Source organism: Lissotriton helveticus, chromosome 7 (genome assembly GCF_964261635.1).
Source record: "Lissotriton helveticus chromosome 7, aLisHel1.1, whole genome shotgun sequence".
In the NCBI taxonomy this organism is placed as follows: Eukaryota; Metazoa; Chordata; class Amphibia; order Caudata; family Salamandridae; genus Lissotriton; species Lissotriton helveticus.
The window spans coordinates 1,379,187,156-1,379,331,334 of record NC_136068.1 but is presented as its reverse complement, the minus strand read 5'-3'; the positions used below and the strand labels follow the sequence as shown (position 1 = coordinate 1,379,331,334).

At 44.9% G+C, this 144,179-nt stretch overlaps 1 long non-coding RNA gene across 1 annotated transcript; it reads right to left on the bottom strand.

Moving 5' to 3' along the window:
* Positions 1–45,172: 45,172 nt before the first annotated feature.
* LOC144767421 (uncharacterized) lies at positions 45,173–106,875 on the bottom strand. The gene is made up of 3 exons (XR_013598193.1): positions 106,760–106,875; positions 65,256–65,459; positions 45,173–48,502 (listed from the first exon to the last, which is right to left on the bottom strand). It is a non-coding gene; the product is annotated as an uncharacterized LOC144767421 (long non-coding RNA).
* Between the last annotated feature and the right edge of the window lie 37,304 nt (positions 106,876–144,179).

The window sequence follows — 144,179 nt, the reverse complement described above, 5'->3', positions numbered from 1 at the left end:
AAAAGACCAGCGTAATCTCATCCAATTTGGAAACGCTTTCTCTTGATAGAGTAGCGCCTTGCGCAGGGAGGACGATTGAACTTATACCGCTCCTATTCTTTTGGATAAGACAGGCTATTCGGTTTGTCCGGCAGTTATGTATGTTCCAGTGCGTCCACAAGACGAGTAAATCAAGGTGAACACCACGAATCTAACGCTACACAGCAGGGAGCAATCCGATTTTCAATGGGATGTCCACAGCAAATAATGGCGATCTGATAATCCTATTCTAAACAAAGAGTTGCGCCGCGGTCCCAGCGAGAGTCACGGACCCAAGGATTCAGAGGTAATGTACACTCTGAAGTGTCAAAGCACAACGGTCATAGAGAGAATCTTATTCTAGACACGGAGTTACACCGCGATCACAGCGAGAGTCACGGACCCGGGGATCCAGAGGTGATGTACACTCTGAAGTCTCTAAGCACAGTGGTCAAAGAACGGGGGTCGAGTGCAACGACCCCCGTTCTTTGACCACTGTGCTTAGAGACCGTTGTGCTTTGACACTTCAGAGTGTACATTACCTCTGAATCCTTGGGTCCGTGACTCTCGCTGGGACCGCGGCGCAACTCTTTGTTTAGAATAGGATTATCAGATCGCCATTATTTGCTGTGGACATCCCATTGAAAATCGGATTGCTCCCTGCTGTGTAGCGTTAGATTCGTGGTGTTCACCTTGATTTACTCGTCTTGTGGACGCACTGGAACATACATAACTGCCGGACAAACCGAATAGCCTGTCTTATCCAAAAGAATAGGAGCGGTATAAGTTCAATCGTCCTCCCTGCGCAAGGCGCTACTCTATCAAGAGAAAGCGTTTCCAAATTGGATGAGATTACGCTGGTCTTTTATACAGTATACATATGACTTCTGTCCTGAAGATGGTCTCACCAAGTAGCTTCTAAGAGACCGAAACGTCGACTTTCACCTCATCTATATCTTGTTTTATTTCATATTGATTTTAGATAGGTGTATTTAGGTTTTGTTGAGTCTTTGTTTCAATTAATTTGCTTCTGTACCTCCAAAACCTAAACATTTCTGAATGAACCTCACCTGTATATTATAGCTCTGACCATTGAATTTGATAAATTTCTTTTTCATTACACCTTTGTGTTCGTCTTTCGTGTCTCATGTGTTATATATATTTTTTGTTGTTTTAATTAATGTTGATGATTTGAATTCACATGGGATATATTGGTTAATCCTACCAAGCAAGTTTTCAACTAACTAAATATTACTCAAACAAATTCCCTTAACGGCACATTTACCCTCCTATCAGACTGAAGCTGGCGTCAGCATGAGAGCACCACCATCTCGTAGCTCCGTCGTGGTCATTCCGCGAGCAATCATGGCAACCGCTCCCCACCAGAAGCCTACAGGAGTCGGGGGCCCCCAAAACTTTTGATGAATCCTCAAGGCGGAGGGGACGCTTTCGAGAATGGGGTCCAAGACCTAGCAGACAAGCGTCCGATTTCCAAGGTGTCCCAGGGCCATTTCAGTGGACCAGGCCCAAAAAGGAAACAGCCTGCCGCCATTTTGAGAGTCCTGTGACAGCCGCCTATCGCTGCACCGCAAGAGTGGGCGCAACTCAGCTGAATTGCGGCTTTTGACACAGTGGACCAAAAACGGACGGAATGGCAACTGAAACGGTAAAGGGGTGCCCCACTACAACAGATGACACTCCACCTGGAGAGGCCCGTTCACGCCGCCTCCCCCGGGGCGCCCCACGCCGTTATTCGGAGCAGCATTGTAGGATACCAAAACCAGTGCGGCAACTTACTGGACATCACCTTGGTGCCATCGTTCTGCTGCCTTGGAACTATTCGCACAACAGTTTGCTACTGATGACCCACCCCCCGCGACGCCCCACGCCGGAAATCTGGACGTTGTGCTGCGTTGGGACTATTCGCACAGCCGACCGCTACTTCGTTGTTTTTCCCTAAAAATGTTTATATGTTATTACTGTTTTTGTTTTCTTGTATATATTTATAAGTTATTAAAGTTTTATAATCTTACTACTTTGTCGGAGTGCTATATATTTTTAATGTGACACATAATTGTAAAAACTTTGATGTACAAAGAGTCATCCCTGGAATCTTCCGCTTCAGGCTCGGTCCCCTCCCCAATCACAATACAGGATGGTTTTCAGATAATAGGAACGCGTCTGCTGTGACGGATCTCATCGAGTGTGGGCCTTGATCTACTATAACTCCTTTGAAGAGGGGTGATTCTTTACAGCTGGGGCCATAAACTACATCTGCAGGGCTAGCTGATACCCTAAGACCGGCCTGGACAATCGGACACAGAGGAAAAGGAGTGTCAGAGGGTGCGGTAGTGAATAGGGCGAAAGGGAGGTGTCGGGCGGGCACAGGGTGTGATTCTCAGGGAAGAGCAGCGCAGATGGGGGGGGAGGTTTATTACCCATGCATAAGACAGAGAGCGGGGGTGACCACTGCCTGGGGGAGATGCTTGCGAGGGTGGGGAGCCATGCTAAGGATCGACAGCGTGCACAGAGTGGGTCTGGTCAAGGCATCTAAAATGGCTGCCGTGCACGACAAAAGTGTGGCATTTGAAAAAAGACAAGATGGCGCAGACAATGTTTTTCAACACTTCCTGATTTCCTTCGAATCGAACGTTAACAGACGTTGGGGCATATTACCAAAGTTAAGCGATATTTATCCCTAACGATGCTTAGCAACGATTTTTTTACCGCTAAGCATCGTCAGAAATTATTGCAGATAAACCTTGCTATTATCAAGGTTTATCGCAAATACGATAAAAAACGACCGCAATGCATTAATATCGCTGAAAACTCAGCGATATTCATGCATTACCGAGATAATGCTCTTAGCCATGTTATCCACCTCCCATTGGATAACATGGCTAAGAACTGCTCAGGGCAGGTGCTAGCTTTTGGAGATATTCGCGCTTATCGCGAATATTTCCAAAAGTTGATAATAGGAGATAGCGATGTTAGCGACTGTTTCCAGTCGCTAACATCTTGGCATGCCCACTTTGCATGTCATTAGTGAGAAATATCACTCACATGCAAAGTGGGGCCCAAGATGGTCGCTATCTCCTACTAGCCGTCGCTAACTGGTGTTAGCAACAGCTAGGTAATACAGATATAATTTTATCTCCGCGAAGCGGAGCGCTGTTACAGATATATATCTTGTTTTTGAACGTTAATTTCTCAAAATCCACTGAAGCACATATATTGAGACCTAGCAAAGGCACATCGAGCTACCAGTCCCTACAATTTTGCCAAGTTTCGTGCAAATCCATTCAGCCGTTCGATTATTATTATTATTTTTTTTTTTGCCCCGCGGGGCCCTTTTAAAACCTCCACATCAAACCTAAGAGGTCAAGGAGGATCTACTATGCCCCCTTATGGTCATTTGCCCCTTCGCTTTGGCCTCCTCTTGTCTCTCGATCCTACCGAGAGACAAGATGGCGGCCGCTACGGACTGTTTGCAATGTTTACAGACGCCGGAGAACCAATCAGCTTCGCAAACCTCCGTTACGCGAAGCGGAGCGCTGTTACAGATATATATCTTTTTTTGAACGTTAATTTCTCAAAATCCACTGGAGCACATATTTTGAGACCTAGCAAAGGCACATCGGGCTACCAGTCCCTAATATTTTACCAAGTTTCGTGCAAATCCATTCAGCCGTTCGATTATTATTATTATTATTTTTTTTTGCCCCGCGGGACCCTTTTAAAACCTCCACATCAAACCTAGGGGGTCAGCGAGGATCTACTATGCCCCCTTATGGTCATTTGCCCCTTCGCTTTGGCCTCCTCTTGTCTCTCGATCCTACCGAGAGACAAGATGGCGGCCGCTACGGACTGTTTGGAATGTTTACAGACGCCGGAGAACCAATCAGCTTCGCTTCACAAAGCTCCGTAACGCGTAAAGTCCGCGAACCGGAGCGCTGCCCGGTCCGCTGTTACAGATATATATCTTTTTTTGAACGTTAATTTCTCAAAATCCACTGGAGCACATATATTGAGACCTAGCAAAGGCACATCGGGCTACCAGTCCTACAATTTTGCCAAGTTTCGTGCAAATCCATTCAGCCGTTCGGGCTAAAAGTGAGGCCAACCGCCCTATGGAAAACTCAATGTTAAAAACACGTTTTGGGACCCCCCTTTTTTCTCGGCCCCCCCTTGACGAACCCCCCCCAAATTTTCAAGGGCTGCTCAGAAACAAAATGTGCCATTTTCCTGAAAATTTCAGCCAATTCCGTCCACAAACGCCAAAGTTATTAGACATAGAATTTTCAAAAATCCCATAGAGAAAAAATCCTAACTATATACCTACTGGCGACCGCCAGTAGGTAATATATATATATATATATATATATATATATATATATATATATATATATATATATATATATATATATATATATATATATATATATATATATATATATATATATATACATACACATATATATATATACATATATATAGACATATATATATATATATGTATATATATATATATATATATATATATATATATATATATATATATATATATATATATCTCGGAAACAAGAAGAAGCAAAACTGCCGTCCCGGGTCCCCAGGAAAACAGACAACTCCACGAATCCAGTATCAGGCAAGGTTTTTTATTAAGCAACGCTTAACAGAGAGAGAAAACTGACGCGTTTCGGGCGGGTGCCCTTGATCACAGACATATCTATATATATATATGTGTGTATATATACAAGCTCCGTTCTACCAGGAATCTCGGGGCACTCGTCGGCGGGTGCTCTAGCACGCTGGTATCTGTGCATCAAAATGATAGCTCAGTAATCGATTTCCTTTATGAAAAAGATCAAAGCACTCCGGGTAAGTGGCAGAGTTTTATTTCGCCAGCAGCAGCAACAGTGATATAGACAAATGCGTTTCAGACAAAGTCCTTCCTCAGTGTCAATAGTATACTGCGTTCTTTTTGTGTGTGTCCTCACTAAAACAGAAAGTGAAGACAGACTACAATTTAAGTGCGTCCTTGGTACATATTAGAGCGCTGGTAAAACGTGGCAGCCATTACTTATACAATGTAAGATACATGAGAAAATGGTGTTGCAGTTGTGGATCGATCCCTATTATAGCATACCATCATCACAATTGGCTGATACCCACGGCGAAATAAAACTCTGCCACTTACCCGGAGTGCTTTGATCTTTTTCATAAAGGAAATCGATTACTGAGCTATCATATGTATATATATATATATATATATATATATATATATATGTAAATGTGTATATATATATATCCACAGCATGCAGTTCGCACAGTAACCCAAGCCTCTTACAGCGGTGGGCTGTGACGGGGTCGCGGGCCCCAAAAATACAATTCAATCATTTGTTGAAAACAATCCTTGAAACAACGAAGTCACAGCCATTTCTCCTATTCAAGTGTGTTTATTTCAGTTCCGTTCTGGCCAAATCTCTCGATGCGTTTCGGAGTACAACTCCTTTGTCACGAGTACGAGTGTTTTGCAAACAACAGTGTAAATACAATTCAGATGCCACACCTCTAATAAACAGTGAAAATAGACACCACGGCATCACAGGGTTTGAGGAGCTAGAAAGACAGACTTAATTTCAACTTGCTTTTTCTATAAATCATATTTTGGTTATTCAAAAGATGCACACAAATTAAGTAATAAAACCATTATTTTGGCTCAGTGTTATACTTTCGGTAAATTCATACGTGCTGTGCCTTTGGAGAGAAAACTTTATTGTTCCACAGACGGAACATGCAAATGCATGACCACCACATTCAAGCCTCTGTGGGCGTAAAATAGCAATGGGCCTAACTGGAAGCATTCTGCTTACATATTGATTGCACTCCACCACAGTCCGAATTAGAGTGCTTGCATTCTGGAGCGCCACACGTGCATGATGTCATGAGTGATGTCATGAGTGTTGTCATTTGAGATGTCATGAGTGATGTCATCAGTGATGTCACTGACCGTGTCATGAGTGATGTAATATGTGACATCATCAGCAGTGCATTGCGGGCGCGTAAGTTATAATTAGCTCAACTAACTATAACAGGCCCATTTTTTGTGAATATATATATATATATATATATATATATATATATTCACTGAAAAAAACATAGGTTAGAGACCATATATAGTTAGGAATTAGCATTTAAAAAACCTTGAAAATTCACTGAAAAAAACATAGGTTATAGACCATATATAGTTAGGGCTTAGCATTTAAAAAACCTTATTTTACTCACACAAAACCATTGAAATTCCATATATAGTTAGTTGCACTAACTATATATCGCGCACCCGCAATCCACTGCTGATGATGTCACATATTACATCATTCATGACATGGTCAGTGACATCACTGATGACATCACTGATGACATCTCAAATGACATCACTGATGACATCACTGATGACATCTCAAATGACATCACTGATGACATCATGACACACCAATACCAGTTACTACATACGCACTCACTGATTCCTACGTCTACACACACATTCACTCATTCACCCATACAATCACTCATACATACAGTCACTCATTATTACAACACTATCATATGCACTCATACACCTATGCAGACACTCACACACTGCCACTCATCCATGGAGTTACTCACACACCTAGTCAGTCCTGTAAAGAATCAATCACACTTCCATTTCCTCATCTATACAGTTAAACACAGAACACCATACTTCAGTGACATCACTGATGACATCTCAAATGACATCACTGATGACATCTCAAATGACATCACTGATGACATCATGACACACCAATACCAGTTACTACATACGCACTCACTGATTCCTACGTCTACACACACATTCACTTATTCACCCATACAATCACTCATACATACAGTCACTCATTATTACAACACTATCATATGCACTCATACACCTAGTCAGTCCTGTGAAGAATCAATCACACTTCGATTTCCTCATCTATACAGTTAAACACAGAACACCATACTTTTCACACATATACTAACACATACTTACTCTCTTATACAATCACTGATACAAGTACACATTGATATGCACAGAGTCACACACCTCCCAGCCAGCCACACACACACTCAGTCTTCCATACATCCACTCATTCTTCAATATGTAAAACATATTTAAACTTTACAAAAACACACAGACACTAGATGATGTCATCAGTGATGTCATTTGAGATGTCATCAGTGATGTCATCAGTGATGTCATTTGAGATGTCATCAGTGATGTCATCAGTGATGTCACTGACCATGTCATGAATGATGTAATATGTGACATCATCAGCAGTGGATTGCGGGTGCGCGATATATAGTTAGTGCAACTAACTATATATGGAATTTCAATGGTTTTGTGTGAGTAAAATAAGGTTTTTTAAATGCTAAGCCCTAACTATATATGGTCTATAACCTATGGTTTTTTCAGTGAATTTTCAAGGTTTTTTAAATGCTAATTCCTAACTATATATGGTCTCTAACCTATGGTTTTTTCAGTGAATTTCAATGTTTTTTTAATAGCAAATATCATAAGCTGTCGAATGTCAAGTACGTGGTAAGTAAAAACATTTTCGTGTTTATGCACACTGATCTGCTTTGAATGCTGCCCCCTCCCTCCCCCTCATTTCTATTAGGAGTACTCTCTCTTTGCAGATAGTGAAGGGTAGTTAACGCAGGCCTTTGCCCCCGTTGTAATCTGTCGTGCCTGCTTCTCTCTCCATTTGATTGATTGTTATCCAAGCATTTACTGTTTTAGAATTGGTTCTCTTTGGTTCATTCTCTATTTACAAACAAGCACAGAGTCGCAATACTCTGTTTAGTCTTTGCAGATAGCGAAAAATCGTGTAAAAAAACAAAAGGAATCGAGCAAAATCAGTAGGCCACTAATGGGATCTCTTTTTGACCTCGCTAAAATAGAAACATTAGGAACAACCCCTCATGACAAACACGAAACTATTGAGATGAACTGAACTCCACACCATGATGGCTGCAATACAGCTCGGCTCCGCCACCCACCCCGCCCAAAATAACGATAAACTCTATGCAAATATATACAACACACCAGCAAAGTAACAGGGTAAAACATTTTATTAAACAACTATTTACATAACTATTTTATACTTTTTGTTGCCCGATCCGGCTAGCTCAATCGATCGAGCATGAAACTCATGCACTCTGATGGTTCAAAGTTTTGAGGAGTGCTTGTAACACTGTCTGAAGCCTATTTGCACTTGCTTCAGCTTCACTATTGTCAAAGTAAAGTGGGGACTGTTTGAGGACGTGACTGCATTTGTGAACAATGTAATGCGGTGCCACCCTGAACCGCTTGACGGAGGCCCCCGAGGGACGGTGTGATGGCGCGGACTCGGAGGGGGCGCTTGGCTCCGGCTCCCTCCCCAAGTCGTGTTCTCCTGGTGTAGCCTGAGATCGCCCCCGACATAGGTGGCCGGCTGCCGGGATCAAGCGGAACTTTTTGCCTTTTGGTAACTCTTCCATTCTTGACCTTGTCCCACAATCCGTTTCACCTAAAGACACGCTGTAGTGGGGCGCCCCTTTACCATTTCAGTTGCCATTCCGCCCGCTTTTGCTACACTGTGCCTCTTCCGCTATTCAGCTGTTTACCGCCCGCTCTTTCGACTACAGCGTCTCGCTCACCATGTAGTTGAGTTGCTCCCGCTCTTGCGGTGCAGCGATAGCCGGCTGCCACAGTACTCTCAAAATGGCGGCCGGCTCTTCAGATTTGGGCATGGTCCACTAAAATTGCCCTGCGACACCTTGGAACTCGGACGCTTGTCTGCTAGAGATTGGGCTCCATTCTCGAAAGCGTCCCCTCAGCCTTGAAGATTCTACAAAAGTCTTGGGGGCCCCCGACTCCCGCAGGCTTCTGGTGGAGAGCGGCTAGCATTATTGCTCGTCGAATGGCCACGACGGAGCTACGAAATGGTGGTGCTCTCATGCTAACGCCAGCTTCAGTCTGAAACATCCAGAAACACTGTAGACTACCAATTCGATCAGTTCCGGTAGCGCCCCAAAGTGACCCGGTAGAGAAGAACTAGCCCTCCCCTCTTTGACTGATGGTTCTTGTTGCCTGTCCCTTCTGTTGTCATTTAACAGAACTATTTAGCCTGCTGAAAGGGGTTGTGTTCCGACCGCTGGTTGGTGGAGACATTTTGACTATATTCTAGACCTGCGTTGTCGCGTAATGCATCATATGACGCGCCGCGTTAGCGCATCCGGAAGTGATCCGGGGCGCGACGCGCAGCGCGTAACGTAAGCATAACAGGTCATATGACTTGTTAATAAAACTTTTCATTGGTTCATTTTACTTTTCTTATTCTAATGATGCTTTCGAACATTATTTTTTCTTAAATATATGTTATAATGTTCCAGGCTAATGTACTTTCCCGGAAAATTTACAACTGTCCTGCAAGTAAAATATATTCCTTTTTCGAGAAAAAGGGTGTTTCTTCGTCCCATGACGGAGCCGTTGAGCAAAAGAGGGTTGGCCTGCTGTCTTAGTCGCCGATACGCCTGAATATCAGATTCTTCTCGATCACTTTATGTTGCAGGAGTAGAAAACACAACAGCCCTTGACCATTTATCTTTACTGCGTTCCTGCGTATTATACCTTTTACCCTTCATGTAATTGGACTGCTTTATTTCACTTGCCTTTTACTGATTCGAAAACAGTGACTATTATTAAAAACTTTACCAATGTATATACTACTACCATGTTTTCTTTTAAAAACCTTTATTGTGAAAATGTCATTATACAAATACGGGCCTATAACCACGTGGGCCGGCCACGGAGCAAACTGTAATCGTATATGATGAGTAGACATTTACACTGTAGAGGAACGTAACGGGCGGGCCATTAGGTTGCAAGAACTAAAGTGTCTAACAGTTGCGGAATCGGTGGACGTACATTTTATAATTAAAATACGACAGGGCCACTTACAATAAAATTATCTAGATATACATTTGCGGGCAAGTACCATGGGTGACGTTAATTCGAACTTTCAATAGTACAGTAATCAATAACACATCAGAACTTAATATCAATAGGGATATCGAAATATTCAATCTATTCTCGTCCCCGCCCGCCATGTGCTTCAAAACTGCATACGTATCTCGTGATATCAAGGTTGTGCAACCAGTACACAACAAGGAGTTACGAGTCCCATTTATTCCGGCGCCATTTTGGGCGAGGACGGGCAGGTCCAGGATATAGTCAAAATGTCTCTACCAACCATCGACTATGATGATGTTCATATGCTGTATTTATTAGAGTAACACTCATCTGTCCACATGAAATTAATTTGCCACAATCTAAACATGTCATTTTAATCTTTCCAAAGTTCTTCTAAATATTTGGGACCGTTTCCCTTGCCTCTGATGCTGTCAGTGCCACTTCTTTGATGAATGTACTGGCAGGTCGGGGGTTCTCCTCCAAATCTCTCTTTTATGCAGCACTATAATTAATCGGTGCCAGCTCTCCATATGACGATGCATGGTATAGTTACCATAACTATATATTTTTTCGGTTCCTCTGGAGAGTACATCGTGGCAGATGAAGCGTGTAACGTACCGGACATTTACCTTTTTTTGCATGTAGAGAAAAGGAAAAAAAATTCGAGCGTCCGAGTTCTAAGGTGTCCCAGGGCCATTTTAGTGGACCAGGCCCAAATCCAAAGAACAGGCCGCCATTTTGAGAGTCCTCTTGCAGCCGCCTGTCGCTGTAGCATCAAGAGCGGCCGAAACTCAGCTGAATGGCAACTGAAACGGTAAAGGGGCGCCCCACTACAGCAGACGAGCCTCCACCTAGGAAGGCCCGTTCACGCCGCCTCCCCCCCCCCTTCGGGCACCCCACGCCGTTATTCGGAGCAGGATTGTAGGATGGCCACACCAGTACGGCAACTTGCTAGACACCACCTCGGTGCCTACCGAATCTCAGCGCCTTGTGATGTCTTCTATTCAGAAAACATTGTTGTGCTGCCTTCGACCTATTCGCCGCAAGTGCGCACGCAACTCAGCTGCATAGCTTGCTAGACACCACCTCGGTGCTAACCGAATCTCAGCGCCTTGTTGTGTCTTCTATTCCAAAAATATTGTTGCGCTGCCTTTGGCCCCATTCGCACATCGGTCCGCTACTGGCGCCATCTCACAGGCCAATGGGGCGCCCCACGCCGACTTTCAGCATTGTAGGATGGCCACACCAGTGCGACAACTTACTAGACACCACCTCGGTGCCATCCGGATCTTGGCATCTCAGCGCCTTGTGGTGTCTTCTATTCAGAAAATATTGTTGCGCTGCCTTTGGCCCCATTCGCACATCGGTCCGCTACTGACGCCATCTCACAGGCCAACGGGGCGCCCCACGCCGACTTTCAGCATTGTAGGATGGCCACACCAGTGCAACTTACTAGACACCACCTCGGTGCCATCCGGATCTTGGCATCTCAGCGCCTTGTGGTGTCATCTATTCAGAAAATATTGTTGCGCTGCCTTTGGCCCCATTCGCACATCGGTCCGCTACTGACGCCATCTCACAGGCCAACGGGGCGCCCCACGCCGACTTTCAGCATTGTAGGATGGCCACACCAGTGCACCTTACTAGACACCACCTCGGTGCCATCCGGATCTTGGCATCTCAGCGCCTTGTGGTGTCTTCTATTCAGAAAATATTGTTGCGCTGCCTTTGGCCCCATTCGCACATCGGTCCGCTACTGCCGCCACCTCACAGGCCAACGGGGCGCCCCACGCCGACTTTCAGCATTGTAGGATGGCCACACCAGTGCGACAACTTGCTGGACACCACCTCGGTGCCATCCGGATCTTGGCATCTCAGCGCCTTGTGGTGTCTTCTATTCAGAAAATATTGTTGCGCTGCCTTTGGCCCCATTCGCACATCGGTCCGCTACTGCCGCCATCTCACAGGCCAACGGGGCGCCCACGCCGACTTTCAGCATTGTAGGATGGCACACCAGTGCGACAACTTGCTGGACACCACCTCTGTGCCATCCGGATCTTGGCGCGTTGTGCTGCCTTCGGCCTATTCGCACATCGGTCCGCTACTGACGCCGCCTCACGTGCCAACGGATTTTCTGCGCTTTTTATACCCTATGCCGCATAACAGGTCATGTGACTTGTTTATACAACTTTTCATTGGTTCATTTTACTTTTGGTTTCCTAATGATGGAAGGCTTGATCATATGACCTAAAAATAACACTTTTCATTGGATGAAAACTATTTTTTTTCCCCAAACGATGAAAGCCCCACCTTGTTTCTGGATGTTTCAGACTGAAGCTGGCGTCAGCATGAAAGCACCACCATCTCGTGGCTCCGTCGTGGTCATTCCGCGAGCAATCATGGCAGCCGCTCCCCACCGGAAGCCTACAGGAGTCGGGCCCCCCAAGACTTTTGTAGAATCCTCAAGGCGGAGGGGACGCTTTCGAGAATGGGGTCCAAGACCTAGCAGACAAGCGTCCGATTTCCAAGGTGTCCCAGGGCCATTTCAGTGGACCAGGCCCAAAAAGGAAAGAGCCTGCCGCCATTTTGAGAGTCCTGTGACAGCCGTCTATCGCTGCACCGCAAGAGTGGGCGCAACTCAGCTGAATTGCGGATTTTGACACAGTGGACTAAAAGCAGACGGAATGGCAACTGAAACGGTAAAGGGGCGCCCCACTACAGCAGACGAGGCTCCACCTGGGGAGGCCCGTTCACGCCGCCTCCCCCCCACCCCCCCGGGGCGCCCCACGCCGTTATTCGGAGGGCGGCAACTTACTGGACATCACCTTGGTGCCATCGTTCTGCTGCCTTGGAACTATTCGCACAACAGACCGCTACTGATGACCCACCCCCCGCGACGCCCCACGCCGGATACCGAAATCAGTGCGGCACCCAGGCAACATCACCTGGGTGCCGTCCAGAAATCTGGACGTTGTGCTGCCTTGGGACTATTCGCACAACCGACCGCTACTTCCTTCTTTTTCCCTAAAAATGTTTAAATGTTTTTACTGTTTTTGTTTTGCTGTATATATTTATAAGTTATTAAAGTTTTATAATCCTACTACTTTGTTGGAGTGCTATATATTTTTAATGTGACACATAATTGTAAAAACTTTGATGTACAAAGAGTCATCCCTGGAATCTTCCGCTTCAGGCTCGGTCCCCTCCCCAATCACAATACAGGATGGTTTTCAGATAGTAGGAACGCGTGTGGTGTGACGGATCTCATCGGGTGTGGGCCTTGATCTACTATAACTCCTTTGAAGAGGGGTAATTCTTTACAGCTGGGGCCATTAACTACATCTGCAGGGCTAGCTGATAGCCTGGAACCGGCCTGGACAATCGGACACAGAGGAAGAGGAGTGTCAGAGGGTGCGGTAGTGAATAGGGCGAAAGGGAGGTGTCGGGCGGGCACAGGGTGTGATTCTCAGGGAAGAGCAGCGCAGATGGGGGGAGGTTTATTGCCCATGCATAAGACAGAGAGCGGGGGTGACCAGTGCCTGGGGGAGATGCTTGCGAGGGTGGGGAGCCATGCTAAGGATCGACAGCGTGCAGAGAGTGGGTCTGGTCAAGTCATCTAAAATGTCTGCCGTGCACGACAAAAGTGTGGCATTTGAAAAAAGGCAAGATGGCGCAGACAATGTTTTTCAACACTTCCTGATTTCCTTCGAATCGAACGTTAACAGACGTTGGGGCATATTACCAAAGTTAAGCGATATTTACCCTAACGATGCTTAGCAACGAATTTTTTACCGCTAAGCATCGTCAGAAATTATCGCAGATAAACCTTGCTATTATCAAGGTTTATCGCAAATGCGATAAAAAACGGCCGCAATGCATTAATATCGCTGAAAAGTCAGCGATATTCATGCATTACCGAGCTAATGCTCTTAGCCATGTTATCCACCTCCCATTGGATAACATGGCTAAGAACTGCCCAGGGCAGGTGTTACTTTTTGGAGATATTCGCGCTTAGCGCGAATATCTCCAAAAGTTGGTAATAGGAGATAGCGATGTTAGCGACTGTTTCCAGTCGCTAACATCTTGGCATGCCCACTTTGCATGTCATTAGTGATAAATATCACTGACATGCAAAGTGGGGCCCAAGATAGTCGCTATCTCCTACTAGCGGTCGCTAACTGGTGTTAGCGACAGCTAGGTAATACGGAGATAATTTTATCTCCGCTTTCTTGGCTTTTAAAGCCAAAAAAGCGGAGATAAACCCCCTTGATAATATGCCCCGTTATCTCTCCCATACTACCGGTCCCCCTGGGCTTAAACGCCGAGATGGTAGGGACTGCATCCCGTGAAGATAGGCCGAGACGTCACTCAGCAGAAAAAAAAGTAAAAAAATAAAGTCTATAAACATACAATAAGTTAAAAGTCAATCATTCTTCATTCCTTGTAGTACGCTCCCCAGTCCGCTTCCCGTTACGCTAACCGGGAGCACCCCACCAAAAAAAACTATGGGGTCAGGGAGGATCTACTATGCCCCCTTATGGTCATTTGCCCCTTCGCTTTGGCCTCCTCTTGTCTCTCGATCCTACCGAGAGACAAGATGGCAGCCGCTACGGACTGTTTGGAATGTTTACAGACGCCGGAGAACCAATCAGCTTCGCTTCACAAAGCTCCGTAACGCGAAAAGTACGCGAACTGGAGCGCTGCCCGTTCCGCTGTTACAGATATATATCTTTTTTTGAACGTTAATTTCTCAAAATCCACTGGAGCACATATATTGAGACCTAGCAAAGGCACATCGGGCTACCAGTCCCTACAATTTTGCCAAGTTTCGTGCAAATCCATTCAGCCGTTCGGGCTAAAAGTGAGGCCAACCGCCCTATGGAAAACTCAATGTTAAAAACACGTTTTGGGACCCCCCTTTTTTCTCGGCCCCCCCTAGACGAAACCCCCCCAAATTTTCAGGGGCTACTCAGAAACAAATTGTTCCATTTTCCTGTACATTTCAGCCAATTCCGTCCACAAACGCCAAAGTTATTAGACATAGAATTTTCAAAAATCCCATAGAGAAAAAATCCTAACTATATATACCTACTGGCGACCGCCAGTAGGTAATATATATATATATATATATATATATATATGAAAATCCGCAAACTCCGGTTTCGGCGGAAGCCGTCTGGCAGGGCGGTCCGTGTTCAGGGCACCGGCTGCCCTGTGTACTATCGATCAGCACTCCCCGACTCCAGGAAAGATAACACGGACACCTCGCACGAATTGCAGTTAGTTTATTCGAATGACTGCACAGCAACGCATTTCACCTTTCGGCTTGGTCACGCTACAGAAGCATAACAGTGCACACATTTAAATATACGTCATTTGTTAAACATAGAAAAGGGACTCCACCAGTGTGAAAAATAACAAAAAATAACAAAGCAGTGATTCCGCCATTTTGACCTAGTCATTTAGTCTAACATAGGAAAGCAAAACCTCATATATATACGCACAATAATAATACTGCAGTCATTGGATACAGATAAAAGGAGGGGAAAAATCCACAATCAATGATTCAAAATTTCCCAAAATAAAAGTAAGAAATCATACATAACCGCCCAAGTGGGCAATTCATTAAACTGCATTGAATTGCAAGACTGTGTCCAAACCGCATTGTAGTGCTATGTTATAGCAAAGATCTGCTAACGCCCAAGTGGGCATACACCAGGTATGCTGAGTCCTACATTTGTTTGGTCTCAAGTTGTTCAATAGGCATAATTCACCATCACCAAAAATGTGCATTCACCTAAAAATAAAAATAAAAATAGAAATATAAAAATATCATTCCAAAAGGCAGCATTCGTAACAGTACACGTTATGTATTGATGCAAGGAGCCTCTATTCAGTTAGTATAATTCTTAGACGGGGCTCATAAAGCTACATTACATATATACACAACTACAAATAAAGTTACCATCTCTTAGTGCAGGTGGATTGACAGTTCTTCGCTCGAGTTAAGGCCCTGTGGCATCATAGTTTCCATATCAATGATATATTTGGACTCTAGTTTGCGAAGTGCCAATTTGCGGTCCCCCCCTCGGATGTTAACAGGGATTTCGTCAATGACAACCATTCTCAACAGTTTCTCGTTCTGGAAGTGTTGTTCGTGAAAGTGTCGGGCAACCGGGTACTGTCTGTTATTGTGTCTGATGGCTCTCATGTGCTCAAGAACTCGGTTTTTAGCACATTTGATCGTACTCCCTACATAGGCCCTATTGCACGGACACAGAAGAACATACACACAATACATGGTATTGCAATTTAGTTTCTTTTTGATGGTCAATTTTTTATCCGTGCCTGCAATGGACAAGATCTTACAGTCGGAGCTATTCCTACAGGCCTTACATTTCCTGCACCTGGTAAAGCCCCCCACACCTGCATTGCCCTTCGTTTGTTTCTTGGTAATTAGGCTCGGGCTTAGTTCGTCTCTGAGAGAATTGCATTTTTGGAATGTGATCTGAGGTGTGGTATTGAGGTGTTTCTCCAAATTTACATCAGTAAGCAATACATGCCAGTGTTTGTGCAGTATTTTGCGTAATTGTGACGCCTGCCCTGAACATTTGGTTATGAACCGCAGGGTATTTTTAGCTGGAATATCCCTATCAGGGTGGAGTAGTTTTATTCTATTTACCACATCCACTTTGGCACAAGCTTCACGAATGGTCTTATTGCTGTACCCTCTTTCCAGAAATCGACCAATCATGGTCTCCTTCTCCAGTTGGTAGTTCTCTTCCGAACTGCAGTTACGTCTGGCCCTGAGTAGCTCACCATAGGGGATACTGTACACCAGTTGCCTCGGGTGAGAACTGGCAGCATACAAGATACTGTTACCTGCTGTACTTTTGCGAAATAGTTTCGTTTGCATGGTGTTGTCTACAATTTCAACTATGATATCTAAAAATTCAATTTTAGTGTCACTCATGTGATCAGTGAATCTCAGGTTGTAATCGTTGTCGTTCAAACTTTTGACAAAGTTGCGTGCAGATTCCATGTCTCCATTCCAAATCAAAAAAATATTGTCTATGTATCTCAGGCACAGGGTGTGATTCTCAGGGAAGAGCAGCGCAGATGGGGGGAGGTTTATTGCCCATGCATAAGACAGAGAGCGGGGGTGACCAGTGCCTGGGGGAGATGCTTGCGAGGGTGGGGAGCCATGCTAAGGATCGACAGCGTGCAGAGAGTGGGTCTGGTCAAGTCATCTAAAATGGCTGCCGTGCACGACAAAAGTGTGGCATTTGAAAAAAGGCAAGATGGCGCAGACAATGTTTTTCAACACTTCCTGATTTCCTTCGAATCGAACGTTAACAGACGTTGGAGCATATTACCAAAGTTAAGCGATATTTACCCTAACGATGCTTAGCAACGAATTTTTTACCGCTAAGCATCGTCAGAAATTATCGCAGATAAACCTTGCTATTATCAAGGTTTATCGCAAATGCGATAAAAAACGGCCGCAATGCATTAATATCGCTGAAAAGTCAGCGATATTCATGCATTACCGAGCTAATGCTCTTAGCCATGTTATCCACCTCCCATTGGATAACATGGCTAAGAACTGCTCAGGGCAGGTGTTACTTTTTGGAGATATTCGCGCTTAGCGCGAATATCTCCAAAAGTTGGTAATAGGAGATAGCGATGTTAGCGACTGTTTCCAGTCGCTAACATCTTGGCATGCCCACTTTGCATGTCATTAGTGATAAATATCACTGACATGCGAAGTGGGGCCCAAGATAGTCGCTATCTCCTACTAGCGGTCGCTAACTGGTGTTAGCGACAGCTAGGTAATACGGAGATAATTTTATCTCCGCTTTCTTGGCTTTTAAAGCCAAAAAAGCGGAGATGAACCCCCTTGATAATATGCCCCGTTATCTCTCCCACACTACCGGTCCCCCTGGGCTTAAACGCCGAGATGGTAGGGACTGCATCCCGTGAAGATAGGCCGAGACGTCACTCAGCAGAAAAAAAAGTAAAAAAATAAAGTCTATAAACATACAATAAGTTAAAAGTCAATCATTCTTCATTCCTTGTAGTACGCTCCTCAGTCCGCTTCCCGTTACGCTAACCGGGCGCACCCCACCAAAAAAACCTATGGGGTCAGGGAGGATCTACTATGCCCGCTTATGGTCATTTGCCCCTTCGCTTTGGCCTCCTCTTGTCTCTCGATCCTACCGAGAGACAAGATGGCGGCCGCTATGGACTGTTTGGAATGTTTACAGACGCCGGAGAACCAATCAGCTTCGCTTCACAAAGCTCCGTAACGCGAAAAGTACGCGAACTGGAGCGCTGCCCGTTCCGCTGTTACAGATATATATCTTTTTTTGAACGTTAATTTCTCAAAATCCACTGGAGCACATATATTGAGACCTAGCAAAGGCACATCGGGCTACCAGTCCCTACAATTTTGCCAAGTTTCGTGCAAATCCATTCAGCCGTTCGATTATTATTATTTATTTATTTTTTTGCCCCGCGAGGCCCTTTTAAAACCTCCACATCAAACCTAGGGGGTCGGGGAGGATCTACTATGCCCCCTTATGGTCATTTTCCCCTTCGCTTTGGCCTCCTCTTGTCTCTCGATCCTACCGAGAGACAAGATGGCGGCCGCTACGGACTGTTTGGAATGTTTACAGACGCCGGAGAACCAATCAGCTTCGCTTCACAAAGCTCCATAACGCGAAAAGTACGCGAACTGGAGCGCTGCCCGGTCCGCTGTTACAGATATATATCTTTTTTTGAACGTTAATTTCTCAAAATCCACTGGAGCACATATATTGAGACCTAGCAAAGGCACATCGGGCTACCAGTCCCTACAATTTTGCCAAGTTTCGTGCAAATCCATTCAGCCGTTCGGGCTAAAAGTGAGGCCAACCGCCCTATGGAAAACTCAATGTTAAAAACACGTTTTGGGACCCCCCTTTTTTGTCTCGGCCCCCCCTTGACGAAACCCCCCCAAATTTTCAGGGGCTACTCAGAAACAAAATGTTCCATTTTCCTGAAAATTTCAGCCAATTCCGTCCACAAACGCCAAAGTTATTAGACATAGAATTTTCAAAAATCCCATAGAGAAAAAATCCTAACTATATATACCTACTGGCGACCGCCAGTAGGTAATATATATATATATATATGAAAATCCGCAAACTCCGGTTTCGGCGGAAGCCGTCTGGCAGGGCGGTCCGTGTTCAGGGCACCGGCTGCCCTGTGTACTATCGATCAGCACTCCCCGACTCCAGGAAAGATAACACGGACACCTCGCACGAATTGCAGTTAGTTTATTCGAATGACTGCACAGCAACGCGTTTCACCTTTCGGCTTGGTCACGCTACAGAAGCATAACAGTGCACACATTTAAATATACGTCATTTGTTAAACATAGAAAAGGGACTCCACCAGTGTGAAAAATAACAAAAAATAACAAAGCAGTGATTCCGCCATTTTGACCTAGTCATTTAGTCTAACATAGGAAAGCAAAACCTCATATATATACGCACAATAATAATACTGCAGTCATTGGATACAGATAAAAGGAGGGGAAAAATCCACAATCAATGATTCAAAATTTCCCAAAATAAAAGTAAGAAATCATACATAACCGCCCAAGTGGGCAATTCATTAAACTGCATTGAATTGCAAGACTGTGTCCAAACCGCATTGTAGTGCTATGTTATAGCAAAGATCTGCTAACGCCCAAGTGGGCATACACCAGGTATGCTGAGTCCTAAATTTGTTTGGTCTCAAGTTGTTCAATAGGCATAATTCACCATCACCAAAAATGTGCATTCACCTAAAAATAAAAATAAAAATAGAAATATAAAAATATCATTCCAAAAGGCAGCATTCGTAACAGTACACGTTATGTATTGATGCAAGGAGCCTCTATTCAGTTAGTATAATTCTTAGACGGGGCTCATATTTATTTATTTATTTTTTTGGTTTTTGTATAGCGCGTAGTCACCCTTGAGTATCCCAGCGCTGAAACCTCGAACTCCTAACGGGGGGCACAGGAAAAAGAAGAAAAAAAAAAAAAAAAAAAAAAAAGAAAGAAAATTCGGAGAGAATCAGGGAAAAAGGAGGGTTTTGAGGGACTTTCTGAATCGAAGGAGGTTTGGCTCAGCTCTGAGGTTTGGGGGGAGAGCGTTCCATTTTCTGGCTGTGTTCACCGAAAATCTGCGGCCGCCTATGCGGGTTTTCTTCACCCTGGGGACGACAATAAGGTTTCCTTGTTCGGACCGAAGCGCTCTCGAGGGTCTGTATGGAGTGATCCAGGCGCTCAGAATGGGGGGACCTGTATTGTTCAGGACCTTGTGTGCCAGACAAAGGGCCTTGAAGGCGACTCTTTCCCTTACGGGGAGCCAATGAAGTTTTTTCAAGGCGGGTTTGGCTGAAGTTCTTGCTGGGGTGTTTCTAAGCAGGCGGGCTGCGGCATTTTGAGTTTTTTGTAGTGTTTGCAAGGTGGCTTCCGGCGCCCCGAGGTAGATTGCGTTACTGTAATCCAGCCTTGCTAGCACTAAGCCTTGAATTAGTAGCAGGCGGGACTGGAATGGGAGTAGGGGGAGTACTTTCCTACATGATCTCAGGAGCCCGTAGCAGATGCCGGCTGTTTTCCTGGCCTGTGTCCGGAAAGTAAGATCTGTCTCTAGCCACACTCCCAGACTCTTGACCTCTGTCTTAGGGGAGGGGGGGTCACCCATACATGCGGGCCAGATGTTCGGAGGGAGACTCGGGGTTTTGTGTCCGAGAAGCAAGATCTCTGTCTTTGACCCGTTCAATTTTAGGTCGGAGTCGCCCATCCATTGATGAACCGTGGACAGGCAGTCTTGCAGGTTGGAAGGCTGTAGCTTGGGGTGGGAGAGGGTCACCACCAATTGAGTGTCGTCAGCGTAGCTGACGATCGTGACTCCAAAAGGGGCGACCAGCTCCTCCAAAGGGGCCATATATACGTTAAAAAGTGTGGGGCTTAATGAGGAGCCCTGGGGCACTCCACATCGGAGGGGGATAGAGGGAGACCGGCTATCTCCTTCCCAGACTTGGAAGGAGCGTCGGGAGAGAAAGGATGTGAGCCATCTCAGCGCACTGTCTTGTACGCCAGTGCTCTCTAGGCGCTGGACTAGGACCTGATGGCTGACAGTGTCGAATGCTGCGCTGAGGTCCAGGAGGACCACTGCCACTGATCCTCCTGTATCCATGATTTCCCTCGCTTTTTCTACGGCCGCCAGGAGGGCGGTGTCTGTGCCCTGACCTGGTCTAAAACCCGTTTGAGAGTTCTTTAAGCAGTGGTTTGATTCCAGGAAGTGGGACAATTTTTTGTTTGCGAGCTTCTCCGCGACCTTACCTATCCAGGGGAGGAGCGAGATGGGTCGGTAATTAGATAGGTCTGTGGGGTCTAGTGACGGTTTCTTCAGCAGACCTTTGACAACGGCCTCCTTCCAGCTTTGTGGGACTATTCCTTGGGAAAAGGAGATGTTAATGAGGGCCGTGAGTCTGGCTGTGATGGTTCGTGCTATGTCTTTCATGAACCGTACGGGAACTGAATCGCTGGGGGCTCCGCTTTTCGTGGCTGCTAGAGTGGTTGCCACTTCTTCTTCTGAAACTGGTCCGAGTGCGGTTAAACAAGGGAATACCGGGTTGTCCATGGGGTTTCCAGACGTAGGGGTGCAGTCCTTAGCGATTCCCGGAGTGGTCTGGTTAGTAGCAGGTAGAGAGGAAAGGATTTTCCTGATTTTACTATCAAAGAAATTGGCCAGGTTGACACATTTCTCCTCGGCTGCTTTGGGGTCCAGGGGTGTCTGCGGGGGAGCTGGGACATGGAGAAGCTCCTTAAGTATGGAGAAAGTCTCTTTTGCAGAGCACGAGGAATTTTGTATTCTTGCCTCAAAGAAAGAGCTTTTAGCGCTGAGGAGGGCTTGTTTATACGCCTTCATGGCAAATTGATAGGCGTTTTTGTCCGTTGCTGTTTTATTTTTCCTCCATGTTCGTTCCGTCTTTTTACACTCTTTTCTAAGAATGTTCAGGGCTGGGGTGTACCAGGGAGCGTGATTGATCCTCTTTACATGTTTAAGTGAGCGTGTTAATGGGATAAGGCTGTCTAGGGGGTTGGTGAGCCAGCTGTTAAATTCCCTATCAGCGATGTTAGGGTCAGCTGCAAGGGGGCCATCGGAATCCCTGAGCTTCGCTTCCCATTTTTCTGGATTTAACTTGTGCCAGCGTCGGGTTAAAATCCTGGTTTTCTGTTTGGGGACACAAGCGGGTTGATAGGACCAGTGCATTGGGACCAGAAAGTGGTCTGTCCATGGGAGGGGGGAGGGGTCTTGGGTTTGGAAATTCTTGATATTGGTGAAGACTGGGTCTAGGAGATGACCTTTCTCGTGGGTGGGTTTCGCGTTCAGGAGCTGGAGGTCAGCTGATGCGAGATCTGCTAGGAGATTCGCGGCGGTGTGGTCTGCCGGGTCTAGGAAGTGAAGGTTCAAATCTCCTAGAAGAAGAAAGTTAGGCGTTGATATTGTTTTTAAAATGATGTGGTCCATCAGAGTGTTTGAGAAATCCCCTATTGAGCCTGGTGGTCTGTATACCAGAAGGCCCGATAGTGAAGTGGTAGGCGAGATCTGAAGGGTGAAATTACAATTTTCACAGTCCTTGACCGTACCTTCGGTGATCCTGCAGCTAAAATGGTCTTTATGGAGAATGGCGAGCCCGCCACCTCTTCCGACTGGTCTGTTAAGACAGCAGATTTGGTAGCCTGGGCGGGTTGCATTGACCAGATCTGAGCCGTTGTTGGGGGTCAGCCATGTTTCGGTTAGAAATAAAGCATCTAGCGAGAGGGTTAGGGCGAGGAGGTTTACCTCATGTGAGTGCTTTACTAGTGACCTGCAGTTCAATAGGCCCAGTTGAAGCGTGCTGCTAGGTTTCGTGGTTTCAGGGGTATTGCAGAGGGGACATCCTGTAAACGGGGTGTCAACCTTCAGGATGAAGTCACACTGCGGGTTTTTCTTTGTATTCCAGAGACGGAGGGTGTCTGGGGGGTAGGATAGGAGGGGCAGTGACTCGGGCATAGTGACTGGTCCTAGGGCCGTCTGGGCCCGGACGGGCCCAGACGGGCTTGCCTTTGGCGCGCCTTCGGCGCGCTGACGGCGCGCCCGCTGCGCCCGTCCGCTGCGCGTCCGGTAATTGCACATCTTTAAGGAGTGGGAAATGGGCGGGTGGGCGTGGCCTCAAAGTCGGCGTGGCCTCTCTCCCTCGCCGTGAATGGCGGCAGAAATGTTTGTTGCTGGTTTTAAAGTTGCAGCGAAGGGGTCGCTGTTTCGGCGCTTCTGGGCCCGCTCCAGTGGTGGAAGACGGGTGAGTGCTGGTTTAAAATGCAGAGAAATAAGCGTGACACAGAAATGCAATGAAAATTTTTAAAAAAAGTGCTTGCTAGTCTCCCGGCTTTCCGCCTCAGGAGTTTTGAGATTCTAGTGAGGGGCGCTGAAGGCAGCTTTTATATACCGTGGGCGGCGGGTGGGCGTGGCCTCAAAGTCGGCGTGGCCTCTCTCCCTCGCCGTGAATGGCGGCAGAAATGTTTGTTGCTGGTTTTAAAGTTGCAGCGAAGGGGTCGCTGTTTCGGCGCTTCTGGGCCCGCTCCAGTGGTGGAAGACGGGTGAGTGCTGGTTTAAAATGCAGAGAAATAAGCGTGACACAGAAATGCAATGAAAATTTTTTAAAAAAGTGCTTGCTAGTCTCCCGGCTTTCCGCCTCAGGAGTTTTGAGATTCTAGTGAGGGGCGTTGAAGGCAGCGTTTATATACCGTGGGCGGCGGGTGGGCGTGGCCTCAAAGTCGGCGTGGCCTCTCTCCCTCGCCGTGAATGGCGGCAGAAATGTTTGTTGCTGGTTTTAAAGTTGCAGCGAAGGGGTCGCTGTTTCGGCGCTTCTGGGCCCGCTCCAGTGGTGGAAGACGGGTGAGTGCTGGTTTAAAATGCAGAGAAATAAGCGTGACACAGAAATGCAATGAACATTTTTAAAAAAAGTGCTTGCTAGTCTCCCGGCTTTCCGCCTCAGGAGTTTTGAGATTCTAGTGAGGGGCGCTGAAGGCAGCGTTTATATACCGTGGGCGGCGGGTGGGCGTGGCCTCAAAGTCGGCGTGGCCTCTCTCCCTCGCCGTGAATGGCGGCAGAAATGTTTGTTGCTGGTTTTAAAGTTGCAGCGAAGGGGTCGCTGTTTCGGCGCTTCTGGGCCCGCTCCAGTGGTGGAAGACGGGTGAGTGCTGGTTTAAAATGCAGAGAAATAAGCGTGACACAGAAATGCAATGAAATTTTTTAAAAAAAGTGCTTGCTAGTCTCCCGGCTTTCCGCCTCAGGAGTTTTGAGATTCTAGTGAGGGGCGCTGAAGGCAGCGTTTATATACCGTGGGCGGCGGGTGGGCGTGGCCTCAAAGTCGGCGTGGCCTCTCTCCCTCGCCGTGAATGGCGGCAGAAATGTTTGTTGCTGGTTTTAAAGTTGCAGCGAAGGGGTCGCTGTTTCGGCGCTTCTGGGCCCGCTCCAGTGGTGGAAGACGGGTGAGTGCTGGTTTAAAATGCAGAGAAATAAGCGTGACACAGAAATGCAATGAAAATTTTTTTAAAAAGTGCTTGCTAGTCTCCCGGCTTTCCGCCTCAGGAGTTTTGAGATTCTAGTGAGGGGCGCTGAAGGCAGCGTTTATATACCGTGGGCGGCGGGTGGGCGTGGCCTCAAAGTCGGCGTGGCCTCTCTCCCTCGCCGTGAATGGCGGCAGAAATGTTTGTTGCTGGTTTTAAAGTTGCAGCGAAGGGGTCGCTGTTTCGGCGCTTCTGGGCCCGCTCCAGTGGTGGAAGACGGGTGAGTGCTGGTTTAAAATGCAGAGAAATAAGCGTGACACAGAAATGCAATGAAAATTTTTAAAAAAAGTGCTTGCTAGTCTCCCGGCTTTCCGCCTCAGGAGTTTTGAGAGCTACATTACATATATACACAACTACAAATAAAGTTACCATCTCTTAGTGCAGGTGGATTGACAGTTCTTCGCTCGAGTTAAGGCCCTGTGGCATCATAGTTTCCATATCAATGATATATTTGGACTCTAGTTTGCGAAGTGCCAATTTGCGGTCCCCCCCTCGGATGTTAACAGTGATTTCGTCAATGACAACCATTCTCAACAGTTTCTCGTTCTGGAAGTGTTGTTCGTGAAAGTGTCGGGCAACCGGGTACTGTCTGTTATTGTGTCTGATGGCTCTCATGTGCTCAAGAACTCGGTTTTTAGCACATTTGATCGTACTCCCTACATAGGCCCTATTGCACGGACACAGAAGAACATACACACAATACATGGTATTGCAATTTAGTTTCTTTTTGATGGTCAATTTTTTATCCGTGCCTGCAATGGACAAGATCTTACAGTCGGAGCTATTCCTACAGGCCTTACATTTCCTGCACCTGGTAAAGCCCCCCACACCTGCATTGCCCTCCGTTTGTTTCTTGGTAATTAGGCTCGGGCTTAGTTCGTCTCTGAGAGAATTGCATTTTTGGAATGTGATCTGAGGTGTGGTATTGAGGTGTTTCTCCAAATTTACATCAGTAAGCAATACATGCCAGTGTTTGTGCAGTATTTTGCGTAATTGTGACGCCTGCCCTGAAAATTTGGTTATGAACCGCAGGGTATTTTTAGCTGGAATATCCCTATCAGGGTGGAGTAGTTTTATTCTATTTACCACATCCACTTTGGCACAAGCTTCACGAATGGTCTTATTGCTGTACCCTCTTTCCATAAATCGACCAATCATGGTCTCCTTCTCCAGTTGGTAGTTCTCTTCCGAACTGCAGTTACGTCTGGCCCTGAGTAGCTCACCATAGGGGATACTGTACACCAGTTGCCTCGGGTGAGAACTGGCAGCATACAAGATACTGTTACCTGCTGTACTTTTGCGAAATAGTTTCGTTTGCATGGTGTTGTCTACAATTTCAACTATGACATCTAAAAATTCAATTTTAGTGTCACTCATGTGATCAGTGAATCTCAGGTTGTAATCGTTGTCGTTCAAACTTTTGACAAAGTTGCGTGCAGATTCCATGTCTCCATTCCAAATCAAAAAAATATCGTCTATGTATCTCAGCCACAGGACACAGCGATCGTGATCTTCTAACTGGGTGGCCACCCGCTCCTCCCACCAGCCCATCGCCAGGTTGGCGTAGCTGGGGGCAAAGCAGGTGCCCATCGCCGTGCACTGTGACTGTTGATACACTACCTCATCAAAAAGAAAAAAATTATTTTCTAGACAGAATTTCATCATGTCAAGAATCATTTTGGAGTGGGACAAAAAAGCCACCGAACGTCTTTTCAGGAAGTATTCCACCGCTTTAAGTCCAAAATCATGTTTAATGGACGTGTACAAGCTGCACACGTCCAAGGTAACCATGATATAATTGGTTTCCCAATGTATTCCCTCTATGATGGTCAGGAAGTGGGTGGTATCTTTGAGATAGGCGGGCAAGCTTAGCAGATCTTTGCTATAACATAGCACTACAATGCGGTTTGGACACAGTCTTGCAATTCAATGCAGTTTAATGAATTGCCCACTTGGGCGGTTATGTATGATTTCTTACTTTTATTTTGGGAAATTTTGAATCATTGATTGTGGATTTTTCCCCTCCTTTTATATGTATCCAATGACTGCAGTATTATTATTGTGCGTATATATATGAGGTTTTGCTTTCCTATGTTAGACTAAATGACTAGGTCAAAATGGCGGAATCACTGCTTTGTTATTTTTTGTTATTTTTCACACTGGTGGAGTCCCTTTTCTATGTTTAACAAATGACGTATATTTAAATGTGTGCACTGTTATGCTTCTGTAGCGTGACCAAGCCGAAAGGTGAAACGCGTTGCTGTGCAGTCATTCGAATAAACTAACTGCAATTCGTGCGAGGTGTCCGTGTTATCTTTCCTGGAGTCGGGGAGTGCTGATCGATAGTACACAGGGCAGCCGGTGCCCTGAACACGGACCGCCCTGCCAGACGGCTTCCGCCGAAACCGGAGTTTGCGGATTTTCATAAACTAAGGGGAGGAAGCTGACCGCGCTGTGCTCATCTTTTTGATGAGGTAGTGTATCAACAGTCACAGGGCACGGCGATGGGCACCTGCTTTGCCCCCAGCTACGCCAACCTGGCGATGGGCTGGTGGGAGGAGCGGGTGGCCGCCCAGTTAGAAGATCACGATCGCTGTGTCCTGTGGCTGAGATACATAGACGATATTTTTTTGATTTGGAATGGAGACATGGAATCTGCACGCAACTTTGTCAAAAGTTTGAACGACAACGATTACAACCTGAGATTCACTGATCACATGAGTGACACTAAAATTGAATTTTTAGATGTCATAGTTGAAATTGTAGACAACACCATGCAAACGAAACTATTTCGCAAAAGTACAGCAGGTAACAGTATCTTGTATGCTGCCAGTTCTCACCCGAGGCAAATGGTGTACAGTATCCCCTATGGTGAGCTACTCAGGGCCAGACGTAACTGCAGTTCGGAAGAGAACTACCAACTGGAGAAGGAGACCATGATTGGTCGATTTCTGGAAAGAGGGTACAGCAATAAGACCATTCGTGAAGCTTGTGCCAAAGTGGATGTGGTAAATAGAATAAAACTACTCCACCCTGATAGGGATATTCCAGCTAAAACTACCCTGCGGTTCATAACCAAATTTTCAGGGCAGGCGTCACAATTACGCAAAATACTGCACAAACACTGGCATGTATTGCTTACTGATGTAAATTTGGAGAAACACCTCAATACCACACCTCAGATCACATTACAAAAATGCAATTCTCTCAGAGACGAACTAAGCCCGAGCCTAATTACCAAGAAACAAACGAAGGGCAATGCAGGTGTGGGGGGCTTTACCAGGTGCAGGAAATGTAAGGCCTGTAGGAATAGCTCCGACTGTAAGATCTTGTCCATTGCAGGCACGGATAAAAAATTGACCATCAAAAAGAAACTAAATTGCAATACCATGTATTGTGTGTATGTTCTTCTGTGTCCGTGCAATAGGGCCTATGTAGGGAGTACGATCAAATGTGCTAAAAACCGAGTTCTTGAGCACATGAGAGCCATCAGACACAATAACAGACAGTACCCGGTTGCCCGACACTTTCACGAACAACACTTCCAAAACGAGAAACTGTTGAGAATGGTTGTCATTGACGAAATCCCTGTTAACATCCGAGGGGGGGACCGCAAATTGGCACTTCGCAAACTAGAGTCCAAATATATCATTGATATGGAAACTATGATGCCACAGGGCCTTAACTCGAGCGAAGAACTGTCAATCCACCTGTCTTAAGAGATGGTAACTTTATTTGTAGTTGTGTATATATGTAATGTAGCTTTATGAGCCCCGTCTAAGAATTATACTAACTGAATAGAGGCTCCTTGCATCAATACATAACGTGTACTGTTACGAATGCTGCCTTTTGGAATGATATTTTTATATTTCTATTTTTATTTTTATTTTTAGGTGAATGCACATTTTTGGTGATGGTGAATTATGCCTATTGAACAACTTGAGACCAAACAAATTTAGGACTCAGCATACCTGGTGTATGCCCACTTGGGCGTTAGCAGATCTTTGCTATAACATAGCACTACAATGCGGTTTGGACACAGTCTTGCAATTCAATGCAGTTTAATGAATTGCCCACTTGGGCGGTTATGTATGATTTCTTACTTTTATTTTGGGAAATTTTGAATCATTGATTGTGGATTTTTCCCCTCCTTTTATCTGTATCCAATGACTGCAGTATTATTATTGTGCGTATATATATGAGGTTTTGCTTTCCTATGTTAGACTAAATGACTAGGTCAAAATGGCGGAATCACTGCTTTGTTATTTTTTGTTATTTTTCACACTGGTGGAGTCCCTTTTCTATGTTTAACAAATGACGTATATTTAAATGTGTGCACTGTTATGCTTCTGTAGCGTGACCAAGCCGAAAGGTGAAACGCGTTGCTGTGCAGTCATTCGAATAAACGAACTGCAATTCGTGCGAGGTGTCCGTGTTATCTTTCCTGGAGTCGGGGAGTGCTGATCGATATATATATATATATATATATATATATATATATATATATATATATATGTATACATAGAAAAGGCTTTCAGAGGATAGAAAAAAATACATATTTTTTTATTAATGTTGATAAATTAGAATATATATATATTTTTTAATTAATGTTGATACATTAAAATATATATATTAAAAGATAAAGAAAAACAAATGCTTAGATTTTGCAGTATATTTTGATATTTTATAATGAATAAAAACAAACAAAAAATAAAAAAGGGTCTGTTCATCAAAAACACAATACATCTTGTTAAAACAGTCTATAACTGCAAATTAAAATAGGTGTACAATACAACAATACAACTGTATCATTTGTAAAATGCTAACTTGTTTGTACAAAAAAGTATTCTTCTGTGTAAAAAATACTTTACAATGCAGCTTTGATTATATAAATATAATGTTTGTAGAAAATTAGTATGTTAACAACTGTGTTTAGAAAATATGTATAAATAATGTAAAGAAATATAGCTAACAAATACATATGTAAATAATAATATACTTTCCAATAAAAATACTATAAATAAGTGCACTGCCAAATTAAAAATAACACTAAGGGCCTAATTACGAGTCTGGAGGTCCACGGACTGCTAGACTCACAGGGCTTGGCGATGGCAGTCTTCCGACCGCCCTATTACAATTTGGGTGGTCGGACCGCTATTGCTCCACTGCAGCCACCAGGGAACCACCATTCACTGGCGGTGTTGCAGCAGTCAGGATGCCACAATACGCTTGGCGGAACCGTCGCGGTTCCGCATAGCTTATTACAGGTTTTCTCTTTGCCACAGTTTTCATGGCAGCTCTTCCTCCATGAAAACCATGGTAGAGAGGAAACAAAGGGGGCCCTATATGCTGTGCCAGAACTGTTTTTGGTTCCCATTTTCAGGGCACCACTGTGGGATCATCAAAAAAATGCCACCAGAAACGAGAATCACTGGCGGGTTGCCCGAATACTGGCTTAGCAGTGCAGCGGGGGGTCGTACCCGGCACCGCACCGTCAAACTTGTAATCAGGCCCTAAATGGTAATACTTAAACAAAAAACTGATTTACTATTTCCACTCTCAATGTGACCACATTAGGGAAAGGAGGTAAGATTTTCTACTCCCACTCCAGACTTGACAACATTAATGAAAGTATTGGACTTTAAGGTGTCATATTTACTGTTCTCACTCCAAACATGTCCACAATGGAGAACTTGTGGTGGGAGGGCAGATATACTATTCTCATTCCAAATGTAACAACATTGGGGAAAGTGTTGGACTTTGGGAGGGTCAGACTTAATGTTACTGTTAAAAAATTAAGCACATTAGGGGAAAGTGTTGGACTTTGGAGAGATCAGATTTACGATTCCCACTACACAGCTAATCCCTGGGAAGAAACTTTTCGACCTGAGAAGAGGGTCAGATTTACTCTTTCAACTACAAATGTAACCACAATGGGGAAAGAGTTAAAACTTAGGGGGAAAATTGGTACAACTAATCCTCCAACAAATTAACCACCAAAGCAAAATCAAAATATTAAATAAATAGCACTGATAATGAAATGAAAAAAAGCAACGCAAAAATAATAAGTACAATAGTGTATAAATAATTATCATACATACACTATGATCTAAAATACAAATGTGCACAAAAATCTATATATTAACAATGAAAAATTATAAAATCAATAATTACATAAACAATTTAACAATTTTTAACAAAATCAGTTTCAAAATATTGATGAAACATTCATTTAATAAAGTAAAAAATGACATTAAAATAGTAATTAAACAATTTACAAAATAATAACAATTAGATTATACTTCTGAGCAAATCTATGATTTTTTTGTGCAAATAGAGTATGAATATTTAAATATTATATAATCTTTTATTTAACATATAACAAAAGTATTTATAACACAATGAATTAATAATATATTATCAATTAAACCCAAAAGATAAAATAATAATCCCAAAAATCATAAAGATTTAACTAAAAAACAAAGGAAAAATAAATAATAATTATATATCTAACATAACTATATGTATGAAATATCACAAAATATTTCAGATAAGTGTACTTCATAAACATAATGAATTTTTAAAAAAACATTACATATTTTCTACAATTGCAAAAAATGCTATCTCAGAAAAAATATATAAATACTTACCACCCTTTATCTGAATATAATCAAGATTCCACTCCTAAAATTATTTTACAAAATATAACATACAAAAATGAAGACAATATTATATAACAATAAAAACATACTCTAAATACCAATAAAACAGTGTTATACATTATAATGATATTACACACATCAGTATGTTTTACAATGGCATTAAAAAAATGTGTCTCACCTGCTCTACTATATTTTTGTTGTCACAATATTTGTGTCAAACAATATTTTTGAAATAATATTCTGGCTTAACACTCTCTTCAGAGCTTTGTTAAAGTGTAGGGGTTTGTTAATCCTTTGTATTGTTAATGCCATTCAAGCGTAGCACATGGGATCAATCAGTGGTTCAAGGCCATAATCGTCCTCATCTTGCTGGATGCAAAATGGGACACTCACCCCAGGGATGATACACAAAAGTTACTACATAGGTGTGCAGAGCTCAAATATAAAAAATTCTTGAATTCATCTAAGCCATTGGTAATTATTCTGGCCACATCCCCGTCCATTGGTATTTTGCACACCCTGCCACCTCAGTTTGGGACCGGCCACACGCAAATCAGTCTTGACCCTGCTCCAATGGGAACAGTCTGGCCTGAACTGCTAAGCCAGGTCCTCCGTAATCTAGAACAGAAACAACTCATTTCATTTCTGATTTTGCCCTTATCAGCTAAGTAGAGCTTGGTTCCGGTGGCATAGTGTGCACGAGACCCAAATCTGGTCATATCTGTCCCATTCAGAGTGTCCTACTGAAGTATACAAAAAAGTAATGGATAAAATGCTTGAATTAATCTCACTTACTAGTAATTACTCAGACCCCATCCAAGTCCATCATTATTTTTCACACCATGCCACCTCAGTTAAGTCCAGCCATATGAACATTTGTCTTGATCCTGCTCCAATGGGAACAGTTCTGCCAGAACTGCCAGGCCAGGTCCTACCTGAACTGGAACACAAGCAACCCAAGGCCAGTTTTGCTCTTACTGGGGCTCATAAACCAGGTATAGATAGTTTCAGTGGGACAGTGTGCATGGGACTCACGTCTGGGCATACTCGTCCCACTTAGGACAACCAGTTCGGGCTGGACTGCTCTCTCTGCACTCCATGGTAGTGCATGTGTTTTCTTGTTCTCTCGCACATGTGCTGCTTCCCCTTGACTTTACCGCCAGCCACCCTCTCCATTTTTCTTCCCTTCCCTTTCATTGTCTCCAAGGTAGTTCATAGCTTCCCCTTCCACATCACCCTTCTTTTTTTTCTACATGTGCCTACACCCTATATTACTTTCCCTCACCTACTTGTGTCACGCCCATCCACCACTCCTCCTCCACATTTTTTCTTTTCAATTGTGATGGAGCGAGGTGGAGAAACAAAATTTTGTATACCCCTCATGAAGTCACACTTCCATAACCATAACTTGAACTAATTGAGTGATGTGTGAAATTAAGCAACCTAGAATAAAAATTGCACCTATACAAGTACACGTGGGAAACTAATTTTGCTTATGTTGCAATCATAATTATTGCTAATTATGTGATTCTGTCATGTCCTGAACTAATAAACAACTATTAAATAATCAAAAGCGGCATAAATGTGCTTTTTGTTTACGTATTTGTGGCTGGAGGTTAGAGACAGGTGAGCATATCAAGCATAAATGTAGCTTGTTTGCTAGGTAATAACTAACAGGGAGACCTTAGTATGGGGGGAGGTAAACAGAAGGGCTATATTTCAATAATTAACATTTATTTGTGTTTGTTTCTATGATAGTTCCCATTCTGGCCTGTGAGGCCTAGTGAAAATATGGCTGCTTTGTTAACTGTGAATAGAAGACGAACTGAGCATGCGCAGCCCAAGTCTGAGTTTGAATGCGAGCAGCTTGTGCATGAACAAAACCAGTTCAAGGACAACATGCCCTCGAAGTCCTGATGACTGCCAAAAAGAATGGACGTATGAGTTACTGAACGTGGGAAAAGTTCATGGAGTTGCTAGTTGAGGATGTGACTAGGCCAAAGACTTTCTTAAACAAAGGTCTCTTTAAAATTCAGCTGACACAACGGAAATTGAATATTAGAATGATGAGGTGATGCTCATCCACCCCCAAATTGTCCAATCAGATCTCAAGTTCATGCTGATAGTTGCTTTTGTAGATAGATAAAGTTAGTGAAAAAGGTATAAAAAGTGCTGATTTTCTTTAAGAAAAACCTCACTTCCAATTTCCTCCTCAGATGCTGATGGTATGCTGATTTTTCCTGAGATGTAAGACTTTGAATAATTTTCTATTTTTCTTTGAATGCGGTCTGAGCTTTAGATGAGGTTATTAGTTAGGGTAGTTAGGAGCAAATGAATTTTGGGAACTATCTGTCGTTTGCTAATACTTGTGTTTTGAAATCTAAATAATAATGTCTATTTTCGAACTTCTGAAATAAAAAAATGAATATAACTGAGATAAAACTTTTACTCTTTTAAAGTCATCTTTTGAATAAGTTAATAAATAAAGCAAATAAACTGTTAGACATGCTAAATTTAGCTTGTAATAAAAATTAGATAAATGGAGAATTAAGCTGGTCTTGTATTTTCCTACGAAAATTTTTACTAGCAGATCCGTTGACCATAACGGTGGTGTGTCTAAATAAATGTCCTATCGATAGAAACCATGGTAAAACTCTTTAAACTGTAGGTGTAAATAGTATAAATATTTAGTTTTAATTTAGAAACTCCGCTATGATACTGCAGCTCTCCTTTGAATCTCACCGATCCATGAAGTAGGATGAAAGTGTTTTGTGAGTAGCTCACAGTGTTATGGGCCCCACTGATGAGTAAATGCATGACTTGGTCATTCAAGGAAAGGTGATATGCTTTAGAAATTATTTCTGGACTAATGCTGCATCAATTGTTTGGCACCCATCATGCTATCTGCAGACATTCATTTTAACAGGTGTTTTTACACATTTTAAGATGGCTACCCCAGAGTGTACATGTACATGTATGAACGATCAACAGAAATAAGTGGGTTTGTATTATTTTAACAAACCCATTCAAGATGTCCATTTCAGATGCATGTACATCTACAGTAGCCATATTTTAATAGGTTTGTTCAAATTATGGTAATGCTTTCTTTCAGGCAGGATAAGAAGACTTATCCTGATATTTAATCCTTCAGGAGTGATGCAGAGCCCAAACTCCTTTTCTGTGTGCCTTTCTCCAAGCACTTATGAGTTTTAGCACAAGGTGAAAGCAAACAATGGGAAAGGGACATAGATTTAAAGTAAGAGAAAAGATAATGTCGTGAATTTAATTTTTTTCTGGTCTTTAATACCTCCCCACTTCAACTTCTCATGTGAGAACTTATCAATCTGCTAAAACAAATGACATAACCATTTAGAATGTACATGTGTATTTCCTATTTCAATATCAAGTAATTTGATAAATACATATTTTGCCTGATTATAAAACTGGAAAAACCTATCAGAAGTAATTTGCACTTCAAAAGGCTTGAAAATTAAGATCTCAGAAGAAAAATGAGAAAAAAATGATAGTAGAATATAATGTCTTGAACCTTCCAAGCATTCAATTAAAATGCAATGAACCCTACATTGCGTTTACATAGCAACTATCTCATACCTTTTGTCACGTCATTTGCATTCAGTTTCAAACAGAGACCTTACTTGAAAAATGTAGTTTTCCTTTGTTGACCAGCCAATAATTGCAGGAAACTAAATATTATCAACAATTACAGGATATTCAAAATGTGTTTCACCTTTGCAAAGGTTCGTATGCATAGCAACAGAAAATAGAGTGAGAACTCTCTCAAGTGGTATCAGTCACCAGATCTGATTAAAGGATTTCCTTCCAAAGTGTCAGAGGCCTGGCAACATTAAAAGTTATCTGCACTATATATTTGTGAAGATTTATCAACTGAAGATCTGAGGTATGGTATCCTTCAGATGCCATCCCTCATTCATCCCCTATCCCTCATTTTACGGAACATGCGATTTCCCTAGATAGCCAGAAAGTAATCGTGATCCAAATCTGATATCAAATGACAGACTTCAGATCCGAAGGTAAAGTATGCCAAACCCCATCTAGAAATAAACGCCAAATCATTCCTCAGGCATTTCCATCTTTATAATTCTAATCCATCAAAGGTGTGGATTGCACAAGAAGGTTTCTCTTCATGAGATTAACAGAAAAGAGTGCTTGTTGAGAGAAGCATTATTCAAGATAAAGTCCTAACACATTTAAAGATTGACACCGTAGGTTTTCAGGTATCCACTGTGGTCTTCTTTGGGCTTTATGAAATATTACATATGCATTCAAAGATGACCACCTCGGGTGAGAAAGCATCCATAGCGACCATCTTGGAATGCAGCTGTAATGTTTTCACAGACCCATTCAAAGATGGACATCGCAGATAATCATGCATTTGTGGCTGCTATCTACACAAGCAGCATTGGTAAAGCCAATAGGCTTCAATAACAAGACTTTTGGATTTGCCAATGTTTATTTAAAAAATTATTATTGGAACTCTGTTTTAAATACATTGACAGCATAAGCTTACCTCCACTATGCATACTGAACTAATCCAAATCTATAGCAAGGTGGAAAGCAAGGAAATAAATGGGTGATTCGACACAGTAGGGATCTCTTTAGTAAAGAAAGGAATGTTGTGGTATAGCAAGTCCATTATTATTAGAACACATCCGAGGTAAGTTGGGGCAGAAACCTCAGTGTCTATTTAAGTGACTTGGGCTCTTACATGGAGGCACCTCAATAGTAATAAAAGGAAGAGAGAGAGAGACACTGGGTAAGTGTCTCAGTGCCACCTTTTCTGCACTCCCTTTAAAACAGAGGGTCATATTTATCAAAGGTTTTGTGTTGCCCTTGCACCAAACAAGAGGAAGCAGGGTGACGCAAAACTCAGAGTGAGATTTACCAAGCCACGCGAGGCCACCTTGCATAACCCTGCATGGCTTGATACATGTGGAGTAACGCAATGCAGCACAAGTCACTGCCTTGTGTTACTGTGCCCGAGGTAAGTGTGCCGCGGATATTGGCACATTCCGAGATTTACCACGACTTGAAAACCTGGGAATGGGCCAAAATGCTATGTCTTCCCATGGGAGGTGTAATGAGGAGAAATATGTTTATTTTTTTGTGTTTTTTCCCTCTTTCTGTGTGTGCTGCATTCTCTTCACACATAGAAAAAGTAAAAAGCCTGAGAGGATTGTTTTTGTGCAAGAAGATGTCCCTTCCTTCACAGAAACAATTATATCTCCATTGCAGGCACCCTTGCATCACAGCAGGGAAATGTTAGGTTTGCAAAAGTGCACTCGCTCACAACTACACTTATTGAAACCCTACAACCACTATGGCATTACTGTCTCACTCAGAAACCCCCACTGCAACACCAAGGCACTCCTTATCTTCCCTGCCATAAAGGAAAGATACAGCTGAAATTAGATTCTTGACTGAGGTCGATTTTCAAAAGTTCTTCTTAGCTTTGCATTAACAAACAGATCCTTCCAGCTAACAGAACAACATAAGACTTTGATTTTCGTCATATTTCTGGAGCAAAGGCAACCCTGTATTGAGAATTATTAATTGGGTTCCATGAAACAAACAAAACCACGCTTGCAGCCAAACACAGCCCCTAACACAGGAAGTCTTAAAACAAATTTGCAAGCACATCACAAACTTACCATAATTACCAATGTGCCTAATACGTCTTCTGTATTAAGTTCTCATACATTTTGAGTGCTCTAAGCCCCTAGCGTCCAATTGTAGTATATTAATCCTTAGATAACTCAAAATAAATTTTGTAAAAACGTTATTGGTTGCTATTGCTTCTTTCAGTGTCATATTAGTGATATTTGGGAGCCCCGGGAAAGATATCTTTTGGAGGGTCCTGTATGGAACAACTTTTAATTTGATTACAAATTTACTGCTAAATCAAGCCTGCATGATGCTAAACATATGTTAAACTTTAACAGAGTTTAAAAAACTGTGAAATATGTATTGGCGGGACCCCCAAAATCCTTATGATGACACAGGGTAAAGAGACAGTCATTTGTGTAGGTAGAGAGGGAGCAAGGTCTAATCGAGTGAGGTCACTTTCCTAAGGGGCCCTTTCAAAGTTGGTGGCCCAGGGCAATTGCCTACTTTGTCCATGTCTTAAAACGTCTCTGCCTTCTTTGTTAAACCAGGCACTCATTTGCCCTTATGGCAAACAATATTTATATCAATAAGTATCAACTTCAATTTGCCTTCATTTGGACTTGTCTTTATCCTTAAGAGAGTGATGTTACAGGAATTTGCAAGGTGAACCGATTACAGTAAAAGCTGTTACAAATTTGTGAAGGGCGCGTGGGTATGTATGTATGTATATGCTGTTTCTATAGCGTAAACCTAGACAAAAGTCAGAGGATCAATGTATAGTGTCAAAGGTAAGCACAAAGACAACAAGTAACAGGAGAGGAAGCTGGGTTGTGAACAGTTAATGCAGTGAGGTGTAGTATTCTTTGAAGAGGTGAGTCTTCAGGGTGAGGAATGTCTACACGAGGAATGATCCAGTTGAAGTATTTGGCAGGCAACAGATTTGTTCAGAGACTGAAAATGAGTCTTTGGTGTGTGAGTTCCATAACACGAGGGCACGTTGAAGTGTTATACCGAAGAACTGACTATGGGGCAGATTTACAAGGCAGTGCTGCAGCTCAGCAACGCAAGCCCTTTGGCTGCGCCACGCTGTGGCACTTCCGAAGCACAGGAATGCAACATATTTACAATAATATGTCACAGTCCTGTGCTCTCCCCTGCGCTTGCGTACAAACTGCTGCCATGCGCCGGCGCAGGCACCCTTGCACCATGGTGCAAGGATGCCTGCATCATGGGGAGATTGTTTTTGTGCAGAAAGGTGCAACTTCCTGCACAAAAACAATCAATACAGGCATTTTCCTCTTTCAATACTTGTTGTAGAATGCAGCAAGCATTGAAAGAGGAAAGAACGAGGAGAAATGAAAACATTTCTCCTCGTTGCGCCTCGCTACGCCAGGGTGGCATAGAATTTAGGCGCATTTCCAGATTTACGATTGCTCGTAAATCTGGAAATGTGTCTTGTTCTATGGGTGTTGCGTGGGAAGACCCACAGCAACACCCATGGAACGGCCCTTTCAAGCAAAGTGATGCTTGTAAAGGGTCCATATTTACAAGGATAGGAAAAGCCACGCAGGATGGCTTTTCCTGTCCTCATAAATATGGAGCAGTAACATGTGCCACCAGTACGTCACAAAAGGGGGCTTGTAAATCTGCCCCTATGTATTTAGTCAGGAATGACTTTTAGTGCAAGTCTTAGTACAAGGACAGAACAGCACTGAGCGAAAAACAGAAACAATACAAACATTAACCACATAGTGTAAGTGATTGAAGAGACTAAATGAAGGAATTAGTGGGTCTGGATGCAGAGAGTAAGGAGGAAATGTTGGGAGTCCATTAGTTTGAATTTGGATATTTTACCAAAGGTACGATTTAACAGTGTTGAATTTTAACCTATCATTAGAAAGCTGAGCATCTTCATATTAAAAACCATTGGAAGAGTGATGTCAACCCTACGTGCAGGATGACCCGACCAATGGAAGATGTTCGTAGAAACCATTCTTTAAGGAAGAGAGTTCTGCCTAATTTCAATATATGTCCATTTCTCTTTTGTGTATAGTGTGGAAGTGTAACAGGGATCATACCGATGCAGGCTTACACCGGCCATCCCCGCTTCGATTACAAAACCGTTTGTCATACTTCATCCACTGTTTTCAATAAAGCTTAATTTCACCCGTAAGTGATATATAAATATTATATTGCCCTTTAACAGTGCCAGGCTGCAGAATGTAACATGCATCAACATCTTTATTATGACATTATCAGGTTTTGCTTTGTTAGATCGACAGTAGTAGCTATTTGAGGGCATCTTTTATTTGGTGTGCTAAGGAGAGCCATGAATGAACACTATTGTTAGTTCAGATGCCAAACTCTCAGCTACCAAACTCTCAAACAAAGATTGTTCATCCTAACAAAGCTGTTTCCTGACAAGGCACATTCATTAGGTCAAAGGGTCAAATGGTCCATTAATGTCAGAATATGAGAAGAAAAGGAAGCTGACGTTTTGAAAAAAAGCATCTGTTTCCAACTTGGGGATGTCTGATAACATTACAAATGGTGATGCAACAAGGCTTTCAGTGTTGGCACCCAGAGTCTGCAGTCATTAATACAAAAAAAAGAAAATACTGTGTAAAGCGTTTAGAGCAAGAGCATGGGCTGGTTTTTTTAAAACAAATATAACGATATATTTCTTAATATAACTCCCTATAGCGTACTCGGACACTTTAAATTGTTTCCAAATATATCTTTTTAGGAAATTGGACTCTGTGCAAGCACAAAGCCTCATGCATTTTTTGTATGCCTCTATATAAAATGTGCATAAAATGTATACAATAAGACAACAAAGAGTGCCTTTATGTATTACTACATATAAGTGGCGCATCAGCCCCCACATGTGTCAGAGATCCCAGACACAAGGGGGCTTAGATGTTTCTTACTTATGCTAATAATTCGGGGAAGACGTGTCTCAAATGGAAAAACTGAAACTATATTATTTATTATAATTGTTTTGTGTAGCACAAGCACGGCTCGCTTGTGACAGAATTCTTTCCTGAGGTGTGTTTTCCACAGTAATAAATGCGGTTACTATAATCACATCCAATCATATTAAATTCACATTGCTTAAAATAGAAAATCTTTCCATACTGAAATATCAAACAAAATGTCAACGTTAGAAAGATAAGAACTGGAACATGGAAGTACCGAAATATCACTAGTAATAGTTATACGGTGAGAGTTTTTAAGGAGTGTCCTTGTTCAAATTTGACATGATTGTACTCGGAAGTAACACAGGAATTAAATATTTTTCTGTTCATTTTTATATGATTTGTAAGATTGAATTGTACTGAAAGAATGAATTCTAGATTCTGGGGGCACTTCAAGAGAATGTTTTTGATTTCTGTATTGATGACATTTCGAATAGAAGGTTGTAACTGGTCACCAGAAATTCACAATTTCTGAGTGACATTAGGTTTTTTGTTAACACAGAATGCTGAGTGTTTGTTAGAGGTCAAGGTAGAGGGCATTCCAGTAGAAGGGAGAATGAACAACACACCCCAGTAATCATGGATGGCCCTAGGCCATAGAGAAAATAATTCCTATGGTATTCTAAAGAAAATTCCTAAGCAGATTACTTTTAAGGTTATGGCAAATAATGGAAGCAAGGTTCTCAGTGGTTGCTCAAAGCACAGTCCATGGTTCCCTCGCAAATCAAGCCCAACACAGTTCTCAACTGGGTGTTTTGCATAATTGTTTTTTGTGAATCTTCAGGGTGAAGCATTTAATTCTCATTTCCATGTTTAAGTTGCTGGCAATTAATTATAACTTCAAGAGACAGTGTCCAGTTCTGAAGCTTTTGTTGGTCACAGACCACCTTTTGTGATCTGTTTCTTTTAGGCTCTGTGGGCTCTAACAATCTCAATTACCTGCATAGTTATCACCATTCTATTATCCAATGGTTGAAATTTCAGTTTGATACAATGTTAATCAGTGGTGTTTGCAGTCTCTGTAATACCAACATTCCCTTGTGTCATCAAGCAAGAATATCTCTTAATGCTTTTGGCAGCCATGTGACCCTCTACATCCTATGTGACATCTCTTGCAAGCCCTGTCATTTTTAACCAACAGAAGCATACATGTTGGGAATTTATGTCCAAAATGCATCGGCCATGAATCCAGGACTGACTGGAAGTATCACACCTAACATAAAGGCACTTGGTAAGCTTGAGTAGTTCAAATGTAGGTTTGTGTTAACTAAGAATGGGTAGCACTCTGCATTTCCTTGACATTTCCTGCAGTTCCACTGCTTTGTACTGTAGACCGGCAACAATAACACCTTCACCTTCCTTGAGAATGTTGCTTAAACATGGGCCCACAAGCCCAAATACCTTGAAAAAAAAAACAAGAAACAAGAGGTGTTTGGCAAAACAGGAACAGTTTGTTTAATTAAACAATGCAACCAGGAGAACATTTACAGGGTCTGAGGACTGTCTCAACTTACAATTGATCTGAAATGGGTTTATATACAATTCATTGAATGCCATATACAGTTCAGTTTCAGCAATCCTTTTTTGGTAAGGAATGTGAACTGCTGTCTTTGAAGTCGAAAATTAATTCATTCAATGAGGAATCCAGGTGGTCCTTGACCTTGTATGAACACAATGCAGCCAGTGGGTAACATGTCCAGATGTCCAGCATAGGGAGCGCTTGATCACTGTGTGTGCTTTCGGCTGATTAGCTATATGTTCTTAACATGTTGCATCTGACTTTATGGTGTTTTTGGAGTGCCCATACCCCACCTGACATGTATGCTTTATTGGGGCCAATCTCCCTGGACCATTGTGGTGTCACTGCACCTATCTGTGGGATTGATCTGGAATATTATGCCTAGGTTTCAGAGCCTGCTTAACTATGTATTTCTGAGTCGGGTTGATGTGGAGTTCATAGCAGGCAAATTTGTTAATAAAGATGTGATTTTATTTTTATACACAAATGTATCATTCTTCATATTGACATCGACTTTCTCAATAATAATATTCCCCCCTCTAGTTGAATTTCAAACCTTACCTATCTAACCCATACTTTGTGACAATTATTTTATTGGGGGCCTGTTGTTCTCCAAGCTTGTCTTTAACAATTATTACTTTCCTTGTTACTTGCATTCTACACAGCTTGAGGACTGCACTTTTACAGCATTAGATTCCTGAGGCGGAAGCCGGGAATCAGGGAGCGCGTTAGTATTTTTTTTGTAAGAACAACACTTTGACTACTTGTGGAGATCGAATTTTAAAAGTGTATATATTTTACTGCATCTATTAATTGTGGAGATCTAACTACAAATTGCTAATAATTTTACCGTGTTGCTCTTACCTGGTGCATTACTCCCCCCGGGGGTCTCACAGCCCTCTGGTCAGACCACTTTATGGTCGAATTTGAAATCAAATGTCAGCAGCATATGAAAAATGTATCATCTGGGTCAATTAAAGGTATAAATTGGAAAAACTTGGACTCAAAGAAATTTAATCTACTCCTTGAGAACACGAGACCGATAGATTCTATTACCACCTTGGATGAAGAAGTGGCCATTCATTCCTGGCTCAGATCATCCATTGACTCATGTCTCCCTTTCTCAAAAAGGAAATTTAATAATCACTACCTCCCCGCTCCTTGGTTTTCTGAGGCCCTAAAAAAGGAAAAAACGAAATGTAAAAATTTAGAGAGGAAGTGGCGCCAATATTATGATCCTAAAACTAAATCATTGTATAAATTAGCTTTGAAGAATTACCATCTACTTTGTCGAAATGCCCGGGCAGAACATGCAAATCGCACGATCCAAGAAGCTCAAAATTGTCCAAAGACACTTTTTAAAGTTGTTAAGGAGCTTTCTGGGGCTTTATGTCAGCCGAAGCCCCCCTGCTTGGATACCAAACACTGCGATGATGTAGCTAATTTGTTTGTTACAAAAATCAGCACTATCTATGCTGACTTTGAAAGGCAGGGAGTAATTCCTCCCCCCCCCTAACCAATCCCTCACCCGAGATATGGCTGTTTCCAATAGTAGCGCTACTCTGGATCATTGGGCCCAATTGGATAACATCTCCTTTTGTAAAATTTTGAACAATATTAAATCTGGCTCTCCAAATGATTTGTTTCCCCCCTCGCTTAATTTGATCATGGAACTATTAAACACCTCCTTACGGGAGGCCGGAGTTCCAGAAACCTGGAAACATGCCATGATTATGCCTCTATTGGAAAAAGCAAATCTGGACCCGGAAGTACCGTCTAACTTCCGTCCTATCTCCCTTCTCCCAATTTTTTCAAACATTTTAGAGAAGCACATTAATGTCCAGCTTGCTGAATTCATTGAGACTCATAATCTGCTGCATAAATCTCAGTCAGGCTTTCGTGCAGGCTTCTCTACGGAGTCCACATTATTGGGCGTCACCGATAACATCCGCCGTCAAGTGGATAGAGGTGCAAACTGTGGCACTTATTTTTCTTGATTTAAGTGCCGCATCCGACACTGTTTCTCACCCTATCCTCATGAAAACCCTCGAATCCTGTGGCATTATGGGCTCGGCCCTTGAGTGGCTATCTAGCTTTTTGACAAATAGGACCTTTCAAGTTTTTTCTGCTTCCTCTAAATCTAAAGTTCAGGTATCCCAACATGGAGTTCCGCAGGGCTCTATACTGAGCCCTTTGCTCTTTAATATTTATGTTAGCCCTCTAGCTGCTATTGCGGAACAAGCTGGGCTCACGGTGTACTCTTACGCCGATGACACCCAGCTTGTTTACTCACTTTCGACCAAGTCAAATAACAACATCTCCTTACTGAAATCTGGGTTGCTAAGCATTGCAGACTGGATGCATAACAATAAATTAAAATTAAGTGGTGACAAAACCGAGTTCCTTCTTTTCGGCAAAAATAAAACCCTTTGGGGCCCCCAACATTGGCCTGCTCAGATGGGACCACTCCCGATTCCTGTACAATCTGTCCGGAATCTTGGTTTCATGGTTGATGACCAACTAACCATGAGGCAACAAGCTGGCAAGGTAGCCTCTGTGTGTTTTGTCATCCTAAAATGGCTGAAAAAAATCCTGTGGATGCTTCCCTTGTCCACCCAAAAAACAGTAGTCCAAGCTCTTATAACATCTAGACTGGACTACGGTAACGTTCTTTATTTGGGAGTGGGCAAGGAGGTGCTACACAGGCTACAAGTAGTACAAAACGCTGCAGCCAGAATGCTTTGTAATCTTCCGGCAAGAACATCTGCCTCAGCCGCATTACGGATCTTCATTGGCTGAAGATTGAGAATCGGGTTAAGTTTAAAACTTTATGCTATATGCACAGGATCAATGCCGGAGCAGCACCACACTATCTTCAGGCCCTAGTGCATCAATATCATCCTATGCGCTCCCTTCGATCCGCAAATCAGCATAATTTTCAAATTCCAAGGATCTAAATAACCAAAATGGGGGGACGCTCCTTTTCCCATCTGGCTCCAGCACTCTGGAACTTTATGCCATTTTTGCTGCGCATTGAGCCACAGTATCAGAAGTTCCGCAGGGACTTAAAAACCTGGCTTTTTAATCAATACATTCTCCACTGGCAGTGAGTTAGCTGATCCTTTCGTTTCATCTCATCTTGCGTTCCCAGCGCCGGGAAACCTTCGGGTAGCTGTTGCACTCTATAAAATTAATTAATAATAATAATTACATCAGGAAATCCCCAATTGCATGGTTCCGCACAAAAACAAGAACACAATGAAAACTGGCAACAATGACGTGCACAGACCAGAGATCCACTGGGGAAGCCAGAAGAACCACTCCTTCTCTGGGGCACCACCCTCCTCATGCATGTCTCTTTGTAAATGGTGCAGTGCTTGGATGGCAAGAGTCAATGTCCCATTGTCCAAGTCGTTCCTTGTGATAAACATGCAGCAGAATGCACCAATTTTGGCACTCACCCCTCCTGCTGCATTACCATGAGGCGGATTGCTCTCAGTTCTTCCTTGATTAAATTAAGCCCAGGCTCAGTTCTGTTAATCATTTTAAGCATGTCCCACCTGGTTATTTGGAGCCCGTGGGTATTAGCTTTTGTCTGAAGGGTAAAGAAGGTGTAGTAATGAAGTTCCATGCGTAGAGGTGATGAAGGAGACGTAGCCAAGTAGTATCTTTGTACGTTATTTATTAAGTCCATAACATCAATGGTAGCAGCCCCACCAGGAGCAGCCTGCCTGCTGCTCAGTCCATTTTCAACTGTTAACACTCACACCAGGCACCCAAACATTCCACTCATGTCCATCACACCAAAATCCCATACAGAACACTCACACTGGCTTAGCAGCTAGGAACCAGGGAACATTATAAACACAACAGGAAGATACTACATCATCTTCTCCCCTTAAAATTGAAAATTTATTATATTATATAACATGAAAACAACTATACACAACAATGTACAAATGAAGTCAATAATCCATAACGCAGGGATGAATAGTAACAACCACATCACGAGAGGGAACAAAGACTAAACAAAGGGGGGAAGAAGAATGAAAAGATAGACACGAAATATCACACATCCCCCTCCTCTAATATTAAAACAAATGGAAAATATAGAAAACGTTGAGCTCACTGAAAAAATGTGAGATAACACCACATGAAAAGACACATGAAACATTGTGAAGAGAAACACGGGAGAGACATACTCCAAGAACCCTAACACTGTGGGTGTACTGCACCCATGAATAGTTTCCTTATAAAAGGAATAAACGCACACACAAACTGTGAAGAAGGGACTGCAACCCAACTCACCACCCCTCATGTAAGGAACCATACAAGCGAAAATGGGACTGTGACCCATAACGCAAACTGTGCAGATGGAACTGACACCCATTAAGACAACAAACACTAATGCAGCACAAGGTGACTTACACACATGACCAACGTGCAGTACAAGGTGACTTACACACACTATATGACCATTATACTACATGTGCAACATGCAGCACAAGGTGACTTACACACACTATATGACCAACGTGAAGCACAGGGTGTCTTATACACATTGGGTGACTTACACACATTGGGAACATGACTACGTTGCGTCAAATGGGACTGCCACCCATAAACTGTGAAAGAGGGAGAGACACCCCTTAAGCCATCCCTTGTGTAAGGGAATTATGGCTTACAGAGAGGAAGTGGGACTAAAACCCATTCCCATCCCTTAAGAGCGCGATACAAACTTGAAAAAAAACAGGCAAGAGCACCTAAAACATTACTTCAAAAGAATGAGATACAACTGAACACCCGAATGAGTGACAATAACCCATGAACCAAAAAGAACAACCTCCTGTAAGACCCAACAGAACACACAAAATGAAACACCATAGGCATGGCATACATTTGGAATAAGTAATGCACAGCAAAAGCATATTACAATCTAAAGGAAAGTCATGCATTGAAAACTTGTGAAAGAAAACAATGCCCACATAACCCAAGTAATGAAATGGTGATACTACCCCCAGCACATAAGGGAAAACGACTCAACACTGATTATTACTGGGATGTCATCACAGGCAAGATGTAAAGTTCTTAGTTGAAGAAAGAAAAAAAAACTAAATTGTGTCGACCACATAGGCTAGACAGACGTCACCAAAACAGGCTAACTGTACACTGTCAGCTTTCAAATATAGACCTGATGCGTACACCACATTTCAACACAATGAGAAGTAAAAGTTGTGCACTACCCGTGAGCCTGCATGTCCTCCACGTGTGTGCTCTAGCATTTCCTCACCAGCATGGACCTGATGTAGATTTCAAAACAAAACAACACCAACTATCTCAGAGTTTGTCCGTAAAATGTATTACATTGTTCGCTGGTTCCTCTGACAAAACTTGCAAAAAGTTGTTCGCAAAGAAGACGTCCCGACAGCAGCACTCCTGAACATCTTTGTAGAAACTCACAGTCCAATTGAAATTTGCGCACTCCTACCAACAAAGATGGTGGCACGCAGTGGATGTGCATGCTGAGTGGCTCTCAGTGTGTCCGTGCACCAAACAGTGCCGCATAGCGTGAATAGACAAGCTGGAACCTAGGATCTTCATAGTTTGGAATTTGATGATCCTCGTGGAGGCATGCACGCGGGGATTCAAAAGGCGAGCCTCGCGCATAACCCACACAAAGAAATGGTCAGTTTTTAGAAGATAGAACAAAGGCAATGAACATTTTTACAAAAATACACACGTTAGACTAACAGCCAAAACAAAACGTTAGCCCACACTCCACGATGCTGTTCATTTGAAACTTTGACCAACTGGGTTACCGCTCCTACGGTACTTAAAAACAATTACAGCATGTGTAAGACTCCACTGACCATTGTATAGACACAGTTTACTTGACGCTGGGTGCTCGCATAAAGAGCCAGTTTCCCCCACCCAAAAAAAAGAAGAAAATAGCACTTCATGAGCACAATGTAACGTCAGACCTTGAAATGAAAGAACTTTCCACTGCAGATTGACAGGCTTGCTGAAACAATCATCTCCGTGTATGTTGTTGCGAGCATACACCAGTCTGGTGTAGATTGATACGAAAATCCGATGTCCATGAAAATGTCAATGTGCGCAGCACACCTAGGCTGCGGATGTCCGATGGAAGGACACTGGTGGGACTGCGAGGCGTGCTCTTGATTCTTTTATTTCAACACTTTCTCCTGGAAGTGTAGTAGCGCTGTCTGTGTGGTCATTTGTGAACCACTGTCTCTCAGAACTATTCCATGTGCTGTCTGTGCTTGTAGTTCCTTCCAACATGAAAACTTGCTTAATACATCATCTTTAACTTCCTTAAGACCACTTGTAGAGTGTGAGTTAGTCTCCAGAACTTCGCCAAAACGTTGTAATGACGTTCCATGCGTAGAGGTGATGAAGTAGACGTAGCCAAGTAGTGTCTTAGTAAGTTATTTATTAAGTCCATAACATCAGTGGTAGCAGCCCCAACAGAAGCAGCCTGCCTGCAGTTCAGCCCATTCAACTGTCAACACTCACACCAGGCACCCTAACATTCCACTTATGTCCATCACACCAACATTCCATACAGAACACTCACATTGGATGAGCAGCTATGAACCAGGTAACAGGGAGCATTATAAACACAACAAGAAGATACTACAGAAGGCTATAGACCCTCCCGTCGATCCGTGAACAGTATTGATTCTTCTGGAATGTCCTTGTACTGAGCCCAGCCAAAATAATCTACAGTTCTTTTTTCACAAGCCTTATGCAGCAAAGTTGTCTTCTTCCTGAGCAGGTGCTGGTACAAATCTAACAATTCTTCTTTAGGAATGACCAGGGTCGGGAGTGTATGGGCCACGTCATCTGGGGAGGATCTGCCTGTAGGCAAACTTGCTGCACTGCCAGTAAATATGCATCAGCATGGAGGCGCCCCTTTGCATATCCGACATGTGCATGATTGTGTTGTAGTTCTTATTCATGCCCAGTGGAAGCATTCCTTTACCTCTGAAACACAAGGAAAACAGTGTAAGTTTCCATACAATTAGGGGATGCCCCTTCTCTACTAGCCAAGTGCATCAACCCACTTCAATATCTCAGATTTCCTGACATGGGGTGGTCATGCTTTTGTTCAACTCTCCGCCATGTGACTCATTTCCCTTTGTATCATCAAGCTATTTAGTCCTACAATGGAACTTCATGTCGGGGTCCACTTGTTGTTCAAGAAGACCACCCCAGATACGCTAAGGGCCACCCTTGAACCACACATGGAAGTAGGAGCAGACATGCTTGTGCTTTGAGTTGGGGGATCACTACCTCCAAGATTCTCTCTCTGGTATGTCTCGGGCCAAACAGTATCCTCTCATATGGTGTCCTTTCTGCACCTCCTGTATAGCTCAGTTTGGATATTGCTAGGCTCCGTGAAAAGGTATAGAGCTGTTGGGTTGGTTTCATATCGGATCAGATTCACTACTACTTTATGGGGTTCCACCTTCTTGGGTTGGATTTTGGCCCTAATTTTGAATAGGTATAAGTGGAGAAGGCATTTTGCTTTTTCGGGGCTACATCTTGGGACAAGTAAAGTCTGTCTGTGCCTACTGCATGTGGTATCAATGAACAGACGTAACACGGCCTGGCTGATGTCTGGGAGCCCACTGCAATCATGTGCGGATACCATGTGTTGTACAGGAGGTTGCTGTGTAGTGCATGTGGGATTCTAGTGTTTGGTTCATCTAATTGCAAGTGACATGGGAGTGATTCCTGCGGAAGCACTGTGATAGTTTGTGAACAAATTTGATTTGGTCAGGCAGTTCTTTAATAGTGAATAGGTGCTGCAGCACCCAAAATAGACAGAGGGTACAGATAAGGGGAATAATACATAACTTGCAATTGAACATTGCAGGTCTTGGTATGATTCCAGGGGAGGTGGCTGTGGGCCTCTGCTAATTGGGGCTTAGCTTTTAACAGTTTAAACAAAACATTCACGGTGCAGTTCATAATCTTGATTCGCACACTTTGGATCTGTGCTGGGGTGTTGATGTGGCAGCTGAAAGATGGTACACTTTGAGGTTCTGTTGTAGACCTGTAGGATAAGAACTTGTTAATTCAGAGCCCCCCCTTCATACCTAACTGAGTGCTTCGATTAGTGAGAAATGTTTATGCGTTGGTCTCATGATCACAGAAATAGATCGCATCAGTTTTTAGCTCAGGCTCAATGGGTTCTGCCATGCGTTTGCATGGGGGCCATCAGTGTGGGCTGCGTCTTTCAACCTAAACACACAGGACTGTGCGAGGAGAGGGAGTGTCGCTGTTAAGTGGTGTTGGTGGATGCAACATGCCCCGAGATTACGTGTGTACATCTCTCAGTTCACAACATGTGGAGTGCAACATTACACTCCATTGTGGTGCCAGATATCTCAACTCCGCCCTTTTTCTCGACACTTCTTTTGGACTACCTTTGGGCTTCTTTTGTTGATTTGTGGGTGTTTCACTAGGTCTCGCACAATCTGCTACCTACTTCATCATGAGGCGAAGGGGGGCAAAATTGTGTTCCGTGACCTTCATGTGCCCCTGATTATGCTGTCTTGTGTCTGAGATAGGGCCTACTGCTTTTTCCAGATTGTGCATTAGGCTTGGTATACTGGTTAGTTGCAAGGCCTGATATGGGGATGAGCGTGTTCAGCATTCTACTCACGCCTGGAGGTGCAGTGGACACTGGGGATCACCCCTCTCCTACGTACCCCCTGCTGTTCCTGGCTTGGGGTTAGGGACTTCAATCAAGAGGTGAGGTTCCGTGAATTCTGAACCCGTTCCATAAAGGTCATGGTTTCGTTATGAATTTGATATTAGCGAACCGTAACTAGTTAGTGCGGCAAGTATGAGTGTTTTAGTCATGTTAGACTGATGGATTCACTACGTATTTAGGGATTTCGTTCTGAACCCTTTGGTTCCATTTTGTGTATGGCAGCCATTTTGTGGTTGCCCTCACATAGGCCGATGACTGTGGCTGAACAAGTCTTTTAAGTACATGTACACCTTAGCTCCAGTTCGTGCTGACTCCTGTTTGACCTGAGTGAACTGACCCTGTTGCCTGAAGCTGACCTTGTTAAACCAGTTCCTGCCCTTTAGCTGATCAAGATTAAGGATCAGAGCACAGGACATCGTAAAGTTTATTGCACACAAATATGCCTTATCCTACTCTCACCTGTTTCTGCTCCTTTCTTTATGGTCTATTTATGATTGGGTTGTGGCCTTTTTTATTATGGGTTCGTTTGACCTGTCTAAAGAAGAATGTTGGGTTTGACCGATGATTGATCATGGGCTGGGCAACTGAAAAGTGGGTTTGTCGTCATGCGATACTTTAGTTGTGGAAACATGTGATTGGTTAAACTGTAAACAAGGAATGTTTGCCTGAAGCATAATGTTTGGCATAAAAAAGGATGACTTGCTGTGTAAAATTGAGCAGTCTCCTGAGAACTCATACCGTGATGATTTCTAGGACTTCTGTTACTGGCTGCAGCCAATAAATTTGATCTTTGACGCCACCAAGAAGAGTCCCGTGTCTCTGTATTCTAAGACAGGTGGAACCCGAAAACCTTGGGCGTGCCCCTGGCGCCGCTGGGTATTAAATAACCCGGTTCTTCAGTTGGCGCTTCCAACGTGGGGCGACTTCAGCGGTACCGGTCCAAGCCTGAAGATCGTGAGGAGCTTCGTGAGGAAATTCTGGAGGACGGCCACCACTTCATCGACCCCGGCATTTCGAATGTGGACTGAAGTTCTTTTCTGCGAGGCTTCCCGCTTTCCTGACGGCTACGAAGGACTGCTGCCCTGACTGTCGCCCTGTCTTGGACCCATTTGTGATGCTTTGTACGGCGAGACGATAGACGGGGCTTCTGGTGGCATGACTGATACCTCAGTTAAGTATAAGTGGGTCGCTCCCAGTCCTTAGTTTTTGGTCCTTTGGTTCTTAGTTTGTTTGGTCCTTAGTTTTGATTTGAAAATTGCAATTTCCAAAGCCGAGGGTCTTGTATATTTATGAGTGTATCGGTAGAGATAATCCCTTGAAGTTTGAAGCTCGATTAGTGAGTGAAGATGCCTAATCGTAGCAAATGTGGTACTTGGTTTGGTTGTGGTTGTATCAGGGATTCCCGATTGGAGGATTCGTGTCCGATACCTCCGGTTGGAACGCCGACTAATGAGCTCTAATCTAAAAACGGCGTGGGCCCCATTACCTTCAATGAAGTATGGGTCCACTACACTAGAAAAGATGGTGTCTTACAATGGCCCCAACATGGTAGCTTTAATACAGAGATTTTAGACAATTTAGAAACGAAATTATTTAGGTAGAAAGCCCGGCCGGCAATGTTTGACTCCTTTCGCCTTTGGCATAAAGAAGCCAGACAATGAGAAATTAAACAAGCAAAAAAGAGAAAAGAGAAAAGGATGTATCAATAATGCAAGCTGCTAGGCAGTTTAAAGAAAACAAAGAAGATAAAGCAATTGAGGATTCAGATAGGCAACGTTGCATGGCCATAGATAAATGTTATCCGGCCTTGCCGTCTTCTCCTCCGAAAGCGATTGAAGATCTTGAGAAGGATTATTTGATCTCTCATTTACTGAGATTGCCACCTCCTTATGTGCAGGGTGCTACTGCGCCTCCATTACCACCGGTTGTTCCACCCTTTGTTGTTCAACCTCCTGCTGTTGTTCAGCCACCTGGTACTCCACAGATGGTTTTACCTTCTCCTGCGCAACCCGCTCTAGGGTCGCCAGCTTTGCTACCAGCTTTGCCTTAAACTCCTTTGCCTTCCGCTTCTGCATCTGAGACTCCTACTGTTCTTATTCCTACACCTTCTTTGCCTCAAAACACTTATTCTCCTGTTCTTATGACTGCTTCTTCTCCTTCTGTTCGAAAACGAATGACAGAAACTGTTTCTAGTTTATTGTCTCCATTGTTTGGGTCACTGAATATGACCCCTGTTTCGGAACGTAAGCAGAGTCGTAGTCAGCTTCCTGGTTCCGAGGAACGGGCTGTGTTGGATTTGTTAGCTCGTAAATGGATTATGAATGCCTCATGGTATAGTTTGCCAGCGGTTATGGATGTTTTCTTTCAGTGGGAACCGCCTAAGCAGAGGTATGTTTTTAATATGATGTGTATGTTTCTGCGTCAGGAATGGGAAGATAATGATTTGGGTTTGATCCCGCAGGAACTACTTGATGTTCAGTCGGATTTTGCTAAAGGGATGATAGTGGAATCTGATATTACAGATGCCGTAGAGATGATACTGGTTTTTAGATCTAGCCTTCCACCTCAGACATTGCACAAACCTGATTCCTCTGTTAGGAGAAAAGCGAGACAGTATCCCATGAGAGAAGTTCCCCCAGTTTGGAAGGAAGGGGACCCAAACGCTAATCCAGCTATTCTGCCTCATTTTCAGCGAGTATGGGTACATGTCCCTTGGAAGAGAGCAGAGGTCTTGGCTCTTAAGCAGACCTTACCTGATCCCCGTAAGAATCCTGCTGGCTATTACAAAGAATTGTCCCAGATAGTTGACGCATGCATCATGAATTTGGCAGACATAGATATGCTGTTGGGTAATGTAGTACCTCAACCTCTATGGGCAAAGATTCGTCATGAGAATCATGCGGTAGAATTAGGAGATACTTGGGCAAATATTATTGCTGCGGATGGTAGACAACAGGGAGGTGCTAAACCTGAACCTTTGGTTACGGAATTGCCAGGTAGAATTATTAATTTAAAGAAGACGATGATGCCAGCGTTACGAGTAAATTGGGACAAGTTAGCAGCACGTAAGCAGAAGAAGGACGAAAGTGGATCTGATTACTTCACTAGATTTGAAGAAACATTTATAGATCATAGTGGTTAGGATATGAGTACGGAAGGTGGGCAAAGATTGTTCGTAGATAAGTTTGTTTTTAACTTACTTCCTGAACTGTGTAATAAGTTGAAAGATTCTGAGAGTTCTTGGGCTGTTTCCTCGTCGGCCCAGATATTAGCGACTGCACAGTACTACGAGAATAGGGACAAGGATGAGAAAGAAGGAGTAGAGAAAAAGACCAAAGACTTAAAGACAAAGGTTCTTTTGCAGCAGGCGTATCCGCCTCGCTTGAATCAGCAAGAGTCACAGCAACGCCCACAGTTTCAGCAACATCCCCCATTTCAGAGACCGCTACAGAACGCTGGGTATTTTCCTCCAAGACCACCCCTGGGTTTGAATCAGTGTGCGTATTGTAGGGAGTAAGGTCATTATAAAAATGAGTGCCCTGTGTTGCGACAGCGCGCAAGTGAGTGGTATGCCGGCCTCAAGAGGCCGTGGTGGTTTTCAGCAAGAGTCAAGAGGTAGAGGACGTGGTGCGTTTCCTCAGAACGAACGTTCCTTTCCCCCACAAAATTCTATGAATTGCTTTGATCAACAGAAAATTGCATCTGGTCAGTCGACTCAGTACTATGCTGATGACTATTATGTTGAGAGTGAGAATGCTGATTATAATGATTGCTAGGAAAGCCATGGACAAAGAGAGGGAGTAGTGTTGGTTCCAGTAGATCAGAGTGGGCCTTATGTTGCAGTAGCCACATCGGGTGTGGTAGAGCCTTTTCTTTTGGATACTGGTGCAGCGAAGAGTTCTATCATGCACTCTAAACTCCCTGGCGCACCTTTGTCTGGCTTAACTAATGTTTCAGAAGGATTCTCTGGCGCCCCAGTTCGTAACCCAGTTTCTAGTCCCTTGTCTCTTTCTATAGGGCCTTGTGAGTTGGAAGCATCTCTCATTTTAACGACAGGTTGTGGTGAGAATTTGTTGGGTTTGGATTTGTTGAAAAGGATGCATGCAACATTATGTTGTTCTCCTGCGGGAGTACAGCTTACATTGGGTAAGAAAGTGATCTCTCCGATGTATTTGTCTAAAGATCGGCTTCCACCGGAATTGCGTTCTCTCCCTGATACTTTTTGGGCTACTGGTCCTAATGATGTGGGTCTTTTGGAGATTCCACCTTATGTTGTAACGCTTAAAGCGAATGTTAAAATGCCGCGCATTCCCCAATATCGGATTTCTAGCGAGGGTGAAAGAGCGCTTTTAGCGATCATCTATGATTTCATTGAGAAAGATGTGATTGAAGAAACGAGAGGTAATGTGTGTAACAGTCCTGTTTTGCATGTCCTGAAACGCACTGACTCTTCTCAGCCACCTGTTTACAGGTTTGTGATCGATCTTAGAGAGGTTAACAAGATTGTTGTGCCACAGTTTCCAGTTGTTCCGGATATTACTGCTTTGTTGACTTTGATTCCTGCTTCAGCTGCCTGGTTTTCGGTTATAGATCTGAAGAATGCTTTCTTCAGCATTCCAATTGCAGAGGAAAGTAGAGATATTTTTGGCTTCTCTTTAGGAGGCCGAAGCTTCCGGTTTAAGAGAGCTCCCCAAGGCTATTGCGAAAGTCCTTCTATTTATAGCCAGGCTTTGAAGACTAAGCTTGATACTCTTGTGTTGCCTGCTGGTACTGCTCTTATTCAGTATGTGGATGATCTGTTAGTGGCCGCTGATAATGAGAAAACTTGTAAAGAAGCTACTCTTTCTTAGTTGCGACATTTGTCGGACTTGCATCATAAAGTGTCACCTTCTAAGTTGTAGTATTGTCGCCAAGAAGTGACCTACTTAGGTCATCTCTTGTCAAAGGAGGGAAGAAGGTTGACCCCAGAACGAATTCTAGCGATTGCACAAATGACTGTACCAAGCACACAGAGAGAAGTGCGTGCTTTCTTGGGTATCACATCGTATTGTAGACAGTGGATTCCAAATTTCTCTATATTAGCGAAACCTCTGTTGGCTTTGACTTGTAAAGATACACCGAATCTTCTTCCGTGGTCTGACGATTGTCAGAAAAGTTTTTCTGAGTTGCGTGATGCATTGTGTTCTGCTTCTGTGTTGGGTACTCCCGACTACAGTAAGCCTTTTACACTCTATGTCCACGAGAGAGAGGGTTGTGCATTGTCAGTTTTGACTCAACAATTCGGTGATAAGCAGCGTCCATGTGCGTATTTTTCATCAACATTAGATCCGGTAGCTAGAGCGTTGCCGAGTTGCTTGAGAGCTACAGCGGCAGCGGCTGTTTCTATCCGACAGTCTGCTGGACTGGTGATGGATAATACGTTGACTGTGATGGTTCCACATGCAGTGGATACTTTATTAAATCGGACAAAAACTCAACACCTTACTAGTGCAAGGTTGTCGGGTTATGAGTTGACACTTTTGGCTAGTCATGTGCATATTAAGCGATGCAATGTATTAAATCCAGCAACATTGTTACCGACGTCTGTGGATACAGATGGTCAGGAACAGCACAATTATTTTTTGAGGACGGAAGAGGAGACGAAGGGCAGGATTGATTTAAAAGATTATCCTCTTCCGGATCCTGATGGTACTTTATGGTTTGATGGTTCATGCTACAAGCTTCCGAATGGTGACACGACTGCAGGATATGCCGTGACGACATTAAATACAGTTGTTGAAACTGCACGAGTGAGGTATAATTCAGCACAAGCAGCGGAATTGATTGCATTAACGAGAGCGTGTGTTTTGTCTGAAGGAAAGAGAGTGAATGTGTATACCCATAGTCAGTATGCGTTTGGTGTTGCCCATAGTTTCGGATGTTTGTGGAAAGAAAGGGGATTCCTCACATCCCATGGGGCTAAGATTCAGCATGGACAGTTGGTGAATGAGCTTCTCGAGTCACTTACTTTGCCGAAGCAAGTTGCGATTGTGAAGTGTAGTGCTCATCGGAAAGTTACAGATGATGTTGGCCGTGGTAATGCGTTTGCGGATGAAGTTGCGAAAGACACAGCAAGAAATCTGATGAGTCGAATGTATGTGGCAGGCCCTGCGAGATGGATTGGTGATGTTGGAATGTGCGAAGATAAGTTTGAGAGTGTGAAATCGATACAGGCTGAAGCTACTGAAAGTGAGAAGAATGTTTGGAGAGAAACTACGGGTAGTTTGGATTCGACTGGTTGTTGGGTTGAATTGTCAGAACACCAAAGATGGATGTTGCCAGATGCGTACGTGCTTGCAGTGGTTACTATGGCACATGGTTTGTCTCACATCAGTGTGAAAGGGATTTGTAAGTTGTTGACTCCAGTATGGCAGAATGCTGGAATTCCCAAGTGTGCGAAGAATGTGGTCAAGAATTGCATGGTGTGTTTAATGTATAATCCTGGCAAGGGAACCCCAACTCCAGCTGGTCACTTTGCTCCTCCGACGTATCCGTTCGAGGTTTTGCAATTGGATTTCATCTATATGGAAAGGTGCAATAATTTAAAGTATGGCCTTGTAGTTGTTTGCGCCTTTTCTAGATGGATAGAAGCATACCCCCTAAAAGATAATACTGCCTCGTCCACTGCTAAAGTCCTGGTCAAAGAATATTTCCCTAGGTTTGGGATGCCAAGGATGGTATGGAGTGATAACGGAAGTGAATTCGTGGGGAAGGTGATGAAGAGAGTGTGTGAAGGGTTGGAAATTCACCAGAAATTCCACGCTGCGAATCATCCCCAATCAGCTGGTTTAGTTGAGTGCTATAATGGCACATTAAAGTTAAAGCTGGCTAAGATTCAAGCGAGCACTGGTCTTCAATGGCCTGATGCTTTACCGTTGGCACTTTTGTCGACTAGAAATACAGTACATCCCCGAATAGGCCTTAGTCCCTATGAGCTAGTTTTTGGCCGTCCGGCAAATGTGTGGGGAGTGCCGAGGCCAACGAAGTTCAGTGACATCGATTATCCTATGCTAGTGGACTACTTGTATGACTTAACGACTAAATTACGTGTCTTGCATCAACAGGTACATGATAAATTGCCGCCAGCTTCTGTGGATCCAGGTCACACCCTCAATCCTGGTGACTGGATTTTGGTGAAGAACTTTCAGCGAACCAAGAATGATCAGCCCCGCTGGACCGGCCCACACCAAGTCTTGTTGTCTACGAGGACCTCAGTGAAAGTTTTCGGGAAAAAGAATTGGATCCACGGCGTACATTGTAAGAGAGCGCCGTTGCCTCTGCCGTACGACCAGTGGGTCCGTGAAGGTATTGCAGATTCCAAGACTGAAAGGGTGCCGAAGTTTGCACCGTTTAACGATGCTGAGTTGGTATGGAGAGGTTCCGAGAAAGAAGATGACGATGTTCTGCAAGAAGCTGTGCCTTTGTCTCTAAGATTGGACACTATTGAACCTGAACTGTTGTTTCAGCCTCAAACGAGGCCTGGAAAAGAGCGTTATAATCTACGTCCTAGAAACAATGGACTAATAAAATAAATGAATTCCTTTTTTTTGATTTTTGGAACTGAACTCTCTCAGGAATTGAACTCTCTAAGCCAAGAAACTTTTTTGGTATATTTTTGTGAACCACCATCCGGGTTCAGCTGTAGGGTCACGGTGTAAAGACTAGGGAGTGCAGCCGAAGACGCAAGGTCGACGGTTCTGGTTGGTCTAAGGGAGTTCCCTGGGCTGACAGAAGCATTCCTTAGCAGAAGAAAACCAACCGCCGTGAACAGCATCGGTTAGAGGATGGAGTTTTTTTAGATTGAGAGAGCCGTTGAGAAAATTAACTTTAAGAAGAAACTGTATAAAATTACGGCTAGCAAATGTTTTCTGATCACATGTCTTTTGATGTTTTTTAGCATGACGTTAGCTTTGGTGGGTTGGTTTGTATTTTCTCTTCAACTGATTTCTGCACCCATTTTCCAACCTACGACTTTACCTGCTACTACTTCTTTGCATTCTTTTCATACTTTACCTGAACACGAACAGATTAGAAGGTCGGAATTTGTGAATAATTCCTTTGTGCAACTTCTCCATCAACACCAGTTAGTAATAAACACCACTAATTGTTGGGTGTGTGGTCTTATGCCACATACTATGGATAGAGGTATTCCTTATCTGGTTCTGCCATTCAGTTACAATGGGTCCGTATGGGCATATCAGACGATGTTTATTTATGCCATCGAAATCTATCCCCTGCGTTCCATGAAAGATAACTCAAGTAATAAAGCCTTGGTGAAGGGAATTACAGATATGAGTAGAGATATCGAAACGTATGAGACTATTCCCAAGGATGAGTTACTAGCATATGTTGGTTGGAATGCAACCGGATATAGTATTAGTCTGGGTGAGAAGCAGAGACGAAAAAGGTCACCTCCGATTTGGATTGTACCCCATCGTGGTCATTTTTGTCTACAAGGGAAAGGCAAGAATCCAAGAGCTCAGTTAGGGAAGAGTATTTGTACTCAGACGTATGTCTTTGAATCCCAAACTTCCCCACCGTTTTTAGCAGCTAAGGGCACGTATTTTGTCTGCTATGATAGAGCATATACATGGTTGCCCCCTGATTTTTCGGGAACATGTTATGTTGCATATTTGTTGCCTCCTACGTACACTGCTGCCGTAGATTACCACAGAACGAGAGTCGTTAGGGGTGTCTTCAGTAAGGAATATCGGTAAAAAAAGAGAGTCCCTGTAAAGGGTGGCAGACAAGGATAGCTGTGGCTAGAACTCAGGGGGAATGATTTTGACCTATAACTGCTGACTTAGCAAACATAAGTATCAAACACAAGGGTATGCAGTGCACTGTGACTAAATCAAATGATGAAGAAAAAATTTATAAAAATATGAAGAATTTATTCATGAGTACCTCCCACTCGGGTTACAATCTATTGCAAAGTTAAAACTTTCTTACAATACCATTCCGGATAGTACCACATCTAAAAAATAAACAATTAAAACAAGATATACAATAAAAAGGGTCTTAACAAAAGGTCGACGTGGCGTTTCGGTGTCACTTTATCTCGGCACCTTCATCAGGACATTTAAGACTTTTGGACTTTGTATCTGAAAATTACGGTTGAGGCAGCTTTTCAATTGCTGTCCGTTTAGCGCACTTTCTATAGTGATGCTTTCGAATATCTGTGAATCAGACGTTCTACTGCGCACCAGTCAACTTTGATTATGGAGTTCGTTTTTATACATTTAGCACGGAGAAACCACCGTATATGGGGTCAATGTCCATCGATTCAACAGGTTGTGGATGATCGGCCTCCCTGTTCCTCCGTGCTTCGTCCTTCCTTTCCATTCGAAGGAAAGGAAGGACGAAGCACGGAGGAACAGGGAGGCCGAACTGAGGAATCAAGACCTCCTATACATGGAAAATTGAGCCTTAACCAGAATCAACAGGAGAACTCGGTCCTATCTTCAGGGTACACCGATTTTATTAAGAACACTCACGAATAAGCCGATCATCCACAACCTGTTGAATCGATGGACATTGACCCCATATACGGTGGTTTCTCCGTGCTAAATGTATAAAAACGAACTCCATAATCAAAGTTGACTGGTGCGCAGTAGAACGTCTGATTCATAGATATTCGAAAGCATCACTATAGAAAGTGCGCTAAACGGACAGCAATTGAAAAGCTGCCTCAACCGTAATTTTCAGATACAAAGTCCAAAAGTCTTAAATGTCCTGATGAAGGTGCCGAGATAAAGTGACACCGAAACGCCGCGTCGACCTTTTGTTAAGACCCTTTTTATTGTATATCTTGTTTTAATTGTTTATTTTTTATATGTGGTACTATCCGGAATGGTATTGTAAGAAAGTTTTAACTTTGCAATAGATTGTAACCCGAGTGGGAGGTACTCATGAATAAATTCTTCATATTTTTATAAATTTTTTCTTCATCATTTGATTTAGTCACAGTGCACTGCATACCCTTGTGTTTGATACTTATGTTTGCTAAGTCAGCAGTTATAGGTCAAAATCATTCCCCCTGAGTTCTAGCCACAGCTATCCTTGTCTGCCACCCTTTACAGGGACTCTCTTTTTTTACCGAGTGAATTCCCCCTCCCTGTTACACAGTACATAGGGGAACCTCCATTTGTGTTGATGTTCAGTAAGGAATATACCACTGGACAAGAAGTGGGAGACTTTTTCAAGGGTTTCCTACCGTTTTGGGGACCTATGGCAAACAGTAGAAACTTACGGCAATTAACGCGAGTGGTTGAATCCACCATAAATGAAACTGCCGGTGCCCTTAGTAATCTGACTGCTGAGCTTCAAGCGGATCGCCTTATGACGTTACAGAATCAAATGGTTTTAGACGTCATACTTGCAGATCGAGGTGGGGTATGTAAAGTGATCCAATCGAGTTGCTGCGTTTTCATACCAGACAATGCTCCTACAGTATACCAGGCCATTTTGAAGTTACATAAGATCTCTGAGTCTATAAATGTGGATAAAGGAGATTGGTCGTTGATTGGATGGTTTTGGGAACTGTTATCGACCTGGGGATGGAAGATTCTGATGATCATTGGGATGGCTTTAGCGATTCTTTTCCTGTTCTGTCTTTGTGTGCAGTGCGCTCCTGCTATATGTGGCCTCTGTGCTACTACGTGTGCAAGGAGACCTGTCCCAAGAGAGGTACTAAGTAATAGGATTATGCTCCAGCAACATCTTGATGATCTGATGAATATAGACCTGGATTCAGATTGACGTGAGTTTAGGTTATTGCCTATGTAAGGGCAAAAGGAGGTCTGAGGTTCTGTGAATTCTGAACCCATTCCATAAAGGTCATGGTTTTGTTATGAATTTGATATTAGCGAACCGTAACTAGTTATTGTTATGAGTGTTTTCGTCATGTTAGACTGATGGATTCACTACGTATTTAGGGATTTCGTTCTGAACCCTTGGGTTCCATTTTGTGTATGACAGCCATTTTGTGAGGTTGCCCTCACATAGGCCGATGACTGTGGCTGAACAAGTCTTTTAAGTACATGTACACCTTAGCGCCAGTTCGTGCTGACTCCTGTTTGACCTGAGTGAACTGACCCTGTTGCCTGAAGCTGACCTTGTTAAACCAGTTCCTGCCCTTTAGCTGATCAAGATTAAGGATCAGAGCACAGGACATCGTAAAGTTTTATTGCACACAAATATGCCTTATCCTACTCTCACCTGTTTCTGCTCCTTTCTTTATGGTCTATTTATGATTGGGTTGTGGCCTTTTTTATTATGGGTTCGTTTGACCTGTCTAAAGAAGAATGTTGGGTTTGACCGATGATTGATCATGGGCTGGGCAACTGAAAAGTGGGTTTGTCGTCATGCGATACTTTAGTTGTGGAAACATGTGATTGGTTAAACTGTAAACAAGGAATGTTTGCCTGAAGCATAATGTTTGGCATAAAAAGGGATGCCTTGCTGTGTAAAATTGAGCAGTCTCCTGAGAACTCATAACGTGATGATTTCTAGGACTTCTGTTACTGGCTGCAGCCAATAAATTTGATCTTTGACGCCACCAAGAAGAGTCCCGTGTCTCTGTATTCTAAGACAGGTGGAACCCGAAGTCTTTGGGCGTGCCCCTGGCGCCGCTGGGTATTAAATAACCCGGTTCTTCAGTGGGCATGCTTCTGTCACTATTTTGGAGGGGGATGGCAAGGTGGCCAGACTTTGGAGATTTGATAAAAACTTGAGAAAGAAAGAAAACATTGCTGGGAACATAAGGACATGGCCTGGTGCGAAGGCCAAAAACATTTGCTGAAGTCTGCCGAGTGATGATAATGAACCCGGACTGTCTCCGTACTTCTGGGATGCCTGGCTACCACGGTGAACCTCACGACTGACTCGACGCATGATTCTTGTACGTGTACTTTGAAGCTTGTGGGGTCTTCTCTATCCCAGAAATACATGAATCCAGGCTCACACCACTGAGGACAGCTTGTATCTCCCGCCAAAGTATGGTTTCAGCTTTGAATCTAGTGGGTAGCCATTTTTGAGTATATTTTAAAAGAATGCAGCTTGTGGACCCATATCAGTCCATGACTATCCTGTCTCTTGTCACCATCGTTCCCCCATTCTATCCAGAAAATTGGTTATACTCTCCCCTGGCTTCATAGTCTCTGCCATAAACCCTCCTTTATCTGGGCAGTCATAGAATATATTCCGTGGGGCTGTCCATATCCAGTCCATGTATGAATTGAATGCGGTCTTTCATGCTTGGTGTCTGTTAGCGTAATTGCTGGGATGCGAGCTTGGGTGAAATCCACAGTAGCCTGCTCTCCAATAAGACTACTAAGCAGACTTTTGATTTCACCTATTGATAGGTTTATTCCTGCTATGTTCTTCTCGAAGCATGAGATCCATTTTCCTGCTCTATCCAGCAAGGCGGTGACTTTATCTTTAAACCCTCTATATCCATCTAATTCCATGCCACATAGATGGTCCCTGACATGCCATTCTGTAGTAACAGGTACATTCTTTTTTTGGGGGACTCTATTGGTTTCTCCCTAACATGGTGTTCCATTCTTTTTAGGCATTCCTGCATTTAGGGGACGTTTCACTAGGGAACTCCTCCCCATGTTGGATGCAATCTTCCGCTATAGCCATGTCCTCTGGTTCGAAGGATCCTCCTTTGGCCAAGGTCTATCGTACTGGTCTTTTTCTTCGTCCAGCAGGCTAGCAGGTGGCAGAATGGACTACAAAAATCTCCTCTTACCCTCTTGCTACTATCTCCTTTTGGGTAGTCCATCCTTCCCATGCATTTGGGTAGAGCAGTGTACATCCTCATTTCTGCTCCTCTCGTGCACACGCAAAGGTGCCATCTTATTTTTCATGCATCTTTATTGGGTCAGTATTAGGCTGCCTTAGGCTCTTATTTCCCAGTCATCTTCTCTCCCAGATTGAAGTGAAGAATTGGTGAGGCTCGGATCCCTGGAAGGGCCTCTCATCTAGTTCGACCGCCAGTTCTTTCCCGGTCGGTGTCCTGTACCGTAAGTGGGGGTGTGCTGCTCTGTTTTCCCACTGGGCCTCCTGGTTGTGGGATTTTTCTCTATCTACCCTCTATTCCTCATCCTGTCTAGGTTGCCTCTTCGCTTTGAGCTATGTGCTGTTCTATTTGGTTGGGCTTCACCCTCAAATCTGCTCTTTGTTGGTTCCTTGGCTACCTGAGCAAATCCTGTAGCCCCACCCTCGTCATCAGTTCCCGGGGTACTGGGGTACCCTTCCTCACCCCCACTTGCTGTATCACCATCTCGGACTGCCACAAATCTCCCTGTCACTAGCGTATGTTCACCTGAACCAGTGGGAGTGCATGTTCTACATGCTGCTTGGGTTTTATATGTCAGACGCGGGGTCGAGCGTCTGGGGGCCTTTCCACTGTTCTTAGGTTGCTCAGTAATTGTCTGGCCATGCTAACCGTTCGTTGTTTGGTGGTGGGCCTGTCAGCTCTTATTATTCCTGGATTGGAATATCTTTATTCAGGGGGTACTGGTGTGGGGCATGCATGTGGTGGGGGAGGTGTTGACGTTTTGCTTTCTACCTGTGATGTACGATTATTGTTCTGGGCCTCCTCGAAGATGGTGCATAGTTTTTATAATGTCTCTCTCCTGTCTTTCTTTTGACCTGTGTATTTGGTTTGTAGGTGTATTCTCATATGCTCAATTGCATTAGTGCCAAAACTTCCCTCTTTTGCCAGGAAAATGTGTGACCCTTCGTGTGTGCATGCCATTCTTGGTGAACCTTATGAAGTTTTTTAGCCTATGTGGGTAAGTTAGTTTGCATGTGCTTTAATGGGGACTCCAAGATAAGTCTGGTAATTTTTGTGGATAAAGTACACCTTAGCTTCTTTTTTAGGGAATCTTCGGTTTTTATCTAATCGTGGGGGGAAATGTACATGGTGTACTTCTTGTAATTACATTACTTCAAGCTCAGAACTATCTACAAATGCAGCAACAATTCAATATGAATATTTCATCAAGTCAAATAACAATGCATATAAAGGGTGGCAAAATAGGTAAAAAGTGTAAATACCCACAAAATTAGTGTCTGAACAACATCGACTTTTGGTGTCAAATACAGTTTATGAGAAATAGCAGCACCCTCATATGAAACATTAAGTAATTGATGGAAAAACACAACACTTAGGACAATCTTTGATCAATTATTGTATGAAATACAGTTTGCAAGAATTAACAGTACCATTACATCACACATACATTACATCAATCTCATCAAAAACTGAAAGCGAAAAAATGATGACTTTGTCAAAAATCTCTTAGCCCCCACTCCTAGTGCATGCTTTCTTGTGACCAGGGGAAGCTCTGTGCTGTACACGGAACTAAGTTAGCTTTATAGTCTGCCAACATCGGCTCTGGAAGAAGGGTAATAGCAATAGTTCACAGAAAGAAGGGAATACCTTGAAAACCACAAGCCCCTCTTGGCCATACACAAGTTACACTTAGTTTCCCAGGTCCAAATCTTTTTCCCTAAATGTCCAATCACACCCTGTATCATGTCCAGGGGCCAAGTGCAACATCTGTATCACACCCAGTGGCCCAAGTGACCAGCAGTTCTTACTCCTTTCAGATACCAAAGGTGTTAAGAAACTGGTGGCAGTGAGAAACCCTTTTAGACTAAGAAATAAGATTGAGGTAACAACTCCCCCAAATCAGGATAGCTTTTGCACAAATATTGCATCCTGGGAGCCTAAAGGGCTCTACAATCAATATTCACATTTCCTAGACTGCTGACTATCGCCAAAATGTGACTTATGCAGGGTCGCCTCCGAGGTTAACTTGTGACTACCCAACTAGGACATAAGTAATAGGTAATATGCCAGATTTCTGTCAAGTGACAAGGCTGTCAGTGTATCTTTACGCTTCTCCCTAGTTTGCCATATGCCAAATGTTTTACTAAGGTTCTGATGTAGTCTCTTACCCACTTTGATGGCTGCTTCAGGATGGACCTCCACCCCCAACAGATGCAGCAGAACTTCCAATCAATTGCGGTATCCGCTCACCATCCTTGTTGTGCAAATGTGAATCCGTCCAGGCGGTGTCTCCTTCCTTTGGCTGCAGCCAGGGTTGAGGTAGCAATCAGCTCCTGGCTGGCTCACCAAAGTGTTGCTTGAAAATGAAATACCTTGAAAAAACAAGAGAGAAGAGGTGTTTAGCAAAAGAAGAACAGTTTGTTTAATTAAACAATGTGGGCAGGAGAACAGTTACAGGCATAGGTTCTGAGGACTGTCTCAACTTACAATGGATCTGAAATGGGTTTGCAAAGATTTAGAGGCAAATGGGCCCAAAACAGAGAATGAACAGATACCAATCCTAGAGAGTCTACAATTTGAGACCTGAGCTAGGGAACATGGATGATATGAAAGATAAGTGCAAACTGCAAGCTGCACCTCTACAGATAGGTTATTCACCCACTCAATCAATCATGGTTTGTATAGCATAACTACTCACCCGGGAGGGTCTCAGGCCACTGAGCTACCTTACTGATAATGAAACCTGCAAATAACATGTTCACCCATACCAGTGAACTTCAATGAAAAGTTCAGGTTGGAACAGAATTTCAATGTTTGATTATCCTGACACGGTGAGCAATACTTGGTTATCAAAGTCAATAGCTTATGTTTTCAAAGCTGCCAAGTGGGTCATGTTTTATCTGACGACCTCAGGCAGACCTATTTGTTTTCTTTTGTTAGCACACACCACTTTGTAGTTTATATTGTAGTTTCACCATTTCCATTACAACATATGCATAGGCTTAAAAACTGCAGTGTGCAAATACTATTGGTTAAAAAGTCAGTACAGGCAGACTATGTCATACATACCAAGTGATGACTTGGCAGCAGGGTTGGATTGGAATCAAAAATAGGCCCGGACACCCTAAAAAAAAAGAATAGCCCACATTTGCAGATTGCACCTTTTCATAAAACAGTGCTTCAGTGTTTTAGGTATTTTAAAAAGTATGGTAGTTTCTCTAAAAGAGGCATGTTTTCTTAACTTCACTGAGATTTAAAAAAATGCAAATGTTGCCAGGACTCTGTGTGCATGGATTAGTTCATAATGGTGAACCACAATACTAATAGAAGCGACGGTGAGGGCTAAACAGTTGTGGCACAGAAAACCACCAAATTCAAAAAAATGGTACAAATATTTTTTCTCTTCAGTCCACTCAACACCTTGAAAAAGGATCCACCGTCCAAAGAACCGGAGCTGACAAATGTTATCTCAATGACTCAAGGGAGTAGACTCCATTACATATAAATATCACAGGGTCCAAATTCAGTTGATTCCCAAATTGTTCTTTTATTTCAATATCAGTCCAAAACTGGCGACAATATCCACAGTATATTCCACAATTTTTATGTAGATCCAAAACAAAACATCAAACAGCCGACGCGTTTCGTCCACAAGAGGACATCATCAGGGCTGTTGAAAAATAAATCAGAAAAAAAATACATTATATTACTGCCATCCCATCCGGGGAACACCGGAAAGTAGAAACCTTACCTGCCACGCCAACGGGCTGGACAAGGGCCGTGAGGTGAACGGCGGCAGTCTCCTCTACCGGCGGCGGCGGCGGAGCGAGGGGAGAACCACAGCCCACAGCGATTTCTATTGGAAGATATCTGGATTATATGCACACTTGGGTTAAACAACAAGCCTTTCACCGTAACACGGCGGGCAGGGGAGGGGGCGGAGAGGGGAGAGGTGCGACACGGCAGGCAGGCAGGGGAGGAGAGTAGGAGGAGGAGGGGGGAGGAGAGTAGGGGAGGCACGGCCTAGCGGCCGTGCAATCAAGTAGTGAGGGGGCGGAGCTGGGGGAGGCTGTGAGAGAGAGTAGGCAAGGCTAGCGGCAGGCAGGCAGGGGAGGAGAGGAGGAGGGGGGAGGAGAGTAGGGGAGGCACGGCCTAGCGGCCGTGCAATCAAGTAGTGAGGGGGCGGAGCTGGGGGAGGCTGTGAGAGAGAGTAGGCAAGGCAGGCGGCTGGGGGCATGTGCACGCGCATTTAAGCTCAATGCGCATGCGCATTGAGCTTAAATTTCTCGTGCACTGCAAGGAATCGCCACGATTCCTTGCAGTGTGGATAAAGAGCGGATAAGTGCCAATACTCTCGCCTTGCTCGATGCGCATGCGCATCGACAGGCGAGACCTAAAAAGTATTCAAATTAATGTTTGTGATGCTGCAGGTGTTTAGCCGTCTGCAACAAAATGCAAATGTGGTTTCATTATGTAATAAAAGGAAACATATTCTGGAAACATGGGAATAGGACAAATAATATCAATGTAGTTTTCACTCAGGCTGGTAAATGCATGGCATTGCTTTGATGCCTCGGAGGAGGTGCGGCCATAGGGACAGCCATTGCCACCTATGCTTAGCCCCTACCCTGACTGCACCAATGGAATAGTAGTACTCAAATATGCTAGTAATTCTGTGACAGTCTAGCACAGCACTAGTAACTGCATATAACTTGTGCATCGACCAGACAAGAGCTTGCTAATCTCATGGGGTGACTTTCATTCAGAATTGATTTTTCAACGACTTTCAGTATGATGGAACTTGTAGAACCTATAACAATAGGGACAATGTTAATCCATAAGCTCCACCTTGCTTAGTGTTGCTGGTTGAAAGATGAGAAATTACAGAAGATCTCCCTCATGACATGGGTCACAAGACAACTGTGAGGAAACGATAGTGCTTTGTGCATAGCTCTTGGGCCTCTAGCCCACATTTTTAGACTGGCTACCCCATGTTTCACTGCTTTTTGCAAGTCATAGTTTATATGTGCCATGTATTAGACAGTGCTAGTGCTGTTTGATGCGAGTTATATTATCAGTTTACAGTGGACTCAGAGCCTGCTCACTGCTTTCCATTAGTTGATTTACTGTTCACTCTTATTTGCTTGTTTCTTATTCGTTAGTTTGTGTGGGTTTTACTTCCTCTTCTTCCGTTGCCTCTCTGCACAGAGCATTGATACATTACTTGCATCCTTCCACTGCTTCTTTAACCAGCACTCTTTTTTCTTTTTGTTTCAACACTCTATGAGAGTGCATTTGTTTTCCAGCTATCTCCATTGTGTACTTTAACGCTAAACCATGTTTGTGTTGCTCTTTTTGGACTTGTGTGCTTCTCCTTGACCCCCTCTGTGATACGCTTGCCCTCATGTACTTCTTCCTGTGTGCTTCTCCATCTACTTTCACGTTGCACTCTCTTTTGTCAGTTTGCTTCCTCCTCTACATTGCCCTTTTCATTTGGTTCCTTCTCTGTACCATCAGCATTGCATTGCCCTACCCATGCCCCTGCCCACCTCTGTGTTGCTTTCTCCACCCTACTGTTGAATTCCTACCCCACACTCCATGATTCCAACTCCACCCCTGGTGCTTTGCTTTCCCCTACCTGTGTTTCTTCCTCCCACCTGCTCATGATGCTTGGTTTTGTTTACTGAACAAACTCTGATCTGTAAAAAAATAGAACTTAGGTCATGTTGTAGGCATCCATTCTTGGTGCGCATACTTACACAAATACTTTTTCTCTTTTTTTTTGCGGCACAGCATTGAGGATGCTGTCCTTCATGGGTGAAACTAGTGGCAAAGCCAATAGGTCCAAAGGCGAGACCTGTTGGCTTTAGCAATGCTTGTTTCAAGTGATGCTGCAAGGTACTTGCCATATGTATAACAAGTTGTGGTCCTTCAGCACTGTTCCACCCTTGCCTGATTTGTTGCTAGCCAGGCCTAGAATGCATGGCATTGTGCATGGCTCCTGGTTGTGGGAAACATTATGTGGTGTGCCTGGTGACGTGATGGATGCTAAGGTCTTATTGCTATGAATTTGTTTCTTTGTGTAGTTGTGCGTCTATGGCCGAGGTGTGCTAGGTCTATAGAGTTGATGTTTAGTAACACACACCTCCACCGGATCGGTCCTTGTGGATTAAATATTCTCATAATCCCATTCCAACTCATCATGTTGGTGCTTCTCAAGTTTGTGATCCTTCTTAGAGGCTTCAGGTGCACCGGGATAGGGCCTGCGTGTCAACAGATACATGCCTGCACCATACAGGAAGAGGGAGCAGCCAAATATCTGTCCAATGCTCGCAGATCACTCTCGTATAATCTGTGGCGCTGTGGCCGTTGCCTCAAAGCACTCTGTATAAAGCCAACTCCTGGATCATGAAAGCCCAGTTCACCCAGATGGGTCAGGCCTTAATAGGGCTGAGGGTTAATGGATTGTTTACCAGAGCAATTCCACTCAAAGGCGTAATCCTTATTTCAACAGTCTGGGGTAGACGGGGCCTGTCCTGATAGGGGCTGCGGAAAGCATGGTTGTGCCAATGTGTGAATTCCTTTGTGTACATAAAATGGCCTTTCATTGCCTTCTTTCAACAAGGAAGATTCAGCCCACAAGGCCTCTCCTGTGCCGCGCAGATCAGAGGTGTTTTTGGAGTAAAGTGTCAACAGACCTCCCAATTCATGTGACAAGCCTTCTACATATCCCTTCTAGTAATTTCGACCAGCGCGGCAATTGCAGTTAATCATTGATTTTGCCTTTGCTGACCAAGGAAGAAAAGAGAGCTCTTTTTGTCTCTATGAACTTAACATGTTTTGGTAGAAGAATTGCGCGTTGTCAAACACAGCAAGACTGGGGGAGTGCGCGAGATTCAGCCTGACATCACCCCCACCCAAAGCCTCGCCCCTCCCCTCCATCCTCTCCTCCACCCCCACCGCTCCGAGCAGGAAACACTGAATATTGACAAGTTGACACATTTCAACCTTGGAATTTTTCTAAAAACGTTAAAAGACTTGACATGAACCTTCAGAGCGCCAGTAGTATTTTCAAATAATGCAATATTCAAGCATTATGCAAATCCGGTGATTACTCACATCTTGACACCATGCTGGAATATATGCACGGCAAAGCTGCTTCTCTTAAATAAACATTGACCTGTCAAATGGAGACTTCAAACTCATCTCACACCACGCAGGCTTCAGCATTGTGTCTGACCTGTAGGATCTGCTCTATTACCATTCCTGCACCCTGCTAAACCATGCTATCCAGATGGATTGGCTTGTACAGCTCTTAATGCTTATATTAGGTGTTTCAAAGCACTGTCGGGAACAGGCTAGAAATGGAGGCGGCAGAGGGAAGTGGGGACAGGATAGAGGGAAGGTAAAAATGGGGAATAAGGAAGACAAAAACTTGATAGGAGATCATTGAGTCTAGTGACAAAGCTGAACGTTTTTACTCAAATTTCACCACATAATTAGAAACACGCTAAATACTAAACTTGATAACGCATAATAAGGTAAACATTAGAGAAATATGTCTTTATTTAACATGCAGATGTGAAAATTGCTGTTTTTTTCTGTTGCAGGCTTTCATTTCTATCGTTGTCCACTTGCTGGGCTGCACTATTCATTTATTCTGCTCTATCTCTTTAAGAAAATAAATGCTTTTCATAAAATAGTGATGTAACGTTATAATCGAATTCTAAAACTTGGCTTTTTGTGAAATGTGCTGTGTCTTGGAAAATGTATTCCTTCTTTACTCGCACCATATGACTTTACTGTACTTAGATTGTTTTCTTTGCCACATACTCATAACAAACAGGTGTGTTAATGAAAAGAAAATGCTAGCTGCAGCTTACAATTTGTAATCTAACCAGGACATACCTGAATTTGAATGTTTCATGCCATAGAACAGCTCATTGCTGTACGGTGAGAAACCAGAGAGCTAACAGAGTAGGCTTGCAAAAGATTTTCATGAGAACATACCTAGATGTTATCTATTGCAATGCATTTCTAACTGACTTCATGCTGGCATGAATGTTTACTGTGGGAATCGAGGGTGAAGACGACAGACAATCGGAAGACCTCTCACCACTGGACGATGGTGATGACTTTCACCTGTTTGTGCTACATGTTTAGCTGCTTTCTATATAGTACACGTTCGTAGGTAAAGAGACTCAAGACTCTTTTCATGTATCCCTATCCTGCCATGTCCCTTGACACTTTGCTGTGCTAGCCCGACTTGCCATGAGCTACTGCTTAAAGTGAATTGTTTTTCCCTCTTAAGTTTGTGAGGTTATTTGCTATTTTTATGATGATCATATCTTCTGTGATTCCTTCCCTCTCTCTCTCGTCCTCTTTTAGACGGATGCTACTGCAATTGTCAGGAGAACTCAGCTGAATCTCCAGATCAACCGTTTATGGGGAGTTCATTCTTTCTCTTAGTTATCTGAATCTGCTTTGAAATCTATTTTCTCTTTTCCAGAAAGAACTCTTTATGTGTCTAACTTGAATAAAAGAACAAAAATACTGACTAATCTACTAAATGAGAGAATGAACTTTCAAAACTTCTCCATCTCTGTTTATTGACTGAACATCAAGTGAAAATATTAATACCCTTTGATGTGTAAAGCTCCATCCGAAACCGGTAGCAAAGATTCATCACGTGAAAAAGGCGTGAAACTTGTAGATTCCTTAAGTAAGTTTTAAGGTGGCACCTTCTGTGGAAATTTTGAGAGATACACAAGGCTGCTTTCCCGATGCCAATGCTTTCTGCCCTTAGCCCGCTTCAAAGCACTACATAGAGCAGGAAATGAAGGGATCAAGCTGAGAGGGGAAGAAGGGACAGAACAGAAGACAAAAAGAACAGCTGAGGGAGGTAAAACGAGAAGCCTGTTTAGTTGCTTTCTATTGAATAATTGTTCCTTGAAAAGCATCTGATTGGTAAATTACCTCTGCCCTGTATTGTTCAATAGAGTAGACTGTTTCTAATTTTCCTGGCCATGAGTACAGTGCTGGACTGGTCTTTCAAGCAGTCCAGCTCAGCCAGATGATCAGCTTGAAAGGGCCAGTATGCAGCCTTTTTATTTTGGTTCCTTGAGCCGTGATGGGACAAAAAAAATAACACACCCCACACCCTTGCCCTTTCAACTGTTCCATTTGGCAGTGTGTGACAGACGGACTGTCCAAAATGCACGCCCACCACTGCATGAACATAGAAAGTGGTAGCAGATAAGATTAAACACAATTAGCAGTCTGCTCCTTTCCATAATGCTTGCAACCTAAATAGTCAAACTCAATACTTGTTTACACACTGACGCCGTGTTTCAAAATTTGGGTTTGTCTCCCATGCATCATAAAACATAAAACCTGGTATTCGTAATATTAGACTAAAGCAATAAAAGCAAACACAAGGAGATGATGGACGAACCACTGACATTTTTCAGATATTCACCCCCAGTCATCATACTTTATCTCACTTCGCCACCCCTGTTCGGACCCAGCCATATGCGAATCAGTCTTGACCCTGTGCCTCAAGGGAACAGTCCAGCACGAACTGCCAAGCCAGGTCTTCCCTAGACCAGAAACAAGCATCCTGTGACAGGTTTCGGGGTAACACCCCTCATCAGCCAGGTTAGCTTGAATCCAGTGGCAAAGTGAGCAAGGGACCCACTTCTGGGCGTACCCTGCCAATTTAGGGCGAACAAAGCAAACACAAGAAGATGATGGACGGAGCACCAAAACTTTTCAGACACTAACCCTCAGTCAAAAATCTGGGTTGAATCCATCATCTTTCTTTAGCTCACTTTGCCACCCCTGTTCAGACCCAGCCATATGCAAATCAGTCTTGACCCTGTGCCTCATGGGAACAGTCGACCAAACTGCCAAGCCAGGTCTTTCCTCGACCAGAAACAAGCATCCTGGGACCAGTTTCGGGGTAACACCGCTCTTCAGCCAGGCAAGCTTGAATCCAGTGGCAAAGTGATCAAGGGACCCACATCTGGGCATACCCAAGATGGCAGCCAAGCAATCGTATGCACTTAAATGTGCACAAACCACTGCTCCTCCCTGGGCTACAAGCCTCGCCCTGCCTTAACACAGCCCTGCAGTAACAAAAATAAAATGATAATAAGGCTATTATTATCATATTATTTTCTTCTTTTTCACTACTCTAGGAGCAGTGGGACAACACTCTTCCACCTTAATGGAGGAGCCACCACTGCTCATGCATAAAACCAAATTTGTTACTGTTTGGATTTGAATGAGTGACCTGTGTTCAGATATTTGCTGCAGAAATAATAACACATTTCTTGATGGGACTGAAACTTGATCTATCGGTTCTGCATTCATGTTTGCATTTCTACTACATTCACTAAGTGAGATATCTCTCTAGGGCTCTAATCTGTGACATGCATGTTACATACATGTTTTTGCAGCAGATGCCTTAGCCCACAAACGATTTGACTTGGAATATATCCTGCTCTCTCCAGGTTAGATTCAGTAGCGTGGATATTTGTTTTTTTCAGTTTTTTTAAAATGTAATTAGAAAACAATTTTTCGTAATTAATCAAAGAGATGGGCAAAAAAAGCCAAACAACACCTAAGATATTTTATCCATCATAGTTGTAACAAGAAGGCAATGCCTGAAACGTAACATTAGTTAAGGTATGATAAATTATGTTGGTATTCTCATAACTCTTCATAGTGGGATTCACATCTTTATAATCAATGCAAAATAAACATATTCCGCTTTGCGTAATTACCATCAACTGATACAATTAATTCACTGAAATATTTTCTCATACAAGTGTACAATACCACGGCCAGTGTACAATTGAAACCAGTATATAATTTTAATTTTGAATAGCATTAAGAGGGGTCTCTGCCTATTAGGAAAAAGGGTATAGCTGCTTGTGCCTGGATTCCCCTTGATGCCAGTCAGGTTGCTATTAAACATTGCCCTCTTACATCCCACAAGATAGGGTACATAAATAACAGATGGCTGAATCAATCCAAAACATCATCCATGCAGGTACAATCCCTTTCAACGTGTGGGCGCCTATTCCAGACGATGCTCAGAGTTTGGCCCAACCTACATTCCAGGTATTTCCTCCCAAAGTTGGGGTTCACAGTCTGGGTGAGGTAAAACAGAAACCTGGCAACTAATATATTTATAGGGTAATATTTATTATTTAGTTGTGTCACAAAACACAGGTGCATCTAATGATAACTTTAGAACGCTGAACTCTACAGAAAGGTTTGCTGGATTGGAAACATTTTGGGAAGCGGGGAGAACTGCATTTTGACCCCATTGGCCACAGCACTGAATGAAAGGTTCAAGACCATGATAATCCCAGGTTTTTTATCTTTCCTCCTGTGGGGGGTGCTGGCCCTAGAGTGCAGGATCCTTCAAATGGTAGAGGTGGTATCCTGTCCTCCTCGGATTAGGATTTCAGGTGTACCACCTTTTCGGCAAGGGAATCATTTCCCATATAGTGTTGCATGTTGATGATGGTATACTAGTCCTCTGAATTGTCCTCCCGCTGGATGTTGATTTGGGAGTCATCAGGAAGCTTCTTAAAGTGAATATTTTGCTGGCAGCTGAGACAGTAATCACATGTGGCAATTAGACGGGAGTTTATGAGAGGGAGGAGACTAGAAGGATACTGAAGTGATCATAGACCATGAACCTGCTGGATGCAGGTGGAACTTGCTGAGTAAGACAACAATAGAGTGACCTGGTCCATCAAGAAACACCGGAAGTGCTTAGGGATCTCAGTTATTGAAAAGGAATAAATAAGATAAGAAGAGGACTTCTTATCTTATTTATTCCTTTTCAATAACTGATTTGCGTAGCCTTGTACTATCCACCAAATGAAAACACTCATACACTTTCAACTGCTGAGCCACCCTTTTTCTAAAATTAGATGAGTTACCAAAATCCCTACTCATCTTAGCATCAAATCATAGCTTCAAAATGGGAAACATCCTTTACAACGCAACTTTTACCACGCAAACCATTACAACGCATTGCGCTGGGGGCGCTCTAGGATAGGGAATAGATTTAATTTACTATCCAACACCTTCCCTAGTGTCCACGGGGACTGGAGTTGGAATAGTAAATTAAACTATTCACTATCCAGCACCCCAAAGCGCTATGCGTTGTAAAGGCATGCGTTGTAAAAACCGCGTTGTAAAGGCATGCGTGGTAAAAGCATGCGTTGTAATGTCATACATCCCTTCAAAACTGACTCTCTAGGAATCTAATATAGCTGGATCCCAAATACCGGGAATGACACACCTACCAAAAATAATGAACTGCCAAGAGTTGAAGTTCAGTCCGTAATAGTAGGACACAGTAGGACACAACGGAGATTGGTGCCTCCTACGGTTGCAATATAAGCAAGACAAATTTGAATGGACCTATGTTTGCAAAGCACTAAAATGTTGGGTTTATGAGATATTACTTGCAAACTGTACACCTACTAAACATTATGATGTGCAAATCGTTGAGCTTTCCCATTAATTTGCACACAAAACAACACCTACAGCAGATTGTATTACCCAAAGATCTGAATCACCATTTGAGTCTTTTTGATTATCACCAGGTTAGTTGTTCTTTATTGTACAGTCAAGTAAAATGTCAGTTTGGCTTTGTGAACCCAGTTGCAGCTATTCTATCTTATCCTATCCTATTCCATTCTACTCTATTCTATTCTATGACACACGTGTAAAGCACATAGCTACCCGTAGGCATCTCAGTGCTGAAAGTGAGGCACAGAATAAAAGAGAGAAATTAAAGGGAGCCATCCTGGAAGAGCCAGGTTTTCAAGGCCTCCAAAAAAAGGAAATTCTTTTATGATTGAAAGAAAAGAGAGCGGAAGGTTATTCCACTATTGAACTGCATTGTAAGCAAAAGAGTATCCTCCATATGTTGCCCTCTTGATGACACCAATGGGCGCTTTCTCAAGGGTGGCCTTATGAGCAATGCAGAGAGATCTAAATTGAATTCTCTTTGTGACGGCGGGGAACCAGTGAAGAAGGCAGAGAGCCTGATGGGCAGATTGATGTCTGAGAATATTATACAGTATTCAGGCAGTGAAATTCTGCACAACCTGAAGTTTCTTTCTTGTGGCTTTGGGTGCCCCCAGATAGCCACAATAAGCTTATCGGCTGCACTTGATGCTGTTCACCACATTACACTGCTTTACCATGTGGATGGTAAGAGTGATAGGCTCTGTCCTTCATTGAATTAACTCAATATCCACTTTTAAAAGGGACTTCAAACAGTATTTCCTAAAAGATTGTTTGTAATCTCTACCGACTTAATCTACTTTGTCTTCTAAAATCCTGCACTACAATGATAACATCATCTTTTAAAAGAAACCTAGATTCCCTGTTTTTTCTTCATTCTTTGCTTGTCTCACTGTTATTCTATGTCTTGTCTCTGGAAAGCACCCGGCCAGACTGTGTCCAGGACCCTGACACAGTATATCAAGGACCTAAATAAAGAATTCAGTACTGTTCAAGCTGCTCACAACTGATTACTGTCCCTTTCCACATCTGCTTATGGAGAGATCGGCTGTGCAGTATCACACGGGTGCTATTTGTTATTTATATTTTACATTCATGCGCATGACGCTCTAATCCGCTCACATGGCTATGACTCCTAACGCCAATAACACCCAGGTCCTCCACAAACCTAGCGAGCGGGGCTCTAGATAAGTGGACTGCTCATTTTACAACTTGTATTTTGGGGCAGATTTATGTCGGACTTGCGCCATGTTTACGCCGCCGTTGCGTCACGCAACGGCGCGGAAACGTGGTGCATCCCTGCGACCTATTTACAACGTGACGCATCTAGGCAGATGCGTCACGTTGTAAAGCCCTGCGCCACATGAAACCTGCATCAGGTTTCATGTGGGCGTTCTGTCGCAGGGTGGGCGTTCCCTCGTAGGAAAGCCCCATAAAACTGACGCAGTGAAATCTACAAGATTTCACTGAGTCAGTTTTACGACTCTGCTGGGTCACATCCTTACGCCTGCTTGAAGCAGGCGTAAGGAGTGATGCACCTCGTTATGTATGGGTGGCCTCTGTACATTGCAGGAGTTGCGTCGCACTTGCGACGCTACTCCAGCAATGCGCCGCCCGTACACCACAAGATGCGTCACGCATCTGCCCTTCCTTGCACCATGGTGCGCCGCATTGTAAATTCGGCGCATCTGTGGTGCCGCAAGGAGGGAATTGCGTGACGCATCAGTTCTGGCGCATCCCTGCTGATTTGCAGAGATGCGCCAGAACTCATAAATCTGCCCCTTTGTACGTGTACACATGGATGCACAGCAAATGGCATAAGCTGAACTCTGATGTAACTGAGGTTTATTCTGGGAAATGGCAGTGAAGACATATGGGGCCTCATTTATGAGGCCTTGCATGAGTTTTGCGCTTCCGATGCGTCACTTTTTGTGACGCATTGGCGGCGTAAAACTTGCCTCCTGATGCGCACTATTTACAAAGTGACGCATCTAAGCAGATGCGTCACTTTGTAAACCCCTGCGCTACATTATACCTGCGTCAGGTATAATGGGGCAGATTTATGTTAACTGGCGCATCCCCAGGGATGCGCCAGTTAATGTGCGCCACAGTGCGCCACAGCCCCGCCACCCATGGTGCGCCGCATTTACAATGCGGCGCACCATGGGGCAAAAACGGCACAGATGCGTGACGCATCTGTGCCGTAAAGGCGGCGCATTGCTGGAGTTGCGTCGCAAGTGCGACGCAGCTCCAGCAAGGCTCGGGGGTGCCCCATCTTCACAATGCTGCGTCAAGACCTACGCCTGCTTCAAGCAGGCGCAGGCTTTTGACGCAGCATTGGCCTGAAAGTGACTGAGTGAAATCTTATAGATTTCACTCAGCCACTTTTGCGAGGCGCACCTGCCCCGGAACGCCCACCCTGCGCCGGAACGCCCACAAGCGGCGCAGGGCTTTACAACGTGACGCATCTGCCTAGATGCGTCACGTTGTAAATCGTTCTTAGGGATGCGCCACGTTTACGCCGCCTTGCGTGACGCAACAGCGGCGTAAACGTGGCGCAAGGGCCTCATAAATCTGCCCCAATGTATGCAGAGGGGGCGTTCACCCGCAAAAAGCCTCGTAATAGTGACGCAGTGAAATCTATGAGATTTCACTGCGTCACTTTTAGGACGCTGTTGCGTCAAAATCTTGCGCCTGCCTCACGGCAGGCGTAAGACTGACACAAGCCCTTTCACATGGGGCTTTCACCATGGGAAAGGAAGCATTGCTGGAGTTGCGTCACTTTTGTGACACACTCCAGCAATGCGTCACTTTTGCGCCTACAGATACGTCAGAAATACTGACGTATCTGTAACTCCTTGCGACATGATGCGTCATATTATAAATATGACGCCTCAATCATGTCGCAGGGAGAGCGCAGTGAAAAGTGACGCATCGCTGTTTTCACGCAGCGATGCGTCACTTTTCATAAATGAGGCCCCCGGTGCTCCTAGGTCTGGCCCTTTGGGGTGGTTTGCCTGCCCGCTACACATGGACACACATTTTGCAACCTAACCTTCAGGTTTCATGCAAAGTTTTTCTATCTACATTGGGTTAATATTATCATTTCTTCCAGATTGTATCATTAATGGGTCGGATTTACAGGCTTTCAGCTTTAAGCTAGAGGGCTCACTACACAGGTGTGGTTGGCTGTTGCCTTGATTAGGAACTACGGGGCAGACTTACAATTACTGGCGCATCCCTGCATATCAGCAGGGATGCGCCAGTAATTGTGCGCCGCAGCTCCGCCACCCATGATGCACCGCTTTTCCAATGCGGCACACCATGGAGCAAAAATGGCACAGATGCGCGACGCATTTGTGCAGTAAAGGCGGCGCATTGCTGAAGTTGCGTCGCAAGCGCGACGCAGCTCCAGCAATGCTCTGGGGGGGCCTATTCTTCCAATGCTGCGTCAAGCCTTACGCCTGCTACAAGCAGGCGCAGGGTTTTGACGCAGCATTGGCCTAAAATTGACTGAGTGAAATCTTGTAGATTTCACTCAACCACTTTTAGTCAGCGTTCCTGCGCCGGAACGCCCCCCCCTGCGCAGGAACGCCTATATTTGGCGCAGGGCTTTACAAACGTGACGCATCTCCCAGATGCGTCACGTTGTAAGTGCCCCGCACCAGCGCAGGATTTACGCCGCCACTGCGTCAAAAAAGTGACGCAACGGCGGCATAAATGAGTCGCAAGGGGCTTGTAAATCTGCCCCACAGTTTATTTGGGAACACCATGCTGCCTTACAAACAAATGTCAATTAATTGGTCCGTCATCTAATGATATTGGCTCTTTGGATTGCACGCATAGAAAATATCTTAAGGGTTATTTTACATCTCCCTGCTTCTCTCTGTCGGTTTTATTGTTGCTGACTCATAAACAAATGCACGTTATGCATGCCCCGGGTTTGTAGAAGTTAGCAGCTTACACCCAGACGTACTGGCTTTGCGAAACGCTTCCTCATTTTTTTGGGATCCCTCAGATTGGGACGACCTACATAGTCTCTTCTTAGTTTCTTTTATTTACAAAATACATATATTTTTCTTTATTTCCGACTTAATTCTTATACCTCATTCCTATGGTTTTGCGCGCATGATTTTCACTGTGCATGATTTAACTAGGTACAAATCGAATTGCCCATTCCAGATTTACGCACATCGAAAGAAAAGAAAACCGAAGATATGAAGTTACAACTTTCTTTGTGTTTAATAATATGTTCATCGTTTTGCCAATGCCCACAGTCAAAAAGCTGTTGCTCAGACAGGTTCTTTTCGCCCTCAATTTTCAGCGCAATATCCTTCGAGCATTTAAGCACCCAAGAGGCATATGACCACTTTGCTTGTCTTTTCAGGCTTGACACTTTAGAAAAAGATCCTCAGAAAGCCCATAGGTGGCGCCATTTCATTTCTACAAAGAGTTTTGAAAATTGTCTATCTTTTCGAACTGAATTCCTGCTGCAAAGCTTGAGGCATCCCGCATCCGATTGATAGAAATTCAGCTCTCCCGCCTTACTAAGTTTGGGGAAAAGGAAGGTGGACTTTTGGGGCCTACATTCAGCCAATTTTAAGAAATGAAGCAGTTCTCGAAGGAAGGATCAGGCTGCAGTCTCCTTTTCACTTTACTTCTCAGTAACAGCTTTTTTTAAAAGCGCGGATCGGAGAGAGGGAGACGGATGCTCGATCATTGATTCAGTGTCACACGACACTGCTAGTTTACGATGACTTGTCCAGCAGCCTACCAAGGATGCCATCCTTGAGCCCTGGTGCAAGCAAGGAAAATGGCCCCTTTGACTGCTGCTTGGATAGTAATTAAATAAAAAAGTTATCAGGGTTCAATGAAACCCTCAGGGATCTGAGCCCAGGTGCCCCTGCACCTGCTGCACCAAATGGTACCCCCGATCTTGACATTGTGTGGAAAAGATAGTGTTAGACAGGTTCTGAACCAGGTAACTCTAAGTACGTCCTAAAGTAATAAAAGATACCAAGGGGGAAACGTTCTGCATCTCACACTCTATTCTGGAAGACAAAACAACGAGAATATTGCACAACTGGTGTGCAGATTAACATAGGCATCCGATTATAAAATCTGTCATGATTCTAGATGCTTATTTTAGTTAGGAATGAGTTCCACTAAATGTATATCTTTTTGAAGATATGTTTTTTTTTCCTGTTGCTAGTTTTAGGTTTCACCTACAGACAGTGTGTTGTTGAAGAGCTATTGTCACTGATATTAAAATATATACATATAATTGGCTTCGAGTCAGCCCCTTGCTCCTGATTTGATGACTTCAGTGTCTCTTTCCCCTGCTTCTTATTCAATGGCATTCCTCCATATTCTTTATTTGTTCTTCATCTAGAGCAGTGATACTCAAAGTACAGCCTGGGGCAGATTGCGGCCCTCCTGACCTTTACATGCAGCCCTCTGCTGACCACACTGAGCTGCTGTTTAGTTAAGAGAGGGCTAACTTTCAGAAAGATGTTTAATAAAGGAGGAGCTTTAGTTACAAGATAACCGGAGAATAGAAGCAACTGAGGTGTCCAGCACCACTTGAGTTTATGAACACATTCATTTGAAAGATTTTTTGCAACAAAAGTGTATAAAAATGACAAAGTCTCTTCAAAATTTAGTAACGTGTATCTCATTAACAGGCAGAAAAGTTTTATTTAGTACATCAATTATATCAGTGCATTGAAAAAAAAATTTAAAGCGTTAATTTATACATTTTATGAATTCATGCCTTCCCCCACCCTGACACAAATGCCAATAATGAACTAAGAGGCTAGTCATTTGTCACGTCGACCCCTCTGGGTGGCCTGGGTTTTCTCTACACATAGGCCACATGATAGCTTGTTAAATCAAACACAAGAGAAGGTTTTGTACAGTGTAGATCCTGAACACATATATTTCAAGGTGCTCTTACATGTGCTACTAAATAAAACAAGCATTGGCATAGCCAATAGGTCTCGCTTTTGGGACCTTATAAGTATTTAGGTATGCAGCACAATATCCTTAGTGCAACAACATCAACTGTTGCATGGCTAAACACTTATAAGGTCCCAAAGGTGAGACCTATTTGCTATGCCAATGCCTGTTATATATACCTAAGGTACCACCTAATAAACACCTAATAAACACAGGTTTACCTATCCAACCGAATTCAGTGTGAACGTGTGAAGTGATGAAATAAAATTCACCGCTCTAATGGCACTGCAAATATCTCACATTCAACTGAATGCTAGTCAGAGCCACTGGATTCAAGCTGGCCTGGCTGCTGAGGGGTGTTAGCCCAAAACCAGACCCAGGATGTTTGTTTCCGGTCCAGGGAAGATCTGGCTTGGTAGTTCGGGCTGGACTGTTCCCATGAGGCACAAGGTCGAGACTGGTTTGCATATGGCTGGGTCTGAACTGGCGTGGTGAAGTGAGCTAAAGAACGATGAAGGATGCAACCCAGATCTGTGACAGGGGGTGAGTGTCTGAAAAGTTCAGCACTCCATCCATCATCACCTTGTGCTCCCTTAGTCAGAGAAATAACATCATACAAGCGCAGACTTAAGCTTAAAGGTAATGAAAATAGGGTTTTTGAAATAGGGCAAACGTGGAAACCAATAAAATGCCAGGACCCCTAGGCAAATTACCAAAGTCCAAGTGTTATCACAGGGGTTAAGTGCTAATTTGAAAAAAACATAACATGGAACCTGATGGCCAATGTTATCAAATAGACGCGCAATCATCCTAGTTTGGTTCACTAAAGGCAGCAGCTTGAGGCTCAGAGGTTTTATCATGGGTTGTTTACAAAGGACCAGTCAATGAGGCAGAGGTGCCACCCTTGGGTCTCCAGTAGGAGATATGTTTGCACTTTGTTATGCTGTATGGAGTTTCAGGGTTTCAAGTCCAGTTCTTTAAAGTTGTATATCTGATGTAGTGGGCCACTGAGCGTCTGGTAGTCTGTGACTGAGGGATATAGCGCAGTGATGAGACCAGTGAAAGAGCAAGCTGATCTTTCTGGACAAGGTGCAGGAGAGGTGGTACCGCCAACACAGAGGCTGCCTGTGGATACCAAATATCACAGGCCAATATATCAAAACGGGCCAGCAGCCAAAGAGATTTCCAGTTGCTTCGGACACCCAGCTGCGGTACTGGTCTAATTATGCGCTGTGCAAATCATAATTAACAGTGACAGCAAGGTGGGGCACCGTGACAAAGTGCATTGCTTCCCGCCACGCCTGCATGATGAGGACAAAAAGGCAAGGTCACCGTGACCCCTCAGCCTCCCCGGCAAAGAAAATGTCATGCCTCGGGCTCTGAAGCCAGCGTGATAATAAACAGGACTGCGTAAATATCACAACACATTACAGGGGAGAAAGCCGGCTCGTGAGCGTGGCGGCCGTTCTTTAACTCGCAGAGGTGCTCACCTTGAGTGACCAGGCAGGGTTGCCTGCCTTACAGGGCACAGCCAATGTCTCCTCCATGTATAGTAAGGGGTGCAGCTGGCTTGAGATGAGTTTGTTGCGGTGCAGATAGAAACACCCTGTTGTCCTTTCTGTCATAGAAAAGGACTTGGTTGTTTACAGGTGAAGTAACTCCCAGGAGTAGAACAAGATTTTCTAAGAGGCTCTGATAAACCAGTTGAGCTGGGTCAGAGTCAGGGAGAACCCTCTGTATTTGTCCCATAACGTTTCAACTTCAAGTAAGGTAACTCATCCACAGACTCTTGCCTGAACCCCACAGCACTCCATTCCTGACTCTGAAGCAATAAGATCTCCGGTCAGGAACTGGAAGTTCAAACTCTATGTAGACTGTTGGTGATTAAATTATGCTTCCCTCTGAAACATCGTCTTTCCTTTCCGCTTGATGGCTTTGGCTACACAATCGTCGTTCGTATGCAATCACCAAGTCTCAGTTTTGGCTTTGTGACCTTATCCTTATCAGTCGTTCAAAAGGTCAGGTACTGTTGGCCCAGTGCGCTTTTGATATTGTGGCTGAGAATAGGCAAAAGTGCAGTGTTGGATGTTGCTTCCCTGTGAAATGGATCTGAAAAAGACAAGCACGCGCCTCGCGCTGATGAGGAGAGTTGGAGGCAGCAGGGGGAGGGGGAGAAAGGAGGGGGCCTGCCCCGGATTCCCTTGCGGGAACCATATGTCAAAGCTCGCTCCCGCAAGTCTATCGCCAAACGTGCACGCATTGCCATTGAAGGCAATGTGCACGTTATTGTATGTATGTATTGCGACTTATATAGCGCACGTATCACCCGAAGGCATCAAGGCGCTTGCCTTGGGAACCCGTCCTGGCTTTTCCCTGTGAGATAACCCCTACTGGGTATCCCCAGGGTGAAAGCCAGGCATCCCACAGCGGGTGGGCCGCTGTAGTGGAGATTATTTACAACAAGGGGTGGTGATGGACAGAGTCTCTGAATTAAGCAGAGTACTCTCACCCAGTCAAGAGATCAGGGCTAGATCCAACACCGTTTTTTAGCTCATTGCACCATCCCAGTTTCAGAACCTGGCTGTATGCAAATTAGTCTGTCCCTGGCCCAGTGCATCATGGGAACAGGGCAGACCAGACTACAAAAGCCAATTCTTACACTGGGAAGGAAACAAGCTTCCGGGGACCGGTTTCTGCCATTTCAGGCGTCTTCGGCCCGGCTTGCTCGAATCCTGATGGTGCAATGAGCAAGGGACTCACATCTGAGTATACCCTTCCACGCTTAGGGTGGACAAAATTATTTACAACAAGGGGTGGTGATGGACAGAGTCTCTGAATTAAGCAGAGTACTCTCACCCAGTCAAGAGATCAGGGCTAGATCCAACACCGTTTTTTAGCTCATTGCACCATCCCAGTTTCAGAACCTGGCTGTATGCAAATTAGTCTGTCCCTGGCCCAGTGCATCATGGGAACAGGGCAGACCAGACTACAAAAGCCAATTCTTACACTGGGAAGGAAACAAGCTTCCGGGGACCGGTTTCTGCCATTTCAGGCGTCTTCGGCCCGGCTTGCTCGAATCCTGATGGTGCAATGAGCAAGGGACTCACATCTGAGTATACCCTTCCACGCTTAGGGTGGACAAAATTATTTACAACAAGGGGTGGTGATGGACAGAGTCTCTGAATTAAGCAGAGTACTCTCACCCAGTCAAGAGATCAGGGCTAGATCCAACACCGTTTTTTAGCTCATTGCACCATCCCAGTTTCAGAACCTGGCTGTATGCAAATTAGTCTGTCCCTGGCCCAGTGCATCATGGGAACAGGGCAGACCAGACTACAAAAGCCAATTCTTACACTGGGAAGGAAACAAGCTTCCGGGGACCGGTTTCTGCCATTTCAGGCGTCTTCGGCCCGGCTTGCTCGAATCCTGATGGTGCAATGAGCAAGGGACTCACATCTGAGTATACCCTTCCACGCTTAGGGTGGACAAAATTATTTACAACAAGGGGTGGTGATGGACAGAGTCTCTGAATTAAGCAGAGTACTCTCACCCAGTCAAGAGATCAGGGCTAGATCCAACACCGTTTTTTAGCTCATTGCACCATCCCAGTTTCAGAACCTGGCTGTATGCAAATTAGTCTGTCCCTGGCCCAGTGCATCATGGGAACAGGGCAGACCAGACTACAAAAGCCAATTCTTACACTGGGAAGGAAACAAGCTTCCGGGGACCGGTTTCTGCCATTTCAGGCGTCTTCGGCCCGGCTTGCTCGAATCCTGATGGTGCAATGAGCAAGGGACTCACATCTGAGTATACCCTTCCACGCTTAGGGTGGACAAAATTATTTACAACAAGGGGTGGTGATGGACAGAGTCTCTGAATTAAGCAGAGTACTCTCACCCAGTCAAGAGATCAGGGCTAGATCCAACACCGTTTTTTAGCTCATTGCACCATCCCAGTTTCAGAACCTGGCTGTATGCAAATTAGTCTGTCCCTGGCCCAGTGCATCATGGGATCGTATTCTGTATCGTTTTTGGCCACTATAGGTGTGGCAGGGTATACTCAGACATGAGTCCCTTTCTCACTGCTCCATCAGGATTCAAGCAAGCCGGGCCGAAGAGGCTGAAATGCCAGAAACCGGTCCCCGGTAGCTTGTCTCCTTTCTGGTGAAGAATTGGCTTGGTAGTTTGGTCTGCCCTGTTCCCATGATGCACTGGGCCAGGGACAGACTAATTTGCATATAGCCAGGTTCTGAGCTGGGATGGGGCAGTGAGATAAATAACGGTGATGGATCAAGCCCTGATCTTTGGACTGGGTAAGAGTGGTCTGCTTAATTCAGACACTCTGTTCATCACCACCCCCTTTTCTGTATCGTTTATGGCCACTATAGGTGTGGCAGGGTATACTCAGACATGAGTCCCTTTCTCACTGCTCCATCAGGATTCAAGCAAGCCGGGCCGAAGAGGCTGAAATGCCAGAAACCGGTCCCCGGTAGCTTGTCTCCTTTCTGGTGAAGAATTGGCTTGGTAGTTTGGTCTGCCCTGTTCCCATGATGCACTGGGCCAGGGACAGACTAATTTGCATATAGCCAGGTTCTGAGCTGGGATGGGGCAGTGAGATAAATAACGGTGATGGATCAAGCCCTGATCTTTGGACTGGGTAAGAGTGGTCTGCTTAATTCAGACACTCTGTTCATCACCACCCCCTTTTCTGTATCGTTTTTGGCCACTATAGGTGTGGCAGGGTATACTCAGACATGAGTCCCTTTCTCACTGCTCCATCAGGATTCAAGCAAGCCGGGCCGAAGAGGCTGAAATGCCAGAAACCGGTCCCCGGTAGCTTGTCTCCTTTCTGGTGAAGAATTGGCTTGGTAGTTTGGTCTGCCCTGTTCCCATGATGCACTGGGCCAGGGACAGACTAATTTGCATATAGCCAGGTTCTGAGCTGGGATGGGGCAGTGAGATAAATAACGGTGATGGATCAAGCCCTGATCTTTGGACTGGGTAAGAGTGGTCTGCTTAATTCAGACACTCTGTTCATCACCACCCCCTTTTCTGTATCGTTTTTGGCCACTATAGGTGTGGCAGGGTATACTCAGACATGAGTCCCTTTCTCACTGCTCCATCAGGATTCAAGCAAGCCGGGCCGAAGAGGCTGAAATGCCAGAAACCGGTCCCCGGTAGCTTGTCTCCTTTCTGGTGAAGAATTGGCTTGGTAGTTTGGTCTGCCCTGTTCCCATGATGCACTGGGCCAGGGACAGACTAATTTGCATATAGCCAGGTTCTGAGCTGGGATGGGGCAGTGAGATAAATAACGGTGATGGATCAAGCCCTGATCTTTGGACTGGGTAAGAGTGGTCTGCTTAATTCAGACACTCTGTTCATCACCACCCCCTTTTCTGTATCGTTTTTGGCCACTATAGGTGTGGCAGGGTATACTCAGACATGAGTCCCTTTCTCACTGCTCCATCAGGATTCAAGCAAGCCGGGCCGAAGAGGCTGAAATGCCAGAAACCGGTCCCCGGTAGCTTGTCTCATTTCTGGTGAAGAATTGGCTTGGTAGTTTGGTCTGCCCTGTTCCCATGATGCACTGGGCCAGGGACAGACTAATTTGCATATAGCCAGGTTCTGAGCTGGGATGGGGCAGTGAGATAAATAACGGTGATGGATCAAGCCCTGATCTTTGGACTGGGTAAGAGTGGTCTGCTTAATTCAGACACTCTGTTCATCACCACCCCCTTTTCTGTATCGTTTTTGGCCACTATAGGTGTGGCAGGGTATACTCAGACATGAGTCCCTTTCTCACTGCTCCATCAGGATTCAAGCAAGCCGGGCCGAAGAGGCTGAAATGCCAGAAACCGGTCCCCGGTAGCTTGTCTCCTTTCTGGTGAAGAATTGGCTTGGTAGTTTGGTCTGCCCTGTTCCCATGATGCACTGGGCCAGGGACAGACTAATTTGCATATAGCCAGGTTCTGAGCTGGGATGGGGCAGTGAGATAAATAACGGTGATGGATCAAGCCCTGATCTTTGGACTGGGTAAGAGTGGTCTGCTTAATTCAGACACTCTGTTCATCACCACCCCCTTTTCTGTATCGTTTTTGGCCACTATAGGTGTGGCAGGGTATACTCAGACATGAGTCCCTTTCTCACTGCTCCATCAGGATTCAAGCAAGCCGGGCCGAAGAGGCTGAAATGCCAGAAACCGGTCCCCGGTAGCTTGTCTCCTTTCTGGTGAAGAATTGGCTTGGTAGTTTGGTCTGCCCTGTTCCCATGATGCACTGGGCCAGGGACAGACTAATTTGCATATAGCCAGGTTCTGAGCTGGGATGGGGCAGTGAGATAAATAACGGTGATGGATCAAGCCCTGATCTTTGGACTGGGTAAGAGTGGTCTGCTTAATTCAGACACTCTGTTCATCACCACCCCCTTTTCTGTATCGTTTTTGGCCACTATAGGTGTGGCAGGGTATACTCAGACATGAGTCCCTTTCTCACTGCTCCATCAGGATTCAAGCAAGCCGGGCCGAAGAGGCTGAAATGCCAGAAACCGGTCCCCGGTAGCTTGTCTCCTATCTGGTGAAGAATTGGCTTGGTAGTTTGGTCTGCCCTGTTCCCATGATGCACTGGGCCAGGGACAGACTAATTTGCATATAGCCAGGTTCTGAGCTGGGATGGGGCAGTGAGATAAATAACGGTGATGGATCAAGCCCTGATCTTTGGACTGGGTAAGAGTGGTCTGCTTAATTCAGACACTCTGTTCATCACCACCCCCTTTTCTGTATCGTTTTTGGCCACTATAGGTGTGGCAGGGTATACTCAGACATGAGTCCCTTTCTCACTGCTCCATCAGGATTCAAGCAAGCCGGGCCGAAGAGGCTGAAATGCCAGAAACCGGTCCCCGGTAGCTTGTCTCCTTTCTGGTGAAGAATTGGCTTGGTAGTTTGGTCTGCCCTGTTCCCATGATGCACTGGGCCAGGGACAGACTAATTTGCATATAGCCAGGTTCTGAGCTGGGATGGGGCAGTGAGATAAATAACGGTGATGGATCAAGCCCTGATCTTTGGACTGGGTAAGAGTGGTCTGCTTAATTCAGACACTCTGTTCATCACCACCCCCTTTTCTGTATCGTTTTTGGCCACTATAGGTGTGGCAGGGTATACTCAGACATGAGTCCCTTTCTCACTGCTCCATCAGGATTCAAGCAAGCCGGGCCGAAGAGGCTGAAATGCCAGAAACCGGTCCCCGGTAGCTTGTCTCCTTTCTGGTGAAGAATTGGCTTGGTAGTTTGGTCTGCCCTGTTCCCATGATGCACTGGGCCAGGGACAGACTAATTTGCATATAGCCAGGTTCTGAGCTGGGATGGGGCAGTGAGATAAATAACGGTGATGGATCAAGCCCTGATCTTTGGACTGGGTAAGAGTGGTCTGCTTAATTCAGACACTCTGTTCATCACCACCCCCTTTTCTGTATCGTTTTTGGCCACTATAGGTGTGGCAGGGTATACTCAGACATGAGTCCCTTTCTCACTGCTCCATCAGGATTCAAGCAAGCCGGGCCGAAGAGGCTGAAATGCCAGAAACCGGTCCCCGGTAGCTTGTCTCCTTTCTGGTGAAGAATTGGCTTGGTAGTTTGGTCTGCCCTGTTCCCATGATGCACTGGGCCAGGGACAGACTAATTTGCATATAGCCAGGTTCTGAGCTGGGATGGGGCAGTGAGATAAATAACGGTGATGGATCAAGCCCTGATCTTTGGACTGGGTAAGAGTGGTCTGCTTAATTCAGACACTCTGTTCATCACCACCCCCTTTTCTGTATCGTTTTTGGCCACTATAGGTGTGGCAGGGTATACTCAGACATGAGTCCCTTTCTCACTGCTCCATCAGGATTCAAGCAAGCCGGGCCGAAGAGGCTGAAATGCCAGAAACCGGTCCCCGGTAGCTTGTCTCCTTTCTGGTGAAGAATTGGCTTGGTAGTTTGGTCTGCCCTGTTCCCATGATGCACTGGGCCAGGGACAGACTAATTTGCATATAGCCAGGTTCTGAGCTGGGATGGGGCAGTGAGATAAATAACGGTGATGGATCAAGCCCTGATCTTTGGACTGGGTAAGAGTGGTCTGCTTAATTCAGACACTCTGTTCATCACCACCCCCTTTTCTGTATCGTTTTTGGCCACTATAGGTGTGGCAGGGTATACTCAGACATGAGTCCCTTTCTCACTGCTCCATCAGGATTCAAGCAAGCCGGGCCGAAGAGGCTGAAATGCCAGAAACCGGTCCCCGGTAGCTTGTCTCCTTTCTGGTGAAGAATTGGCTTGGTAGTTTGGTCTGCCCTGTTCCCATGATGCACTGGGCCAGGGACAGACTAATTTGCATATAGCCAGGTTCTGAGCTGGGATGGGGCAGTGAGATAAATAACGGTGATGGATCAAGCCCTGATCTTTGGACTGGGTAAGAGTGGTCTGCTTAATTCAGACACTCTGTTCATCACCACCCCCTTTTCTGTATCGTTTTTGGCCACTATAGGTGTGGCAGGGTATACTCAGACATGAGTCCCTTTCTCACTGCTCCATCAGGATTCAAGCAAGCCGGGCCGAAGAGGCTGAAATGCCAGAAACCGGTCCCCGGTAGCTTGTCTCCTATCTGGTGAAGAATTGGCTTGGTAGTTTGGTCTGCCCTGTTCCCATGATGCACTGGGCCAGGGACAGACTAATTTGCATATAGCCAGGTTCTGAGCTGGGATGGGGCAGTGAGATAAATAACGGTGATGGATCAAGCCCTGATCTTTGGACTGGGTAAGAGTGGTCTGCTTAATTCAGACACTCTGTTCATCACCACCCCCTTTTCTGTATCGTTTTTGGCCACTATAGGTGTGGCAGGGTATACTCAGACATGAGTCCCTTTCTCACTGCTCCATCAGGATTCAAGCAAGCCGGGCCGAAGAGGCTGAAATGCCAGAAACCGGTCCCCGGTAGCTTGTCTCCTTTCTGGTGAAGAATTGGCTTGGTAGTTTGGTCTGCCCTGTTCCCATGATGCACTGGGCCAGGGACAGACTAATTTGCATATAGCCAGGTTCTGAGCTGGGATGGGGCAGTGAGATAAATAACGGTGATGGATCAAGCCCTGATCTTTGGACTGGGTAAGAGTGGTCTGCTTAATTCAGACACTCTGTTCATCACCACCCCCTTTTCTGTATCGTTTTTGGCCACTATAGGTGTGGCAGGGTATACTCAGACATGAGTCCCTTTCTCACTGCTCCATCAGGATTCAAGCAAGCCGGGCCGAAGAGGCTGAAATGCCAGAAACCGGTCCCCGGTAGCTTGTCTCCTTTCTGGTGAAGAATTGGCTTGGTAGTTTGGTCTGCCCTGTTCCCATGATGCACTGGGCCAGGGACAGACTAATTTGCATATAGCCAGGTTCTGAGCTGGGATGGGGCAGTGAGATAAATAACGGTGATGGATCAAGCCCTGATCTTTGGACTGGGTAAGAGTGGTCTGCTTAATTCAGACACTCTGTTCATCACCACCCCCTTTTCTGTATCGTTTTTGGCCACTATAGGTGTGGCAGGGTATACTCAGACATGAGTCCCTTTCTCACTGCTCCATCAGGATTCAAGCAAGCCGGGCCGAAGAGGCTGAAATGCCAGAAACCGGTCCCCGGTAGCTTGTCTCCTTTCTGGTGAAGAATTGGCTTGGTAGTTTGGTCTGCCCTGTTCCCATGATGCACTGGGCCAGGGACAGACTAATTTGCATATAGCCAGGTTCTGAGCTGGGATGGGGCAGTGAGATAAATAACGGTGATGGATCAAGCCCTGATCTTTGGACTGGGTAAGAGTGGTCTGCTTAATTCAGACACTCTGTTCATCACCACCCCCTTTTCTGTATCGTTTTTGGCCACTATAGGTGTGGCAGGGTATACTCAGACATGAGTCCCTTTCTCACTGCTCCATCAGGATTCAAGCAAGCCGGGCCGAAGAGGCTGAAATGCCAGAAACCGGTCCCCGGTAGCTTGTCTCCTTTCTGGTGAAGAATTGGCTTGGTAGTTTGGTCTGCCCTGTTCCCATGATGCACTGGGCCAGGGACAGACTAATTTGCATATAGCCAGGTTCTGAGCTGGGATGGGGCAGTGAGATAAATAACGGTGATGGATCAAGCCCTGATCTTTGGACTGGGTAAGAGTGGTCTGCTTAATTCAGACACTCTGTTCATCACCACCCCCTTTTCTGTATCGTTTTTGGCCACTATAGGTGTGGCAGGGTATACTCAGACATGAGTCCCTTTCTCACTGCTCCATCAGGATTCAAGCAAGCCGGGCCGAAGAGGCTGAAATGCCAGAAACCGGTCCCCGGTAGCTTGTCTCCTTTCTGGTGAAGAATTGGCTTGGTAGTTTGGTCTGCCCTGTTCCCATGATGCACTGGGCCAGGGACAGACTAATTTGCATATAGCCAGGTTCTGAGCTGGGATGGGGCAGTGAGATAAATAACGGTGATGGATCAAGCCCTGATCTTTGGACTGGGTAAGAGTGGTCTGCTTAATTCAGACACTCTGTTCATCACCACCCCCTTTTCTGTATCGTTTTTGGCCACTATAGGTGTGGCAGGGTATACTCAGACATGAGTCCCTTTCTCACTGCTCCATCAGGATTCAAGCAAGCCGGGCCGAAGAGGCTGAAATGCCAGAAACCGGTCCCCGGTAGCTTGTCTCCTTTCTGGTGAAGAATTGGCTTGGTAGTTTGGTCTGCCCTGTTCCCATGATGCACTGGGCCAGGGACAGACTAATTTGCATATAGCCAGGTTCTGAGCTGGGATGGGGCAGTGAGATAAATAACGGTGATGGATCAAGCCCTGATCTTTGGACTGGGTAAGAGTGGTCTGCTTAATTCAGACACTCTGTTCATCACCACCCCCTTTTCTGTATCGTTTTTGGCCACTATAGGTGTGGCAGGGTATACTCAGACATGAGTCCCTTTCTCACTGCTCCATCAGGATTCAAGCAAGCCGGGCCGAAGAGGCTGAAATGCCAGAAACCGGTCCCCGGTAGCTTGTCTCCTTTCTGGTGAAGAATTGGCTTGGTAGTTTGGTCTGCCCTGTTCCCATGATGCACTGGGCCAGGGACAGACTAATTTGCATATAGCCAGGTTCTGAGCTGGGATGGGGCAGTGAGATAAATAACGGTGATGGATCAAGCCCTGATCTTTGGACTGGGTAAGAGTGGTCTGCTTAATTCAGACACTCTGTTCATCACCACCCCCTTTTCTGTATCGTTTTTGGCCACTATAGGTGTGGCAGGGTATACTCAGACATGAGTCCCTTTCTCACTGCTCCATCAGGATTCAAGCAAGCCGGGCCGAAGAGGCTGAAATGCCAGAAACCGGTCCCCGGTAGCTTGTCTCCTTTCTGGTGAAGAATTGGCTTGGTAGTTTGGTCTGCCCTGTTCCCATGATGCACTGGGCCAGGGACAGACTAATTTGCATATAGCCAGGTTCTGAGCTGGGATGGGGCAGTGAGATAAATAACGGTGATGGATCAAGCCCTGATCTTTGGACTGGGTAAGAGTGGTCTGCTTAATTCAGACACTCTGTTCATCACCACCCCCTTTTCTGTATCGTTTTTGGCCACTATAGGTGTGGCAGGGTATACTCAGACATGAGTCCCTTTCTCACTGCTCCATCAGGATTCAAGCAAGCCGGGCCGAAGAGGCTGAAATGCCAGAAACCGGTCCCCGGTAGCTTGTCTCCTTTCTGGTGAAGAATTGGCTTGGTAGTTTGGTCTGCCCTGTTCCCATGATGCACTGGGCCAGGGACAGACTAATTTGCATATAGCCAGGTTCTGAGCTGGGATGGGGCAGTGAGATAAATAACGGTGATGGATCAAGCCCTGATCTTTGGACTGGGTAAGAGTGGTCTGCTTAATTCAGACACTCTGTTCATCACCACCCCCTTTTCTGTATCGTTTTTGGCCACTATAGGTGTGGCAGGGTATACTCAGACATGAGTCCCTTTCTCACTGCTCCATCAGGATTCAAGCAAGCCGGGCCGAAGAGGCTGAAATGCCAGAAACCGGTCCCCGGTAGCTTGTCTCCTTTCTGGTGAAGAATTGGCTTGGTAGTTTGGTCTGCCCTGTTCCCATGATGCACTGGGCCAGGGACAGACTAATTTGCATATAGCCAGGTTCTGAGCTGGGATGGGGCAGTGAGATAAATAACGGTGATGGATCAAGCCCTGATCTTTGGACTGGGTAAGAGTGGTCTGCTTAATTCAGACACTCTGTTCATCACCACCCCCTTTTCTGTATCGGTAGTGGAGATTAAGCAACTATTGCCCAGAGTTGCAGCGTGGGACCCCATGATTAGAATAGGCACCGAGGCGAGAATTATCGAGTCCGTGGACATATTTGGGCTCAGGACCCTGCCGCGTCGGGAATTGAACCCTGGTCCCGGGCCAGACCTCTGCATCAGGGTCTGCCGCTCTAATCAGTGAGCCACACTCCTCCACACTCCTCCTTATTGGCCTCAAAACCAACTCGACGGCCAAAGGTCTTTTTCCTAGGCAGCGCATGCGCGCTGCTAGGCAAGACCTAAAAAAGGGAGACAACGTGAAATAAAACTATTGCCTAGGATCACGCAATTTAGTCAAATTGAGAAGCCGGGATTGATGTATGTTTTCTGATTTCACTTTGTGTAATTCTATTTCACTCCAATTCAATAATGAATATACTTCTTCATTTTGCACTCCCTAGGTAGAGATAGCAATTAGAGAAAGCTTGCCACATTGTGAGGTATTTGACTCTCTCAAGGTAGGGAGAGTAATTAAAGAAAGCTTACCACAAGAGGTGGTAGAGGGATTGTGATTCAGATTCTACATAATACAGAATTGTCAAAACTATTACCTTTCTAAAGGCTAGGGGTTTATTTGCAGTATGGAATGAAACCTTCAAAATAACTCCATGATTTATTGACCACACCATGTTCATGATTCTATGGCATGACACAGAGGCTAACAGTATGCAAATCTCCTCTATTGCCAGCTCACCACAGCAAAAATTGAAGACCATAGAACTTTGAAAACATTCTAGTAGACTCTAAGATTCCCCATACGTAGTGTTCTTCGTTCTTTCTTGCTGCTGCTCACAAGATAAGTACACCCTCTATCCTTTATAACTCTTATATCTATACATATTGGAATTAACTAACCCACCCTTCCCCTTAGATAAGTTATTCAACCTATATTACTGATTTATTGGTTAACTACTACTGATAGTAATTATAATGATTATTTATTTGAGGAATGCTGTTTCGTTGGTATCGACATATGCGTTTTTACTGTTCTGTCGGACCGGAGGTTTCCTTCCTCCACACAGGGCACATTGTAGGCACCCCCCCTCAGCTTATTAAGGCCGAGATTTATCCTTTAATCTTAAACATATGTTTTAATTTTGGATGCCGACCCCCCACGCGCTCCTCCCAGCAGGCTTCGGTGTCCTTTTAAAAGTAAAGCAGGACGAAGCACATCAGCTCCCATGGCAATGCCATACCAATGGCAAGCCAGGAGCCAGGCAACCGGAGTCGGGCTGTGCTGACATAACAGCACGGCCCGGCAACATATGCATCACCCTTGCGAGCCTGCCCTAATTCCTGACTAGCTCGGAAGACAAAGACCACTGCTCTATCCGCATACACCCCCCAAGGCTAATTAATGCAACCTACCATATGTACAGCCTTTATGGGGAGTAAACTTCATTTCAGGAACTCTGGCAGTCCTCGATCTCCCCAGTGACTCCCAGAGCAGTTAATAAACACAAAAAAAGGAAGAAAAGTCTAAAAACAATGTTTAGATGAAAGGCCCTTAGAAATGGGCATTAACAGTGTTTCTAAGTCAGCAGGCATTTTAATACTTTAGGAAATGTCATTCCCTGACTATAGTGACCATTTAAGGATTAACATTCTATTTAACTGCATTCTGGCAGTTGAAGTTTGAGTCACTGTGGAAATATCTGCTCATATACGAAGACCTACAGGAATCAACATGCTAACACCATGGAAACCAAACTAGAGAGCCTCATTAATAAAGCCCTAGACAAGGTCACGGGGACACTAGGTGATACAATTAACAAAAAACTGGAGATGCTCTCCAAACAAGGTTGGCCAATTGCTGGCACTTGATACCCTGAAGTGGCAGATAGGGCAGTGAAGGCCCAGAGAAATCAAACTGGAGAGGAAAATGAACAAAAACGGGCAAAATTCTTAAAGGGTCAAAGGAAATGACATCATGCTTTGGTGGTGACACGGATGGTGCCTTGAGGACCTCAGGTGGGATCGAAGAAGGCCCAGAATTACCCATTCACATTGAAAGTGATGAGAAGTTAGAGGATGAAATCAACCTCTCCTACTCATCTGCTTTTGACACAGATGTCAAACAAACAGAAGTAAGGACAATGGGTACAACTGATGAGGCATCTTAGGCCTCTGGGTCTAAATGGGTGTTATTGACCCATTCGGGGAAAGTATGTTTGACCCCACTCCTCATTAAACACCCCTTACCCTCAGAGTGGACCCTTCTCAACACATTGGAGAATACCTGTCCTTATGGCTTAGGAAAGAAATCCTGAAAGAAGTTAGATCCCCCATGAGATCTAAAAGCCCACGCACCTCCCTGTTATGTTATGTTATGTTACTTTAATTCTTTTATAGCGCACGGCAACTCCAGAGGAGCATCCCGGCGCTTTAGCAAAGAAAGGAACAGCAAAAAGCAACCACACAACAAAAGGAAAAGAGAAAGGAACTGTTACCTAAAAAGCCATGTCTTCAGGTCCTTTCTGAAAGCAAGGAGACAAGGGGCCGATCTCAAGGACAATGGTAATTCGTTCCATGCCTTGGATGTCAGATAGCGGAAGGATCGACCTCCCAGACGAGCACGGCGAATTACAGGGACAGTCAACAAGGACAGACCCGATGACCTGAGAGTCCTGCTTGGCACATACCTGGAAAAACGTTTCCCAAGATATTTGGGGCCAATACCATGAAGGGCCTTAAAGGCCACCGTCAGGCATTTAAAAAGGACTCTCTTGGAGATAGGTAGCCAATGAAGGGTGTTCAGTAAGGCAGTGGCACCAGCTCTCCTCGGGAGTCCAAAGATGGCACGGGCTGCCGAATTTTGGACCACTTGCAAACGGGTCATAAGATATTTCGGTAGACCCACATTTGCGTAGTCCAGTCGCGACCCGATTAGTGCCTGAACGACTGTCTTCCTGTGGTTGAGTGATAGTAGAGGAAGAAATTTCCTCAACATCCGTAAGATGCCGAAGCATTTCCCAACAGTGGACAAGATGTGAGGTCCAAAGGATAAGTCACAATCTACTATCACCCCCAGATTTTTGGCCTTAACAGCGACTTTGTCAGGAGGAGACATATCCAGTGGCCACCAGGATTTCCAGTCAGGTTCCGGTGCGCAACCGAAAAAAAGCAACTCTGACTTGTCAGAGTTGCATTTCAAGCCATGACCTCTGAACCACTCAAACACCGCACCAAGGCAATCCCTGATCTTTGTGCCGTCGAATGACCCAGCCCTGTCACAAGTGAACAGGAGTTGGGTGTCATCGGCATAAGACACGATCTGGGCGCCAAAGGATTCCGCGACTTCCGCCAGAGGGGCCATAAAGATGTTAAACAGCATAGGGCTGAGAATGGAGCCCTGCGGAACTCCCACCTCTAGCGGAGCCATATCAGCGGAAAAAGGAGGCGCCCAGACCGTTTGTCGGCGGTCGGCCAGAAATGATTTTAGCCAGTTCCACACCGTTCCACGAAGGCCACACTCCCAGAGTCTTACAAGGAGGGCATCATGGGGAACGGTGTCGAAAGCCGCCGACAAGTCAAGCATGACTAACACGGCCTTTCCCCCCAGATCGAGTACTTCCCTGATGGCGTCCGTGACCTCCAGCAGAGCCGACTCCGTGCTAAAATTAGCACGGAAGCCGGACTGCGAGGTGTGCAACAGGTCGTTTCCTTCGATGAAGCTGGAAATTATCCTGTGCACATAACGCTCGGCCACTTTTGCCATCGCAGGGAGCAGGGAGATTGGCCGATAATTAGCATGTATCAGGGGGTCCAAGGTGGGTTTTTTGAGCAGCGGTAGAATCATGGCTCGCTTCCAGGCCTGAGGCACCTTCCCTGTCGACAAAGATGTATTCAGCAGGGGGTTCACCAAGATGTTAATGGCGGAAGCCACTTTCCCTAAGCATTTAGCCGGACATGGATCTAATGGAGAGCCGGATTTCAGGCTAGACAAAAGCTCCAAAGATGTACTAAGATCCATAGAGGGGAATACAGAGAGGAAAGGGCCATGGTCTTCCACAGGACATGGTAGCGTTAGGTGGCATGGATCAGATTGCACACTGGAGAGAGAGGCCTGGATAGCCGTGATCTTATTGACAAAGAAGGTGGCAAGTTGTTGTATCCACACATCAGTATGAGTGTGGTTAGGGGTGCAAACCACAGGAGAAATAAAATCCTGGACCACTTTAAAAATTTCTTTGCAGACATTATCAGCCTCATCAATACGGTGTTCAAAATAGGCCTTCTTTTCGTCCCAGATAGAATGATGATAGGCTTTAATGGCTGCCCGAAATTTCAATTTCTCTATTGAATCGTAAGCCTGCCTCCAGGCCCTCTCAGCCCTTTTACACTCCTGACGTTGTAACCTCAGCCGAGGGGAGAACCAAGGGGCTGACTCCCTACGCCCTCCGGATTTGGAGCTTTTCTTGGGGATTAAGGACTCAAATCTTGCTAAAAGCCAATTGTGTAGGTGGACAAGATTCTCCTCCAAACTTCCCAAGAGAGGGCAAGGAAAGGAGATGAGAGCCTCGGATAGCATGTCCGCAGAAAGTAAATGAAACGGACGTAAAGTTCGCGTAGCTGCATTTTTTCTCCCTCCCAGATAAGGTTGCGCCAACACCAGACCTAGATGCTAAGGGAGTGGCATCCTTCACCAAAGGAGGTGAAAGACCCTAGAAAAGGTCTGAAAAATGGTAAAGTCCTGCCAGGACCAGTTACTAGATATCACGGGACCTCTAACTAAAATGTTTGAGATGGCTGAGGCAGCCTACCTGAAAGATGCAATCATTGACCACAAAGAATCACGCCAATGGGCTCAAAGAGTGATTGCCTTCTGGGAAACGCGAACACTCCTCTATCCAACGAGAGAAGAAAGAGCATTCTTTTGAATATAGACCCCAAGCTAGTGGAACTGGCCACTAAAGAAGGAGGTGCCCGAGCCTACTCTTTGGGACGACTTTATTCGAGACATGGCAAAATACATGGGAGCATTCAGTTCCATTCAAAAGTCCCAGAAAGACATTAAGAAAGTCTTGTAAGAGATTTTTTGGCAGGGCTGGGAGAACACCGGGTTGGTTCCCGGCTGTGGCCAAGGCTTCTCTAGACCCTACCTGGGACGTGGTACAAGATTTTGAAAACCATGCTTCAATCCAGCCTTCTATCCCAGAAACAGAGGTTCTGTAGGAGAGGCTTCAGAGGAGAGTGGAGACAAGGGAGCTTTGCAGCAAATAGAAGATACGAAAGACCCTTGAGATACCCCTTTTAAGGTGAGAGGCAGACTAGCCCAATTCTCTGGGAATTTAAATTTGGTGAGTCAGGACCCATGGTTTCTAGAGACAGTAAAGGTGTACAAGATAGAATTCATAGACACACCAATACAAAGGAAAATCCCTTTGGAAATTATATTCTCTCAGAAAAGACCCAATCCTAGTTTCAGAGGAGGTAGAGGACCTATTGACCAATGGGGCAATTCGAGAGGAGACAGACTAGGTTTCATCAGCAACATCTTTTTAGTGGAAAAGAAGACAAAGGGATGAGACCAGTAATACATCTAAAAGAACTGGAGGAATGGGTGTGCTACCATTACTTCAAAATACATGGAGTACATCTCCTAAGAGATATATTATGAAAACGGGACTGGCTAACACGACTAGATCTAAAGGATGCATACTTGATTATACCAATTTGACAACCCCATCAAAAATACCTGCAATTCACTTGGAAGGGCAAACTGTGGCAATTCTTTTTTTTTTAAGTTTCAAAGGATGGGTCTATTAAATATAAAGAGAGAAATAACAACAATGTATCACAAAACATAACATTAAAAATTACAGCCAGTAGAGAATTGATAACAATATAAGTGCTAACTTAACACGTAAACTCATACTGATGGCTGCAATTGGAGAATGAAAAGCAAGGCTTGAACACTATAAAATATGAAACTAAAATTAGTATAGCTGGGTAATACAGTAAGTAATAATACACACATTGTAATGAAATTCAAGGAGGCTTAACAACTTTCTGTAAAAAAGAACAGGGGCAAAGGATTTTATAGCACTATCATCCAAAAATTGCATAATGGGAGACCATAATTGTTGTAGTTTTTTGGCAAGAGACATAGGAAATGTAAAGGTTGTGTCTAGTCTGTATTTGTGGTAGACAGAATACCACCAAGTTATGTATGAGAGTTTGGAAGCACATTTCCAATTTTTTGTTATCTGTTGGAATGCTTCTGCCAAAAGCAAATCAATAATTGGTAGTTGAGCTGCCCGTATATCCCAACCAGTGGAGAGGAACCCAGAAAGATATTACCAGGGGTCAGTGGAACTTTGGCATGAAAGATTGAGTTTATTTGTGTCCAAACTTTAGTCCAAAAGTGTACGACCTGAGGGCATGAAAATAATAAATGCTTCAAATCAGCGTGCATAAAAGAACAAGACCAGCAAGTGTCAGGAATTTCGGGATGCATCTTATGTAAATAAATGTGAGAGAAGGAGTCTGTTATAAATGAAAAAAGGGTTTGTATAGCAGTGGCTGCTCTAGAGGATTTCCTAATTTTCAACCAAATCTTATCCCATAAGGGAATAGGCCAATGTGTGTCTAGGTCGGTTTCCTAAGAGAGTTCTGTGCTTGTTTTGTTCTTGTCAATGGAAGATTGTGATAGGCGAAGGAAAAAAGTAGAGGCTTTTGATGTGTTGCGAAGTATGCTAAGCCAAGTAGAGTCTGGTGGTGGAGAAGGAAGGGGGCAGGGATCTGAAATAGGAATATGACTCTAAAATAGCAGTGTGTAGGGCTAAAATGCATTTAGAAAATAGGAAGGCAACTGGAAAAGAGAACATGGGGTGGAAAAAGTAAGGAAGGTATCGTTATCAAACAATTGGTGCACCCATATTATACCCTTGTCTCTCCATGTTTTTCAGTAGATGGGTTTAGTTTTGATGCACATGTATCTATTATGCCAAATGGTTGAAGAGAGGAATTAATCAATATCGTAAGACACAGAAGGAAGGAGAAAATTCCATGCCATGCAGGAATGATTAATAATAGGTGAACAGCGTATCTGTGGTTTGCGAGTGAAAGACATCAATTCTTGAAATGGAAAGGGAGAAAGAAAGTATCTCTCTAGGTCAATCCATAATGGAAAGGCAAGAGGTGAGTCAGATATCCATTTGGATAGGTGTCTTAGTAGGAAGACTTTGTGGTATCTGGTGAAGTCTGGGAAATTAACACCACCTTCAGATGTTGGGCGTGATAACTTTAATAAAGACATTCTGGGTTTTTTCATTTAGTCACAAAAAGGATATGAGTATAGAATACATTTTATGAAATAATCTTATCGGTATGGATACGGGGATGTTAGAGATGATGTAAAGAACAATAGGAGTTAACATCATTTTGATGGTGTCAAGGCGTCCCCACCACGAGAGATATAGGGGATGCCATTTAGTTGTGAGGGTAGTCAACTTATCTATGCATTTATCAAAATTTGGGGTACTTGAAGATTTATTGAACGGGGTAAACCACAAACCAAGGTATTTGATCTGCTGAGGACACCAAGTCAAGTTGGAGATTGAAAAGTCAGCTTTAAAAGTATATTTAGTTAGGGGTAAAATTTCACTCTATCATTATTTAATTTATAACCAAGACTTTTGTAAAGGATTGAACTTCCTACAAAAAAGCAGTGAGGGTAAGATGAGGCTGAGAAAGACACAAAAGAACATCGTCAGCATAAGCTGCCAGTTTAATTTGTAGGTCATTTAAATTAAGACAAAGCCAGTAATAGATTGATTTTGTCTAATTCTAGACAGGAAAGGTTCCAATGCCAAATTAAAGAGGAAAGGCTACAAGGGGCACCCGTGTCTCACTCCTCTATGCAGAGCGAAATAGGATGAATGAGACCATTAACAAAAATGGCCGCCTTAAGATTTGAGTAGAGCAAGAAAATCAAGAAAATAATTTTCGGGCCAAAACCAAACCACGTCAGTACTCTGAACATGAAATGCCAATAGACTCTATCAAATGCCTTTTCTGCATCTAGGGTGATGGCAGCGAGAGACTCCGCATAATTGTAAAATAGCATGTCAGCCCCTATTTTAAGAGCAAAATGGTTTAATGTCCCGCATTTATTATCGCCATTGAAAAAGGCATTTCCTGCCGAAACGCGTCTGGCAAAAGATATGAATAAAGCTGCTACTTACCCATGAGTGGTCCGTTCCTGAGGGATTTGTTTGTTAATATTAATACGTGAATTGATCACTATCACGTCGGAAGCACCCATTCAATGGAGTTCGGCAGTTGAGTGGTCATTTGGTGGTTTAAATAAATAAATAAATAAATAAATATATATATATATATATATATTTACACTCCTTCTCAGAAGTGTCATGTGATCAATCAATCAATCAATCATATTACTTGTATAGCGCGCTACTCACCCGGAAGGGTCTCAAGGCACTTGGGGGAAGGGGGCCGCTACTGTTTGAACAAGCCAGGTCTTGAGTTGTCTCCTGAAGGCGAGGTGGTCCTGGGTCAGCCGAAGGTGGATGGGGAGGGATTTCCATGTCTTGGCCGCCAGGTAGGAAAAGGATCTGCCTCCGGCGGTGGCTCTTCGGATGCGTGGTACGGCGGCGAGGGCGAGGCTAGCGGATCGTAGCTGGCGGGTGGCCGTGTGTAAGGTCAGGCGGTCGTTGAGGTACTTGGGGCCCAGGTTGTGGAGAGACTTGTGTGCGTGGGTGAGGAGCCTGAACGTGATCCTCTTGTTGACGGGGAGCCAGTGCAGGTTCCTCAGGTGGCCGAAGATGTGGCTGCATCGAGGGATGTCTAGGATGAGTCGGGCGGAGGCATTCTGGATGCGTTGTAGTCTTTTCTGTAGCTTGGCTGTGGTTCCGGCATAGAGGGTGTTTCCGTAGTCCAGCCGGCTGGTGACGAGGGCCTGGGTGACCGTCTTCCTGGTTTCGATCGGGATCCATCGGAAGATCTTGCGGAGCATGTGGAGGGTGTGAAAGCATGAAGAGGAGACGGCGTTGACTTGTCTGGTCATGGAGAGGGAGGAGTCCAGGATGAAGCCCAGGTTGCGTGCGTGGTCTGTCGGCTTGGGGGCGGTGCCCAGGGCAGGGGGCCACCAGGAGTCATCCCAGGCGGAGGGTGATGGTCCAAGGATGAGGACTTCCGTCTTGTCTGAGTTCAGTTTCAAGTGGCTGTTCTTCATCCACTCGGCTACGTGTTTCATCCCTTCGTGGAGGCTGGTTCTGGCGGTGTCGGGGTCTCTGGTGAGGGAGAGGATCAGCTGGGTGTCGTCGGCGTAGGAGATGATGTTGAGGTTGTGTCGGCGTGCGATGGCTGCGAGGGGTCTCATGTAGACGTTGAAGAGGGTGGGGCTGAGTGATGATCCTTGCGGGATGCCGCAGATGACTTCGGTGGCCTCGGAACGAAACGGGGGGAGGCGGACTCTCTGTGTTCTTCCAGCTAGGAACGAGATGATCCACTCCAGTGCCTTCTCTTGGATGCCGGTGTTGCTGAGGCGCTGGACTAGGGTGCGGTGGCAGACAAGTGTCGAACGCGGCGGAGAGGTCCAGGAGGATGAGTGGCACTGTTTCCCCGTTGTCAAGAAGGGCTCGGATGTCGTCGGTGGCTGCGATGAGGGCGGTCTCGGTGCTGTGGTTGGCTCTGAAACCGGACTGAGAGGGGTCGAGGGATCCATTCGTCTCGAGGAAGGCGGCCAGCTGTCTATTGGCGATCTTCTCGATGACTTTGGCAGGAAAAGGGGGAGCGAGATGGGGCGGAAGTTCTTGAGGTCGGTGGGGTCCGCTGTTGGTTTCTTCAGTAGGGCGCTGAGCTCGGCATGCTTCCAGCTCTCCGGGAAGGTGGCGGTGTCGAAGGAGGTGTTGATGACGTCTCGGAGTTGGGGTGCGATGGTGGAGTCGGCCTTGTTGAAGATGTGGTGGGGGCAGGGGTCAGTCGGAGATCCGGAGTGGATGGTGTTCATCGTGCGGGCTGTGTCTTCGGTGGTCACTGCGGTCCAGGTGCGGAGGGTGGCAGTGGGGTGCGTTGGTTCGACGGTTGGGTGCGAGGATGGTGTGCCGAAGTTGTTGTGGATGTCGGCAATCTTGCGGTGGAAGAACGAGGCGAGGGAGTCGCAGAGATCTTGTGAGGGGGTGATGTCGTTGTTGCCGGTTCTGGGGTTGGAGAACTCCTTGACGATGCTGAAGAGTTCCTTGCTGTCGTGGGCGTTGTTGTCCAGTCGATCCTTCAGTGATTTCTTCTTGGTGGTGCGGATGAGCTGGTGGTGCTTGCGGGTCTCGTGTTTGAGGGCGGTCATGTTGTCAGTGGTCCGGTCGAGGAGCCAGGCTTTCTCGAGGGTGCGGTAGGTCTTCTTGGAGTCCTTGAGTTCATCGGTGAACCAGGGGGCCTTCTTGCTTCTGGGTTTGCTGGGGGGTTCTTCAGTGGTGCGAGGTTGTCGGCGCAGGCGGTCAGCCATTCCGTGAAGTTGCGGGTTGCTTCGTTGGGGTCTGGTGTGCTGGCAGGTGGGTTCTGGCTGAGGGAGGCGGTGAGCTGGTCGGCGGTGATCTTGCTCCAGCTCCTGTGAGGAACCTGTTGCGGGTGGTGGTGGGTGCTGGTTTTTCTGAAGCTGAAGTGGACGCAGCTGTGGTTGGTCCAGTGAAGTCCGGTGGAGTGGCTGAAGGCGATGTGCTTGCTGGATGAAAAGACGGGGTCGAGCGTGTGGATGGCGTAGTGGGTGGGGGTGTTGACCAGTTGCTTGAGTCCGAGGTTGGCGAGGTTGTCCAACAGGGTGATGGTGTTGCGGTCCTTGTTGTTCTCCAGGTGGAAGTTGAGGTCCCCTAGAAGGATGTAGTCGGCGGAGGGGAGGGCGTGTGGGCTGATGGAGTCCGTGATGTCTTCGCTGAATTGTATGCGTGGTCCCGGGGGTCTGTAGAGGAGGGTTCCTCTGAGGGTCGTCTTTGGGTCGGTGTGGATCTGGAAGTGGAGGTGTTCGGCGGCGGTGTAGGTGTCATCGGCGTCGGTCGTGATGCGGATGGTGTTCTTGTGGACGATGGCGATGCCTCCTCCCGTCTGGTGGATGCGGTCCTTCCTGATGATCTTGTATCCATCCGGGATGGCGATGGTGATGTCGGGGGCTGAGGAGGCGTTCATCCATGTTTCAGTGAGGAAGGCGACGTCTGGTGATGTAGTGTCGAGCAGGTTCCAGAGTTCGACGGCGTGTCTGTGGACAGAGCGGGTGTTGAACAGGATGCACTTGAGGTCGCTGATGGGGTTTGGCTTGGCGGGCGCGGTGCATGTTCGGAGGCAGGTAAACTTGCAGGTTGTGCAGGTGAAGGGTCCGTGGAAGCGTTTCGGGGCGGCCCGGCAGCAGGCGGGGTTCCGGCCGGCATTGAGTGCGTTGAGGGCGGCGGCGTTGTAGATCTGTTGGGTCGTCTTGCGTCGGTGGGGGCCAGGGGTTCTGGCGCTGGGCGCGGTCCAGGCGCGAACGGGCGCAGATGGGCTTACCTTTGGCGCGCCTTCGGTGCACAATCGGCACGCCCGCTGCGCTTGACCGCTGCGCGTACCCGCGGTCGCCATTTATGGCGAAGTGGGAGGGAGGGAGGAGCAGCTGGGAGGCGGGAGCGGGGAGGGCACAAAACAAAAGGGGGCGTGGCCGATTGGACGGCGGCGGGAAGCGGGGAGCGGGGCGGGCACAGGGGGACAGAAACAGCAATGAAGCCTGGCAGTGGAAGAATACAGGAAGGCAAACAAGCAGTTATTAAAGGAAAAAAACAAGGTTAAACACAGAATTTACAGATTTGGCGCAACACACGCTCGAGAGATACTGCGGAGGGTCTGGGAGCAGAGAGGCAGTCCCAACGAGGCTGCGGGCAGCAGAGGGCGAGGGGCACACACACAGCTGGTGGCCGTGCGGCGCGGGGGTGTCCTGGGACAGGTCACCCTCAACTGCGCCGCGCGGTCGCCATTTATGGCCAAGTGGGAGGGAGGGAGGGAGGAGCAGCTGGGAGGCGGGAGCGGGGAGGGCACAAAACAAAAGGGGGCGTGGCCGATTGGACGGCGGCGGGAAGCGGGGAGCGGGGCGGGCACAGGGGGACAGAAACAGCAACGAAGCCTGGCAGTGGCAGAATACAGGAAGGCAAACAAGCAGTTATTAAAGGAGAAAAACAAGGTTAAACACAGAATTTACAGATTTGGCGCAACACATGCTCGAGAGATACTGCGGAGGGTCTGGGAGCAGAGAGGCAGTCCCAACGAGGCTGCGGGCAGCAGTGGGCGAGGGGCACACACACAGCTGGTGGCCGTAGGGCGCGGGGGTGTCCTGGGACAGGTCACACTCACCTGCGCCGCGCGGTCGCCCTTTATGGCCAAGTGGGATGGAGGGAGGAGCAGCTGGGAGGCGGGAGCGGGGAGGGCACAAAACAAAAGGGGGCGTGGCCGATTGGACGGAGGCGGGAAGCGGGGAGTGGGGTGGGCACAGGGGGACAGAAACAGCAACGAAGCCTGGCAGTGGCAGAATACAGGAAGGCAAACAAGCAGTTATTAAAGGAAAAAAACAAGGTTAAACACAGAATTTACAGATTTGGCGCAACACACGCTCGAGAGATACCGTGGAGGGTCTGGGAGCAGAGAGGCAGTCCCAACGAGGCTGCAGGCAGCAGAGGGCGAGGGGCACACACACAGCTAGTGGCCGTGCGGCGCGGGGGTGTCCTGGGACAAGGCCCTTCTCAGGCTGAAACGCGTCATGGCGGTTGTTGGTGTCGGGCATTAATAAAACTACAAAACTGCACCAAATGTGGGTTTGCCTCGTCTTGTTTCAAGTGGCTAAGAAGACGATTTGTACCTTATGATATTTCGGTATTGCTTCCCCGAATTGGCATAACCCCTCCACGTTCCGGGCCTGCGGCAGGAAGCTTCGATTTCGTTTTGCGGAATCTACTTGTTTCTCCTTGTGAGGAGTAGCTGCGGTTGCCCCGGGAAAAGCGGAAGTACATCCTGTGATTGGGAAGAGTTACAGAGCAGTTCCAGGTCGGAGGTCGGCTGACTGAGGATGGGGACGATGCCGCAAACCACCCGTTGCTACAGGTGTCCCGCTGATTTTCCCATGTGGAGTGTGCAAGATCGTAACAAAGATATTTATCATCGAACGAATCTGAATGTGAGTACGACCAAGCCCATTTATTGATACCATGACCGCTGACACGCTGAGAAGCCGAGAAGAAGCAGCTAGTGATATGTTTGCAGATTCCCCGGCCGGGGAAACTGCGTCAAGTTCTTTGACAGTCAGTCAGCAAGAACCTCAACCCAAGTTAAAAGAGCTGTTTAAAGCATTAGAAAAGGCCAGCAAGTCAGAACAGGCTAAATGGTGGGAACACCGTTCCCTTACTCGATATTTAGAGGTGGGGAGAATTCCGCGGGGACTGAGGATAATGTTGGCACCGTCATATGAAAATCCGGACCCACGAATGTTTGCAGAATGGGCAGAAAGAAACCTGCAGTCATCTCGATATTTGGTTGAAATACTAGTTAAATATGCCGACAGTGACAGGGAAACTTTGCAAAAAGAAATTGACACTCTCAGCAGTGAAATCGACAAGCTTCCCCCTTCCACGCTTATCACGAAATATCGGGAAGACATGGTGGCGTGGTTAAAACGGGAGGAAGAGATAATAAAGAAATGCAAAACTTACAAATTTCAACGCAACCGCCTCGATTACAAGCACGGACAAATTTTTACTTTCGCTAAAAAGTACGACAGTATAAAGGCTAATAAGAAAGTTCCAAATGCTCCAATGGACCAGACTAATAGGAAGGCCCCTGAATTGTCCTCATTATCGGAAGCAAGTTCAAATGTTGATAGTGAGTCTGACAACGAACAAACTAGAGTACGCCGATTGGGGTTTTGCAAATTTACCTTGGCCCAGGAACTCGAAGTGGTGCACCAAGATCGAAAACAAAGTCTGTGTTCGAGTGCACGAAATGTGAATACAAGCAAAATGCCAACAGGAAGCGGTGCGCAAGGAGGCGATGCAACAGAAAGCGCAAACAACAAAACAAAGCCTCCCAACAAGAAGAAAAAACAATGTAAACGCAATTAAGTCCATTTGTCAGTGATGCACAAACAGTAATTAATTTAACTGAGATAAAGCTCACTAGTAAGGAAACTAATATTTTGTCTTTGGGACTGTCATACAGTGCGAAGAGTAATTTTGACTATGCGAATACCCGAATTGATTTCTTTAAGTACAACAGGAAACTATAAAACTGCGCAAATATCACGCAACACATAAACCCACCACTGTGCTGGTGTCTCAACCTCTGACTCAAAACTCGCCTCAATTAACAACGGGTAATTCGGAATTATCGCAAGCAATTTTATTAATACAAAATTACAACACAGTACCTGCGGCGAATCTAGACACAGGACAACATGTAATTACAGCATTGACACCCTTTAAACCAAAATCCACGTTTTGCCCACTGATGCTGCGAGACAATAATGACGCATTTCACGATAAAGTCTCTCTTGAGCTAAAAGAATTACATCACAAGCAAACTAAAAGCAATACAAGACACTGCTATCGTGATAAAGCATACCATGACTTGGTCAAGAAAGTGCATTACAACACCAATATCATTGTTCGCCAGTCCGACAAGGGTGGGAATGTGGTACTTTGGCCAAAACAACTTTACATGGAAGAGGCTTTGGGACAATTAAACGACAGAGAGTGTTACAAGAGAGTCTCCATGAATGAAGTGAAACAGGCATGGAGTTATATATACACTAAACTTATGGCATGGAGGAGTCTGGAACTCATAACTATGGATGAATTCAAATTCCTTAGGAAGGAGAATCCAGTGATGCCCGTAGCTTATTTTATTCCCAAAATCCACAAAAATAACTGCAAGCCCCCAGGCCGTCCAATAATCTCGGCCCGCAACAGCATCCTAGAGAACTTGAGTAAATACGTGGATTTCTTTCTCCAGGATTTTGTTAAAGAACTACCTTCATTTGTTCTTGATACGGGTGACCTATTAAATAAATTGTCGGATATTGAATGGCAATCCGGTTACCTATTGATTTCCCTGGATGTATCGTCCCTTTACACTTCCATACATCATAGGGATGGACTACACGCTGTACAACATTATTTGAGTTCTAGACCCACATGTCTGCATGATCACAACATGATGCTATTGTCAATGATTGATCTTTGTTTGCATAACAACTTCTTTTTGTTTTCCAACCAAGTACTCCATCAGGTGCGAGGTGTGGCTATGGGGGCCTGTTTTTCTCCCAGTTATGCCTGTCTCCATATGGGTTACTGGGAGGAACAGGTCCTCTTGCCCCTCCATCTGGCCACAATGTGAACAAAGGTAGTCAGATGGCTAAGGTATATTGACGACCTTCTAGTCATATGGAATTGTTCTGAAATTGAGGCTAATGAGTTCATAAGCACGCTTAATAACAATAACTTGAACTTGGGTTTCACCAGCCAAATTAGCACAAATACAATTTGTTTTTTGGATGTAGAGATCTTTATTGCAAATGACAAACTGGAAACCAGACTATTTAGAAAGCCTACAGCCGGCAATGCGGTGCTACACGCATCCAGCCACCATCCTGCTCATCTAATACGGAGTATTCCTTATGGAGAAATGCTCCGTATTAGACGAATATGCAGTACAGAAAAGGAATGCAGACTAGCACAGAATGAATGCAGGGCTAGATTTTTGAAAAGAGGCTACCAATCCAACATTCTCGACAAGGCCATGAGTAGAGCCACTGTGCTGAATAGAGCACAACTGTTGACAGGTAGCCAACGTCTTCCCAGCAATTCTGATGGCGAAACAAGGCTGATCCTCACATATAGTAGCCAACATCTAGCTATTCGCAAAATTGTTTAAAAGAATTGGGCACTGATTCCAGTGATCCAATATTGGGACAAGATTTATCACGCTCTCCCAACAATACGTATAAGAAAGCTAGATCAATGAGCAACTGTCTGGTATCCAGTAGTCCCGAGATCAGGTCATCAAATTTATGGTTAACTAGCAGCAAAGGATTTTTAAGGTGCTCGGTATGCTAAGCATGTAAAAATGGAATTAGCAAAACCGAGTACCATTCTCCTTTTACTGACAGACCTGTACGCATCTCCAAAAAGCTAACTTGTAAGACTGAGTACATGGTGTACGTGCTGGAGTGCCCATGTGGGCTGCGCTATGTTGGCAGCACGAAACTGCCGGCAGACAAGAGGATACTCCAGCACCTGCGCGCCATTACCAACGGCGACACCGCGTATCCAGTCGCGAGACACTTTGGTGAATGCCACAAAAAGAATTCTGCTGACCTCAAATACTTTGTGATCGATTGTGTTCCTCCAATTAGGAGAGGGGGTGACTGCGCGGCACTCCTCCGTAAATTAGAAACTAGACACATTCTTCTACTCGACTGCAAAGCACCAAACGGTTTGAATGCCAGTGATGAATGCTTTACTTACCTTTAAATATTGTCAATGTATTAATATTGCTAGCTGCTTCTCCGACTCAAAGAGATCTTTTAACTTTTCTACAAATTGTCACTGCTACATCTTTATCTTTTTAACACTTGGTTTGCACAGTATGCTATGAAACTATTGAATTTATTCGCGAAATTTTGCCCATATTTATAAGATCAATGTATGTGGCTACCCAAATTTGCCCACTTGGGCTGTATCATGGTTGTCTCCAATATGTCGCTTAGTTGATCAGGGGTTGTTAGGATACACAATCCCATAATCTAATAGCAATTAACAGAATACCAAAGAGCAATTGTATATATAATTTTTTAACAGCATTAAGGTAATTATTTATTGAATTTTAAAGTCTATATATTTATTTATGGTCTTTTTATTCTATATGCTGCTACTATGTTAATATCGTCATATATATACTTGATGCTCTGATATTGTATTATACAGTAAATTATTCTGTTTGGAATCTCCAAGTACTCGCGATTTAGAAAGTCGACAGTATGTCTTCTATGTTTACTATCAATTAGTGTTTTTTTTCGGCATACGTTTGCTTTAAATTTGCACTCCTTCTTCTCAAAAGTGTCATGTGTTCAAGGCCCTTCTGGGCTGACGCGTGTCATGGCGATTGTTGGTGTCAGGCATTAATATAACTACAAAACTGCACCAAATTTGGGTTTGCCTCGTCTTGTTTCAAGTGGCTAAGAAGACGTTTTGTACCATATATCTATATATATATATATATATATATATATATTGTAACGCAAAATGCCTGAGCATTTAAGGGGCACACTGCGGGGCTCTACAATTTACAACACGGCAGCCTGGCCGTGGAGGGAGCACCATCGCCGGCCAACCGGAACTAACGAGCGGCTGGATGAAGCTCGTGTCTCCAAACTACTTGGAAGCAGTATGAGCGCAGGACTCGTTATGATACATGCAGCGCACCAAAACACACAGGCAGCCTACTATAGGTAATAATTGAAAGCAAGATGGATCCCAGACCCTCGACTTCACTAAAAAGTCTACACAAATATGTGCATCATCACAGTGACTACAAGTCCCACAATGCTGGGTATTACGCAAGATGATAAAAACACGCCTACCTTGAGACTTGTGATAACAAAAGGTCAAGAAAACAAATGATGCACCTTCGGGCGTCTGATGGAAGCAGCCCCTGAGGAGGGGGGGAGGTTCCCCCAGAAACGCGTCGGGCAAGAAACAATATGCAGTGTGAAGACGTGTGCTGGAACGAACAAGCCCGCAAGGCAGAGCCCCGCAGTGTGCCCCTTAAATGCTCAGGCATTTTGCGTTACAATATATATATATATATATATATATATATATATATATATATTTTCCTCCAACGAGTCTCCTGCAGCTTGAAAGAGCACACGGACAACCAGGTAAGTGTCAGAACACTTTATTGCCAAAATGAGGAATATATTTCATCCGTAATTGCATCCCTTCTGCCTCGTTGGAGAAAAAATGTGCACGGCTGCTCCTGGCCGTGGAGAGAAGCACCACCTGCGAGGCGAACGCCGAGAAAGCGGGGGCTGTGGAGGCAGGCAACTTCCTGCCTTGGCCGGCGCAGCAGGGGCCCATCAATCATGAGGAATCCGTCTCATCTGGGGCGCAATGGAGTGCCTTTCATGTAGAGGTTTCAGACAGAGCCTCCGAACCCCTTTATAATGTATGGTGCATTGAAGAACCCACTAAAGGTCATAACTAGAAGCAGACAGAAAACTACAAGTCCCAAAATACCTGAAAGCTACTACAGCAGAAACGGGATTCGTTCGTTACAAAACGCAATGAATCATGGGAAATGACTGAGAACTGCTAATCAGCTTTGCATCGTAAGCCCAAGAAGAAGAAGCGGACAGCTTCGAAACGCGTTGGCTCAAGGGATGCAATTACGGATGAAATGTATTCCTCATTTTGGCAATAAAGTGTTCTGACACTTACCTGGATGTCCGTGTGCTCTTTCAAGCTGCAGGAGACTCGTTGGAGAAAAAATGTGCACGGCTGCTCCTGGCCGTGGAGAGAAGCACCACCTGCGAGGCGAACGCCGAGAAAGCGGGGGCTGTGGAGGCAGGCAACTTCCTGCCTTGGCCGGCGCAGCAGGGGCCCATCAATCATGAGGAATCCGTCTCATCTGGGGCGCAATGGAGTGCCTTTCATGTAGAGGTTTCAGACAGAGCCTCCGAACCCCTTTATAATGTATGGTGCATTGAAGAACCCACTAAAGGTCATAACTAGAAGCAGACAGAAAACTACAAGTCCCAAAATACCTGAAAGCTACTACAGCAGAAACGGGATTCGTTCGTTACAAAACGCAATGAATCATGGGAAATGACTGAGAACTGCTAATCAGCTTTGCATCGTAAGCCCAAGAAGAAGAAGCGGACAGCTTCGAAACGCGTTGGCTCAAGGGATGCAATTACGGATGAAATGTATTCCTCATTTTGGCAATAAAGTGTTCTGACACTTACCTGGATGTCCGTGTGCTCTTTCAAGCTGCAGGAGACTCGTTGGAGAAAAAATGTGCACGGCTGCTCCTGGCCGTGGAGAGAAGCACCACCTGCGAGGCGAACGCCGAGAAAGCGGGGGCTGTGGAGGCAGGCAACTTCCTGCCTTGGCCGGCGCAGCAGGGGCCCATCAATCATGAGGAATCCGTCTCATCTGGGGCGCAATGGAGTGCCTTTCATGTAGAGGTTTCAGACAGAGCCTCCGAACCCCTTTATAATGTATGGTGCATTGAAGAACCCACTAAAGGTCATAACTAGAAGCAGACAGAAAACTACAAGTCCCAAAATACCTGAAAGCTACTACAGCAGAAACGGGATTCGTTCGTTACAAAACGCAATGAATCATGGGAAATGACTGAGAACTGCTAATCAGCTTTGCATCGTAAGCCCAAGAAGAAGAAGCGGACAGCTTCGAAACGCGTTGGCTCAAGGGATGCAATTACGGATGAAATGTATTCCTCATTTTGGCAATAAAGTGTTCTGACACTTACCTGGATGTCCGTGTGCTCTTTCAAGCTGCAGGAGACTCGTTGGAGAAAAAATATATATATATATATATATATATATATATATATTACCTGCTGGCGGTCGCCAGTAGGTAGTTATAGTTAGGACCTAGTTTCCATAGGAAATCCGCAACATTCTATTGGGAATAACTTTGGCGCCGGTGGATGAATCTTCGTGAATTTCTTAAAGAAGATGGCCCGCTCCGCTCCGCTCCTTCCCTGAAAGTTTTGTGGTGATTTGTCAAGTGGGGGCTGAGAAAAAAGGGGGTCCCAAAACAGGTTTTCCCCATGTTATTTTCCATAGGACGATTAGACACGGCTACAGCCCGAACGGCTGAACGGAATTACAAGAAATTTGGCAAAATGTTAGAGTCTGATTCGCAGATCGCCCTTTTGTTTAAATGGTGTAAATCCCTCCAGTAGTTGTTGAGAAAATCGAGTTTGAAAAAATTTATATATCTATAAGCGCGCACCGTGCGCGCACCCGTGCGCAATACCCGTGCGCGCACCATTGTGCGCGAGCGGAATTCTGATTTGCTGTTGGATGTCTGTCAACATTCGAATCGGTGGAAACCAGGAAGTGTTGGCTGCCATTTTGTCAGTGCGAGGCAGCAAAGAGGGCACAATAAAGGTGAAGAACATGAAAAGAGGCAGGGTAGAGAGTCCCTGACCCCCTAGGCTTTTTTTTTTTAATCGCGAGGTGCGCGCACGGTGCTCACACCTCACGAGGCAAAACAGAGTAAAAATTAAAAGTGGAGAACGTGAAAAGGGGGTAGGGTAGAGTCTCCCTGACCCTCTAGGCCTTCTCAGGGTGTCCCTAAAGGACCACGAAGGGCAAAAAAACTATTTTTTTTTCAAAAAAATTGCGAGGTGCGCGCACGGTGCACGCACCCTCGAGGCAGAAGTCGCTTCAGCCGCCATTTTGAGTAGTTTCAGAAAAGAGTGAAAAACGATAGTGGAAAACGTGAAAAGGGGGCAGGGTAGAGTCTCCCTGACCCCCTATGCCTTCTCAGGGGGTCCCTGAAGGACCCCAAAGGGCAAACAAAACGATATTTTTTTTTTTAAATCGCGAGGTGCGCGCACGTTGCGCGCACCCTCGAGGCAGAAGTCACTCAAAAACAATAGTGGAGAACGTGAAAAGGAGGCAGGGTAGAGACTCCCTGACGCCCTAGGCCTTCTCATGGGGTCCCTGAAGGACCCCATAGGCCCCCAAAAACTTTTTTAGTTTTTTTTTTTAATTGCAAGGTGCGCGCACGTTGAAAAAAAGGCACACAAAAAAAAGGAAAATAACATATTTAAGTGTTTATTGTTGATTAAAGATGTAGACTATACTGTTCAACTTTAACCAAATCATAAAAATTAGCTGTGGCATTGCATATTACTGGATACAGTCTGCAGTCAATCTATTATAATGTACAAAGGCAGTTTGTGAAAAATAAATATATAAAAAATGTAAAAATTGATACAGAAATTAGCATGTTAAAAACTTTGGAAATTCACTGAAAAAACCACATGTTTGAGACCTGATATAGTTAGAAATTAGTTTTTAAAAAACCTTGCAAATTCACTGAAAAAACCATAGGTTTAACATACATTATAGTTACAAATTAACATTGAAAAAACCTTAAAAATTCACTGAAAAAACATAGGTTTGACACACGTTAAGGTTAGGAATTAGCATTTAAAAAACCTTTGAAATTCACTGAAAAAACTATAGGTTTAACACACGTTATAGTTGGGAATTAGCTTTGAAAAAACCTTTGAAATTCACTGAAAAAACCATAGGTTTCACATACGTTATAGGTAGAATTAGCATTTAAAAAACCTTAGAAATTCACTGAAAAAACCATAGGTTTCACACATGTTATAGTTAGTTGGGCATTTCGCTCATACAAAACCATTGAAATTCCCAGTTATAGTTAGTTGTACTCACTATAGCTCGCGCGCCCGCAATCCACTGCTGATAATGTCACATATTACATCACTCATGACATGGTCAGTGACATCACTCATGACATCACTGATGACATCTATAACGGGGGCTAACTATAACATGTGTGAAACCTATGGTTTTTTTCAGTGAATTTCAAAGGTTTTTTAAATTCTAATTCCTAACTATAACGTTTGGAAAACAGAATGCCTGCTGTATATTCCTGCTTCACACTCTCACTGAATTTTGAATCCAGACACAACACAACAGTAGTTGGTGTGAGAATTCCAGTATTCTGACTGGCTGAGCGTATCCCAATGTCATTACAGATTATTAATGAACAAGGTACTTACCTTTGGTAATGCATTATCTGGTAGAGACAATATATAGCTGCAGATTCCTTACCTTTGAATTCCCAGGCATCAGACTAGATCTAGAAACTTTTGTGTGAGCAGTATACCTGCACGCATCAGATGGCCCCCTTCGGCTCCATATGATGTCGTAGGTGTCGTTAGCGTCATTTCTGACATCGTGGTTACCTACATAGGTGCCACCCATGCGCTCAGACAACAGTTACTTTTCCATGCCAGAAGCGCAAAGACGAGAACTGACTTGTGTGTTTGTCTCACAACTAATACCCTGAAAAAGAGAGGAATGCTAGCGCTATCAAATCAAAACGAACAAACACCTGATTGATCAAATGAGTCCACAGAGCAGGGAGGCATGGGTGGGTCTGTAAGGAATATGCAGCTAGATATTGTCTGTACCAGATCAAACTTTACCAAAGGTAAGAAACTTGTTCATCTTATAGAGACTTCTAGCTGCAGATTTCTTACCTTTGAATAGATACCCAAGCCATACCATCCTGGCGATGGGCTATGGACACATTTTCACAATAAAATGTCCTGAAGAACCAAACAGGTGAAATTTCTGTCCCTGTGGATCTGACTGTCCGGGCTGTAGTGCTGGGCAAATGTGTGCAGAGATGCCCACGTTGCTGCCTGGCAGATGTCCAGGAATGGGACACGCTTGGGTCCACCGTCATGGTCACAGCCTTCCCCCTGGTGGAATGAGCTTGTAAGCACTTAGGGGGCTGCTTCCTAGCCAGGGCATAGCAGATATTAATGCAGAGTTTGACCCAACAAGAAATGGTCAGCCTCTGCACTGCCCGACCTTTTTTAGTATCCACGTAACCCACAAATATTTGGATGTCCAAATCCTTTGTGCTGTCCAGGTAGAACGTCAATGCTTTTTTTGGGTCCAAACGGTGGAGACACTCCTCTTCCTTAGAGGGATGTGGGGGGAGCAAAAAAGGTTGGCAGTGTGATCATTTGACCCAGAAGGAATGGAGTCACCACTTTCGTCAAGAATGAAACTTGGGTCTGAAGTACCACTTTATCTAAGGAGGCTTGCATGACAATGTTTGTAATTCGCTCACCCGCCTGGCAGAAGTTATTGCCTCCAGTAAGGCTGTTTTGATGGTAAGCAGCTAGAGGGGACAATTATAAAAAGGCTTGAATGGAGCACACATAAGAAATGTGAGGACCAAAAGGAAGTCCCACTCCAGAATGACAAAGGGCATAGGTGGAAACAACTGTGCAAGCCCTTTTAAGAACCTTTCTACAGGAGGAGATTTGAACAAAGAGTGTTGGTCCAGCAGCCACAAAAGGCATACAGAGCAGAAAGATAACCCTTCAGAGAACCGAAAGCAGAGCCCTGCTGGCCACGGGTAAGAATGAAAAGAAGAATAGTAGCTAGAAAACAGAAACAGGGTCATAGACCTTTCTGTACAATATTTAAACATGTTTTGCCAATAGCGGGCATATATGTTTTTGTGGAGGGACCCCTGGCCACTAAAATAACATTACATACTTCGGGAGGAAGTTCAAAAGCTATCAACTGTTGTCACTCAATCTCCACGCATGGAGGCAGAGAGTTGACAGGTTCGGGTGGAGGACCCTCCCCTGCTGCTGCGACAGAAGATCCTCCCAAATGGGCAGTCTGATCAGAGGATCAATGCTCATTTGGAGCAGATCTGGATACCAGGCTCTCCGTGCACAGTCCAGGGACACAAGAATGACTTGGGCCTGATTATTCTTGATCTTCTTCAGAACTCTGGGAAGAAGTGGTATGGTAAGAAAGGCATACAGAAGGCCTGAGCTCCACTCACGATGAAAAGCGTTGCTGAGTGATAGCCGCCTTGGAAACTCTAGCGCCCAAAACTGCTGACATTGTGCATTCTCTTCGGAGGCAAAGTGATCTAACCAAGGCTCTCCCCACTACTGCAGTACCTCCAACTGCAGATGCCATTTGTGATCTGCTAGGCATCAACGGCTGAGTTTTTTTGCCCTGGCATTCACAGAACCTGCCAGGTGTTGAACCACCAATGTTATGCCCTTCTGTTCCCGCCAGGGATGCAGGGCCTATTGACAAAGGGTCCATGACCCCACCCCACCATGCTTGTTATTGTACCACATGGCAGTAGTGTTGTCCACGAACACTTGCACTAACTTGCCCTTGACAGAGGGAAGAAAAGGCTTTAAGTGCCAACCGGATCGCCCGGAGCTCCAATAAATGTAAGTGGAGCCCCGACTTCACCGGAGACCAGTGTCCCCTGATATCCACCACTCCCACATGGCTTTCCCATCCCAGGAGTGACACATCTATCACTACTGTGAGTTCTGGTTGGGGAAGAGCAAGGCGTCTTCCTCTGACCCAATTACGGTTCCTCAACCACCACAGAATGTCTTTTGCAGTTCCTTCTGAGATCTGGACCATGTCAGAGAGATTCCCCTGAAGATGTGCCCACTGGAACTTCAGGTTCAATTGCAGAGCCTACAAACACCATCCAGTGTGATTTACCAACAGGATGCAGGAAGCCATGAGACCCTGCAGCCTCAGAGTCAGCCTCACTGAAATCGAGGATAAAGGCTGAAACATCAGGATCATACCCTGAATATGCTGGACTTGCTGCTCGGGAGGATAAGCCCGAAACTGCACCATGTCCAGAACAGCTCCAATGAAAGGAAGCACCTGAAAAGGAGTCAGGTGTGACTTTGGCACATTCATAGAGAAGCCCAGCGAATACAGAAGGTCCGCCGTAGTCTGGAGTTGGGAAACCACAGCCTGGAGTGACAATGCCTTCAATGGTCAGTCGTCGAGGTAGGGGAAGTCTGAAACCCCTAACCTATGCCAATGAGCAGCAACGACCGCGTCACCTTAGTGAACACCTGAGGGGCGCTGGTGAGACCAAATGGAAGCCCGGTCAATTGAAAGTGCTTGAAGCCTACCTTGAACCACAGGTAATGCCTGTGGAAGGGCAGGATGGGAATGTGAAAATACGCATCCTGTGAGTCCAACGCTACCACTCAGTCTCCTTGGTCTAGGGCAGACAAGACCTGAGCCAACGTGAGCATCTTGAACTTTTCCTTTTTGAGGAAGAGATTCATGGTCCAAAGATCTAAAATGAGCCGCAACCCTTTGTTTTTTTTCAGAATCAGAAAGTAGCAGGAAAAGCAACCACTGCCTGCCTACTTCTGAAATCGGAACCCTCTCTATAGCTCCCTTAGCCAGGAGAGCTGTAACTTCCTCTTGGAGAAAAGTTAGATGATCCTCCGTCAGCCATTCCTGAATTATTGGTGTAGGAGAAGGAAAAGAAAGAAAAGGCAGAGAATAGCTGTCCTGAATGATCTGCAAGACCCATTTGTCCAATGCTATAGACCTCCAGCAAAGGAGATGGTGATAAATGTTCTCTCCAATTGGAGTGGAATGGTCTTGCAGACTTAAAGTAGGGGTGCTTGGAAGCCACAGCTGCTGAGGGCTGAGTGGCAGATGACTTTTGGCTATTATGCCGTGGTCAGAATGATCCACATCCACGTCCTTGCACAACTTGAGGAGTCAGCATAGACGGTTACTGGGATATGGCCCAAGGATCTGGCTGCAGCACAAGAATCCTTGAACCACTCCAAACCCGAGTCCGCTTTCTCACCAAAAAGACAGGATCCATCAAAGGGCATGTCCATGAGATTAGCCTGGACATCTCCAGAGAAGCTAGATGTTCTGAGTCAGGTGTGGTGACATAAGATCACCTTTGATGAAACCGCTCTGCCCAGCGAGTCAGTCATGTCTAAGCCACACCTAAGGGTGGATTTTACTGCATCTCTCCCATCCTTTACTGCCTGGGAGAGTATGGCCCAGGCCTCCTCTGGGACCTGTGGCAGCACTTGTGCATCTGTCTCCGAAAGGGTGTGGGAGAAACGTCCCAATAAGCATGCTGTATTCACTGACTGCAATGCCAGTCTTGTAGAAAAAAACATATTCTTTCAGTGGCATCCGGCATGGCTCGTAGGTGGCGGGGCAGGTGTGGAGGGGGTGTTTATTGTGCAGGGGGAGAAGTACTGGGGTTGTGCGCAATATAAAAACAAAAAATTAACGTACCTTTCCTCCGGGTCCCGGGTTCCGAGTCTCTGCTCCTGCTTTCCTGCATCCTCCTCCAGGAAAAGGTAGCACAGCCAGGCTCCCCTGACAGAACACAAAGCTGCAATGCAGAATTGTGATTGGTCTGAGTGCTGTTTCACGGCACTCAGCCAGGGGCTGGAGAGGTGGGCATGTTCTCCACACAGGCTGTAATGCCGCCTGCATGGAGAACAGGGAAAGAGCGCATTACTGTTTTGAGAGGCCTGAGAGTACCGACCAAACAGTCACTGCGCACTTAGTAGTGGGCAAACAACTACTCCCCTGCTCAGAGAGCAGACCAGCCCCACCCACCCGCACAGCAGCACGAAGCATAAAATGATAATAGCAAAGTTATTATCATTTTATATTTTGTGCTTTGCACTTCTTAAAAGCAAAGGGGCGATGCTCCTCAGCCATAGCAGAGGAGCCACCACTGTTTTCTTTCCAAGTGTGTCCAGCCTCTTTGATTCCCTATCTGTAGGAGTGGAAGCGAATGTGCCATGGGACATCGAGGCCTGTACCACCAAGCTCCCGGTGGTGGGGTGTTTGTGAGGAGCCTAGGATCATCCAGAACCAGATGATGGTGGCGTGCAATAGTCCTGTTCACAGGAGCCTCTGTGCTAGCCTTGGACCACTTGCCCAGAAGGACATCGGTCAGTGCTTTATTAAAGGGCAATAGGGGTTCAGAGGGGGAAGCCCCAGGCTGCAGCACCTCTGTCAAGAGATTAGTCCTGAACTGCAGGGAGGGCAGTTCCAGTCCAAAGACCTCTGCTGCACTCCTTACCACATAAGAATCCCCCTCTTTTGTAGCCACAGTCAGTGGAGTGAGCATGTCAGTATCTGGGGATGTGTCCAGTCCACTGGCTTCCCCAAGATCCTCATACTAGTCCATCTGTTTAACTGGAACATCTATATGTTTTCTAAAGGCTCCATAGACCCCTCCCAATCCTCACTCATGCCTGAAATTTCCTCAAAATGCACAGACAATTATGTAGAGCGTCTGGGCTCCATCTGCGCCGGAGTCAACGCCGATCCAACTCTGAAGCATCGGGTATATGGATGGGACTGGCACTGCCGGTGGGCACTAGCTGCGCCGAAGGCACCAATTTTGGGTCCAACGCCAAAGAAGGTCACATTGGCAAAACCGGCACAGACCTGGATCCGCAATTGTATCCATCAGACCCCACCGGTGCAGTAGTCAGAGCTGATAGCGTCGAATTCGATGGGGCCCCTCTTACCCTGCGGGCCCGACGTTACACCAGAGGAGTCAGTCTGCTCAAATACACTGTGCATGGCCTTGTAAAATTACTTAATTTGAGCAGGGGTCGCTCTGGATCCCTGAAACTCGGGTGGCGCAAAGTCAAACCTGGTTCCAGCTCCGCAGAACAGTGCCTAGACCATCGGTTCTCCTTACCTGTTTCCTCGACAGACAATAGAAGAGGCAAAGAGAAAGTCTGCTTGGACTTCTTCTTTTTGTACCTCTTCCCCAAGTGTCCCAAAAATCTCGAGTGGGAGGCAGAGGACATGGGGCTCCGGGAACGATCCTCGACCTCTTCTTCTTTGAACAAGACTGGGATCTCGGCCGAGTCTTGCTGGCTCTTGTCGACTGCCGGGCTGCAAGGAACTTCAAAGTTTGCTCCTGCAAGGCCTTTGGACCCATGGTGCGACAGTCTGAGCACATCTTTGTGCCGTGGTCGCGCTCAAGGCACCACAGACAGACGAGGTGGGGGTCAGTTAACGTCATTAAGCGGTGACAGGCACCACATGGTTTAAACCCTGTACGTCTAGATGACATACCTCAACACACAAGAAACATTTTGCTCAACAAAACATTGAAAAAACCTGTTAAAAAAGAGACAGAGGGATAGCTCTTCTCTGGATCAGCACTTAACTGACGCAGAAAGAAAAGAACTGACGTCCATGTGTCTGTGTGACACCTATATAGATGACCACGACATCATAACCAGAGCTAACAACGCCGATGATGTCATGAGGACCTGAACGGAGCAACCCGACACGTGCAGGGGTACTGTTCAGGCAAAAGTTTCCAGATCCAGCCTGATGCCTGGAAATTCAAAGGTAAGGAATCTGCAGCTAGAGGTCTTTACCAGATATAGCCTTATATCCTACTGCTGAGGGCTATACCAGTTGTTAAAAGCCCTGAACCTGAGTTATAGGCCCGAACCGCAGGGCCTTTAAAAACAGGTATAGCCCCAGGCTGGAGGGCTATAAGACTATTATAACATTCCACCCACTGAGGGTAGAATGTTCTAAATTAAAAAAGGAGAAACAGAAAGACAAACATTGGAATGTTTGGGCAGAAGGCTAATGTCAGCCATTATTAGCCCGGACCTACTCCATTGTCTTCAATGGAGCTCTCAACATTCCAATGTTCTAATTAATATTAATAATGACTATTGTAGTGGTACCAGTGGGGAAACCTATTTCTTTTTATAAATGTTGGTTCAACAAAATAACAATTGCAGCTGAAGTGAAATAACTCACCAGTTGGTACCCACGACTTCACAGGGTTGACCTCTTTCCCACCATTAGTAAATCTTTGAGGCTTACATAATAGAAAAGGGACAAGAAGAGGCGACTACAGAAAGGAAACAATGGGGCATATTATCAAGAAAGGGCTTTACATTATCGCCGCTTTTATCGGCAGGAAACTGCCGATAAAGCGGCGATAATGGGCTTGATAATGTGCTCTATGAATTCCAATCGAAACCCATGTTAGATGTCTTCACATCTAACATGAATTCCAATCGAAGCCCATGTTAGATGTCTTAACATCTAACATGGGCTTCGATTGGAATTCATAGAGCATATTATCAAGCCCATTATCGCCGCTTTATCGGCAGTTTCCTGCCGATAAAAGCGGTGATAATGTAACGCTCTTACTTGATAATATGCCCCAAAGTTCATAGAGCTCTGCTTGCTATCCCGACTCCTACACATCGGAGTAATAAGTGTATCGCCGGGCTCACTAAAGCGCAAGCTAGGAGTAGCAGCTACTTCTAGTAGCTACTTCTAAGTGACTTCCATATTCTTTCAGCTTAATTATCTCACGGTATTTCTAGCGCTGTGTATTTGCATAACGTGCTACATTTGCACCCCAAACCTTTAAAATATTATAACCAAATTGTTATGACCTCTGAGTAACCTTTCAGACATACTATTGAGAACTTCCTAAAATCTCCCGCCTTTCAGAACGGGACTACTGTTGCCAGTGCCACTCCTAGAATTGTGTCCACAGGAAAGGGAATAAAGGCCCTTGACCTGCAGTCACGGAAACCGCGTGGTTTTATGGGAGATTTATGACATCATATAAAAAGATGGATGGCCCCACGGGCTCTTGGTAGATCTGAAGCCAACGAAGCTATTTTTCAAGCCCCTCTGTCCCCGTACAAGCACGGCCTGTGCTAGGCCGGGCATCTTTCTTCCAGTCTCAGATGAATCGCTTCTTTGTAGTAATGTTTTCGTGGCCCTCACACTTAACATGAACCGACTGCGAAGCTGGAAAAGCAGCTTGAACTTTGCAGCTCTCGTGGGCCAGGCCCAGAGCAATTACCCACGTCAGCTAATCTGTAAATAAGCTGCTCTGGAACAGTTTCTCCAGCATAAGTGTGACGGGTCCTCCACTCGCACTGCTCCCGCGCGATAACCTCCTTGTCAGGCTGTCATGCTGTCGAGGTTTAATTGTGTATTATGCCCTGATTAGCCTCGCAAGATGTTTATTTTCATATACGGGTTTAAATTAGTGAGCCCACGCGGATTTCCACAGCCGCGTGCAGCGCAGAGAACTAATGCGTTTCCTGGATTTGCAAGTATTTAGCTGCGATACGCTTCTTTCTTCTCGTTAACCCAGATCCATCAATTAAATCAGTGCATCTGTGCGGCGAAATCTTACTCTAAAAATCTGCGAGACTTAACTATGGATAGAAGGTGATATGAATTGCCTGAGTGAGGATTTATCCAGCACACACTATGACCAGCTCCAGAAGGTTCATCTGTTGTTGAGGCGGATAGAATTTCTAGGACACCCTGGGTTGTAAAATAGACATGCTCTGCTTTATCCTGGACTTTGGGTCGATTTGTGCGTTGGATGCAGCGTTCAGGTTTTTTCCCTAACTAAAGAGAGCTTGAGTACTGAGAGTTTGAGTAGTAATGGTCCAGTTACTTATTGGCACCAAAACAATACTTTAGCAGACACGAATGTTGGGTCTACGGACTGTAAGTGTTCGAACAGAACTGCAGAAGAGCTTGAAAAACTAAGATTAAATCCCATGAAGGAATCAGAGAATGAATTACTGGTCTCTTCAAAGAAAAGCTCTTGAGCACTCTGGAAGTTAATTAGATAATGGACAGGACGTCTGGGCCCCTAAGGTCTCTAATTGCTTTCCAGTGGCCTCCTAAAGCGGAAACAGCCAAGGCAAGCAAAAACCCACAGCGAAAAAATATTGGATATTAACTATGTTAAAATTGTCTCCAGTGTCTAACATACACCTTCTGTGTTTCTGGTCTTCGAGACGGACGGATGCAAATACCTCCCTATGAGAGTTGACTGGGCTAGAACTCGAGGCAGTAATGAGATGCATCATGGGAAATATCCAGGGTGGATGACATGCTAACTGGACTACAAGGGGTTACCATTGTCATTGCGGCGACTGAAGTTCAAGTATGAATAGCCTATCCTTGTTTTGGACTCTCCTTAAAGCCTGGGAGGGGTGGCAGTGGGCAAGGAACAGAACGTTTTTGGATATGCAACTAACAGGGCATCTATTCCCCATGCTTCTGAAGTTGGAATCAGAAAACAAAAAATCAACAGAAATACCTTGGTCTCGAGACAAAAGGGTCTATCAGTGGCTTGCCAAACCAAGATACAGTCTCTTGAAAGACTAGTGGGCATAACCTCAGGTGGTAGGCAGAGTCATTCTCCCTCTCCGGAAAATACATTGCTGTCAGATTGTGAATATTGTCCTCTGCTCACAGGGAAATGCCCTGAGAAAAGGCAGCCCACAAAACATTCTGGGGACTTCCCAGTCAGTTTATATTGCGAGCCACCAGATTGTCTGTCCTGACACATACACACCATCTGGCCTTGCATTAGATCTTTGAAGAGAATTAGTGGTTGCCGACTGGCAGCTAATTCTGTTAGCATCTGTTCTGAGGATGACTACCTTGGCCAAGTTCTCCGGCTCGAGCCAGCACTGAAGAGTTTGACGAATTCCTTGAGTCACAGGAACTAATATCTTGTAGTTGATTGACAATGGGCACAAACAAGCCAGAAGATGTTACACCATGGGTTCCAGATAAATGTGAGATTAGGGTGGAAGAAATCTTCTTCTTTACCATTAGCCAGTCTCGGGCTGTTTTCTGCTTCCTCTGTAGCGATGCAGACATATGGGAGAACATGTTTTCTTTTCTTAACTGGGGAAGAAAAAAGCCCCATATCTTTCTAGAACACTGCTCCAATAAATTGGAGATTCTAAGTCAGAGCAAAGTGTGCCCCATCGGCAGGACTGGATCACCTGGCATGCTTACTGAACCCACTGGGAAGAGAAGATGCAGAAATGTGTCAATCATTTAAGTACATAAAAAGTTTCATTCTTTTGGAATGAAAAATTCCTGCCAAGAGGGAAATATTTTTCGTAAATACCCTAGGGGTTGATAAATGGCTGAATGGAAGAACTGCAAACTGAAAGTGCTGACCCCAGATGTAGAAATGAAGAACCCTTTGCTGTTCTTGATGAATTGGGATATGTGGACAAAAGTGTCTTTTATGCTCAATAATGTCAAGTAGTCCCCAAGGACCACTAGAAGCAGAATTAGAACATTGGAATGTTGGGAGCTCTATTGAAAACAATGGAGTGCTCCGGGCTTATAATGGCTGGTATAAGCCTGGAGCTCCAACATTCCAATCTTTCTTTGTTCACAGCTCTGGCTGTGAACAAAGGCTTCAGGGAGCCTGAAGGGATACCAATCCCCTCACGCTCCCATAAGGCTTTGTTCTTTTTTGTTAGAACATTCTGCCCTATAGTGGTCTATAATAGCATAATAGCCCTTCGTAGCTGGGCTACACCGGCTATTAAAGTTCCACTCCCTTGTTAAAGGCCCTCGCCTTCGGCTCAGGCCTTTAACGCTGGAGAGGGCCTTTAATAGCCGGTATAGCCCTCTACGGTGGGCTTTAAGGCTATATTAAAGATTCACCATTTCGAATGGAACTTGAGGGATGAAAGTATTTACATCCATCAGATCCAAGAGAGGATGGAACTCCCCTGACAACTTCTGAACCAGAAGAGACTAAAATAACATCCCAACTGTTGTCCCACTTCAAGAACTTTCAGAAGAAATTCCTGTATCCCATGAAGAAGAGCCCAATAAAATAGAGGGGAATGAGGGTCTCTGGTGTCAATCTGATGTTGTTTGGAGGACATTTTGAGATATTAATTTTGTATCCAAGAACAATTGTTTGTTGAACACACGCCGTGTTTGACATTAAACTATTCCAACCTTGGCCAACGTTTTTTAGATGACCACCCATGGGAGCATTTTTAAAAGATTCTCTAGGCAAATAGTCAGGGACTTTATTGTAGGAGAAGGGGCCAAGAAGGAGGTCTGGACCGGATTTTATCAGGGACGTGGCACCTCAGCCACTTTACCAGTCATCTGCCGATATTTTCTCCATTCCCTCCAGTTCTGGGCCTAATAGATTTGTTTTAGAAAATGAAATATGCATCAGCTAATCACATTTTTAAACTATTAACCCTCCATGATCGCATGCATATATGTGTGCGTGCAGCCATCGAAGACCAAGGAGCATCAGCACATCAACATTAAAATGAGAAATCTGAGAGTAATCTTACTTGCTACTCCATCATGGATAAGATAGCAGCACAGTCATATTCCAGCTGTATGTAGTGTGCAAGATCTTGAAAGTCTCTTGAAAGGAGTTACACAATGCAAGTTGTATGTACAGGAAAAGGTCGATGCTACATATAAGCACTTGACTGCAACCTCCACTTTCTTAGCTGCCGGATCGGAGGATGACCCATCCTCTAAGAAGATGGAATCCTGTGAAGATAGTCCAACCATCTATATGAGGGAACTTCACATTGAACACTCCTGGAGGTTATCTTTGGGATAGAAACCTTGGAAAGTCTGGCTTCTCAACCTTCTTTCACCCCCTGGCTAAGATTTTACAGACAGCATTATGAAGAGGGAGCTTTTCAGGTTCTTCCCTTTGCTAAAGCTTGAATGCTACAAGCTTTTCCCTGATATGCTGCAGGACTTAATCTGCCACTTCTATGCAGCAACCCTGATGACTTGCTCCTCCTCTGGTTCATCAGGGTCAGGCTCAGGCTGACATCCGGGTCCTAATTTGGTTGTAAAACCGCTGCCAATACATAGTTTATCATTAATTGTAGCAGCACCATAGAAGGGAGTTCTAGGGTAGCAACAGCATTGCTATCCCCCAGTCTCCATTGAAGGAGAATTATCTTCAGGAGAGTTTAGATCAGGTGCTGCATCCCACTTGAACATTGTTTCTACAGAAACAAGGTCACACAGTGTTTGCCTAAACTTGCAATACCGCTTCCCTTGAAACTGAAACATCACCACATATAGGTGCAGATCGGGGTGCTATACAAGTATTGGTGAGCTCTTCTGGGGTCATGCATTAAATGAAGTAGGAGACTTCAAGTTAAAAAAAAACTTTCCTGAGGGACTGCTGTGATCCCTGCAATTTCAAAATTGTAGGTTGTGCCTCTGCCCTCCCTTAGGGTACTACCACGACCACAATTTAAAGCAAAAGGCCCATGCATGGCATTATGAAGATCAATAGGCAGTCTCATCACTTCAATAGTAGAGCAGCAAGGCCATTTTTCTAAATGTTAAATGGGTGGTGTTGGAAAATGGGTTATTTATAGTGGTAAATATATATATCCTTGGCAATAAGGCCACTAACACAGTATAGGGCTCAGAATAGGTCTCAGAAAAATATTCCCATGCTCAACCCGTGGTAGCTTGGCTGCGAGCAGGTGTAACTTCAGAGGCAGGTATGTAAAGCCTTTAAAAACACCAATTCTGTAAATAATGAGAACAAAACATACAATAAAAATCCAACACCAATTTATAAATATGGGAAATATTTTTATCTTTAAAGTAGTACTATATAGGACATAAAAGACTATAATGTTTATTGGGACATCTGGCCGTACTAGACCAGGACAAAGTCAAAGGTTTAGATTGACCGCAATAGAGCCCAGTGCGGCTACCCTTTGTGGTAGGCCTAGGTGACAGTTTCTACCTTGTGACGGAGAATCTTTCCTGGAGCATTTTCTGTCCCCTGATGTTCTCCACCAGTCTGAGTTAAGTGAGGGTTCACTAGCTTGCCTTTTGACGAGCTCCCGGTCAAACTATGGAAGTCAGACCTCCGTAGCTTTACATCGGGGCGAACCAGGAGGAATGCAGGCCACCTTGCGGTTGAAGGTGGGAAGCTTGGTTCTCGTGATTGAAGCCTGTCAAGTCTTTTACCTTCAGACTTAGAAACTTTTACAGAACTTTTTCTCCTGTTGCCCCTTGATGCTCTTTACTAGGCCAGGTTCGGTGAGGGTTCGCCAGCTTGGATTTGGACGAGCTCCCGGTCAAACTCTGGAAGTCGGACCTGGAGGGCAGGCCAGCTCGTGGTTGATGTTCGCCGGCTTGGCTGGTCAGATCGAGTTGGCCCACTTCTGGAGTTTTTTTTCCGAAGTTGTTCAAAACTTCTGGAACTTCTTCCTGAAGTTCCTTTTGGTTGTCCTAAAGTATCCAAAACACAATCCAAGGGTCTGGAATCTCCAAGATGGTACTTGGACGTTTGGGACTTCAGTGCCCACAATCCACTTGGACATAACACTTACAAATCCACTGGACTCACTCTAGGCTGGGTATTCTTTGTGGTGATGATCCAGGTGAGTTCAGTTAACCTGTAGCTTGCAGGGAGTCCGCTCTTTATTCCTTTTGAAACATGTTAGGTCCACAGGGATATAGTTCCAGAATGTGCAGCAGGCACAGTCAGTCTGAGTGCAGGGCCTAGTTGGTGCAAATCAAACTTCCAGCATGGACATTTTTTCTTCAGTTATTTCAAGCAGCAGACCTGAGAGGCTCTGCCCCTCTCAGATACTTATTCAGTGTTCTCTGGGGTCAAGCAGGAAGGTACTCCTGTCCGATGAGGTGCAGGGCAACACCCCAGGGCATGACCATTTTCTTCAAAGTGTGTCACAATGGTCTCCCAGAAAGCACTATTCTCCCAAAATTAAATATGGCCGAAGTCTCAGCCGAGAAGCAAGAACTAGCTAAACCAACCTCCAGGATGGCTCATTGTCATAGCTCCCCTGCCTCCTACATCTGTAAATTCCTTTCTTAAGCCTACTATCTGGCTTGGTTCAGAGTGGTAGGAGGTAGATGGACAAGGCTGTCTATGCCTGTCCCCTTCTACATTTGAAGCTGATGCTTTATGACCCTCCTTCCTGCTCTGGCATTCCTGTGGAGCAGGGTCCTATTAGCCTTTCCTCCTTGGGTGCCACTTATCACTTCATCAAAGCAGCGTGGCTAATCCACTTTACTCTGACTAATCAGGGCAGACCACTGGAAGACAGAATTTTGCCTTACAGAAAAGAAAGTCTTATAACTTCTCTTCTGTAAATTTTAGAATAAATTCAACAAGAGAATATTGTTGGATTTATCAATACAATTCTCCTAAGATATGTGTCTGTTGTCCCTTGCGGTAGCTATGAATTCATAAACTATTGCAATGTTAACCTATGTGGCTGGGGATCTACAATGGGGAAAATGAAATGTCCAATTTCTCCAACACCAGGACCTATAAAACGGCTTTTATAAGGAACCTGCTTATATCTACAAGATCCTCCACCCCTGGGACACGTAGGGGAGACTTTAGGGTGTAGTGTAGTTCCTATATTCCCAATAGGGTCTGCGCATTGGAATAATATATCCTATAGATTTGACGTAGGACTTAGGTCTACTAGGTCTCTATCGAATATATTAGACTTAATTGTGAGTGCCAGCTAGCTCAGAGGTCACTAGAAACTTTCTCGAATAAACAAGAAGGGGTTAGTTTCTGACAACCGCATAAACATGACAACTTTGTTTCCCCAAGATAAAAACGTATCTCCAGAGTCGTGGAAACAATAGATAGATATTTTACTCAGTTAATCGTGCATGCTTCGTTTCATCAGAGGTGCAGAGAAATAGAGAGACGGACATTTTCAATAAAAGTATTTATTGAACAGTCTTGTTTCTCATGCAGAAGAAATGAGCTGCTACAATCGTAATACTGTCTGGAAAGTATAATGCGTACAGCAAGAAGAGTAGTATGAAATATACTGTAAAAGCATGGTATGGTTTTTTAAGCCGTAAAATACATACATAAATAAATAAATACTAAAATGTACTCAACTGGTGCTTCTAAAATACGCCTACCCCGATGTACCTAACCTAAGTCTAGTATGAGGAAAGAAGTAAGGGAGGTGTAGTATAAGTTTAGTATTCTTTGCCAAGAATCTATCCAAGATTTCTCTTAGGGTCTAATCAGCTCCGTACCTTGGTTTAGAATGAAGGAGCCAAAATACAAATGTCCTAGTGTTCAAGGCAGTTCTCGTCTAATGATCTACAGACATCACTAGTTGTACATGAATTACAACAAACCTCTCTTCTTACAAAGACTTAGAGTAGGGGATGTCTCAGTCTACTGCCGTTATTAAAAAAAGGAAGCCCAACTCTGATCAACAAACTTAGACAAATACAAATACAAAACCCACATTCACCTAAAATGACAACAGAAAAAGGTGAGAAAGGCGAGATGGCACCTCAAGGGCACACCACCAATGGGACCCCTGGCTGGTACTCACCAGGATGGCCCTGTTATCATCATTGTTGCCATCAAGCCGTAACGGAAACGTGTCCTAAACCCAAAGAAAAAACAGTGAGTGGTGCAGTGAACACAAATTATATGTAACAAAACGTACAACACTTTAACACTTAACATATAATCCACTGTGCAACCAGGACAAAAACTTTACTAGTGTTCCTTTCTTGTTGCATACAGTACACATATAAACAATAAAAAGAAGGATGTGAATACTACCAATCGATTCACACCCTACTTACAGCCGACATGTTTCATTGCCTTGGTTTCTATCAGGCAATTTCCTCAGGGCAAACCAATTTAAATGCCACTGCAAAGGACACTGGACTTTGCGTGCTGTAATAAAACATAAAACATGCATAGTCGAGGTTACCTACTATCCACCCTTGTTCAATTCGTAATGCTATTTTGCACAGTCAAACAAGTATGATGCTGTATATAATGCAATAGTTACCCCTCAGTTAGCCTTGCCTCTCATACCAGCCAAGAGGAATTTAAAAGGAATACAGCCCCCATAGGTGAGCTGGGTCCAGTCTCCCTTCGTTTCTGTTGCTAAACCAAACAACAACAAAAACCGGGGTTATGCTTTAAAAAAATATCCTAATACCTGTGATTAGAAGCTTGCTTATCAAGGGTACACGGTGCAAACCCCATGCAAAGATTACCGGTGGAGAATAACTGTCCGGCGTCTTCTCAGCACTCGAACACCGGCACATTTCTCAGCTGATCTCTTTAGAGTGTGCGCTGCCGGTTTTCGTGCCCTCTGATTGGCTTGGATAATCATGTGATACCCGCGGCCATTTTAGAGCAGTCTCAGGCCAATATTATGTATGTAGCCTGCGAGAGTCTCGCCGAACTATCACGATATTACGAGCTCACCAATTTTTATTTGATTTGGGGTCATAAATCGAGATATTAATCCAATATCCCCTTTAGTTACATATTATGTTCAAACAGGGCCCACAGCCTCGCGAATGTGTGACGACGAATACCACGTGTCTCAGTTTATTACCACCAACATCTCGTATTTAGTAACCGACTATTAATGAGGTTTGGTGGAGTATTCATATTTCTAACTTTACAACGTTTTAATACTCTCCTAGAAGCGTACGCCATCTTAGATTGGGTATAATCCCATTCCGAGTGCTGCGCTTAGGAGTTTTCACATAAGTTCTCGCGTGATTTCGCCATAACATTGTGTTTTATGATGAAACTTTATTAGTTAGAGACAACAGAGGTGTCTCATATATTGATGAACAGTGGCCATATGCTAAAGGTCTCAAAATTCATACCATGCCTTCCTTGGGTGACTTATGGACACATCTGTACATCCATATCTTAATAAACAGTGGCCATGTGTTATAGATCTTTATACTCCAGCTACCTTACATCTCTAGAATTGAATGTGAGCTCATGGTGGAATATGAGTTCGCGGTGTATTTTCATGCGATGTTAGGGGATTAGACCACAGGTGTCAACAATGTTTCGGTGTTTTTTAATAGTATTTAGAATTACACCTATTATTCTACCTGTGGGGGTTGTAGTGTTTACCTATCCACAGGAATGGAAAAATGGCAGCAATTATAATGTATATCTTTCCACTGATGACATTTAATTGTCATTCTATATGTTAAATGCATTATAGTACGTGCTTAGCACTTCATTCCCCGGCTGTTCAATAGTAGGCTAAGAGGAGCGCCTGGCTACACTGGTATTGATGGATCTATACGTACACATTAGTCAGTAGTTACCTCCACAAAAGAACATCTCTCAACGCAGCTTATTCCACTCCAGGAGTTCGTTCAATCCTTTCTGTTCACTCTTTTCCTGGAATATCCATCTTGCTTCTTTTGTGATTAGACGTCTTTCTACTGTCTGGGCATCCCCCATCACTATCTCCAGGACAACCCACGTGAAAGTATGTCTATTGCGATGACAATGTTGCACTAGCTTGGTGGTTAGTTTCCCACTCCTTATGGTGCTCACATGCTCCTGGATACAGAGCTTGATTTTCCGTGTAGTGAGTCCAATGTATTCCAAGCCACATTCACATTTTAGTCTGTACACCACGTTAGAGGTATTACAGTTACTAAAATGGTTTAGTAACCAGCTCTTTCCAGATTGGAGAGTCACTGTGGAGGTTCTGTTAGTAAGAGGGCACACTGAGCAATTTCCGCACGGAAAGTGTCCATTAGGGACGGTGTTTGCTTCTGGTTCTGGTCTTACATTCATCCTGGTGTGTACCAGCTTGTCTTTTAAATTGCTGCCTCTACGAAACGCAAAACGTGGCGGTGGCATCTTGAAGTCCGACGTGGATAGTAAAGACCAGTGCTTTCTGATCGATTGACGGATCTTGGTAGCCATTGGGTCGTAGGTCATAACCACAGGTAAGCAGTCCTCTCTTTCCTTAGTGTGGGTCTCTAAAAGTACAGATCTCTGCGTGTTCAGAGCCCTTTTCTTGGCCTGTTTGATGACCCTGTGTGGATAATCCCTGGCTTCCAGCTTCTTACTGAGTCCTTCTGCTTGCTCCTTATATACTCCAGTAGAGGAGCAGTTTCTCCTGTACCGCAAGAATTGCCCCACGGGCAAATTATCTCTTAAGGCTCTCGGATGATACGATTGGTAAGAAAGCAACGAGTTTCTGTCCGTGGGCTTTTGATGTACGCTCATTTGGAAGACTCCTTCTACAGCTTCAATGTCTAGATCAAGATAGACCGCCCTGGTATGATTATATTTCCAGGTAAATCGTAGGCTCATGTCTTGTGTGTTCAGCCAGTTCAAGAACTGAAGGAGAGATGTTTCTTCTCCTGTCCATATGCAGAGCACATCATCAATATTTCTCCTCCAAAGGCGCAAATGGCCTTTGAAGGGATTGGTGTCAGACTCAATGATGTGCTCCTTAAACTGGCCTACATAAATGCAGGCCAGACTTGGTGCCATTGTGGTAAATAAATAAATAATACCCTATTTTTGACTAGACTTATAGCATAACAGATAGCTCAATAAATAAGAGTCAAGATTCGAGGTAGTAGGAGTTTCTGCAGGTTTATTACAGCATAAGGACAGGATCAGGACAACCTGCATGGGAACCGGACAATAAGGCCCGGCAGCTGCCGGGGCTGGGTCTGGGATGAGCGCGCTAACATTTAATAACAAAACATTGACTTATATACATAGCGCAAACACATAGCATTACATTGCAGTAGGCGTAACAGTAGGTGGAGTAGAAGGCGTGACGCGTAGCAGTCGCGAGAGATAACAGAAATAAGAGGTGTAACTGGGAGTTTACTTAGACATGTGATGCAAAACGTAACAGAATATGTCATGAATGGGCGAAAACATTGGAGGGGGCTACCTAAGGAGCCGGGACCTCTAACCTGATGGTGCGCGAAAACTGGCAATGACGTGTTACTAGGAGAAGCTGGGGGCTACGAACTCTGTGCTAAGAGCAGAGACTAGAGTCTGAAGGGTCGGAGCGACATGTACCTAAACCCTATCTGGTATCTGATGTTTAGGGAACATGTTGATATAAACTAGAAGTCATGAGGGGAGAGGCTAACCTGATTTCTAAGACTGGACCATGCATTATTCTACATGTAGTGCGTGAAGAATATTAAATGACCATTAAATACAGTATTTCTCTAACGTGGAGACGAGAAGGCTAGACAATGACGAAAACTATTGATGCAGTTCAGTAGCTTAGGAATGCAGAGGAGGAGGACTGAACTGATAGCAGGAACTATAACATACTTTTGGCAGACTCAGAGGCAGAGCCGGGGTGCACCGGGCACTGCAAGGCAGGAAGTGAGTGAAGGGTCGAGGATACAGGTGGGGGCTGTATCGCTCCTCAGCGAGGCTTTCAGGAGACAGGAGCTGAATCTGTGGTCCGGGCCCTTTTGAGGCCTGGAAACGGAGACTTTATAATTGAATAACGTGCACACTGAGAAACGTGGCAACATTACTTACATAGGCCTGATATTCGTAGTATTCACGAGAACTGGAAACTAACATACTAGAGGTGGACACAACTGTAATTGCGTCTTTAATCAGAAATGGGGAATAACATATGCATATTGATCATGCACACATAACATATGATGGATGAGGCGTAGGGACACAGAACATGGCAAAATTTACTTTTCCACATTCCCTCCTTGTCACTACGTTTCCATCAGGAAACATCAATATTCATGATACCGTCTATCATTTCATACAGTACCATTTGCTCGTCTCGAATTGTCTTGGAACGAGATTTAGAACAGGGCTTGGGACTGGGAATACAAGAGGTAGCACACATGCTGCAAATCGCAGGGCCACATTGTATACAGAGGCAGCAGCTAAATATGATCGCTACTGCAATACCTAGAAAGGACAGGACTTTCCAACCCCATGCGGAAATTATATTCCAGAACCAACCGGACCATGTCCAGGTGCCTGGATCTTGGTGTAACAGATGGGCAATTTTATGGAGTCTGGTTATAGCTGAATAAACAGACGGCGCGTTATTTGGAATGAAAATACAACAACTGGATCCGAGAACTCTACAGGCCCCGCCCCTATCGGCCAGTATGACGTCAAGGACGAGACGATTCTGTAAAACGACAATTCTCATAAAGGATTGCTCTTCAGTTAAGTTACCTAGAGCGGAGGCAGTCTCATCTACTACTGCTTCAAGGGTTCTTGTTAACCTACGAATGAGCTTACTATTTACAACTGTACCTAAATAAGGGAACACACCTTTATCAATATCAATGAATTGCTCTGCGGCGGTTTCAGTATAATCGACAATCGGGAGATTTCTCTTGTATCTAGTGTGTACTAAGAAAGAATTCCTATGATAGTCAGGTGGGGCTAGAAAAACAGGTGGCAGTAGGAAAGCAATGTAACGGGTTCCCTCCCAATCGAGGGGCAGACGGACATATGCAGTTTGACCACAAATGAAATAAGAATGACGTGAAGCTTTGAAAATAGATTTCCCACTGTCACTATACTGGATAACAGTAGTACATTCACTATGACCTATATGTACAGAACCATAACTACGGACACATAATTCGCCTTTGACTGGTAGTACTGAAATAGCGGGTGAGTCTGGAGTAGTATCAGACTGAACATTCAGAACCATGAAATTCGACGAATAATTTCCTAAATTATATACTTCATTTTCTAAATCTAAACCTGTTCTGTGGGGGAGACCTTGCTTGTCTGGGAAACATGTACTGTTAAGAAAAGACATATCTGTTGAGGACGACGTTAACGTGGACCATGCTCCACACGAACCATTGTGTGAGAATGGATAAGGAAAGAGTGGCAGAACTCCCTTCGGTGTCTGGAAAGGGGGGAGTCGACCACACACCCAACAATTAGTGGCATTGCTGGTCTGGTGTGAATAATGTAACATACGGATAAATGTGTTATTACGCATAGCGAGGCGGTATGAATATTCGTGAGGAGGCAGATCACTAAACGTGTGCTCTACTGTAGCATGAGCAGACATATTTACATGAGGAACTGAAAAACACAGATAGAAAGCATAGCTGGTGCAGGAAGCCATTATGCTGATGAATAATACGAAACTCAGAAAAACGATACATTTGATTGAACTTTGACTGACTCTCTCACTATGGGGGTCTATTTTATACATGTCAGAAACAGTCTAACCGTTTCACCTAGGGGAGGACTTATACAATCAAACTGGCTGACTTATTAGACCTGAGCTTTAACTTATACTCCTGTTGCGGAGTTTTCTCTAACAAGGGAGGGGTTGTAATAATGTCTTGTGCGGGACAGTCCTTTAAAACAATGTTCTGGCAATCCTTCGAATCCTGGGAAATGTTCTTGGAAATGTTTTTGAAGACTGGTTTCGATCCTTTGAAAAGTTTTACATGAGAAAGGTGGACCCACCCCTTCCTGCCTTCCAACTTGACGGCAGTTCGGGTGGTCAAGAGGACCTGACGTGGCTCCTTCCAACGTGGTTCCAGCGGACTTGATCTGTCGAAATTTCTGATCATCACAAGGGAGCCTGGAACGATCTCGTGCGGTGCCACCTCGGTATTGTCTGGAAATGCGGCGGCAACCTGTGAACGACATGAGTTGAGGGCAGACATCAAGGAAGCTAGGTAATCTGTCAGCATATTACATGAAACATCGGTAATACTTCGGGGTCTAGGAGTACCCCACATATTAGGGGGGCGGCCGAAAACGACCTCATACGGGGACAGACCTGATCTGGAATGTGCGACCATACGCATGTAAAACAGAGCGACTGGCAGAGCTATTAACCAGTCCACACCCTTGTCTTTACAGACTTTTGCAATGCGGATTTTCAGAGTCTGATTATGCCTTTCGACTAGTCCAGCTGCTTCTGGATGGCGTACACAATGGAACTTCCACTGGTACCCTAACAACAGGGAAACGTGCTTCATGAGTTCAGATGAGAATGGCTGGCCGTTATCAGAATATACGACTCTAGGGAGTCCATATCTAGGGAAGAATTCACGAACCAACTGCTTGGCAGTGGTCGCGGCTGTGTAATCTGGGACTGGATATGCTTCTGTCCATCTGGACAAAGCGCATACAACTACAAGGACATACTTGAAACCTCGACATCGCTCCATTTGAATATAATCCATCTGGAGGACCTCAAAAGGGTGGTCAGGGGGCTGGAAACCACCTTGTTCCACCGGGACACTTTTACCTGGATTAAACTGACAACATATCATACAGGTACGGACTTTCTGCTTGGCTGCAGCTCGTAAATGCTTGTTGAACCAAATGTTCTGGATACTGTCTAACATAGCTTTTTCTCCTAAATGTGCTGGACTATGTGCGGTATTGATAATGACTTGAACCATAGAATCGGGGAGAAACCATGTGGCTCTACCCTTCGTTAACCATCCTTGATCTGTCTGGACCCCTCCTTGTTCAGACCATTTCTTGATTTCATCGGGAGTAGCATGTGACTGGATATCTATGACATCTTGAGTAGGGTCCTTAACTGTCATGCATGTAGTCAGATCTGGAATATGTGTCTGATTAACTGGAATGTCTGGAGTCTGTGCTGTAAGCTTGGCTGTGCGGTCTGCTAAATCATTACCTTGGGAAATAATGTCTGTAACTTTCGTATGTGCTTTGCACTTCATGATAGCAATAGATGTCGGTAAATGTATGGCATCTAACAGGGCTTGAATAAGGAGACCATGCTGAATCTTGGTTCCATGAGAAGTCATAAAACCTCTCTCCTGCCAGAGCACTCCGAAGTCGTGTACAACTCCGAATGCGTAACGTGAATCTGTGTAAACCTTAACCTTCAGGTTCTTGGCATGTATACAGGCTTGTGTCAGAGCGACTAGCTCTGCTGCTTGAGCGGACAGAGTATCAATACGGTGTGTTTCAATAACTTCAGTGTCAGTAGTCACTGCATACGCGGCGACTAGTTCTCCTGTACTAGTTCTCATACATGAACCATCCACATAAAGTGTCAGGTCAGGATCTGGTAACGGAATATCTGTCAGGTCTTGTCTTGGCTTTGTCGTAATGTTAACTACTTCCACACAATCATGTGTGTCTGGATTTGAACTAACTGATGGTAACAGTGTAGCAGGATTCAGGACGTTGCAGCGTCTAATTTCTATGTGTGGCTGGAACAGTGTCAATTCATAACCTGTTAAACGTGCAATTGTCAAGTGCTGAGTTTGTGTTCGGTTTAAAAGAACTTCTACTGAATGTGGGACCTGTACTGTCAGGGAATGTCCTAAAACTATGGAATCACTTTGTCTGATAGCTAGTGCTGTGGCTGCAACTGACTTGAGGCACGCAGGCAACGCCTGGGCGACTGGATCTAATGTGCTCGAAAAATAAGCACAGGGCTTGTATTGACCTGCTTGATCTTGTGTGAGAACAGATAATGCTGTACCTTTGCGTTCTGTAACGAAAAGTGTAAAAGGCTTACTGTAGTTCGGTGTAGCTAGAACTGGAGCTTGACATAGGGCTTTCTTTAACTCGTTGAAACTAAGTGTATGGTCAGATGTCCAAGGGAGGACAGTCGATACGGCTGCCTCCTGTGTCGTTAACTGTATCAGTGGCTTGGCTAGAAATGCATACTGGGGAATCCATTGTCTACAATAAGAAGTAAGGCCGATAAAGGCACGTACCTCCTTCTGGGTTCTGGGCTGGGGAAGACTCGCTATTAACTGGATACGGTCGGGTGTCAACTGCCTACCCCTCTTGGACAACAAGTGTCCTAAGTATACCACTTGCTGGACACAGAATTGAAGCTTCGAAGGTGACACCTTGTGCCCCATCTCGGCAAGGAAATACAAAACTGTAAGTGATGCACGCTCGCAAGCACGTTCAGAACGGGCTGTGATCAGTAGATCATCGACATACTGGAGCAGGGCAGTGTCAGTTGGCATGTGAATGTTGTCTAGTTGTCTCTTGAGTGCTTGACTGTAAATACTAGGGCTTTCTGTGAAACCTTGAGGAGCGCGTGTAAACATATAGCTCCTTCCATTTAAACAGAATCCGAAAAGAAACTGGCTGTCTGGATGAATTGGAACACTAAAAAATGCATTCTTGAGGTCTATGACAGTGAAAAACATGGCTTCGGAATCAATGGCTGTTAACAGGGAAGAAATATCTGGGACAACTGGGTACTGAGGAATGATACATTTATTAAGCTCTCGTAAATCAATCACTAATCGATATACTGGGGGTGCATTTGGATCAGTACGTTTCATGACTGGAATGATCGGAGAATTACACACATTGGAGTCAGTTTCTACAACTACTCCTTGAGCCATGAGCTCGTCAATAATTTTGGATAAGGCTGCTACAGCCTCAGGTGGCAATCTGTACTGCCTGATTCGTGGTAACACTACACCTGGTTTGAGAGTCACACGATAGGGTGTGATTTGCATGTAACCTACATCAGTTGGACCTTGCGCCCATAAATGCTGCGGAACATTAGACAATCTTGAATCAAAATCTCGTAATACATAGTGACCCTTAAAGTCACGTAGGAACAGGCGTATTCCCTCTGGGGAACAGCAAATAACTGCACCTAACTCTTTCAGTGTCTTAATACCTAATAGATTTTCTGGACATGACTTAGTAAGTAACAGATCAGTAGTACGGGACAATGGACCTACTTCTAGAGTGACTGGCTTAGATATCTCATTAACGATGGGTTTTCCTGAAAATCCAAGGGAAACATTTCTTGAGCCTGAGAGCGGAGCCCCTGGAACTTCGGCGTGACTAATTGTGGTCCTACTTGCCCCTGTATCGATCAAAAACTTTCTGTCTTTCCCTAATACTTGACTGTGAACATAGGGACCTTCTTGATCTACAGGTATCTCGATGAGAGGCAAGCCTACCTCCCTCTCTAGGCTGTTTCATGAATATGACTGGTACTCTGGATACTCGGACTGTGCATACTGGTACATCTGCGATGTAACGTGCTGTGTTGCAGCAATAGGCTGCGGTACTGTAACTGTCTGTGGTGCATTCTGTGACTGAGGAGTCTGTGAAACTTGTTCTTGTCTCGGCGGACGTGGTCTTTCTTTAGTCTTACCAGTAGCTATGTTGTGTTTCAGAACTGCACACTCGTTTATAAAATGACCTGGCTGTTTACAATAATTGCAGTTCCCTTTAACGGGAGCTGCAGGATGACTGGCTTGATTCGGACCCCTCTTCTGACTGTCTTGAGGAATAGATTGTGCAACTAGCACTTTCATTTTCGTGTCTTTCATACGTTTTCTTTCGTGTTCTTGCTCTTCTCTGATTCTATTCTGGTGATACTGGAGCATCTGGAGCATCTGGGACGGAGTATTTGCTTGCCAGGTGCTTTCGACTTTCAAAACTCGGTTTTTAATTTGTGGACTTGAATTCTCGACTAATTTGGTAACGAAAAGGTGAGGGTATGACTCACTACTTGTCTTGAGACCACTGTTAATACTGAAACATTTCTCAAATCGAGAATAAAAATCACTAATATCCTCATCTTGTTTCTGTTTACAGGCTGAGATTGCATCCCAGTCTTCTTTCCTAGTTGTCAATAATCTGGGTAACACTTGAATCAATAATTCTGGTAATTCTTTACATTTATCTCCAAGACCGGTACCTGGTACTCGTGCCTTGTCTTCAGCTTCTAGAGCTGTCCAATCGATCTTTTTCTCTCCCACCTCCCATTCTTTTTCCTTTAACTTTTCATACACCCCTGCGGGTAGCAGGACTTTTAACATTTTAATGATATCTGGGTAAGTGTATTCTCCCATACGGAGCATGTCTTTTAATTCTCTATGGAACCCCGCTGGATCTTTGTCATGACAGGGGATTAATTTCTTCATTTCAAGTAGTTCCATCTTTGATATTGGAGTGTATACAAACACTCGTTGCATTACGCCACCCGCCCCTTGGACTGGGTGGACTTCTCGTAGCGGATTCTGTCTGTCTATGTAGAATGGTTTACTTTCTGGGGGTGAGACATGAACAAAATGCGGGTTCAGAAACGTTCTATATTTGTGACGCTGTTCTAGAATGACACTAATTAAATCGGTACCTAGACCTCTCCATCTGTACTGGAGTAACTCGTTCAGGATATCATGTAACGGGCCTGGATCAGAATGTTGACCCTCATACAGGGTAATGAGGTGCTGGATCATATACATACCCACCAGTCGTTGCTCGGCTGGGGGCAGTTTCAGAAACATTTGTGCCACTATTTCGTCTGAAAAAGTGGTAGAATCAGTAATCCATCGGACTGCTGATCGGGCTAGTTCTTGTTCGTGCATGGTACTTAATTCGCTATAACCGACTCGTGATTTCAGAATGTGATCGGTAGCTTGAAATACTTGTTCTAGAGAGCCTCGTTCTGGTGCTAGATGTTGAAAAATAGACTTGGGTTCTAGACGTAAATGGCGATCTGGAAATCTGGATTTTCCTACATACGCTATTCTGGCGGGATTCTCGTTCTCTTCCTCTTCAGGATCAGAGATACTTTCTTTCTCGCTTACTTGTGCTGCTTTACGCTGGTCGTGTAACCTTATTATTTCTTTACGAATCTTCTTGTACATACTTTCCATGGCACTAATGGTCTTGTGCTTACCCTCGGCTATATTATCACTCCACCTTGTTAGGATTCTCATTTCGGCGGGATCTTTAGACGGGTAATCTTGTTCTCTTATTAGACAATTGATCAGGAACTTTAATATCATGAGCTGAATCTCGGCTTTCCTTTGAGACATAATCTCGCCAATACTTTCTGGATCATCCCCTGTACGGATGAAACGATATATTCTGTCTAGATCTTCTTTCATATTTGGTAAGGTGACTAGATACTCGGTCACCCTTCTTACGCGTACGGAATATAAAACCATATTATATTCGCCTGGGACTGTGTCATAAACACATTCGGCAAGGGCTTGTCTGATTTCTGTAACAGACTTATTACTTTTAGGAGTACGCTGTGATGCTTGAGCATGTAATTCGAGTGCTGATAAACGCTTGTGTGGCGGCGGGGTTTGAGGAGGACCTCCTCCTGCGGCCCCTATACTAGAATCGTCGACTGACATTCTTCGTGCTTGCAGGGTCGGTAATTGTAACGTGGGCTGAACTTGTATGGCAGGCTGACCCGGGGGTACCGTAACAGGTACTCCGGTGTCTGGAGGAACGGGAAGTGCCTGATTTACAGGGACAGGTGGAGCGCGAACTGGATTTGCATATTCTGGAACTGTGTCGTCCAAATAGGACGAAATAAAAATATCAGCTGCGGTCGGTTTGTGACGTAGCTTGGTCGGAACTAATGGTGGCGGGAAATTACTGGGTGCCTCTGGGGTCGCTTTTGGCAAGCCTTCGGCAAGGAGAGGATACATACCCTTAATAAGGGCATGCCTCTGTCTGTCTGACTGTTCGGCTTTGACTTGTTCACCTATCTCGATTAATTCTCTTTCTTGGGCTCGTTCTTGGGATTCTCTACTTAACTCTGACTTTCTGACTTCCTTTTCCGTTCTTCTATGCGCTTCCTTACGCCATAACTCGATGGCATCTTTCTGTGACTGTCTGGCTTTCTTTTTCCATAATGCTTCTTCTACTCGCATGATACATTCGGCATCCCATGTACCCGATACGGGCCATCTATACTTTTCTTCTAACTGTTTGGTATACTCTACCCATAAATCTAGATACAATATGGCGCTTATGCCATGTTTCTGATACATAAAGTGACCTGGACTGTCCCTAGGCGGAACAGGAACTGCTGCTTCCAGCAGACCCTTTCTAGTTTTTAACTGACGTAACTTGGAAAAGAGCGGCATTCTAAACTTGAATCGGAACACAATACAATACACGAAAAACAATAACAATTGGGGAAACAATTCAGGCATACCACGACGTTGAAAATACATTAAACAACATTATAAATAACAGTTCGAACAGAATACTACCTGAAAATACTGAAAACAGAACAGAATTCTCGAGAACGGAACAGACTAGAGTTACTGGATGCACTGCTGTAACAGTACGGAACATACCGGTCCCATAAAGGAACGCATCAAGACCCGTATCCACCTAGGTGAACACTTCGTTTGTGGGCTTGGGTACCACCAACCCACGGACCAGGAGTCAATTTAGACTGACCCTGTCTAGACACTACCCCAGCAATGGTACTCACCGGGCAGCACGGAACGGAAGGCCTCGGACGGGACTGGACTATGACGACGAACTTCGGACTTCGGACTTCAGTTACGGGTGGGCCTCCGGATACCTCGGACCTTGGACTCTCGGCTTGGGCTCTGGTCGGGACTCGCCGCGTTCCTCCACCGTCTCGTTCGGATGCTGGACCGCCTCCTCCGTCTCCTCCGCGGGCCTGAGGGATACTTGGAGCATAAATATCTGCCAGTGCACGGTATGGTTCCGTCACGACTGTAGAGGGTCAGGGGGTCGGCGTGGCTTCACCGACGCGTGGGGAAAGGGCAAGTACCTGTTCGGGCGCCATTATGTGGTAAATAAATAAATAATACCCTATTTTTGACTAGACTTATAGCATAACAGATAGCTCAATAAATAAGAGTCAAGATTCGAGGTAGTAGGAGTTTCTGCAGGTTTATTACAGCATAAGGACAGGATCAGGACAACCTGCATGGGAACCGGACAATAAGGCCCGGCAGCTGCCGGGGCTGGGTCTGGGATGAGCGCGCTAACATTTAATAACAAAACATTGACTTATATACATAGCGCAAACACATAGCATTACATTGCAGTAGGCGTAACAGTAGGTGGAGTAGAAGGCGTGACGCGTAGCAGTCGCGAGAGATAACAGAAATAAGAGGTGTAACTGGGAGTTTACTTAGACATGTGATGCAAAACGTAACAGAATATGTCATGAATGGGCGAAAACATTGGAGGGGG